We start from the raw sequence: 125803 nt of genomic DNA, 5'->3' as shown, positions 1-125803 counted from the left end.
CTAACTCAAATCAGGGCAGGAGCATTTCTACATTCATTCCACAGAAACGAACAGTGATTTCTGGGAGGGAGGCCCGCATTGGGCAATCCTTAGTTTCCATTCCAGCTTGAGGACCAGGAGGCACAAGAAGAGCCCAGGTCCCAGAGCTATTTTGGAAAGAAATGTGCTTCTTAAGTCTCCTTTCTGGCTCATGTAGCACTAGCTAGCTGCAACTCAGCAGGATTAGTGTTTATCAAATTTCAGTCATTGTCATAATGTCTGCCATTCCTGAATAGTGCCTCTACTATTATTTATTCAACACTTTTATTTACATGACTCACTGGTTTACTTACTTACTTCACCCTGCTCTGGGCTCTGGGGGCCTGGCCTGAATGAACCACACAGCAACAGTGTCCCATGCCCTCTGCCTTCACTGGCAGAGATTGGGAGAGAGGGAGAGTGAGATGGAGCCCTCTCTGTGGGACCACGGACCAGCTATGTCCCTTCACTCCTGTCAGGGTCTCTCTTCTGGTAACCATTTCTTTCCATCGCCTCATCAGGCCTATGTCTGGTAAGTTGGGGTACTGTACTTCCTTATGGCTTCTCTATCCTCTTCCCACACCTTTGTAAATAGTCCCTTTATTAATCTCCTCAAATTACCCAGTTTGAGGGTGCCATTTGTTTCCTACCAGGACCCTGACTGAAGCACTAAGCAATATTTACATAACCAAAATAGTAGTGGTATAAGAACTCTAAATCCTCAACTGCCCAACAGAATGTCGGTAGATAACAGCAACATTGGTAAGTTAAGCAGGAATGGTGCAATATAAGCTAAAGGAGTTGACAGTCATTGATTCTGTGAAGAGGGAGGCAGGAGCAGGGAGCAGTGGGTTGGTGGACGTGATGTTTTGGTATGCGCCTTTTAGTGCTTTGGACTTTTAAAATTATGAACATGTATAACTTTGCTAAAAAACAAAATTAATTTTTAAAAAGTCAAATGTCAGGAGTTTTAAAACAGGACAGAAGGCCCTTTGAACTCCTCTGAGGATCTAGCACATAATGCATGCCTACCACTAGGCAGTGGTACTGACAGCGGAGTTCCAGCCTAAGTGCCCCTCCCTAGCAGCTTCAGATCCAAGAATCCATCTCTTTCATTGCACTTCAGGAGAATGAAGCAGTCTCTCAGCCTCAGAGCCATCTGTGCTTGTCAGTGTGTGGCCTGATATAAATAAAATAGCTCTCCCTCTCTCCATTATTTATAGCAGGTAGAAGAGAAAGTTCTAGGCTGCCTGAGCAGGGTGTGGAGACAGTGAGGGGGCTAGGGAGAGAGAGGTCAATAGTTCCCAGCTGCACAGATTTTGCATTCAAGAGCTGAGTCTGAATCTTAGCTCTCCTCTCCCAAGTTGGAGTCACGGCCTCTCAGAAAGTCACTTCACCTCTCCGAGCCTCAGTCTATTGTTCACTGAGCTCCAGGAGGGCACAGTCTCTTCTCCCCATCATCTGGGATAGTGCCTTTTCATGACCGGGGACTTTATCAGGTGGGGCTGTAGACTGATGCACAGCAGGAACTTGATAAATAATTGTTGAATGAATCCTAAGGATTAAATAAGAATGTATATATAGCATGGCAAACATTTGGCAAATAGATCTAACAAGTATTAGTTTCTTTCCCTTACTGCCTCAGCTCCCTATCAATGTTGATATTGTATGCCAACCCGAGTCAACAAGCTTTGAGTTGAAGCCTGGTAATGGTAAATAATAAGTGCTAGGAAGAACATTTATTGACTGCTTAATTTGTGTCATGCACTATTCTAAGCCCTTATTGTGAAAGCTCAACTTTCACAATAAATCTCTAAGTGCTATTATTATGCCCATTTTACAGATGAGGAAACTGAGCCATGGGGAGATCAAATAATCACACAACTAGCAAGTGGCAGGGCTGAGATTTGAACCCAGGCAGCTCAACCCTAGAGCTTGAGCACTTAATCATATGTTAGATTTTTACTAGTCACGTAGCACAGAAAATGGATCACTGGTATGTTTTAAAAGAAATTCCTTCTTGTCTAAGTAAGCTATAATTGTGATATGCAATTGCCGGGGTGTCAAATCACCATATTAGGTCTGGGGATATGCTAACTGAAGCCTGTGGTGACCTCGTTCTGAAGAGAAACCCTTTGCATCTACTGAATCAAGTTTCGAGGTTGCTTTCCTGCTAACTCAGCATATTTTCAATGGCTTTTTCTTTTACCTTGAGTTTGATCCCAACTTCTATTTAGTAAGTAGTTAAAAGATAAGATGTGCTTCCCTTCCCACTCCCACCAAGAAAATGGAAACGTTTTGTCCCTAAATATCAAAAATAAGATATGAAGTGAAACAGCAATTTCAAACGGATTTTGGATTCTAATTTACAGTATCGTATCACTTGCAGCTGTCCATTGACCTATATTTTACATATCACATCCCAGGCAAGAACACGAAACATTCTCCTCGTGTTCCCGAGTGGAGAGAATTTACTTTACACATACTGAGGCTGAAGTGTGAAATCAGTCATAAGCAGTTTTATCCAAAAAAAAAAAAAAAAAAATGTTCCTAATTTGGAGAATGCAAGGCACCATAAAACAGTGACTATTAATAAATCTTTTGAAAGATGAGCCATGAAAATCAGATTAGGGCGGTTTTTTGGAGGTAAAAGTACAGAAGACAGCACTTTTACTGTTCTTTGAGGGAATTTTCTTCCATTTAGGTTTCGAAACTGAAATCAAGAAGATGTGCAGCCTTCTGCTGTGTGGCTCAGTGAAAACCTGTGTTGGCATTAAGGACAGCAAACACACAGCACTCACCACGTGCTGGACTCTGCCCCAGGTGCCTTGTATACCTTATCTGTTACCCTCACAATAACCATAGTAGTTAAGTACTACGATGAGGCCCATTTTATAGATGAAGAAATGGAGGCACAGATTAATTGTTCAAGGTCACACAGCTTTAGAGCTATGCAGCTGAGATTCGAACCCAAACACCCTGGGTCCAAAGGCTGTGCTCTGAAAGCTCTGCTATACCATACTTTACTGCTGCTGAGGCTGTAGTCAGTCCTGGGAAAGGCTGTTGGAACACTCTACTTTCTCTCCATCCCTTCTCTCTGTCCATCTAAACGTTCTTGGGTGAAAAGGATCTGATTGTACATGTAAAAATTCCAAGGAGTTTTTGTATTCAGGCCAGGCATAGCCTGTTCTCATGGATAACCAGGTGGCAGAACAGCACACTAATGGGACCAGAATTCACAAAAATTTGGCTTAAAGAAGTAGGACCACGAATGGATTCTCTAAGATGAGCCCCATTGTCAAGGTTTATCTTAAAGGGCATGAATGTGTACACAGGTATCTCTTTGTCAAAAAAATCTCACATTGTAAGTTAGAAAAAAATAATTTTAAGTGCACAGGAAAATGTCCAGAAGAAGATGCACTGAGAGAAGAGAGTGAGACTTGGGGTAAGGGTACAGAAACATTTTCTATTTTATATACTTCAGTACTATTTGAACTTTAAAAAATTATACTTTTATAATTTTTTAAATGGACATTAATGGTCATTGATCTTGTATCTATCATTCTCCTTTCACTGCTGTCTTCACCAGACACTTAGCTACTAGAACCAGAGAGAAATACGTTTGAGTAATAAAGGCTTTTGAACTTTCACACCTAGTGAACCTGAATTTGACACCTGATGGGCGGGCAGGTCAAGTGAGGTAAGCGTAGACATTTCTGCGATTATAACTAGCATATAGTTGAGTCTTGTTTTTTAATCCAAACTGAAAATCTTTGTCTTTTAGAGTGCTCAGCCTGTTTACATTTAACGTAATGGCTAATAAGTTGGGTTTAAGTCAATCATCTTGCTTTTGCTCATTTCTATGACTACAGATAAGTAAAATTTAAAATTTAAGCCAGAATTTATCTTACACTTCAACTTCAGCCTACTCCTGAACACAGCAGGTTGCCAGGTGGCCAGAGCGGGTATTGGTTTCTCATGCAGTATTTTTAGGGGGAGAGGGAGGAGCTGGGTCTCTAGCTCCCCCTCAACAGGGGCAATTCCACCTTTGTCATATGTATTAGGGATTGTGAAAGACCATGCAAACATGGCTCTGTGGCTGCAAAGTCTGAATTCCAAAGTCTTTTCTGTGACTTTAATACGCACCCAAGCCAGGCTATGTACTACAAATGAGGGTTGATCCAAGTTTTGGGCAATGCTCCAGCTCTGGACAATTTAAGAGCTGAAAATTGCCCTGGCTTCAAGAACTGGGAGAACAGCTGAGTCTTGAAGAAGCTAAACTGGGAAAGGGCAGAGGTAACGCACTGAGGAATCCCGAGCAAGTCTTGACACGGGAGACAGCAAATCTAAGTTTAAAATGGGCAGCTTTCCACCCCACAGCCACTGTCAGCTCCAGGTGGTGCATGCACTGACAAGAAATCACTTTCTGGATTAAACCCTCAGCCTCGACGACTGGGTTACCTCTCCAGGTACAGATGTTAAAGCAGTTTTTTTGTTTTCCAGACTGAAATGGATATCACAAAATATCCTGCTCATTTTGTGGTGGAAGTCCAAAGCAGACTATGCTTCTTTCCAGGAGAAACTCATTCTCCTAAGGCAGACATGCTTTCATTATATTATTACTATGTTATATTATTACTACATTATATTATTACTCTGTGCTAACGAGACCCACATAACCCTGTAATGTGATTTGCCATAAAAGCAGCAAAGAATACAATCGGAGGCAAGAAAAACAGACAGGGCAGTCAAAGGAAAAACTAGGCAGTGGAGGCCTAGGCTGGGGAATAAAAGCTTCCAAAAGTATCTTAACCCTAAGTGGCTGGAGAAGTTTAGCAGTTTAGGGTAAATCCCAGCTCTGCCACTTGCTGTGTCAACTTGGGTAAATTACTTAACATCTAACCCTTTTCTAATCTATGACCTGCAGCACCTACCTGACTCACTGGTTGTTGTGAGAATGGAGTGAGACACAGCAGGGCAGGTGCCTGGCACATTGCTGGTGACAGCAGCCCTTGATCACCAGTGGCTGCGGTCCCTTTCCACAACGGGCAGGTGGGCCACAGTGGGCCTAAACGGCTGCCAGAGTTCATTCTCAGACTCCAAGGATCAAATATTTCAAACGCAAGCTAGACATGAAATTGAGAGCTCTCTCTGGTGAAACCTCCTTTAAGTCCTTCATTCCCCGAGACTTGGTCACACAGCTCAGTAATGTCTTGACTCAATGCCCTCCCTTCTATTTGCCAGAACTCCACTTTAATTTGGACCTAGTTTCCAGTCTGGATTGTTCCAAAAGCCTTCTAGGTTTTGGCCTCCCTGCTGGGCTTTTTATCTAAAAAAAAACCCACTAACCAAAAAACCCTCATAAAAACAACTTGCTCAAAATTTTCTCTGGGGTCCCCCATGCCTAATGGGAAAGGTCTGAATTTCTTACCTTGGCATACAATGTCATTCACAACCTGAATTAAATTGATTTTCTCAGCCTCTTATTTGTCACTCTCAACCCTCCAATCTAACACACACACTGTTCCCCTAACACACTGGGGTTTTTCAAAGCCTTCATACATTCTTCCCCACTCGACTCCAAGGCTTAGCTAAAATGTCACCTCTTTACTCAAGCCTACCCAATGCCCCAGAACGGTTTCTCCTTCAGGCTCCATTATATTTATAACTTAATCTTTAACAGAGCACTCAACAGAGCATTTTATTTGTTTACATCTGCCTTTCCCAGTAGACACACTCTTCTATTTCAAACATTTTCCCATCTGCTCCATTGCTATTGTTCAGAGTAGTTGTGATAACACATTTGAAAAGCACTTCGTAAAACCATAAGGAACCAGGGGCTACACCATTACTATACTGATCAGAAAGAGAAGTGGGAGGACTGAAGCAGAAAGTGATGTCGCCTCTTTCCTTTCACCAATTCAAAGTCTGAACAGGTTTTTGACCTGTTGTAGCCATTAGATGAATGATAACCAGCTTGTAATCATGACTTTAAAAAAGAATGAGTAGCCCTCAAACAGCCCACCCAAGTAAATACCACACATAAGGAGAAACCACAAGATGTGTTAACAGTTAAAAGAGTATCTATAAAAAGTTTTACTTTTTTCTGTAATTTTTAATACAAGACATCTAAGGTCTTAGATAAACAGTGAGCTGATCCTATTAGGAACAAAATATGGCACGAATTCCAGAAACAAGAACATATCTTTCTTTTTTTTTTTTGCATTTAGGCTTTTCAGTCACTATGCAATGATGATCGATTCGCCAAGGGCAGGAACAGTCAGATACTGGAGAAAAAGAGATATGAGAAACATCTTTTATTATTTTCTAAAGAGGTGAAAATAAGATTTTTTATATTTCTCACATAAGATTTTTAAACTCTTAAAAATGCCATTTCCTCTTCAAAGCACATGCCATCTTAAAAAAAAAAATCTTAGCAATGTACATTTGCACTCAAAGAAAAACATGCAGCGCCATTGTCTTCTGACAAAATTCTGCATAAAAACCCCACGTGACTTTCTGCAAATATGTCCCCTCTTTACCCTTTAGGGACTCCAAACCACAAACACTCAGTGCAATATTCACTGTTTCTTATTTCCGTAGGAAACACAGGACCAAGAATGTCTTCTGACTACAACTGTTTCCTGATGGTTGAGCAACAGTCTCCCTCTGCTTTATTTTAAAGTACTCTCTTTAACTTGCTGATGTAAGGTACAACTAGAATTCAGTAAAACTTGAGGATCCAAGTGGAGGATGGAGGAGAAATACTTAAGGTGTACCCTGTGCCATAAACTTAGGAAAAAAATTTACACAGAAAAAAAAAAACAAAAAAACCTCAGATTTTATCAATGCACCCTTTTAAAAAGTGTTTTTTTTTTTTAATTTCTGAAAGCAGCTTAATGTGAATCAAAAGCAGTTCCTGAGTAACTGCAGTAAACAGTGTCTTTTTAAAATATATATATATATATATTTGCAACTTAGCTCATTTTGGTTTCGCCTTAGTTTACCTCCCTAGCTTTTAATCACAGTTCCTTTCCTTTCAGTTCACAATGTGCAAGTACAACAGCATCAGCTCCGAGAGGTGGCGTGGTGCAGATGTTTCTCGTCACTTCTGTGTGATCATCTGCATGTCTGTCAGGCCAGGTTTCTAGAGTCACTGCAGGTCACAGTTCCCTCAATCTCACAAAACCCGTGAGGCCAGACACTTCACGTCTTCTTCATCAGACGCCGTGACTGCCACGTGTGGAGCTTGTTGTAGGCTGTCTGGAGCATCTCTTCTATGTGACTTACCAACTGAAAAACATAGCAAGACACCTAAGCAACGACTATGCACATGCTGGGGAAGTTAACGCGTCTGCTCCAGATTTGCCACATACTTCAGAGTGTAGTGTCCAAGCTCGTTTGTATTTCCCCAGTGAGGGCCTCCCCAGAGGCCCTCTGTGAAGGTGTTATCAGACACTTCGTATAGAAAGGTGGGAGAGACGGTGGGGCACAGCAGAGGCTGGAAATTCACCTGCTCTGTCTGGGTGTAATGTCTGCCCTGTGGTTAACCAGCTATAGGACAATGTGAAAGTAACAGTGCTCTAGGCCTCAGTTTCTTCTGTCAAATGAGGGAGGTGACTAACTGGTGATTTCTAGATTTATAATTTTATTTATTTATTTTTTTTCCCCCCAAAGCCCCAGTAGATAGTTGTATGTCATAGCTGCACATCCTTCTAGTTGCTGTATGTGGGACGCGGCCTCAGCACGGCCGGAGAAGCGGTGCGTCAGTGCGCGCCCGGGATCCGAACCCAGGCCACCAGCAGCGGAGCGCGTGCACTGAACCGCTAAGCCACGGGGCTGACCCATGATTTCTAGGTTTAAACATTAGTCTGCTGACTAAGGCCAGGATGGTGGCATCAACATTATCTTACAGAACATTTGAAAAATGCCTCACTCTGAAGATTCTGATGTAGCAGGTCTGGAAGGAGACCCAGGCATCTGTGATTTTCCAGAGCTCCTGCCATTAAATCTGCAGCATAGCCAATCTTGTGAATGTTCTCTAGGGTCTCTTCCAGCTCCAACATTTTAGGATTTCAATATGACTCAGTAGATTACAGAAAATCTAAATGGTTTCAATGCTTCACACAAGCACTATGTCACACCTTAGGTCAGAACTATATATCTTGAGCAGAAAAGAATTTTGCCCTTGCTATGCACATAACTAGAAGTCAACAGGACCACACTAAACTAAGCTGATAAAGACGCCTCGGGTAGAATGTCTTTGGAATATCTGTTTCCTTGCAGGTGGACAGTGTTTATATGGTTGGAAGTAAAAGTCTTGCAAAGTCTACAATTCAGGCAGTATAGGGATGGAGATCAGGAAGTCCTAAAATCCTTTTAGCATGTCAATGACTTAGATCCAATCTGAGGTAGAGTTAAAAAAAAAAACACTCTTATTTACCACATCTGTTATTATTATGGGGGGTTGTGTTATTTAGTTCTGTCTGGAAACTATATAAAAATCATTTATTCTGCTTGATGGGCAGCAGAGGTTCCATAGTACTAAATAGAAGAGATGAACACCATACCCTCCTGTAAGGCTGTCCATGGCCCCAGAATCCTTTTAACCATAGTGCTCCAGGCAGTTACAATCAACTGAGAAGGCACATGAGCTGAAACCTATTTGTCATCCTTGCTGCTGTGGGAAGACACTTCTTTTCTAATTATAAGTAATACTGTTATAGTTTCAGAAAAACCACTTAGAACGTTCAGGGAATAGACACTAAAAATCTTATTGATGAAGGTTTTTCAGTTTTCAATTATAAAACTCCCCCTTTTGATTATCCTACTTAGTGAAATACTGACTCCTAAGTCTGTGTATACTATTCTTTCCCAGTCACCCCTGAGAAGATGTGCAAAACACACACAGACATGATCTTGTGCAGCTATTCCAGCCTTGTGTTAGAAACCATGCTAAACATCCTGGGCACAAAGTGACACTGCTCACTTACTACCTCACCCACTGCCCTGCCTGCTAGAAACAGTCAGGGAAGCTGAAGGCAGACCATACCCAGGAACTGTTCAGTTTACTGTCATAGAGTGGTAATTCTGCCTTTCTTTGCATTGCTGGGTTTGTGCTTGCTACTCAGGTTTTCAATTTTTTTTTTTTTTGCTGAGGAAGATTAGCCCTGAGCTAACATCTATTGCCAATCTTCCTCAGCAAAAACATCCGTGCCCATCTTCCTCTATTTTATATGGGACACTGCCACAGCATGGCTTGATAAGCAGTGCACAGGTCCACACCGGGGATCCGAACCTGTGAACCCCAGGCTGCCAAAGCAGAGTGCATGAACTTAACCACTACACCAGTGGGCCGGCCCCCAAAATAAATATTTTTAAGGAACATACACATGGGTTGTAAATCTATAAAGAAAAGCATGGAGATGATTCTTACAAATGCCTGGTTAGCACAGCCTTGGGACTATGCTAGAGGGATAGGCAATGGGATAGGGGCCCTCAGGGAACGCCTATGGGTACTGGTAAGATTCTATTTCTCACTGTGATTGGGGTGTACACAGATATTTGTTTTATTATTTTAAAAAGCATTATGTACTTTATACACACTTCTGAATTTTATTCAGAGTACTGAATAAAAAAACAGTACTCTGAGCAACAGGAAAAAAAACAATATATCTACTCATTTACACAGAAACAAATTAAATTTCATCATTTTACTAAACAGAGGAAGAAAATCAGGCCAAAATCAGATTGTTGCCTTACATTTGTGCTTAAATACTGTCGCCGAACTTTTTCTTGGAATGGGCAGAGCTTTGTAACTTGGAATCGTTCCAGATTACTTTTCATTTTCACTACCTAAAAAAGATGAGAGAAATAATGAATTACAGAGAAATCTCAAAGAGCCAGGGGACCAAGAGAAAAATACACATAGGAAGGTTACTTTTTTTTTCCTAGATTAATTGGCTCCAGCAGGCAGAGAAGCAATATCCAATATATACATATATATATATATATATATATATATATATTTTTTTTTTTTGTGAGGAAGATCAGCCCTGAGCTAACATCCATGCCAATCCTTCTCTTTTTTTTGCTGAGGAAGACCGGCTCTGAGCTAACTTCTATTGCCAATCCTCCTCCTTTTTTTTTTTTCCCCAAAGCCCCAGCAGATAGTTGTATGTCATGTTGCACATCCTTTCTAGTTGCTGTATGTGGGACGCTGCCTCAGCATGGCCAGAGAAGCGGTGCGTCGGTGCGCGCCCAGGATCCGAACCCGGGCCGCCAGCAGCAGAGTGCGCGCACTTCACTGCTAAGCCATGGGGCCAGCCCCATATATTTTGTTTTTTTCAATTAAAAAATCTCTATCCCAAAAATAATACAAGATTGCTGTGGAAAAATTTAAAAAACGTAAAAGGATAAAAATAAAAATATACCTATTATATCCTACCACTCAGAGATCATTAACACTCTGGTTCATAATTCATATCCTTCTCAATACTTTTTGTGCATGTGTATGAATGAATAAACGTAAAAAATATATAGTACATACTGTTTCAAAATTTCACTTGGCTTAGTGCGAACGTCCTTCTTTTAAGTCATTAAATACTCACCAAAGTCAGCATTTAAAATGAATGTATAGTATTTCAATGTATGAGCATACTAAATGCTTCTTTAACCAATCCCCTTCTGGTAGACATTTAGGCTATTTCCATATTTTCTTTCCTAGACAGCAGTAGAGGAACGTCTCTATGGCTAAATATTTACACAGATTCCTTTTTTTTTTTTTTTTTAAATTTTATTTACTTTTTTCCCCGCAAAGCCCCAGTAGATAGTTGTATGTCATAGCTGCACATCCTTCTAGTTGCTGTATGTGGGACGCAGCCTCAGCATGGCTGGAGATGTGGCGCGTCTGTGCGCGCCCAGGATCCGAACCCGGGCCGCCAGCAGCGGAGCGCACACACTTAACTGCTAAGCCACGGGGCCGGCCCTACACAGATTCTTAATTATTTCCTTAGGTTAAATTTCTAAATGTTGAAATTTTGGGTCAAAGCATTTTAAAAAAAGTAGTATTAGCAGTGAAAGAAAGAACTCTTCTCTTAGCAACTGGGCCAACACTGATCATTTTAAGTGTTTTGTTCTTTTGCAAATTACAGATCACAAATGCTCTTTCACTATAGCTTTAAAGATAATTTGTTTGTTTTGTTTGAATACTAGTGAGCATAAAGATGTCCTTAGGTTTACTGCACCACTTGCATTCTTTCGTGAGCTGCCTGTTGAAAGTCTTTTGCCTATTATTTTTAATGGGGTATTTATCTTTCTCTTAAAGATAGTTTATAAGAGCAACCTATCTAGTAAAGCTATTCCTATTAATACTATAAATATCTTTCCATTTTTCAAACGTCCTTTAATTGGTTAAAAGGGTTTTAGTGTTAAACAGCTAGTGCTGTATTTGTTGTCAATCTCAGTTTGGATTTCATTAGCCCTAAAAAAGTACCAAATAAATAATTTCACTGTTGTGACTTGTTTTGGGTCTCCGTTCTTCAGTCACTCCTAGTGGCTCAGAGGCAGACACAAGTTTAAGATGTACAATCAAAAGTTATGAAACCGGTCTGGATCTCAAGTTTCTCCATCTATAAAATGGGTATCGTTACCTACTCCTCCAGGATGCTGCGAGGCTTCAATTAAATACTGCACGCAAAGCAGCTATCCCAGTGTCTGGCACACGGTAAACACTCAATACAATTTTCCAATTTCAAAATAACACCTCACAGTGTGGTCACACTACCACAACAGCTGGCTGTGTTTGGCACTGGTTCTAACCTTTTCTTCTAGGAATGGTGTATTAACGGGAAAGCAGGACCAGAAGTGCCGCAGAAGTTCGCCGACAGCCACATACAGGTGTTTTAATTCAGACTGAATATCATTTGGCACCATCTCTGCAAAAGAAAGAAGAGGTCCACGTATGTAGAGTCTCTGAAAGAATGGCCACTCAGAGAATAAATGTGAACGTGCGCTCTTTGCCAATGTAAAATGAGGACCTGCTATTCTGAGATAAGTTACTGATTTTGTGGCTGACAGATCACAGAATTTAAATTCCTGTGGGATTTTGGAGGAACTTTCAAGTTTCCCTTTATTCTAAAAGGTAGGAGAGAAAAAAAGAAGGCTTTTAGTATGCTATAGGGAGACTAGCAATGTGCCACTGTCTGTAATATTAAGACAATTCTGAAACCTAAGCTTTTGTCTAGATATGTCTCAGGATCTGAATGCATAAAAACAAAGCAGAAATCTCAGAAATGTTCTAAAGGAAAACCAGTAAAACTTGAGCACTACTCTCGCCTTGCTCTTGAAAGCTCAAGTAAGGGGACAGCAGCAGAAGGTGGCCCAGCACATACGGTTGATGGCTTGCTGTGTCCCTCCCTGCATAAGTGCTCCTCCAGGTGACAGTGCTGTGATGGTACTACTGGCAGCGCTACTTGAGAGTACCTGAAAGAAATTAAGACAGGGAAAGTGGTTTTCCTCATTTTGCCATCTCTCTTACTTAACATTTCAGTTTTACAGCATGATATCCAGTAAGTCTTTACTCCTGTATAAATACGTAATTTATAGAAACCAGAGTGAACTACTTTCCATGAGGCCAGAAACACAGTGTGTGCAGAAACAGAATACCTACCAATCTTCCAGGAATACCAACCAGGCAAGTCCATAGGTGTCTCAAAACTCACACGCTTTTGCCTAGTCAAGCCCTTTCTTAAGCACCAACTCACCTGAACTTGTGAACTCTTTACCACTGAAATTAAAATTGAGTTGAGGAAAGAAAACAAGTCAAGTAAAACAGCATGTTAACATGTATCCTTGCTGGCAGTTAAAAAAAAAAAAAAAAAGAGCAGGAATACATCATTTGTCATTTTTCAGGGAAGTGAATATACTTAGCCGAAAGGGGAAAAAAGACATTCCACACTATTATCGGTATCAACACATAGGGACATAACTGACCTGTTTATTCAACGAGTGCCTAACCAGTGCCAGGCACTGTGGCAATAGAGAGCAACAAACCATCCATTGAACAGCTCAAGAGCAGGGTTAGTGTGTCTAAGGTTTTTCAGTGCAGGTTTTACAGGCAGAAATCCATGTGTGTATGCGCTGGATGAAAAAGAATTTTTTTTCACTTGCTGTAAGAGTACAGCACGTGACAATCATAAGTCAAAGGGACATGGGAGTTCACTTTACTCCTATTTCCCTTGTCAGAAATTTCATAGTGCACCGTACCAGAAGCTTCAGGGATCCCTGAGCTTGCTGACACCCACTGGCTGCACTCAGGTGTACACATCCGAGGAGCGATCATCTCTTGGGCCTTCCTACTCAATCCATGTGTCTCAGATGATGAAATCATTTTTTGGGGTGGGTGTGTGGTAGGGTGGATGTGGGGAAGAATCTAAACATTTAAGATAGACCACAGCTTAAAAAAGTTGAATGAGTCTACTTGAGCCCCAAGGCCAGATGTCAGACAATTACAGTCTAGAAAGAAAGTAGCAGTCAAATAATCCCAAATTTGGTCTGTGTGCATATATGTACATACATGTATTTCCTAGCTCTGTCCGCTGAGGGGACAATCACACCAGCAGCAAATGACACCTCAACAGCAATGAGTACACAGATCTTGATTTCTAAATCTACTCAGCACTAAAAGGAAGATTCTGTGGCTGGGCAGGGAAAGTTTAAGATGAGCCTGGAACATCTATCTCATGGTGCCACAAAATAGGAAGGTGCTCAAAAAATTGATGAAAATATTGTCAGAAAGACACAGGAGTCAGTGTGAAGGGCATGGGAAGGGTCTGACTATAAAGGGGCATGGGTACATTTTTGGGGGTGACAAAACTTTTATCTTGATTGTGTTGGTGATTACATGACTGTATATGTTTATTAAAATTTGCAGAACAATGGACTAAAGAGGGTAAATTTTACTGTAGGTAAATCATACCTCAGTTTAAAAAAAGAAAAAAATGATAGCAACAGTTTATAACCCATAGAATAATATAAGAATCCATGCTGATATAAATAGACAAATACAGGAGAAGGGAAGAGAAACTCTTCCTTTTAGCAGAATGTCAACTGATAAAGGTAGAAGGGACGATGGAATTAGAAAAGCACTCATTTAACCACTACCACGGTAATAATAGTTTTCAGCAAGAATCATCAATGGAGTCTAAAAAAATAGTAGGTAAAAGTTTGATGGGAAATAGAACATTTACATAGTCTTAACATTCACTCCAGAAAATACTTATTAATCAGAAAGGGAAGAATAGTAACTTTTTGGTGGAAAACCAGGCAGACACCATGTTAACCAAGTGATGAAAGTTAATATCACAAGTTAGGACAAATAAACCTGTGCCCCGTTACAACACACTGAGGACGACATATCACCTACACGTCACTCCTGTGGTATTCCTGCCAAAGATGCAGAATGTGAATCCAATCACGAGGAAACACTAGAGGCAACTCAAACTGAGGACATGCTACAAAAAACTGGCCTGACAGCCCGGTGGCGCAAGCGGTTAAGCGTGCGCGTTCCGCTGCGGTGGCCCGGGGTTCGCCGGTTCGGATCCCGGGCCGCGCACAGATGCACCGCTTGGTGAGCCATGCTGTGGTGGTGTCCCATATAAAGTGGAGGAAGATGGGCATGGATGTTAGCCCACGGCCAGTCTTCCTCAGCAAAAAGAGGAGGATTGGCAGATGTTAGCTCAGGGCTGATCTTCCTCACACACACACACACACACACACAAAAAACTGGCCTGAACTTTTCAAATATCTAGGTCATAAAAGACAAAAAAAGATTGAGAAACGATTTCATTTTAAAGGAGACTAAAGAGACATGAGAACTAAATGCAACCTATGAACCTGACTTGGATGCTGAACCAAGAAGAAAAGTTTTCTCTTGCTATAAGGGACGTTGGTGGTATAAATAGCAAAATTTTTGTAAGACCTATAGGTTACATAATAATACTTTATCAATATTAACTTGTTTCTATAATTGTGTTATTCATGAGAATGCCTTATTTTAGGAAATATGCACTGAAATTTTTAGGGGTAAAGGAATCTACTCTCAAAATGGGTCAGAAAACTTTTTTTTTTGCAACTTTCTGTAAATTGGAGATTACTTCAAAATAAAAAGTAAAAAAATAAGTCCTAATATGTAATAAGCACTACAATACAGGTATGAACTCAGTGCCTCAGTGTTTGTGAAAACAGAGAAAAAGAAAAAACTAACTTGTTACTGAGCATGGTGAGGACTGCTTTACAGAGGCAATGAAATTTGAGCTGAGTCTTGAATAATCATTATTAGTTCCCAGGGGCAGAAACAGGCTTAGGGCATTCTAAGAGAGAAATCATGAGCAAAAGCACAGGAAGCACGAAGATGATACGATTAAAATCTCTGGGTAGTTAGTGCGCTAGGCTGGAGCACAGGCCTCTGGGCTACGTGTGAAAGGGAACAGTGGAGATGCGGCTGGAGCTGGGAATGGAGACGTGGGTTAAGGGCGAGGACGTACAGGCATTCAGACAACTACTGTGGCCATGAAGGTGGGCAGTGAAGGCTTTTAAGCTGCAGTAATAAGACCAGATTTATGTTTTCAGAAAGGTAACTTGCAGCGGTGGTGTGGAGAAGCGACCAGGTTTGCCTAAACCAAGGAGACGGAGTCCAGACGTCTAGAAGAACTGACAGAACTCGCTGATCAACTGACGGTATGAACGAGGGCAGGAAAAATGAAGAATGGATAATGAGCTCTATTTTATGTATTCTGATTTTGAGGTCATGCAGAATATCGAGAGAGTGATGTCCAGAAGGTTTCTGGAAACCTGGGAGATTTGCCCAATAAAATTGTGTATATGGAAGTAAAAAATCAGCAATCACAAAACTCATCTTATTTTCCATTATCATCTTCAGATGCTTCTTGAATATGCCAAATACTTCTTCTCCCTACTTCTTGATCTTTTCAATTTATTCAGCAGAAATATGTCTTTAAACTCAACTAAAATGTCAGTTGTATAGTTCAATTTGGTTGTGCTCATAAATTGAGGAAGTAACTATGAGAATTCCGGTTTTCAAACAATACAAGTCACCTACCTGAGTTAATTTGGGTGCATAAGCTTCCATTTCCTGTCTAATACTTTGAAAAGAATTAATAATGTCCTGACTTGTTGCATACTGTAGTGACTGGATTGGAGTTGGACCATGATAATACCTGAAGGTTGGCAAAGAACAAAGAAATTACTAGTCACACAGAATAAAAGCGCTCAACATTTGTCTTTTAAATATTTTAGCAGTCTCAATACAACATTCTCCCCAAAGCAAAAAATGATAATATAGCTGAAGAAATTTTAATAAAATAATTTAATTTCTACATGGGCAATAAGAAGAAAACAGTACAGAGCACCAAAATTTATTTTCCTGGCTTTGATCATTTAGGATCCTTTCCTGAGATGCACAAAGTAAATTTTTAAGGAGAAAAGATACTGTACTTTTATGGTAACAAAATGATTAAAACTTGAGTGCTACACTTGCAGAATGAATTCTGCAATGACTTGTGTTATATAACTTCTGCCTCAAGTTAATTTAATATTGACCAAACTTACCTATCTGACTTCTTGAGGTTTAGTGCAATCGTTTTTATGGAATTATTTTTTCCCAAGTCTTCATATTCAATGGACTCTTGTAACTTCGCCTATAATTATTAACACAGCACTTTTTATTGTAACTTTCCTTTACGAAAGTAATGAACATGACTGGAAAAGTAAAACTGTACAGAGGGTAAAATAGGAAGTCTTCCCACTGTGAACTTCACTTCCTAAAGATGACTGCTCTACAAATAGCTGAACCAGTCTTCTCACCAACAACTTACAGAGAGTACCTGTTTTCCTATACTCTGGCCATACTAAATTACTACTGAACTTCTAATTTTTGACAATCTGGTAGGTGAAAATGTGTATTTTACTATTCCCCCCCACCCCCCAAAAAATAAGAGACTAATTTTATTATATGTGTTGCAAATACCTTTTCTTCCAATTTGGTGTTTTTTGGTTTTAATTATTCCCTTTTTGCTGCTGCTTCTGTGGATTAATATTTTGCTTAAATCTTTGATCCATTTGGAATTTACTTTGGAATAAGGAGTAAGGTAGGGAATCTGAGCTTCTTTTTACTAAATTATTAATCAGTCCTCCTAACAAAATTTGTAGAATAATGTTTTTCTCACTGATTCTGAAATCCCATGTTTATCATATATATATTTAATTGCTCCATGTATTTGGGTTTACTTCTGGACTCTTTATGTTGGTTTTATTAATCTGTTTTCTCCTGTGTTAGTAACAAACTGCTAAATTTCTACAGCCTTATAATAAAAACACTAATTATAAAGACACTTGAAGACAATCTATGTAAATATTTGTGAAAATAATTCTACAATATTTCATCCTCTACACTGCAATGAAATTTATCTGGTCAACTCGCATCTGTTGCTACCAAGACTAGGATCAAAACATTTAAGTTATTAAATATATCTCAAAAAAAGATCAATTTGAAAAATTATTATTTTAAATTGTCCCTATTTTAAGAGTCTGAATAGTCCCCTTGTAGTACAGGAACACATCTGACCTCAGCATGATATTCAGAGTAACACATCGGTCAGTTCCACTTTACCTAGACTAAGCCTAATTTTACTCCTTTCCCAACTCTATACCCTTCAGCCAACTTCAAGGCATCCTGATGTCTTCACTACCTTTCACATATGTCAAGCTCATTTCTACCCCTGCCGTTGCCTTACCTAAGTTACGTACCTACCTAACTTCCCATAATAATCCCAATCTGAAACTTATGCCAAGGCCTAGTTAGATCACCTGACTTCCATACTTAACTGAAAGATCCATAAATGTAAGGACTCTATTATTATTACCTCTGAATGTCTCATTCTATAAAATCCTTTGCAGAGGGTTGACTCAAAACTATTGACTCGAAGAAATATCTAGAGTCAGCATTATTGAATACTGTGAAAATTCACACAATCATTTTTGACAACTGTCTTACTACCAAGAATCAAGAGTACTTAGTGCAACAGTATAACAACGTGCTGCATAACGATGTTTCAGTCAACTACGGACCGTACACACGATGGTGGTCCCATAATATTAGCACCATACAGCCTAGGTGCGTAGTAGGCTATACCATCTAGGTGTGTGTAAGTAGACTCTATGATGTTCACACAACGAAATCCCCAATGATGCATTTCTCAGACTATCCCTGTCGTTAAGCAACACATGACTATATTGCAAAGAAAAGCATCACTTCCTAGATTTCTTCTTTAACATCTCCCTAAAATCTACATTTTAGTTTCACTTTTCTTCATTCAGAAAAGATATATCTTATTGGCTTTGTTAATTTTAAAGGTGTATATGCCTGTAGAAACATATTAAGTTACTGAAATACATGAGATAAAGTATAAGACACCCATAATCCCTTTATAAAAAAGATAACCATTTAGTATATTCTTTTAAAGGCCTTTTTAAAGTTCATAAACTTCTTTTTTTCACATGTGAAATTATATCATAAGTCTGTTCTGTGAAGTCTTTTTACTTATTTATTTTTATTCTCTTTGGTTCATACTGTAAATAATACAATTACTATATTTTAAATTTTGTGTTCTAATTATTCTTTTAATTTTGTTTACCTATAGATACTAAACTCTGAGGATAGGAAGTCTGTCTTATTCACTTTTGTTTCCCACCACCTAATATAATAGTTTAGCCAACTTAAAAATGGTTCCCCCCTCCCCCCTCAAAGCCCCAGTAGATAGTTGTATGTCATAGCTGCACATCCTTCTAGTTGCTGTATATGGGATGCGGCCTCAGCACGGCCAGAGAAGCGGTGCGTCGCTGCGTGCCCGGGATCCGAACCCGGGCCGCCAGCAGCGGAGCGCGCGCACTTAACCGCTAAGCCACGGGGCCGGCCCAAATGTAGTTTCTTGAATTTAACTTTTTTTTTTTTTTTTTGTGAGTAAGATCAGTCCTGTGCTAACATCCATGCTAATCCTCCTCTTTTTTTGCTGAGGAAGACCGGCCCTGAGCTAACATCTATTGCCAATTCTTTTTTTTTTTTTCCCCTTTTTCTCCCCGAAGCCCCAGTAGATAGTTGTATATCATAGGCGCACATCCTTCGAGTTGCTGTACGTTGGACGCCACCTCAGCATGGCCAGACAAGCGGTGCGTTGGTGCGCGTCCGGATCCGAAGCCAGGCCGCCAGCAGCGGAGCGCGTGCGCTTAACCGCTATGCCACGGGGCCAGCCCCATTGAATTTTACTTTTTATGAACTGAACTATTGTTATGGTATACGTGAACTCTTTAATTCAATATATCACTAATCTTTCTGAAGTCATTAACGGCTGCATCAGTCTCCACTGTATCACGTACCATCGATATTAGGATGTCGTCTGCTGTTTTCTCTATTATAATATTGTATACTGTAATGAATATTTGTATCTAAATATTTGCACATGGGCTGGCCCTGTGGCTTAGCGGTTAAGTGTGCGCGCTCTGCTACTGGCGACCCGGGTTCGGATCCCGGGCGCACACTGACGCACCGCTTCTCCGGCCATGCTGAGGCCGCATCCCACATACAGCAACTAAAAGGATGTGCAACTCTGACATACAACTATCTACTGGGGCTTTGGGGAAAAAAAGGAGGAGGATTGGCAGTAGATGTTAGCTCAGAGCCGGTCTTCCTCAGCAAAAAGAGGAGGATTAGCATGGATGTTAGCTCAGGGCTGATCTTCCTCACACACACAAAAAATAAAATAAATATTTGCACATGACTTTTTAAAAAATAAATGTCCACAGTGAAATCCTGTCCAGATGTGGAATTAACGGCATAAACCTTTAAAATTTTAATACATGTTGCCTGATCGCCCTGTAAGAAAGCTTTATAACTGGGGCAGGAGGAACTTAAAAAAATCGAGGGATAGAGTAGCTTCACAAAGTCACAGGGAAAGAAGGAATACGCAGTAGATAACTCTGTCCATACTTCCCCATACCCAAGCGATTTCTTCAATATTTAATGAGAAGACATTCCTGGCTCTGACATGCTAGGTTTAATATGAGGGCCAAATCCTATCTTTTTAAATCATATACACAAACCTTTAGTTTTTCTTTCTGTCATACTGCCTTTGTTGAATACTCTTTCCCAGAAAACAAACTATATGTTAATATGTGTGTATGTGTACATGTGAAGAAAAAAAAAAAAAGACCAATAAAAAGCAGTTAACAGACTGGAGTCCATGGAAAGTTGACTGGCAAGCCAAAATTGAGGAAGTGCTCTTTAAAATGTTCTATGATTTGTTATAAACCAATGTTACTGCAATAAACAAAAAATTAAAAAAAAAAAAAAAAGATAAGGAGAAGCCAAAAAAAAAAAAATGTTCTATGATTTAAGCCAAACGCTTAATGTCTTGGTCAGGACAACTGAGTCATTTGAAATAATCAAGGGTCAACATAAAGTACTAGCAATTATATAAGGTATCTGGAGAAACCTGAGCCCTAAACCTTCCAGACATTTCCCCATACCCTTTTGACTGCTGGCTGAAAGCTGTCTGCATCTCCAGAATTTCCATCGATGCTGCTGGGCTCACCATTTTGTTCATTTTGTGCTTCTCTTAAAACAAAGGAAAAAAAATTAATGTTAAAAACCACAAGCAGAACAACAACACAAGTCCACCTGGCTCTCTTGGAAAGCACAGTTACCACACCTTTGTACATATACTTAACTGTTTCCTGAGACCTGCTGCCAAGACCATGGCACTGTGATGGTTAAATCTCTTGATGATGGCAGCATTACTATTCTCCTTTATGGATTTAGAATTAGAAGTAGACGGCACAGAGGAAATACCATAGCCCTATGAGAAACAATTTAATGGATTAAAAATCAAAGTAAGGTTCTGGTTTTCTTATCTGAGAGACATGCTTAGTTGAAAAAATTTTCTGGATGACAGGACTACTAATTCTGAGCATTACTAAATATTTACAGGTAAACATTTAAAAATATGTGACATTATACACATAAAAAATTAAGAAATACCATTAACTTCTTTAAGCATCACAAAAAAGTCTTCATCCTAACCTGCATTTTTTTTTTAAGAGCAATTTTGGATCTAGTTAGCAAAATATTAAATGAAGGAACAGAATATAGTGGAAAAAAGCAAGGACTCTGCAGTCAGATAGATATGGATTCAAATTCTGGCTTTATCACTTTTACAACATTAGTCTAGGCAAGTTAGTCAACTTTTCCAAGCTCCATAAAATAGGATATTGGAGAATTAAATGAGGTAATATTTTCAAACGTATTGAGTGCATGCTATATGCTAGCCCCTGTAGATCGAAAGCTATAAGACCCTGCACCAAAAGAGCCAAAATACTAGTTAGTGGGATGCTAGGCTGAAAGCCAGTACACAGAGTTAAGACTTATAGGTGCTACAAGAGAGGAAGTGTCAATCTCACCGGAGGAGAGGAGGAATAAGTTTGAAAAAGCTTCATGGAGCCCTGTAAGATGAACAGGTGCTTGCAAGGCAGTCATGGAGACAACATCTCAGGGAGAGGAAACTACTTCAAAGGTACAGAAGCAATGTAACACATATTGTGTCACGGGTTTGTACGTAGTTCGGTATACGTGGAATGAAGGGTGGGCCAGCTATTGGTAAGACGTAAAGCTAAAGGGGTAAAAGAAAGATCATGGGGAGACTCACACGCCATTCATTCCTTTATCAAATAATTCCTGAGGCCTAATACATGCCATGTGTTAGTGACAGGCCAGGAAATAAAAGTCAGCCTCCTGGAATTTATACTTTACTGAGAGGAGACTGACAGTTGACAAGCAAAATAAGATAAAAACAAGAACACTTTTGAAAGTGACAAATGCTATGAAGAAAATAAAGAGAGTGATATGATGTAGTGAATGCACTGGGAGGAGAAGCTTCTTTAGATAGGGAGGTTAGGGATGGTGTCTCTGAAGAAGTGACATTAGAACAGATGTCTAAAAGATGGGCAGAAACTAGTCACGTAGAAGAGCAAGAAGAAGGAATAGCAAATACAAAGGCCCTGAGGTAGAAAAAGCTTGGGATGGACCTGAAAGATGGCCACTGTGTCTGAAGCATGAATGAGTGAAAGTGGCCCAAACTGAAGTAGAAGTAAGCAAAGGCCAAATCAAGAAGCGTCTTGTAGGAGTTTTGATTTTAAGTTCAGTGAGAAGCCACTGAAGAGTTTTACACAGGGAGCATGATGATCTGATTTGTCACTCTTACTGCTAGGGGAGAATAAACTATAGGGAACAAAAGTGGAAACAAGATCAATTAGGAGGCTAATGCAAGCAATCAAACCAAAAATGGTGACAGCCTCAGAGCAAGAGGTGCAAGTGTCTGTGAAGGTAGAGATGCAGGCAGATGAGGGATGCACTGCAGAGGACTTGCTGACGAACTGAATGCTGGAGGTGACGGACAGGGAGGAATCAAGGAGACTTCTAGGTTTTGGTTTGAGCAACTGAGTCTATGGCAATGTTTTTATTTTACTGAGATAGGGAAGAGCCAGGGAGAAATAGACTTATGAGGATGGCAATCAGAGGTTCCATTTTGGACATGTTATGTTGAGGTGTCCATGAATTATCTAAGTGAAGATATCAAGTAGGCAGTTGGGTATGTGATTCTGGAGTTCTGGGTTTAGACACATTTGGGCTATTTGGGATTCATCATCGATAGTATTTAAAGCAATGGAATGGAGAGAATGTATTCAGAAGGAGGCCCAAGACCATAACCTGGGACAGGAACAACAACTAGAGGATAACAGAAGAGGCACCAAAGGAAAAATTCAATCCACCAATATTTCTATTAAGGGGGGTGGTTATATAAATGTTTATATATGCATACAATGGAATACTATGCAGGCACTAAAAAACCGTAGATAATAATAGTAACATCTATTACTTATTGAGCACATACTATGTACCAGGTTCTCTTAACTTTTGCGGCGATTTCATAAGGTCAGCACTTTGTTTTTGCATTTTTTAAATTGAGGATAACTGACACATAATAATGTGTAAGTTTAAAGTATACAACGTGTTGAGTTGATACATTTATATATCGCAACATCATTACCACTGTAGCTAATACCTCTATCATGTCACATAATTACCATTTTTTTTTTTTGCAGTGAGAACAACTAAGGTCTAGTCTTTTAGCAACTTCAAAGTTTATAACACAGTATTGGTGAATACACTGTGCACTGGATCTCCAGAACTTATTTACCTACTAGTTGCAAGTTTGTACCCTTAAACAACATCTCCCCAATTTTCCTACCCGCCCTCCCCAAAAGGTCAGTACTATTAACCTCATTTTATAAGCAAACTGGGCTTAGAAATGTTAAAAAATGACAAACTCTAAGCCAGGTAGTTTGGTTTTAAAGTCTATGTACTTAACAACTATGGTATATTTAGCTTGGACTGCTATTGATTATTATTTATCTTTTTCCCCCAAAGCCCCAGTAGATAGTTGTATGTCATAGCTGCACATCCTTCTAGTTGCTGTATGTGGGACGCAGCCTCAGCATGGCCGGGGAAGCGGTGTGTTGGTGCGCGCCCGGGATCGAACCCGGGCTGCCAGCAGTGGAGCGCGCGCGCTTAACCGCTAAGCCACAGGGCCGGCCCAAGGACTGCTATTGATAATAGACAAAGTGAAGAAGAAAATTACACATGTGCATGTATAATATATCAATTTTATTTTTTTAACAAAAGCACTAAAAATTTTCTCCCATCATATTAAGCTGTACTTCTAAGCTTCACTAAGTTTCACTTTCTCAGGATGATTAAAGAGGGCCGTATTTGTAATGTGCTGAGATTCACCAATTACCAAGAAAACAACTGAACTTCATTAAGGAAATGAGTCACCTGGGCACCAAGGATTATTTTCTGTTAATTTATAATTTCTGTTAATTTATAATTTAGACTGTACAACAAAATTTTAATATTGGTTTTCTCACCTGGTGAGTACATATACTAAAATAAAAGGAAAAAGATAGGAAGTATGAGCACGTGTACATGGCTAGCAGAAAAGGAGCCAAAAGAAGTACGAGAAAATTAAAATCTAAGAGTGTGAAGAGAATAACAGAGGAAGGCAGGTTCCCAGCCTAGAAGATACAGGCAAGGATGGAATTAGCCGTGATCACAAGGGATCACTCCTTTCTCTGTGACTGGATACACTGGTAAGTCTAGAGTCATGATGCGGACCTCGGCAGGTCACACCTGACGGTCTAGCTGTTGAAACATATTGGGGCTAGTGCAGGGTAAGGGTCATCAGTGTGCTCAAGGTGTGGCAAACAGGAGTTCTCTTTCCCTTGTCTACTAAATTTATCCACATTTCTTTAGATTGATGTTAGCTAGGGCATAAAGCTGGACTTAACATATTAAGACTTCATTATTATCTAGAGAACTGCTGATGGGAGAGCTAGAAAATTCTTTTAAAGAAGTTTTAACAACTCATATAGGAATTCTAGTTCTCCAAGGTGATTTTAATAGCAAACAGTGCTAATGAAAAGCAGTTCTGCATAAGTCACTCCAAATCACAGTATTTTGTTTGTTTTACACTCTCACAAGTGGAACATCTAGACTTAAAGCAATTTTAAAACTATAAACATGTTGAAGATGGGGAAAAGACTGTTTTCTCTCACAAATCCTTTTACTACTACTTACCTCATCTAATGGTTTATCTTCCAAAGCTGTCAAATCAAGTAGTGGGTTTTTCACTCCTAATGAAACCATTGTTTTTAACCCTAGAAATGAAACAAAAAGCAGGTCATGTCTTACCTTTCTCAGAAATAAAAAAATTCACTAACAGCACTAATGACTGGAGAGCAGCAAATTAAATGCTAGAGTGTGTCAGGGATAAACAGTTACCTTTTTCATCTATTTTGGCACATTCTGCAAAGAGGTCCTTTGATCCTGTATTCAGCCGGTCCCTGTGAAAATAATGGGACTGAAAAAAACGTGTCCAGAATTCCTTTTCTGTCATGTTGTGGGGAACGTTTTCTGCATATTTCATTTTTACTGTGGGAAAGAACCATAACAGTTACATACTAAATTTCCATTTCTTAAAGCATCTCAAATTAGTTGAAATATAGACTAACAGCAAAAACTAGATTATGAAACTTTTCAACTTTATATTCTGTACATAATGATCTAATTGTGAATATGAAATATAACTTGAGAGAGTAGGGGACATTCATACCTTTATGAATCTTAACAAAATACAAACAAAACCTTATTTTGCACCAAGAGAATTAACAACTTTCGAAGTTTTAGTAGAAACACGAAGAATCTTGAAGTCAGACCTGAGTTTGCTTGTTTGATCATTTACATACGTGTGCCTTCATTCCAAGGCACTGTGTTAGGTGCTAGGGAAATAAAGATCTCCATACCAACTGGACTATCAGTTCAGCACTCCAGAAGCTCACAGTCCAACGAGCAAAGAGGTTAAGAGCTTGGTCTCTTAAGCCAGAAAGCCTGAGTTTAAAATTCTAGGTCTGCCACTTACTTCTGTGTGACCATGTGCAAATTAAATTACTTCATCTCTCTGTATCTTGGTTTCCTCATCTGTAATGCGCAGGTAATAACAGTACCTACTTCATAGGGTATTTGTGATGATTAAATGAGTTAATATACATAAAGGCCTTAGAGTGGTGACCGGCACACAGTAAACACTCTACAATTATGTTGTTATTATCAGAAAGATATGAAAATAATTACATTACAATGTGATAACTCTTTGAGGCAGACACAAGGCCCTACAGAAGGAAAGTGGAGGAGGCTTATTTCTGCCTGAAGAACTCAGGATTTTATAGAGGTGGCGATGCTTGAGCTGAGTCCTGCAGGAGAGACATGATTCCTAAGGACCAAAGGGGCAGAAGTGGGGAAGCGGGAAGCAAGAACAGTATATAGTTTAAGAGAGCACTGTTTAGTCAGAAGTATGACTGAAGTAGTGGCTCTCAACCTTGGCTGCACATCACAAATCACTAAGCCTATGGTCAAGAAATTTATACTTTTACGATGATTTCTGCAAGGGAAATGATTTGTGGGTTAGAAAGGTCACTCTAGAGGTAGCATGAAGGATGATCTGAGTTAGTGCTATAGAAAGACTCATTTATGGTGCCTCTGGAGCACATGATCTTGCTCAGGTACGCTGAAGGGCAAATAAAATTTAAGAACCACTGATGGAAAGAATGGGAAAGTCATCATACCAAGGAACTGATGACACCACATTATATATTGAACCCTTAATATCTACCACATGTCAGGCACTGGGTAAAGTACTTTACATATCTTACTGCACTTGATCAGGAATAAAGGTAAAGCTTTTCCTTTTTCATTGATATTACTGAATCCATCCACACAAATATTTTAACTATCTGGAAAAACTGATTCTTCTTACCTGCTGGATAGGTCCTAAATATGGATTCAATGATATCAGAGGTTAAATTGTATCTCAGACCATTACATCCATCTGTTTGGGGCCGGACATCAGCCTAAAATAAACATCACATATATATATATAAATAATCCAACACGGTCAAACGGGCATGTTTAAGTGTGGCCAAAGACAGATAGCTAGTGGAGCTTTAACATAAAACTTGTACAGTTACCAAAACCACTATAAACCTTGGTTACTAAATAATTAAACATATATTATTTCATTAATTTCTTTAGGAAAGGCCTTACTAATAGCTGCTTTGGTTCCACCAGAGTACAGACTAACTGAATCCCACTTTCTAATTCCACAGGTAAGGTATTCCCAATTTTTCTCTAAGATACATCTTACAAATCTTACTTTTTCTATAATGGAATGGTCATTATACATTTAACTTTGCATTAAAAGTAAAATATAGCAATCAAAAAAAAAGCTACCAGAAAGCCCTCAATTTAAAAGTATTAGGGGAAATAAGTATTAGTCTAATTGCTAAAAGATTCTCTTTCAAAAGTCCATTTGATTTCCAACAAGCTAGGGTCAAGTCCAAAAACCAAAAAAAATAAAACTGGCAAAAAAAGAAATACAAATTTAAAAAATACTCTATGTATTTTTAAAATATTTTAGAAGAATACCATGGACACTGAAGTATCCATTAATTTACTTTAAGGAAATGCTAAATTTTACAAAAGAAATAGCACTGTTAACACATATATCAGGGTTTTCTTTTTTTTTCCCTTCAGAAATCTAGAAGGGTCACATACCAGAAATGCTGCAGAAATGCCAACATCCTGCTTATGATTAGATGTGGAAGAGCTCTCTGTTGCATTCACATTTAAACGATTGGCCCAGAATTCCTCAGCACTGATCACTTGACTCACAACAAGGTCTTTATAAAGCTGAAACAAAACAGGATCCTCTTGCAGCATTCTGGTGATAGAATATATTGCATATATTGAACTTCCAGAATAAAACACCATTTAGGTAACATTTTTAAAAGACTTAACATGAAACGCAGAAACACACAACTTCCATGTTGTAATGATTGAGCAGCAGAGGTCATTTAGTCCACTGGTTAGTAATTAAATGTAAAAAAATCTTTTTGGAGGAACAAATGAAGTGGCAAGTTTGAAGAAGCAAAGACTGAACTGGGGCACAGATTTGGTCCTAGTCATCTCTACATTCCAGTGATACAACGGTCACTGTGTTTGTATTTGTACTGTACTGTATTCTCTTTCACAAATAAAGGTGAATGGGGAAGAGAGGAGGTTCACTTGAGATTTTCCAGCAACTAATTTTTCAGTGATAAGCACTTAGAGCCATAAGCACAGATGGCCTGAAAGATATAAGTGATGGAATAATTCATCTTATCAGAAATTCTCATTACTTTATTTGCTTTCTCAACTTTTTTACAGGTTTCTTATTCACAAATACACTTTTTTTTTTTTTTTTGTGAGGAAGATCAGCCCTGAGCTAACATCCATGCCAATCCTCCTCTTTTTGCCGAGGAAGACCGGCCCTGAGCTAACATCTATTGCCAATCCTCCTCCTTTTTTCCCCCCTTTCCTCCCCTAAGTCCCAGTAGATAGTTGTATGTCATAGTTGCACATCCTCCTAGTTGCTATATGTGGGATGCCGCCTCAGCATGGCTGGACAAGCAGTGCGCTGGTGCGTGCCCGGGGTTCCGAACCCAGGCTGCCAGTAGTGGAGTGCACGCACTTAACCGCTAAGCCATGGGGCCGGCCCCCCACAAATACACTTCTAATGGTTTAGTATCTTTATCTTCCTGTGACAGAGAACTGGGAAAAGGAATGAAGGGACCTTAGCACCTTCCAATCTCAGTTCTGTTCTAAGCAAATGTTAGGCTTGAGGCAGTTAATTTAACTTGAGTTTACACATTCTCATTTGCCCAAAGCCAAACAGCTAGTAAGATGCTGAAGTTGAGAACCAAACACAGAAGGAAAGATACTAAGGCTCATGTTTTACTGTATCACACTATTGAAGCACAAGGGGTGAGAAATAACAAGCTATCATTCTACTGAGAGACTGGAGAGAACCTAGTATCTCTTAAACGCTATTCTCTTACTCCTTCACCTGTTTTTCTCTTCCAGTTCTTTATTTGCTTTCCTCTTGAATTTGGGCAGCAGCTGCTGAAGAAGGTCTTTCACTGCATCTCGCTCTTTCATTGCTGTGCTTTCATTGGAAAAATGGAAGTTAGTTGTGTCCCCTGCATGCAGGACCAGCTGAAGCTGAATTTTAGCTTTTCCTTCTGGACTGATTTTCTGGCCTAAAAAGAAGCATGGGGCTAATTAGATCAGAACACACACACTGTGGAAACTACCATACAATAGGTTACTTCTCCCCCCAAGAAGATTCAGTATTCCTTTGGGCTGGAGCTGCCCTGTTGCAATCTTGATGCTTTTGCAGAAATGCACTCTTCTCAAGTAATCCCATATAACAGGAGCATGGTTCAACAAATTCACTGCTAACTCTCTGCTTCCTTCTGCAGTTTTCTTTTTGTGTGGCACTTCTCACCCACTGCTTCCACCTCCAGATACTAACGGGCTTTTGTTTCCATTCAACTGGGGCAGATCTCTTTCTAGTTGTCTTTTTTTTTTTTTTTTTAAATTTTATTTATTTATTTTTCCCCCAAAGCCCCGGTAGACAGTTGTATGTCGTAGTTGCACATCCATTCTAGTTGCTGTATGTGGGACACGGCCTCAGCATGGCCGGAGAAGCGGCGCGTCTCGGTGCTCGCCCGGGATCCGAACCCGGGCCGCCAGCAGCGGAGCGCACGCACTTAACCGCCAAGCCACGGGGCCGGCCCCATCTTTCTAGTTTTCTAAACAGCCAACTAGGAGTACTGAATCCACCCTGAACAGCTGCCTCCAATCAACATTATCATTAATAAAAATGATCTGTTATGATTCAAAAAACTCCACAACATAGCCCATGACTTACTAATTGCAAAGGAAAATATGTCATTTTACATTTGAGAGATCTGGTGCCACCACTTTAACCAAGTGATCAAATTTAGCCTCATTAAAAGTGGGACAACCTGACACTATGGGCTTTCTGAGGTGATAGAATAGGAAGTCAACACCACCACCTATGCACTGTCCTTGCCGAAAATGTTCAACTTGACTATCATCAAGCCTGTGGACTTGACTTTCAGTTTCTAAGAAATACAGATATACAGGGATAAATTAAACAAAACCTTGAGGAGACAATCAGACATAATCAGAATGTGTGATATTCTACAAGCCTATACTCTTAAAGAAGAGACTTAAGAGACTACAACTACATACACAGGCGAAGGTTGGATACTGGTTTAAAAAAAAAAAATCACAGCTATAAAAAACATTATTGGGACAACTGGGGAAATGTAACAATGGTCTGGATATTTATTATTAAAAATTTCTTGGTGTGATACTATTATAACCAAAGTGTAGGCACAATTAATAAAGTAAATATAGCAAAATAACAACTGTAGTATTTAGGTGGGATACATTATACAGGTATACATTGTACCATTCTTTAAATTTTTCGGCAAGAAGATTTTCATAATAAATTGGGGCTGGAAAGGGCAGAATATACCTACATAATGGAGAACTTGTATTCTTAACAAGTGGGCCTCATGGCAAGAGTAGAGCTGGTCTTTTTCATAAGGGAAAGAGATGGAGGGGCTTTGTGCCATTAGAATGGGTGGGACATGCTGCTTAGAGCTCTCAGCCCAAACCAACCTACCAACCCTTAAATAAACAGAAACTTTTTCAATGAAGATGCTGCTTCCAGACCAATAGTTTAGATGAAATATCTTACTGCCACAAGCAGCAATATGAAGCAATTTACACCGTCAGCCAGCCTGTTCCATTATCCCATTCCTCCAAAACAAACTATCACTCCTTTCTAGGCATCTTTTCTGTCATGGCTTTATCCTTGCTCCATCCTAGGTCTTGCCTCTGAGAGGCCTACCTCTGAAGGTTTTTAACTGATTTTTTAATTTAATTTAATTTAATTTTTATTTTATTTTTCCCCCAAAGCCCCAGTAGATAGTTGTATGTCATAGTTGCACAGCCTTCTAGTTGCTGTATGTGGGATGCGGCCTCAGCATGGCCAGAGTAGCGGTGTGTCGGTGCGCGCCCGGGATCCGAACCCGGGCCGCCAGCAGCGGAGCACACGCACCCAACCGCTAAGCCTTGGGGCCGCCCCTTAACTGATTTTAAATTGCTGATTTTCACCTTAGTCTTTTATTACTGATAACTTCCAATGGTTTCTTTCAGAAATGGGCACTCTTTCAAATATTCAACTTAAAATGAAAACTGATCTGGTGCAGATCTAGATTTGCATGTGCTCTCCTCCCCTATAGCTGAGAAGAACTGCAGAAAAACAGGAGAGAGGCATATTCTTTAGTGCATTCTGTGAGTATCACAATGAGGGTGTGTTTTGCGAAGCTACAGGGCTAGCTTCCAGTTCAGTTTAAGAGAAATGCTAATACAGACAGTTCCTCATTTATGAGTCTATTGTAGTACAAATGTTTATTCGTATGACTATTATCAGGAACTTGGTGAGGTATTGTTCACAGAAATGAAGTTTTTTTCTGAGGAAGATTAGCCCTGAGCTAACATCCATTGCCAATCCTCCTCTTTTTGCTGAGGAAGATTGGCCCTGGACTAACATCCATGCTCATCTTCCTCTACTTTATATGTGGGACGCCTGCCACAGCATGGCTTGATGAGCAGTGTGTTAGTCTGCACCCAGGATCCGAATCTGTGAACCCCAGGCCGCTGAAGCAGAGCGTGTGAACTTAACCAATACGCCACCAGGCGGGCCCCAGAAATGAAGTTTTAAAAGGAGGTAATATTACCAGGACAGTGGACAAAAGACCAGATAGCTTAGGCATTACTGAATTATGATGAATTTTAAACCGTATTTCCTTTTGAAAATTAACATTTTAAGTTATTTCAGTGGAGAAAGATGAGGAGTTTGGTATTTTCAGCAGCAAAGTAGAGGTAAGTCCTTAGCGCAACTGTTCATACACAAAGGACATTTGTAAATTGAGTACTTGCAAACTGAGGGTTGTCTATTTCTCCAGGTGTCATGTTCCTTGAAATCTATACAGGATTTTATCTAGGAGAAGAATCTTACATCTAGGAAAATAAGTCAATCTATATTAATGATTACAGTTAAGATACCACAATTTGTCAAGGGTTTTGTTCCCCAGACTCCCCTGGGGTCTCTCCTATTCAAGATCTTTATTTAGGTGAACTGCAGAAATCCCTTTCAGAGTAAAGGTTCTAAACCCCACGATTCACTTGGTGCTTTCAAACCTAATTATTACTGAGGCACAAGGTACCATACCCTTTGGGTAATAAATTCAAAGTTAATCTTGCAAATTTGGAAAGAGAAGGGATTTTTATTTTTGCCTTCATACTTGAAAATCATAAAAAGAAAAAGGATATAAGAATACTATGGTCTATATTACTCTCATCTCATTCAGCATAAAATTGAGTCTATCTTCTCAACAAATAATGGACACATAACCAAAGACTAATTAGACAACTCACTTCAGCAATACAATTTTATTACAGGGCAATCTGGCATCATCTACCAACATTTTATTTATTTATTTATTTATTTTTATTTTTTGTGAGGAAGATTAGCCCTGAGCTAACATCTGTTGCTAATCCTCTTCTTTTTGCTGAGGAAGATCGGCCCTGGGCTAACATCTGTGCCCATCGTCCTCTATTTTATATGGGATACCACCACAGCATGGCTTGACAAGTGATGCGTCCCGGTCCTCAAGCCCAGAATCTGAACCCGAGAACGCCAGTCCGCTGAAGCGGAGTGTGCAAACTTAACCGCTATGCCCCCAGGCCAGCCCCTCTATCAACATTTTAAATGCGTGAACCATCTGAACCAGTCAATCTACTGCACGGCTATATCTCATACCCATAAGCTCACAAAGATCTTAGTGCACAGATCTATACTGCAACATTGTTTGCAATAACGACATTCTGGAAACTTCCTAAATGTCCTTCAACAGAGGACTGGTTAAATACATGATTATACATCCATTCAGTGGAGTATTATGCAACTCTTAAAAGAAGGTATGTGGAGATCTTTACATGAGGTAGACTTTCACATGGAAAGCTGTACACACTCCGTTATTAAGTGGAAAAGGCAGCTTATAGAATAACACATATTCAGTGATTTCACTTTGTAATTATTTCTATATGGTTTATTTTTTGGACATTATAATAAAAACCCCACAAAGATTATATAAGCAATCTTCTTACAAAATTACTAACAAATATGACATACATCAGACTTACATTTAATATCCGCATACATATGGCTGATTGTAAATCTGTCTTTGCCTTCAGGTGCCCAGGCAATTCTTTCTGCCATGAGGTACAGAGCTCCATCCTGCTTCTTCTGACGCACCTTCTTTACAATCAGCAGAACTTCTTCAGATGAAGTTGCCATGATGGCTAGGAGGTGCTAACAGAAACAAAAAGATTTCACATCTCAATTAGGGTCGGATTTGTTGACTTCTAGAGCCACTTCCAAATATAAAACCTAAACTAATAATAAAGAGGAAAAAAGTCTCTTCCTTCATTCAAAGTTGAAGATAAAGTTGTATGGCATTATTCCTTTAAAATCAAATTTTATTTTGCTCATACTATAGCTGTGAATTTACACAACACTACAGTTTATAACACTTGGCAGTTTTTAAACTATTTCCACATATGCTAATTAGAGTATTTTCAATTTCTTCAGTTATATTCTTAAATCTTAAATGCACGATTGGTCAACAAATGTGTGGTCTTTGATTCATACTTAAAATTGTAGAACTTAAGAATTATACAGGACCCTATTGAATATTTTGCAAATTTGTTTCAACTGAAAAAACTAAGGGCCACAAGGTTTGTGTGACCTTCCCAGAACCACTCTGCACTGAAACCACATCCACATTTCCTGATTCCTGATCTAAGTTTCTTTCTGTGTGCTTGAAAATAAAACTTAGAGAATTTAATACTTAACACTTCAAGATGCTATTTTCCCCATCTTTTAACAATCAAATGTCTTCAACTGCTCTGCATGTTTTAGCCAAAGATTCATTTGTATATGGCTAATTCGTTACCTAGGAAACAGCATGGAGCTTCCTCCCCACTTCTCCCCAGTCTTGGGAATCTTAAATGCCCAACCCAAATTCTAGAGGCTTGAGTGTGGCTGTCTAGTATATGAGGCTGAAAAGGACTTTGAGGCTGTCTGGGCTCAAAAGGAAAGATGCCATGATTGATGGTGATGTCTGCCATGGGCTGGGGAAAGTGGTCGCACAAATGCCACATATATGCCATTTCTGGTGAAGTTATGACTTTAGTTTGTATTCCCAAAGGAATGATTTAAAATATATTTTTAAAATATTTACTTCTTCAGGTATAGTTTAAAGTATAATTTTAGAGAAGTTAGCATATCTAGGGGTCATAAGAATTAAATCTGCCCAGAGTAAACTGTTTATTGAAACATTTTCCTGGGATGTTAAAACAAACGGGAACAACGAAATATTGGGTCTGCGATTGGTTATTCAAAATGGTTGAGGAGAACTTCTGTTTGGACATCATAAGAAAGCAAGCATTAGGAAGAGTGGCAGGCATTAAAAATAATGGAAATCAGCAATTCTTGTATAAAGATATCTAAAAAATAGAATCTAAATTTTTTTTTTGTGAGGAAGATCAGCCCTGAGCTAACATCCATGCCAATCCTCCTCTTTTTGCTGAGGAAGACTGGCCCTGGGCTAACATCTGTGCCCATCTTCCTCCACTTTATATGGGATGCCGCCACAGCATGGCCTGACCCGTGGTGCATCGGTGCGCAACCGGGATCCAAACCTGGGCCGCCAGCAGCGGAGTGCGCGCACTTAACTGCTACGCCATGGGGCCGGCCCCAGAAACTAATTCTTAAACCATCACTTCTCAGGATTAATGAAAAACACCATTAGATTAAAAAACTAGGATTTCTCGTTCACTGAAGCAGTGATTTAGAAATAAAAAATACAAGTTTAAAAAAAAAAAAGTGAAATCTTAATTTCTCTTAAGTTGATTACCTGAATTTTGAGTAGCCAGATCTTCCCTTTTATAGGTCTCCTTACAGCTTACTCCACCCCAAGAATGGAAAGGAAAAGTGTCAGTGTGAATACATTTATTCATTTTGTACTGAGCTAAGAAGTCTAGGGGTCATCCAAAGATGAATGTCTATCAATAGTGATTTCTGCTTTTGAAGAGCTTCCAGTCTAGTGTGCATGTGTGTGTGTGTGTTAGTGCACACAAATTAGAATGTGGGACATCCCAAAAGGCAGACAAAAAATGTTCTGAATTAGGACTCAAGGCAATTTCTTCACATGACAGGCTTTGTCAAAGGTTTGTCATGGATTTTTTTTTAGGGCAATTTTGCCTAACATGTTTTTTGAAATTTACCATATTATTACACCTATCAGTAGTTTATTCTTTTTTATCATAAGTTAGTTATGACTTGGGTCCTGAATGAGGATTTCAACAGAGAAAGGGAAACAGGCATTACAGGCAAAGGGAATGGTTTGGTGCAAAGGCTTGAGACTCTCCAGGAATGGTAAGTAGTCTGCTCTGGATGTAGCATAAACTTCATGATGGGGATCAGTGGGATACGAAGTTGGATGGTTAAGATGGAGGCAGATAGTAGAAAATGCCACCCTATGTGGTGGACAACAGAAAATCTCTAAAGACTTTTTGAATAGGGGAATGATTTGTATTTTAGGAAGTTAATCTGTGGGCAATACGAGAGAGACTGAAGAGAGGGACCAAAAATGGTCTGAACCAGGCAGGTGGCAGTGAAAAAATGAAGAGGAAGGGACAAGTACTGAGGAAGCAGGATGAAGAGGCACTGTAAATGCTGAAGGAGGTATAACAGCTGCTTGCTCACACCCCACTTGTAGGCCTTACTAACATGAGTACAGTGGTGCCACTTACAGAAATAAGAGGGAAAAACAGGTTTGAAACGGAAGACCAGGAATTCAGTTCTGGACATGATAAATGTTGAGTCATGCAAGTGGAGATAGTCTATAGTATGTGGTCATTTGTAAATGTTGGAATGCAGCCTAATAAGCTCAAAAACAAAAAGGGATTTAATTTTTTTTTCATTTATTTATTTATTTTTCCCCCAAAGCCCCAGTAGATAGTTGTATGTCACAGCTGCACATCCCGCCAGCCGCTGCACGTGGGACGCAGCCTCAGCATGGCCAGAGAAGCGGCGCGTCCGTACGCACCCGGGATCCGAACCCAGGCCACCAGCAGCAGAGCTCGCGCGCCCAACTGCCAAGCCACGGGGCCGGCCCCAAAAAGGGATTTAAAAAATTCCATAATCCCACAACCCTAACATCAATTTTCTTAATTTTAAATTGTGCTTATCTCATCTGTACCCACCTTACAAATGTAATCATGAAGCACATCCAAGTTAATTATCTTGTTTTCCACTTGCCATTGAAAATACTTCCCTATGCTGTTTTACGATCTCCATAGTTTTGATATATATACATCATATATGATAAAGCGTTAAAATTCTTAATATATAATACCATCTTTTGACTGATTTACTTATTTGATGTCTTCCTAAGATTTTAGAGGGTTACTGCCACTTAAAAAGTTTGAAAACCACTACTTTAAAACACTATTTAATAACATGAAAAGACACACTGTTAGGTGATCAGAGCAAGCCAAAAAAAAAAGCATGTAGTTTGATTTTTTTTAATCACCTAAATGGATTTTAGATTTTTTAAAATCCATCTAAAATTTATTGAATGCTTAATAATCTGTCCTAGGCATTGGGCTGTTTTTTTTTTTTGTGAGGAAGATCAGCCCTGAGGTAACATCCGTGCTAATCCTCCTCTTTTTGCTGAGGAAAACCGGCTCTGAGCTAACCTCTATTGCCAATCCTTCCTCCTTTTTATTTTTCTCCCCCCCAAAGCCCCAGTAGATAGTTGTATGTCATAGTTGCACATCCTGCTAGTTGCTGTATGTGGGATGCGGCCTCAGCATGGCTGGAGAAGTGGTGTGTTGGTGTGCGCCCGGGATTTGAACCAGGGCTGCCAGTAGCGGAGCGTGCGCACTTAACCACTAAGCCATGGGGCTGGCACTGGGCTAAGTTCTTTACAGGCATTATTTCAATCAGTCCCCAGTTAACAATTCTGAGGTAGGTTCTATTATTAGTTCCATCTGCAGATAAAGGAAACTGGGTCTGAGAAATCAAGATGCTTTCCTAAAGCATTAAGGAAGTAGCAGAACTGGGTTTGAATCTGGGTCAGTCTGACCTTGGAGTTCCACTATGCTATTTTGCAAACATATACGACTGGACGGATATACATCCAATTTGACAGTGGTTACTTATGGGAGATAGGATTACAGATGATTTGAATGTTCTTATTTTCTGGATTATCTATGATAAATATGTATTTTGTAATGAGAAAAGTAGTTATTAAAAACGTCTTTCCAAGAGTTTATTCCCTATGCTTCTAAGGTAACATGGGGAAGTGTTAGGGGTATCAGTGTAGGTAGGGGTGTCAGTGTGGGTAAGAATTAAAACAACTGTTTGTTATTTTCAACTTCTGTAATATCTTTATATCACTTGTACTATTTTTTATTTTGTTTTAAAATTTTAATTTATAAAGGAAATTATATAACATTTATGACACTTAAATACTTTAATATTGATTTTCTAATATTCATTATAATAAACAAATAACTATTAAAATAAAAAAACCTCTTTATACTACGTAAAAAGTATACATACAAACCACATTTTAGGAAACATGAATTAAAATCCGAGAAAGATGGGAGGGCAGGATTTGTGGAGTGGGATAAGCAAATAATTAGAGGATAATTTTAAGTATGTCCACATATGGAGGAAAAGCAATGAGCAAAGACAGCTGGCAGAGCAAGTCTCCAATTAACTGGGCTTACAGGCACAAATAAAAAGTGTCAGCTTTGGAAAAGGACAGAAAAACTTCTCTGAGACGGGAAGGTAAGAAAGAAAAGACGAATGAAGACAGAGAAACTGTAAGGTGAGGAATAAACAGGATTGTTAGAACTCATTTTATTAGAATCAGCTACTCTAAATCAATTGGGAAAAACACAGTCTCTCATGTATAGCATGAAAACCATTCATATTAAAATTCCTTTCGGGGGAACTTTAAAAATAAATCAGAGATAAGTTATTGAATATCGGGTATGACTAGTCAATTGTGTCACAACTAACTTGCTTGGCAAATTTCCTTGGTCATCTGTAGCACCTCTGTTAACTGTACAAGGACCAGTTTTAGGAAGTTTAATAGAACCATTGGGGCTATCCTACAATGGCTTCTGTGATTTCTAGATTTTTCTTAAAGGTGGCTCCTTGGGGGGCAAAAACTTCCCAGTAGAACTCTCTAACAGCCACAGAATATTTTATGGAAAATACTGGTGCAGTTACATTTAAACCAATTGGCTTGATGAAGCTCTAGCTCTACTTAAAAGATTATTTACTTTATGAAACAATCTGCAACAAGACTTCTTCAAATAGCAAGTCCTCCAGTAAAGGCATTAATTCATTTGCAGCTAAATATTTATTTGCCTGAAGCTAAATGTACATGCTTGCTCTGAGCCTTTGCACATTCTCCTCCCCTCCCATCAACTGGCTTTTACTCACTTTTTTGACCTACTCTAAGTTTCAAAGTTACTAGGCAAGGTCTCCTATTTTTCTCTTATCACAACTACAGCACTTATCACAATTATAATTAATTTTTAATATGTAACTCTTTTAATATCTGTCTCCCCCAACACACTGCAAGCTTCATAAAGAGGGCAGAGGCTGCGTGTGTTTCTTCACTACAATACAGCACCCAGCAGCGTATTCTGGCCTATAAGAAGAGTCCAACAAATATCTGTGACATCTACTTAAGATCTCTGTTGTTAAAAGAACACAATCTGGGTAAGACACAACAAGAAAGCTTTGCACATACATCCTCAGCTAAACTCCAGGAAGCACTACAGCTCTCTATGCACACACAGACCAGAGCACCACTCCTCACAGATTCCAGTAACTGGTTCATAAGGAAACAGGGATAGAAGAACTTTAAACTCTCAGCAGAAATCTTTCAATTACTGCATCTCTGTACTTCCATTACCTACATCCCCTTTTCCAACGTGCAGAGATAAATGGGGCAGGAAAAAAGGCAACAAGTGAAATATAAACCCTCATCACCCTCTGAGATTATTAGAGAGAGCGCGGCTGTTATCTGCCAGCATACAAAATGGAGATTTGGAATGCTGCTTGCCATGAGGCAATCCAAAAAAATTCTAACAATTCAGCATTACAGGGAATAAGACCTTGGAAGTATGTAAAGAGTGACCGAAATGTACTGTTGTAAGGATAGTTACACACACAAAGAAGATATTAAGGGGAATAACTGATGTAGCAATTTTCAGACCAAGCACTTTTTCATTTTACAGCAGTGCAGGGACAGGCAGAGGGAGGAAAATGCGACAGAGAGACACAAGATAGAGGGAAGTGTATGCTCATATTCACTAATAAATACTGCATACTGCAAGAGTACAATACCGAAATCCAGAGAAGATCAACCAGTTGGTAATCAAAGCGTGGAAAGGAGGGACTTAGACGGATGCCTGAGACTGCCACACTGAAGGCAGGAAAGAAAGATAAGGGGACAGGGCACAAAGACACCTCTAGCAGCAGTATCCATGAGGTAGAAACAGTGGTCAAAATGCTTGGACAGCTCAAGGTACACCAGACAACGTTCTGATGGTCAGGGGAAAAAACAGCAGCACAGACAAGAAGGGCTAAATGTGGACAGACAGACCAGCAGGGAGTAGATCCAAGCCTTGAGGGCAGTACATACAGGAAGCAGTCACAACTGACTGGAGCTGACCCTTTGGTTCATTACTTTTAACTGATTCCGCTCTCTTTGCACCCATTTTCTTAGTATTTTTAAAGAGCTCTCTCTTCATCTGCATGGATTATCTTTTTACATTTGCACTACCATATCTATTTAATAGCACCTAGAAAAGACTCAAACCTATCAATCTGCCGCGCTGCTAACATGTCGGCTGAGTGAGGGTAGCAGAACAAGTTTAATGGCCCCAAATTATCTCTCCCTCCTTTCCAAATGAGGGATGCAGGTCTGCTAAAAGATACAAAGTTCTCTCCAGAGCCCAGACCTTCTGTAAGCCATAGGCCTGATACAACAGGCTATCTGCACTTCTGTTACCTCTCTACCTCATTTGTTCCAGTTTTGACTTTGAAAATCTATCTTAGCCTTGGCAACCTTGGCTTATTTACCAAAGCCCAGTTCAGTGGTTTTCAAACTGTGTTCCAAGAGGGGAGGCTGAGTGGGTGGGGCTTGGCCCTCCCAAACTCAATTCCACCAAAACATGCTGCCTAATATATTGGGGTTCCCAGTAAGAATTCGCGAGGAGAAACTGTTGCACTCCTTTACAGAGTCAATACTTACTGCAAAGTATATTTCAAATCACTTAGTTTTTGTATGTTTTTTAAATTGGGTCTTCTAATGGGCAAAAGATTAAGTTTTTATATCCCCCTCCCCCCATTTTACAGACCCTAAAATGGGCGTTTAAGAGTCAATCGGATCCGCCTTAGTCAATTCAGCCCCTGAAAACACGGGGGAACTTACAAAACAATTATATATTTCCATGCGTTGGTGATCTATTTTTAAGAAGATCAACTTGACATAGACCAAAACCAGCGAGGAAGGGTGTGGATTGGCGCACGTGTTAAGAAGGTTTTAAGAGCCGCAAGATTGACAGGTGAAGCAGAAGGTGTGCGGACACTAAGGTGAAAGCTTTTCTCTTACGGAAACCGAAAGGCTCAACAGCACACTTCCTAAGGGGAAGGGCTCCTCTGCCAGGAAGAGGCCTCCCCGTCCTTCATTCTCATGAGCCAAGTCCGACCCTGGCTTTGGCTAAATCTTCGAGCCCCTGCTATCAGTGGAGGACCACGATTCCTACAGGCAAGCAGATTAGGGGTCGCCTCTTCCCCGCTTCACAGTAATAAAGGGCCACTGAGGCGGCCGGCTTGGGAGCTGTGGCGACGGCGACAGGGACACAGGAAAAAGGGGGCAGAATCAGCCTCGTCCTGCGGCTCCCGGGCCTGTCAGCTCCTCACCCACCTACCCACCCCCATTCTTCCGTCTAAACTTACCGGGTGGGAGCCACGGCCCTGGGCAGGGGGTAAGTAACTGGGTTGGGTCGGGTCGAGTTCCGCTGCGCTTCCTAGAGACGCTGCCGGGAAAAGGCCGACACCCAGCAGCCGCCGCCGTCGCCACCACCTCTGTTACTGGGGGGTCTCGCCTCCATCGCTGGCTGCGAGAACTCTGAGGGCACGTGACCGGAAGTACCAAGGCGGGCCGGTGGCGCACGTGACTCCACAACGCGGCCGCCATGACACCTTCCGCTAGTTCCCTCCCTCCCTCCCTCCCCCGTCGGTTCCCGCCTGTTTCATTTCCTCTCGCCGGCTTCAAGCGGTGAAGTGTCCCGGGATCCTGGCTGGCTCGCCCCTTTGGCCTAGAGCTCCTCTGGTACCGGCCGGCGCTGCGTCTTCGGCCGGCAACGCCCCGCTGACAGCAGGCCGCAGAGAGCGTAATTGCGACCGCAGCCTGAGGGGGAGGGACCACGCGCAAGCAGGGGCGTAAGCCGTCACGTGACGAGGAAGTACCGTTGATAGCTTTGTCCCCGCGTCGGCGGCGCTCTTGGATGACGTAAGCCAGGGAGGGGCGGAGCGGGAGTGCGGCTCTCAGTGCGCGGTGAGTATCCCGGGGCCCAGCTGGGCAGAGTTTGACCCCCGGAAATTGGGGGCTACCGGCTTGGAGATGGTGGAGCGGGGCTGAGACCTACGGGCTGCTGGTCTGTGAGCCTGGCTTTGAAAACTTGGTTACCGAGGCTCATCTCCTCAAGAGCTCTGAATACAGTACTGAAGTGACCGCTGTTAAGAGTTAACAGTTCCGCTAGGCAAGGAGCTCCTTGTGGGCAGGGACTGTCTCCAGCGCTGCGTACAAGGCATGTTTAATGCTTGGATGCATGAATGAGTGAGTCGCCATTTCTCTGAAGTGGAGAGTTGTTCTCTGATTGATCCTTCTTGCGTAGAAAGATTCTCTTGTGGAAATGGGGGGATCTCCTACTTCCCCTTCGCATAATATCTGTAATTTTTGCTTCCTTTTCTCTTTTGCCTCTTCGTTTCACGCACCTAGTGGGGAAAAGAGAATGCTGTGATTTGCACTTTGTGCGCAAGCAGCAAACACTGTGGTCCATTAGTAAAATGAATACTAAGGCGATGGGAAAAACCTTTTCTTGATCCTACTACTCGGTTATGTTACCATCAAGTAATGCGGGGGAATGGAAAGGCGATTAGATTTGGACTCAGGAAAAGTGGATTCTAGTCTCAGCTCTACCTCTTACGAACTCTGTGACTTTGGGCAAGCCAGCCCCTCAAGAAGTTGTTGCATTGCTTTGGTAAGCATTTAAGGCCACCTTCTATTTGCTTAGTTTTTTTGCTAGGCTGAGTGAGGTATGACAGACATAACAGAAGTAATATTTAAACTCAGCTTTGCAGGAAGATAGGGCTTTGTTAGATGGAGGAAGATTCAAGAAACAGCATGTATTAAACCACGGAGGCACAGAAAGTTTATAGACTGGAAGAGGAACAAGAGAGAGCTCCCTATAGTTGGAGAATAGGAGAGAGGGTAAGGTGGGAGATGAGGCTGGAAAAAGAAATAGGGATGAGATCATAGATTATGTAAGAAGGGTAGCTATTGAAGTTTTGTACAGAGCTTTTTTTTTAAGTACATACTTAAAAAAATCTTGTTATTACAGAAAAGTTCAAACATAGACAAAAGTAGATAGGATAATGTAATGAACCCTAATGTACACGTAACTGGATTTTAAGTTACTAATATTCTGCTGTTCTTGTTTGTACAGAGCTTTTAAATTTCTAGGCACTTTTTATATCCATTGTTGCATTTGATTAATAGCAGCTTTCAATTTGAGCTCAATTCTACTGTATCTAGGTACTAGCCAGGAAGATTATATTCATTTTATGTGAAAATTTCTTTGGGTTTTAGTTGACTGCTTGCTCTGTTGAATCAAAAGTGTGACATGGCTACTTTAAAAACACATCTGTTGCTATTTTAGGTTGTCATATAGAAACTTAGTGTCCTGATTAAGGAAGTTAGTGTTTCTACTCTATTCTGTGTTATCCAACTACTTAAGGAGTATTACATTCCTTCCCAGGCACCACATTTTCAGGCAAACTAAAGTACCTGTGTAGAAGGTTGACCGGAACAGAGAGGAATTTGGAAATTGTCATGTCAGGAATGATTGAAGAACTGGGGATATTAAATTTTTGGAACTAATAACACCTTTCAAATATTAAAGAGTTGTTTTGGAAAGAGTAAACTTATTCCCTTAAACTGTAGAAGCCATGATGAGGAATAATTAGTGAAAGCTCTAAGTGATGAGATTTCAGCCCACTGCTAAAAAAGGACCATATAATAGACAGCTATGGAGGAGTCGAATGGGCAGCTTCATGAGAGGGAGCACTTCCTTTCTATTGCTGAAAACATTCAGGGATCCAGGGCAAAACTAGTTTCTGAATTAGATATGCGCACTGAATTACCTATCAGTCGTCTTCTACCATGAGAATTCTGGGAAGTGGAACTTAACATGGGGCCTGGAAGCCTGGGTGGAATTGGATAAGTAGATCTGGTGGGAAAGGAGTCATTTCAGGGAGAGTAAGCACAAAGGAAAGCATAAATCTGGAGTCGGCTTAACACTATCACCCAGCAGCTTCTCTTGAGAACTGCCATTGCTTATGCTGCTTCTTTTCCATTCTCATCTCCATTAAATCTTTTTTAGAAAAGTTGGAACTTACTAGTTTTTTTTTTATTCTGTTAAATCATAACTTCCAGGACATTCTCTCTTCACTGAGATCAAAGCCAAACGGCCTGTCCACCTCAGACTTTGCTTTAAGATCAAAAGAGGAAGAGAGAAACACTGGCCTTGATGTCATTCCTTCCTGTCTTGTTTAGGATCTTGTACCATGGTTTTATGATGTTTTTCTTGTATCTTCAGTCTCTTTCATTTTAAAGACTTTTTTTAGCTACTACCTACAAATCTGTTTGAGTCTCCCCTGGTCACAAAGTCAAGAGAGGTTTTCTCCTTTTCCACCAGATTTCTTGAGTAATCGAAAGGCTTTACCTTCACTTAACTTCCTTACCACCCACTCCTTTTCTCAAGTCTTTGATTTCTAGTGTCTGCTCACAGCACTTCAAAGAAATTATGTGATCTCCCAACACCAAATCCTTCACTGCCTTTCTGTTGCCTACCAGATTAAAATTTGTTCAGGTTCCTTGATTTGAGATTCAGAGTGTTTTGTAACTTGTGTCTGAATTACTATTCCAGCTTTATCTTTCATTATTCCATTGCTTGTATCCTGTGTTTCAACCAAAGACTAAACTTGTATTCTCCAAATATATTCTCTTTATCTTTGCTTATTGATGCCCTATGTGCCGCCTTTTGCCCTTTCCTTCTGGTAAAAGCCTACTCAGCTTCTGTGCTACTTCCCTGAGGGAGTTTTCTCAGGTCTCCTTTAACTCAGTGTGATCCCTGTGTCCTCTGAGTTCCAACGTAGCACTTTGCTTAGGTTTCCCTTATGAGTGAGGGGGGTGTGTGTGTGTGTGAGATTTGTCTTTTTCTCCCTATTTGAATTATAAAGTGACTGGTTTCTGGAATTATTTCCCCCTGCTGTGCCTCGTATTTTACTAGGTACCCAATAAAATGAATGAGTGAAAAGAATGAGAGAAGATTTTTCTTAGATCAGAAATTCTCAAATATTTAAAGTATAGGACTAATAAAGATTATTTTTTTTTTTTCAGAACACCGTTCTCCTTACAAAGGTCAAGTTGTATCAAGAATAGTATTCCTAGCAGCAAATAAGACTTTATTCTATGTATGCAATAAAAATATATAAGCTTAGATGTGTTTTGCCCCTGGAAAGTGTGTTCCATGAGTGCTAGGACTTTGTTTTGTCCCCTGTTGTATCTCTGGGACCTAGAAAGATGCCTGGCACATAGTTGGCACTAGGCACATATTTGTTGAATAAATTAATGAGTCAATACATGTGTTTCTGAAAAAAAATCAAAAACACAAACTATAAGTAATTAAAAAACAAGTATAAATGATTGTTTCTGAATTTTTCTGTAGTATTTGCTTTTATTCTTAATTTGGCGGGAAACAAAGGATTGAGAAAAGTTAAAATTAATGGGTAGGATTTTCTTAAATTTTCTTTTCTTTTTTTCTGGAAATTGGTGCAGGTTGACAGAATTGCACACTGGAGAGTTGTTGACAGATAAGAACTCTTGTGTTAGTTTACGAAGTTATCCTTGGGTATTTGGCATTGGCTACCTTGTATTCTTATCCTTACCAGGTCTCTTAGTGAAGCTCTTATTCCTCTTTGTGCTCTCATTTCCTGCACCTTACTTCTCACTTACTTAGTAGATGCATTTATTTGTTCAACACATGCTTATTGAGCCCCTGATAGGCTGGAGAAAGAGATCCACAGGCCTGTTCCTATTAAGCACTGTTCATTTGTTGGCTGATATCCGTTGCATTTGCTGATAAAGGTTTATAGCTTGAGGCCTTTAGGGAAGATTGCCCTTTAAGGAGAGACTCTTTTTTTTTTTGGTGAGGGAGATTAGCCCTGAGCTAACACCTGTGCCCGTCTTCCTCTACTTTATATGTGGGACGCTGCCACAGCATGGCTTGATAAGTGATGCGTAGGTCCGCACCTGGGATGCGAACCAGGGAACCCTGGGCTGCTGAAGTGGAGCGTGCAAACTTAACCACTACGCCACCAGGCCGGCTCCAAGGAGAGACTATTAAAGAGAGAAGATTTACAACTCAAAGAAGTTGACCAGTTTTTCTCTTAAATGCTACAGTGTCCATTCTACCTACTCACATTGTTAGATAAAGAGAGTGGGATAGCATTGTGGAGGGCCTTAAGAATCTGGACTTGATTCTTTGGGAGTCTTGGAGTCAGGGAATGATACAGTACAAGCTGATGGTTGTATAAAAAGTTACCTATGTGTGTTTTCTTTCCACCTAGATGCTAAGCACCTCCAGAGTGGGGATCCTTGTCCCTCTCTCATGTTTCTCTTTGTTCTCCATGTATTCACTAGATGCCCGCTGAATGAGTGATGAGCTTCTTAAATTATGTTTTTGCAGGTTTTATTCAGGAATACTGTGCCTATCACTCAATGTGGTTTCAACTTTCTGGCTAAATGACTTTTGTGCCAGTGATACCGGAATCTTACAGCCATGTTCTTGCAGAGTTTGAGTCTCTGGATCCATTACTGTCAGCCCTGAGGCTGGACTCTAGTCGTCTAAAGGTGAATTTCTTGATCCTTGTATCAGTTTCATTTTCATATTCATATTTTTGTGTGCTCTCTGTTACATGTGCCCCCTGCCCTCAAGTTCTTTGTGTTTGTGGAATCTTGGGTGTTCTTACCTGTGCTAGTAATACCTTCTATAGAAGTAGCTTGTTCATAGCTCTTTTTTGATTTATTTTTTGAGCTGTCATTTGAATTCTTTCCCATCCTTGGAAAACATGATATTGATTGCTTAATTTTTTTCCCTCTCAGTAATACTGTTGTCTTCTCTCAGAAAGTAATCTATTTGATTGAAAATAAAATAGTATAAATGAGTACACCCCACTGCATTTTGAGCAGTATGAACCACTGCAGTTACACTAAGCTCATTCCAAAACAGGAAGTTTGATGTACTCTCTGTTTTAGGGAACACAGCAAAAGTTCTTAGCTCTGTGGGAAGAAGTTTGTGCTTCCCTCAAACCCTAAGTTCTTTTGATAAACTTGGGAATGCCACGGTGAGGAACAAAGTCTCATAAACAATTCCAAAATAATTTCATTATTACACTTTTGCTCCCATCCCAAGGCACCTTTGTAGTCTCCAATCAAAGGGAGAATAGGAAGTAATAGGCAAAATAATATGAGCAACAATTATGAGGGTCGATATCAGACTTTTTTTTAGCTGCAAGTTATGGAATACCTTACCAGTAATGGCTTAAGCGGTAAAGATGTTTATAACCTCTTTGGAGGTTAGTGTTTCTGGGTTTAGTGTAGTGGCCCGAGGATATCCCTGAGGACCCAGGCTTTCCTTCTTTCCTGTTTTACCATCATCCATATGTTAGCTTTTAGTCACAGTTGCAAGATAAATGTCCTGGCTCCAGTCTTGATGTCTCCATGAGCATTTTCAGCAAGACAGAGGGCGCCAAGGGCAAAGGCTTTCTTTAATTCAAGCCCTGCCTTTTAACTGAGAGGGTAAAGCTTTCCAAGACGCCCCAACAGGCTTGGTCCTATTAGCTGCAGTTGAGTCACAGGGCACCCCCTAGTGGCAAGAAAACTAGGTAAGTGAATATTTAGGTCTTGCAGTTTCTCTGGTTGAAAGCAACAAGGTTGAAGAGGGTTGGGAATATCTCATTGTCAGGCAACCAACAATTTTTGCCACACGGTGGGAACAGCATGGTCACTGCTTTCTCTGGTGAATAGGAGTGGAATCAGTAGGCTGAGGGTGTGGAGAGATATAATAGTGCAGTGACCTGTATCTGTGTCCTCTGCAGTCTCATTTTCTCTGAAAGCTGTGTTTTGTGCTGATTATACACACTAGAAATGATTAAAGTGATTTCTTTGTCCCTTGGAGACTTACCTGATCTTCCGTCATTGTGGTTGGCATTGGAATGACCTAGCCAAATTGCACAAAATATGAATGGTCTAATAACTGGCTTTTGCCAAGGGAAAATTGCTTATTTATGCAATTGAGCCTATTCAGCCATTTTGAGATTCAATTAAAAATTTAAAACCAAAATGTTCTTATGTATTTTGCACTATACTAAAGTGAGAGCTTGAGTGCCATTATGTAGTGTCCAGCTGGGCAGGGAGTGGGGTTGGGGGAAGAACCTGGTACACAGATCCTCAGCATTTATTTCCAGCGGATGGTTTATTTGGTTAAGTGACTGTGATGATCTCATGCTTGTCTGTTTACATGTTTTTAGTGCACGAGCATAGCTGTGTCTCGAAAGTGGTTGGCTTTGGGCAGTTCAGGAGGAGGACTCAATCTCATTCAGAAAGATGGCTGGAAGCACAGGCTTTTTCTTTCACACAGGGTAAGATTAAAGGCAGCCCTTTCATCTACCATTTGGAGTATCTGTCATAAATGCGAATTTCTCCATTATAAATAATCATTTGGAATAAAAGAAGACTGGAAAGCTTGAGATTTAAGAGTAAAAGAATTGAGATTTTTGAGAAGCTGCCTAATATTTTTTCTTTTGTTCTCTAGGAAGGTGCAATTTCTCAGGTTGCCTGTTGTTTACATGATGATGATTATGTTGCTGTAGCTACCAGGTGAGAAACTATTTTAAAACCATCTGATCTTTCCCAAATGCATTTTCTTTTCTTTTCTTTCTTTCTTTTTTTTCCTCCCCAAAGCCCTAGTAGATAGTTGTATGTCATAGTTGCACATCCTTCTAGTTGCTGTATGTGGGACGTTGCCTCACCATGGCCAGAGAAGCAGTGCCTTGGTGCTCGCCCGGGATCCGAACCCGGGCTGCCAGTAGTGGAGCGTGCACATTTAACTGCTAAGCCATGGGGCCGGCCCCCAAATGCATTTTAAATTGACAAATGTAGTTGTGGATTTTTAGGGTGACCAACCATCTTGGTTTGCCTGGGACTGTCCCAGTTTTAGCCCTGAAAGTCCTGTGTCCTGGGAAACCTCTCAGTCCCTGGCCAACCAGGGTGGGTAGTTGGTCATTAGTGTTGGTGGAAAATGCTGACATGAGGCAACATTTCAATGGCCTGAAGGAGACTGGTAACAGAGATAATTTAGAACATCTGAATTCTCCTATTACACTGGTTTGGTTGACTAAAGCAAGGAAATTAATACCTTGACTTTCTGCTTCCTCTTTGCTGAAGAACAAGCGTTTGCATATATATTTGATATAGTTGATACTGTGATGCAATTAAGTTGTCCTTTTTTTCACCATTACCAAAAATTTGCTTCTGTGACTCAATTCTTGCAGTCAAGGTCTTGTAGTTGTTTGGGAATTAAATCAAGAGCGTCGTGGGAAACCAGAACGAATTTATGTGTCTTCCGAACACAAAGGCCGAAAAGTTACAGCTCTCTGTTGGGATACAGCTATTCTTAGAGTTTTTGTAGGTGATCATATGGGGAAAGTTTCTGCCATCAAACTCAGCACTTCCAAACAAGCAAAGGTGAGAACCAGTTCAGTCTTTGTGTATGTGGGTGAAATATAAGGTGTTGTCTTACAGAATTTTAATTAAAGGACATGATTTTATCTACTGTATTTCTTGGGGGACTGATCTAGAGCCCAGACTATTGATTTCAAGACTTGTCTTATGTGGTATATCTGGTAGCCTGGTTTAGCTTGATACTGTTGCAGAATGGCTTCTGTTAGCTGACTTCAGTAATTTGCACTTTGTCTGTTATAGTACTCCATAATTCACCTCTATGATTTACTTAAATAAAACATTCTTTCATACTAGACTATTAAGAAAGAAAGAAAGAAAGAAAGAAAGAAAGAAAGAAAGAAAGAAAAGATACCTATTTGTTAGTTGTATGAATAAAATGGCAAACATAGAAATGGCACCAATTGCCCAGGCTCCTATTCTCCTGGTTCCTGTGTAGAAGAGGAGTCTAGGTATATTTTCTCTCAGATGGACAAGGCTTCCTGCCACAGTTGTTGGAATAGGAGAGTTGAGTCTCAGGTTACCCTAAAAGAATGCTCCAGTTTGATATTAAGGCAGACCAGACGAGCTTCTCACTGTCCCTCTCCTCCAAGGCTGTTTGTTATATCAGAATTGGGGACTTGTCTCTCATTGGCTTATTTCCATGTAGATTCTTGGCAGAAAAGAAGAGATTTAACTACCATTGGCTAACTTACTTTATTTTAATTAACTTATCAGAATATTCTGGTTTGGTCGTGATGACCCATCAAAGTTATCACTTGATTCCTAACAATTTTTATTTTATTTATTTATTTATTTTTTGTAAGGAGATCAGCCCGGTGCTAACGTCTGCCAATCCTCCTTTTTTTTTGCTGAGGAAAACTGGCCCTGGGCTAACATCCATGCCCACCTTCTTCCACTTTATATAGGACGCTGCCACAGCATGGCTTGCCAAGCAGTGCGTTGGTGCGTGCACTTAACCGCTTGTGCCACCGGGCTGGCCCCCTGTTTCCTAACATATTTCTGATCCAAAATCCAGTTGGAACCCTACACATAACTGTAGCTCTAATTTGTCTTTTTTCCAAAGGGAGAAGTTCTGTCTACAGGTGAAAAATTCTCTCACGTATTCCAAAACTTGCTTCATCTTTTTCATTCCAATCTCTAAGATTAGATAATCACAAACAGAGCCTTAAGAATTCTTTTCTGCAGTTATGTACCAAATCACAAAACTTTTAAATGAGTAAAACTTGGATATCCTAACAGGCAAATTAAATTTTGGTCCACTTAAAAATTTTATTTTGCTATCCAAATTATTTTCATTTAAAAGGTAAGGAGGAGATTGTGTGTGTATGTAATGATAAACTTTATTTCCTTGTCATGCCCCTTTAGGCAGCTGCTGCCTTTGTGATGTTTCCTGTTCAGACAATAACAACAGTGGACTCCTGTGTTGTCCAGTTAGATTATTTGGATGGAAGACTACTTATATCTTCACTTACTCGATCCTTCTTGTGTGACACTGAGAGGTATGTTGACCAACCATGAGTCATAGGATATATAGAATTTTAGAACAAGAAGGGACTTAGAAGTCATCTAGCCCAAATTCCTCAGTTCAATTATACAGATATTAATAAGGAACCAACTGTGTACAAGCTGATATTTGGGAGCAGAGAGAAGACAGAGGAGACTGAGACAGTACAGTGGGTGACTAAGACAAATATTCCATTAACTCTACCATGAAGCGTGGTCTACGTGCCATGGGGGAAGGCCAGACAAAGGCCTGTTTCAATATGGGAATGAGGAAGTCTTCCTTGATTGAGTTTGTTGTTGTTGTTTAAATTTGTTGTGTATTTAATAGAATTTTACTAAAGGGTAAAATTGAATGAAGAATAATTAAGAAATTTTATGAAGCTGACAGATATTTTACTGAAATCTCAAGAGTGGATCCAAAGGTGCAACGAAGTGGCAAAGGAGTATGTTAGAGGCAGCTGTGAAATATCAGAACAGAATGGGAAACAGGTTGAAATGAATATTATGTATCACTGTGCTGAAGGTCCTCAGCTGTTCTCGCTGGAGGGAAATTTTCATTGGCCACTTTTGTTTCCTATTGGCCGTGGTACCCCCTTTTAAAAATTTACTGTGGAGAATTTTTAGCATACTCAAAAGAAGAGAAAATTGTGTAATGAACTCCCATAACCCTCCCACCCCCACCCCAGCCAGCTTCAGTAGTTTTGATGAGGATTTTGATAAGTAAAGTTTGGAGGAAGAGAGGTAGTAGGGGATATTTTAGCAGGAAGGAACAGCCTCTCGGGGGAAAGTGAGAAAGAATTAGGCATATTCCAGAACCTACCAGTCTGGCTTGAGTAGGGGAGTTCGTGGGAGATCAAGTTGGTAAATTGGCACCACATTGAGAGTGACAGCCTTAAATGTCGTGCTAATGAAATAGGTGAGTTCTCAGATCATTTTAAGAAAGTGTACATACAGAAAACCAGGGTTTTGAAATTGATTCCTTTAAAACTATCCAGGATTGAAAAGTCTTTGTCTGTTTCCAGGGGTTCATGTATCTCAGTTAGAAGACTGCTATTCTGGAAAGCAGGAGACTGTTTATTCCAGGTTTGAAGGAATGTATGCTGACTGTCAGGAGTGGTAGAGGGAAGGATGAGGAGGAGTTGTACTTTGTTTTTATTTTCTTGAGATGAGAAAGGCACGTGGAAGGAGGCCAGTTACAGCAGGTGGCAGGTGTCTGATATCAGAGAACATAGCTGGACAGCAGGGAGGCAAGGCTTTGAGATGCAAATGGTCAATTTACATGGAATTAGTAGGAAGGATGGTGTACTTGGTTCTAACCTATTTCAGACTATAGCTCAGTGATGAAGGTAGACTTAACTGGAAGACTTAGAGATCATCTAGTGTCACTGTCGTTTTTGTGGATCGGAAAGCCTAGGCCTAGTGAGTGGTGGAGCCTTCCTGACATCACGCAGGCGAGAAGAGGCAGGCAAGACTAGAGCCTTCCTGTCTCCATTCTGTGCCCTTCCTGTTACCTCAGTTACCTCTATTACATCCTTTGACATTGGACCTTTAGCTGTTAACTCCACCCTTAAGATTTTGGTAAAATATTTGTTAGCTTCACAAATTTCTTAACTATTCTTCCTCTATAGCTTTTCAAGTTTACCTAAACGCCCAATTCAGAAATTTGGCTGAAATTCTGACAAGTGGTCAGAACACTGAACTGAATTAACACCTTATCAGGGTTATTCTGAGGATCTAGTGAAATGGTATATATGAGAGACTTTTTGAAATAAAGAGCTAAATAAGTGGAGGTTTATTTTTCCCTCTGTGCAATAGAGTTGCTAATCATTATTTTCCCATTTCAGAGGGGTGCGGCTAGAGTTGAGAGTGAGAATAACATAGAACCTGCTGCATTGTTTTAGAAATGCCCATTTTCTGTTAGCTAGAATTCAGTTTTGGGGAACATGGATAGTACAGTAATTTAAAAAATTCATTTATGTTTAAAATTTTTTGTTTGTTTTAACCTGTATTCCCTCCCAACAAAGAGCATTTTTTTTTTTAACCAAGTCTCCTTATTACTAAACCGAAGTGATAGATATGAATTTGCTTCTCCTGCCAGTCACTGTCTATTTTCTGTTGGTATTGTTAATGAACAAGGTGGGTCCCAGGAGGGAATAGAACAAACAGAGACAAAGAACTGTGGCTTAGGGGGAAAACCTTGGGTAGTGGAGCCTGACAATATGATTTCAAGTTCTGGTCCTGCCACTTTTTAAACCTTGCTAAAGTCAGTTGCCCCATCCAGAATGTAGAGATAGTTTTAAGGATTAGCTATCTGTATATGAAATACTTAGCCTTGTGCCTGTCACCTATTGTTTGAAAATGTAGAAAGTAAGATTAATGAGCACACAAATGAGAATAAGTTGGCTGTATTGGTTCACTCAGCAAACACTTTTTGCATTCCTCTGGATCCTTAGCACTGTATTAAGCACCATAGAGGATAGAAAATAAGCAAGAAATATATTTCATTTCGCACATAAGCAACATAGGTAATAAAACCATAAGTTCTTTTATTGCTCTCTGTACATTTCAAAACACTTCCACATTCATATTCTTATAGTAAAGCTGATGTTATATTCATGAAGCAAATAAGTACAGGGATATTTATTGAATGATTTAAGGTCATGTAGTAAATTTACACTAGAGAGCATAGTAGATCATTATCCAATAAAAGAGTGAGTATATGGAGAACTATCATGTATTTAGTGCTTTCTGTGGGCCAGATGCTGCACTATACACTGGGAATTCCACTAAAGAAGAATAAGAAATGGCCTTTGTCCTGAAGAAAGTCATAGTCTATTGTTCAGGTAGACCAGTTACCATGCCATATATAACGTGGTAAGTGCTATGAAAACGCAGCATGGGAAGCATGTAATTCAGCTGTGAGAGTCGAGGAAGTCTCAGAGGAGGAATGATGGAGCTAAGTCATGAAGAATAAGTAAGGGAGTTTTCAGGAAGAGACATTCTCTTCGTTATCACCTTCCATGTTCCTGGGCAGTGTGCTAAGCTCTTTTATAGATATTTTATATATCATGTAATCATAAGGGAACAGAATGTTTCAAGGAACAGAGTTTCAGAAGGACTTGGCATTTTGAGGAAAGAGTGAGGAGTTTATTGGGTGTTTGTGTCAGGGGAGTGGCTGGGAGACAGGGTTGGAAAGGTAGATAAGCAGCTTCCATGGAGTGTCCAAAGAATGTTTACAAGGTGATTTGAGAAGCAATCAGTAGAATTTAGGAAATAAATTTACGGATGTATGAAATAGTTTGGTAACACTCATTTTTTAGATTTGAAAGGGGCCTTCACATTAATTCTGAACCCCTCATTCTGTGGATAATGAACTGAGTGCTAATGTGAAGTGGCTTGCTTTCTGTCACAGAAATAGTTAATGGCAAATCAGAACTGTTTTGACCTTTCCACTCTATTCTCCTTTCCAGTATATTGCTAATATGAATAGAGTGAGGACGTGTGGGAGGGGTTGTTATGGCCATGCTGGTTTGGAGTGCCATTGTTTTTGACTTTTTTGTAAGGAAACATGCTTTCTCTTCCTTTTTGGATATTAGAGAAAAGTTTTGGAAGATTGGAAACAAGGAAAGAGATGGAGAATATGGAGCTTGTTTTTTCCCTGCAAGATGTAGTGTGGGCCAGCCACCCCTAGTATATTGCGCTCGTCCTGGCTCCAGGTTGTGGGAAGTGAACTTTGATGGGGAAGTTATCAGTACACATCAGTTTAAGAACCTCCTCTCGTCGCCACCTCTCCCTGTGATTACTCTAAGGTAATGATTTGTGTGGCTGGTAGGGAGTGTTTGAGGGATTTACATGCAGGGGTTGGGTTGAAATCTCTGATATTCTGTGTGCATTAAAGATTTTATTATGCCTTCTAAGAGTGAAGTAGGATCTATGTTGTGATTAAGTGATTAGCAGGTGTGTTTACTTTTAGGACAGAACCTCAGTACGATCATACAGTTGGATCCTCGCAGTCTTTGTCTTTCCCCAAACTCTTGCATCTTAGGTGAGTTTCTCCCTTTGATCCTTTAAAAAAAAGTGAACACTTAACTTTTTCTCTTTGTTTCTTGTTCAGAGGCAGTTAGCTTTTTAAGGTTGTTTTTGTACTAAATTATTTTTAGAAAATTAGGAAATGACTGTGTTACATGAAGTGTTCTAAGAAGAATGAAAGATCATAGAAGTATGCTTCCCTTTCTGTTTTGAACCAACCTAAACCAATTGGACAGTTTGTAATTGTCAGAGACTTCTGACAGAACTAAGAGCTACAGGGACTTGTTCTTTCCTAACCTCCCCTACCTGGTGGGATGTTACAGTGAAAGCAAGTCTCAGATTGAAATCTGCCACACACGTGTTTGTTTCTTAGCAAGCAGGCACAAAAATAGTTGTAGAACTTGTTGTTGTAAGTTTGGTGAAATTTCAGCTCTCTGTCCTTTAGGTCTTCTGACAAGTACCCTGCATGAAAGATCTGCTCGAGGCGGATTCAGCCATATTCTAATGTCAGGGTCAGCTGGCTTCCTACTTGGATTAGGTGCAAAAGTCCACTATTAAGTGGCAGCACAGAGCGCCACTCAAGGCTGTCAGCTGCTGGGCTTGCCAATCCTGACACCTTGTTCTGGAAGCGTTGGGGTGCCAGTGTATGATTTCCAGCCTCTCTGTGTGCTTGGAATTCTACTTATTTCATCAATGGAAAATTATTGCATGAGATCTCTACTGCAGAATCAGAGAAGTTATTTAGAGGTTGTTATAGGGTACTCTGGAGTGTGGACTCCTGACTGGGTTTTTTCAAAGGTTAGCTAACTGCTCTTAGAATGTGTTTTTTTTTAAAACACTTGAAATATTAACTTATTGCCCCTAACTAATGTGTGTATATGTCACATTGCCTACACTAAAGTATTTAAAAGTAAATTGTAGACTGTACCACTTTCATAAATCCATAATTCATTCTGAAAGTTACTGCAGAAAGACAGCTATTTATTTGCCCATAATTACATAAAGCATATTAAAAACTCTTCCTTATGACATTTATCACAGTTCATGATTACATATTCGTACAACATTTCTGTCTTATTCCTAGATAGCAAGGTCTGTGAGGGCTCCGTGTCTGTTTTGTTCACTGTTGGTCTCAGTGCCTGGCACTGATGTGTGCGGTGTGGGCAAGTCCCTCACCCAAGAGTCTGTTTTCTCATGGCGAGGCCCAGTCCGCTTGGTTCTCCCGTCTGGGTTATTCCTCTGAGTTAAGCTATTTAAAGCTCCCGTTAGGGTTCCTGCCAGAGCAAACAAAGCCCTTCGTGATCTGGCTCTGCCTACTCCTCAGCTTAAGCCATAGTTACTGCTACTTTGGAGCCTTTGCCGACTCCTCCAGCAGACTTCCATTAACATGTATTCCCGTGCACTGTTGTCGCACCTGTTAATTCCTGCCTCGCCACCCCTATTTCACTGTAATATCCATCCCAGCACCTGATTGTCAACTTCTGTACTATGGGCAGAGTGCTAGGCACATAGAAGGCTCTCGAATAATAGCTAAATTGAAGAATTCAACAAGGATTTTTTTAAAAACCATGAGTAGGAGGGCATTTTGTCTCTGTTTATTTACTTTTTTCCCTCCTGTACACTTGTGTCCTGTGGAAACCTTTACTGTTACTCGCACAGATCCCACAAGGAAGCAAACTTATATACTTTGTATCCTTTTGGGCCCACTGGTATCACTTTCTCTTCCTTGGCTATTTAAACAATGCTGTTAGGCTTGTGTCCCAGGCTGTTGATTATCAGTGAAGGGATAGAGGGATAAGGAATGTATAAATTATAAAGAATCAGCTCTTATCTACTCCATCCCCCCACCCCCATCTAATTTAGGTTGCTATTCCTAAGGAATCTTTCCAAGCTAATATCCAGTTCAGTATCAAAATCATGATCCTCTTCACTCAGGGATCTCCTAGCCTCTCATTTTTTCTCCCTGGCTCCTGAAGGTAGCCTTCCAATTTTACTTACTGCACTAGGATTCTGACCATTTCTTCCATTTTTGTGACAAAGATTACTTTCCTATAAGGACAGTGATCTGGTCTTATATTGGCAAAATGTTTAATATTTGTGTGAGGACCCAATTCCTGTTAAATATCACTCTGAGTTTCATAGCCACATAGTACCATTTTTAGTACTCTTAGGGACATAAAGAAAAAAAAGGGTCACTGCTCTCAAGATTATAATTTGTTGAAGAGATGTGGTTTATTTCTACAAAAAGTTTAATAACAATAAAGAAAATAAGAGTTGTGACAGTGCAGTTCATGATTAAGTGCCATATGAGCAGTGTTGGCAAGAGATAGGCTGAGTGCAGGGGGAAGACCGATGGCTGTGGGCTGTCGGGGAGGATTTCAGAGGGTGTAGAGCTTCTGCTGCTCCTTGAACGGTGGCTGGAATGAGAACATTGTGAATTGGGGAATGCCCTGACCAGCGGCAAGAAGCAGAGATTGCCAGTGTTGTATAAAATATAGTAGCACCTTGAGAGAGTAAATGAGATATATGAGCAAAGGAGTATAAGAGAGATGAGCAGAGTTGGAGAGTCCCAGAGGCCTGGAAAGGAAGGTGGACCAAGAAGGTGCAGTGTTCCAGAGTCCGGGGAGGCGAGTTTCAGGAAGAAACAGTCAGCAGTGTTGGCCCCTGCTTGGGGATCAAGAAGAAGGGGAGTGAGGAAGAGTTATAAGATTTGGCAGTTAGGAAATCTATGACTTTTTTGAGAATACAATTAAGTGGAACAATCAGGATTCCAGATAACAGTGGGTGGGTCAATGAGGATAAATGAGGGAAGAAGTAGATTTTGTGAGGTATAAAGAAAAAAGTCCAGGTTTTGGAGCCAGATGGTCCTTGGTATAAATTCTGACTCTTTTACATTCATGCTGAATGGCCTTGGGCATATTATTTTCTCTCTCTGAGCTTCAGTTTTCTTTTTTATAAAATAGAGATAACACAGCTATGTTGCTGAGTTGCTACAGGGTTAGATAGTATTGGTAGAGCGTTTAATAAAGCTCCTGGCACATAATTTACCAAGAGGTTTCAACCTTTTATTGCCCACACACAACTAATGATGTCAAAATATCAGCATCCCTAAAAGTGGTTCACTAGAACAGTGATTGGTGATGGGGTGTTATCTTTAGTCTTTGTTTTAAATGTGCCCACATCATACCAGATATGGAAGTGTAGCCGCCTTAACAAACGTCAAGTAAGATACCAGCCTTGTCTTTTTCTAGAAGATATTTAGTGTATATATCTGAATTTTTCCCAATTTGGCATCATATTATGCTATTTTTTAGTGGGCTGTTGTTACTGACAGAAAAGAGGTGTTAGGACTTGATGAGCTGGATCACTGTTGTGTTTTCTTTGTACAGGCTGATTATACTTTAATAGTTAATGTGAGGGTCTGAATTCAGGGAATTATAAACATCTGATTCTGAGCACACTAGAATTTTCTTGACTTCTTCCATTTTCGCTTGCAGTGAGCAGTGTGTGCTGACTTGGACAGAAAGAGGAATTTATATTTTCATTCCTCAGAATGTTCAAGTTCTTCTTTGGAGTGAAGTCAAAGGTAATTATATTTTTCTTCCTTACATAATTTTTAATCTCATGCTTGTGAAAGATTTAACTATCGTAGGAGGGTTCTCTTGTAGTGTAAGAAGTGGAAAAATAGACGAGGTGACATTTCTTTTAAAGATTGATGTCATAGATGTTTCCCATTTTAAGGTACTTCACAGGCATACATTTGTGAATTTGTGTTCAGTTATTTAGTTTTTCATGGGTACTTTTAAATACAGTTTTTATTTATTCTTTTTTTGGGGGGAGGAAGATTGGCCCTGAGCTAACATCTGTGCCAGTCTTCCTCTATTTTGTATGTGGGACGCTGCCACAGCGCGACTTGATGAGTCATGTGTAGGTCTGTGCAAGGGATCTGAACCTGTGAACCCTGGGCTGCTGAAGCGGAGCGCGCGGATTTAACCACTATGCCACCGGGCTGGCCCCTCTTTGTTCTTAAATATTAGTAACCACTGCTAAGGATTGAATTAGGTTCATTTTTTTCCCCTCTACTGACCCTGAATCTTTACCCCTTTTAGAAGTCTTGCTTTAACTCCCATTTTGTGTCTTAATAGTTTGGGGTGCAAAAAGTCCTTGTAGGAACAATAGCCATTGTGTGTGGCTGAGACAGAGAAAATCAATCTGTATTCTTTTAGTTTAAACCAGAAATGGAGGAAATTTAGCATTTTTAGCATTGCTGCCCAAAGAATGTATCTTGACCTTTTAGGTCATTTTCTACTTCATAAAAACATTAAAAAGAGAATGGAACCATTACTTACCAATCTGATCAACATTGATTTCTTGTGGATTAAGAACCCTAAGGATGTCCCTTGAAAACTAGTTTTTTGGTTTGTTTTTTTTTTTAACTTTTTTATTTTTTAGATTGACACACAGTCGACATGTACATTTTATAAGTTTAAGGTATACAGTGTGTTGATTTGATACATTTATATATTGCAATATAATTATCACCTTTTATGGTGAGAACAGTTAAGATCTCCTCTCTTAGCAACTTTGAAGTATATAATACAGTATCATTAACTATAATCACAATGCTGTGTGTTAGATCTCTAGAACTTATTCATCTTCTGACTGGAAGTTTGTATCCTTTGACCAACATCTACCTAGTTCCCCCACCCGCCAGCCTCTGGTGACCACCATTTTATTCTCTGTTTCTACTAGTTCAGCTTTTTTAGATTCTACATGTAAGTGATACTAAAAAGTAATTTTTTGAGTCCTTTCATGATATTCTGCCAAGACAGGTATTTTCTCATGAACTGTTTATTTACGTGCTTTGTTAAAATCCGTTCATTGACATCAGATTGTAACTCTCAGAAATGTTATAGTCTGGCCTCTTTTAAAAGTCTCAATTCCTTTTCACAGAAAATTGCATTTTAAACTTAGGATTTTAGATCAGAGAGATGCATTTCTTTCTTCATGTCTTTTATTCTTGGTCTTTTTAGAATAGTGTCTAAAATATGATTTCTTTGTTGAAATGCAAGTATAAAAATATTTGAGATGAAATTCAATCAAGCCGAAGCCTATTATGAGAAGTGAATTTGTTAGAATAATTTCAGCCTTTGCAAAAATAGACAAGGAGTATTTGGTTAACATCCTGTGTGTCCATCCCTGTGGTTTTGTAGATATTCAGGATGTGGCTGTCTGCAAGAGTGAGCTGTTCTGTTTGCACCTCAGTGGGAAAGTCTCACATCTTTCCCTGTTATCTGTGGAACGCTGTGTGGAACGCCTGCTAAGGAGAGGCCTGTGGAATCTGGCTGCTCGCACTTGCTGTCTTTTCCAAAATTCTATCATTGCCAGCAGAGTGAGTCAGAGAGCTTACATGTTTATCGGGGTTGTTAAAACCATTGTAGCTTGCAGGATTGTGCTACAAAGTTGATTGTCTTTATTGGCCCTTTCTGTATGACCTACAGATAAAGCAGCAGTAAATCCCCAAAGGGAACATGACAAAGATAGCGGGTGGTGGAGGGTAAGACAAAGGGTATACTTTCCATTTAAAAAAAAAAAAATCACGTTTACCCACAAATTTATTTGAATTTAAAGCCTTGTGTTAAGGGGGATGATTATGTGTACAATAACTCTTAATTAAATTCTTTATTTCTAAAATAATTCTCATTAAGTCTTTCACTAGCTTGTTAAGCCTTTTTAAAGCAACTTTGAGGTTTTATGTTCTATGTTAGACCTCTTTCAATATATTGGCCGTTTGAATATAGATTTGGTTACAAATAGTAAGCTATTCTGTTCGGTTTCTACCTATCCTTTTATTAGGGAAGAAAATCTTTGACTGTAGATAAATTGGAGCATTTGAGATCTCAGCTGGACCTCACAACCTGTAGTGATCTAATTTCTCAACTGGAAGAATTGATCTTAAAATTTGAACCGTTGGATTCAGCTTGCAGCAGTAGAAGAAGCTCCATTTCATCACATGTAGGTATTCTCACTTTTAAAGGGATTTTACTGTCCAGTGAGATTTTTCTACCTTAGGTTGTACTCACTTACCTCTGGGATCCCAAAACTTACCTTCCTTTCCATGTGGTAGATTTTGGGGGTGGTGCTCAAGAGGAGGCTTTCTTTCAGCTATTGGGCAGCCCTATGAAGCCTCTGTTTAGGGTGTCTTGGAGCCACATTTCATTTTGTCATTGTTTATTATGTGCTGTTTGCAACTGTACCTCATATAGCCTCCAGCATAAGTTAAGTTGCTCCTAATGTGTGATTTCAGATGCTTCATGCTAGTCTGAGTCTCAGTGCAGCTCAGGATTGTCTCATTTAACCTCCATTCTCACTCTAGGCTTTATGGAAATAAACTAGAGAAATATGGCAGCATGATGCCACTAGCACATGAGAATGATCCTGCTGCCGGGAACCTAAGCCTTGCTCACCAGTTTGTCCTAATAGGCCGTGATCGTTGTTTACTTGCTACTTTTAGTGTTGATTTTTCTCTTAAAAAGCTATGTTATGTTATAAAGGAAAGTTTTACTTTGATTTCTTTGGAATTCTTTTTATTTTTAGGAAAGTTTCAGCATCTTGGACTCTGGTATTTATCGTATCATTAGTAGTAGAAGAGGCAGTCAGTCAGATGAAGACTCTTGTTCCCTTCACAGCCAGACTCTCTCAGAAGATGAGAGACTTAAAGAATTCGCCTCACATCAAGAAGAGGACCAACCAGATCAGTGTTGTGGCTCACAGGGAAATGAAGGTGACGACTGTGTCTTTTGTTGGTTGCTGACTTGAAGCAGTTATTTTCTCTGACTTCGTTTGCCAGGATTATCTTGTGCGTAGAGATTTCTATGAGGTGTTAATAATTTTTATTATGTTGATAGACTTTCCATCTAGAGCTATAGATTTGCTCGCCTCTAGAAGAATGGGTTTATGTTTAGTTGGGGTTTTTTTCCCTCGTGGTTAGGCTAACCTTGGTAAAGTACATAATTTTGATCATGCATCATTAAAAGGAGATCATTAACCAAAACAGTGGAACATTTTTATCCTGACTAACCAAATTATTTTCCATCAGGAATGAAAAATTACTGCAGTTTTGGGGGCCATTGCTTTCACTTTTCGATGTTCGAGTATTCCTGTGACTGAACTGTTGAGAAGAGGTTAATAGAGACTCTAAACTTCCTTTTTGACTTAAGGGGATTCAGGGTTAGTAGGAAAATGAAGGTACCTGCCTAAGTGTTTTCTGTGTGGACCATCCCGTGCATCTTGTAAGCCTGTGTTCTGCTCATTTGTATCTGGGTCAGTTGTGATTTTGGTATTGAATCCTTTATTTCCTTTGGTTTATTCATTTCAGAATTTATTTAAAGATTAAAAAACTACTGTGTGATTAGATTTTGTTTCTTTCCCCCCGATTCCATTCATCAGACAGTGTTTCTCATGTTCCAGTGACGTTGGAGACAGATAAGAATGAAACTTTTCTCCCTTTCGGCATTCCATTATCATTTCGTTCTTCATCTCCTCTTGTGTCTCTTCAGGCTGTCAAGGAAAGGTAAACTAATTAGTCTTGTCATTTAATTCCATTTCTGGTTTTACTTCAGTTATCGCATTTGTGCTGGGAATGGAAAGATATTTTAAATGAGAAAACAGAAAGTCTCTAGGTTATTTCTCATATAACCTGTTATATGAAGCTGTTGACTTCTCTCTTCAATCCTGGGGGATTTAGCTTCCCGCTTTGTTTGAGTAGCTGGATATTTGAGTTGTTACAGATGTGGTTTTTTCCTCCAGATAGAGCAAGAGTTGAAAAATCTGTTTTTTCCTCATTCCTGATAGGAACAGTTTCCATATATCATTAGTCATTTCTTGATCCTTTCTCAATTTGGGCTCAGAATTGGAGACTCTGTAGAAGTCTTTCTAGCTACTTCATGGGCCTAGGATTGGCATTTGAGTTTGAGAGAGAAGACCTTGTATAGCTACTTAACTGCTTATCTGAGTCTTACTGGATACAAATTTTGCTCGTTAAGAAGGACATATTGTGACAAGTTAGCAGCTGAGTTTCATGAAGAAATTCTTTGGCCAGGATGGGGCAGATGATCACATCGCCTCCTTTGCTTAAGTTGACAGGCGTTGCCGACACAGCTGGAGTTAAAGATGTTTTCTTTAGGACTGAATCAAGATAGTGTAGTAAATGAAGTGAATCCTTATTATACTGTAAATTTTACATGGGCCTTATGTGAAATATGAAGTTGCTAAAAGCAGAGTCTTTCTTTTTAGTAAGTCCAAGTTGCCATCAGGGACTAACAGGAACGTAGAGAACTCGGACACTGAATTTTTCATTCTTGTCAGTAATGAGATTTTTCCTAATAGCTTTATGGTATTTGACTTCCAGTGTTTCTAGCTTTGTGCGTAAAACTACTGAGAAGATTGGCACCCTTCATACAAGCCCTGATCTGAAAGTGAGACCAGAACCCAGGGGTGATGAACAGTCGTGTGAAGAGGATATGAGTCCAATCACCTGCCCAAAGGAGGAAGATACTGAGTAAGCTGTTGCATATAAATCTGCGTAAATTCTAGAGGAGTCAGCTGTCAGTTTGAAGAAAGCCATGGACTGTGTCCTGTTGGAGAAGGCTCAGTGACCCTGTTCATTAGAGATTGTGTAGCTCATAAAAATTGTGAATACCATAAAGTAAGCATTGGAAACTTCCATCAACCCATAGCAAGTCTATTGAGACAGAGTTTTTTTTTTTTTTTTTACTAGCCGGATAGTGAGATTTTAATTGTGTCCAGTGTCTCTCCCTATTTTTTTTTTGGCAAGCATTATCTTTTTACAATTAAATTTTTTTTTAATTGATGTTTTATTAGTTTATAACTATGAAATTCTGGGTTGTACATTTTTGTTTGTCCATCGCCATGTACTTGTCTCCCTTCACCCCTTGTGCCCACCCCCACCGCCCCTGGTAACCACAGTACAGTTTTCTCTGAGACAGAGTTTTAATTTAGCACCTCTTCCATCTTTCCCTTATACAACCTCCCTCCTCTCCAAATCTCTTCAAACGTCTGGGATGTTAGAGAAGGAGTATTAGGTTTAAGAGTAGGATAATCAAGAATCTGTGCCTTGTCCTGGTTCCACTTTTGATTAGCGTATGGCCTTGCGTAAGTCACTAATGCTCTCTGGCCTGTAATGTAAGATGTCTTGTCCTGTACCTCCCTATGATATGCTGCTGGCATAGTCCTTATGCAGTCGACTTGTATCAGAGCCTTAGTCTGGCACAGGGTGAAGTATCTTGTCCATGTGGTCTCTGTATAGTTCAGGGGATCTGGGCATTAGAGGCAGGCAAGCTCAGCACTCACCCAGGAATTCAGAGACACCCATAGGCCCAGAGTATCTGCACAGTCAGATGGCATAAAAGGTGTGTTATCCTCAGATAACTTAGTGTATCCATATATTCATAGGAAAAAAGTAAAGATATTTGCTATGGCATTTAAGGCAGCCCTTAGCCCACCTTTCCAGCCTCATTTCCAAGCACATCCCACTAAGCACTCTAAATTCTAGTCCAGAGGAAGAATTGGGTGTGAACACCTTACTACCTTTCTTCATGCTCTTTCTCCCAACTGCAGTATTTTTCCCCCGTTTTTCCTGATACAAATACCACTTCCTCAGGAAAGCTTCCCTTGATTGCCTAGTCCGAATAATGATTCTTTTTTCTGTGCTTTCATAGCACAATGTTTGTGCTGCTCTTTGACATTCATTTCATTTTCTTTTATATTACAGTTTGTCGTTTGCATGCCTTTCTTTCTGACTAGAGTTTACTGATCTTGAGGCCTTGGACCATTTTTTCTACTCATCTCTTTGTCTCATGTAACCTTAACTACGACACCTGCCACTTAGTAAGCACTTAGAAATATTTGTCTAAGGAACCTCTAGTCCCCTCTAACTCTTTTCACACTTTTCTAGGGGAGAAAAAGAAGTAACTGGTCAACCTCCAGAAGAAGATAAGCTCCAAGAGCTCAAAATAGCAACAGCAGAAGCAATGTGAGTATTTATGGATGAGAAATTTTATAGTGAATAGGAATGGCTTTTTGAGATCATCAGTAGTGGTCCAGAGACGATGTGGGGCAGAGGTAGTCTCATTTGCAATTGAAATTCAAGAATTAGTACAAAGTTAATGTTCTCTGTATTGTCATCTTACTGAGATAATTGTTAAAGAGTTAAAGAGTAACATTTATTCCAGATAAGTATGTTGTATCTGTTAGGTTTATTTAGCATGAAATAATTTGTTTCAAAAAAACATGTGAAACATAAATTTCATATTTGTCTGTCTTGTGTAGGACCAAGCTACAGGACCCACTGGTTTTATTTGAACCCACATCTCTGAGAATGGTTTTACAGGAGTGGCTTTCACAGTTAGAAAAAACATTTGCCATAAAGGATTTTTTAGGCATTTCACATACTGGCCACTCATCCATGACCCCGAACCAGGATGTCCTATTGCTTGATGAGTCAAAAAAGGGGATATTAGATGACGATAATGAAAAAGAAAAAAGAGACTCTCTCTGCAACGAAGAAACTGTGGATCAAACAGCATGTGAATCTGTGAATACTCTGAGGGAGCCCTTGGATGACCTCTTTCGAGTATCTTCTCCATGCAGCATAGCAAACGGTCTTCAGAAGGACTTGGCTGAATTGACAACATTGTGTTTGGAATTAAATGTATTGAATTCTGAGATGAAAAGCACAAGTGGACATGTGGACCACACTTTGCAACAGTGCTCTCCTGAAACTCTGGCTTGTCAGTTCCTAAAGAAGTACTTTTTTCTCCTGGACTTGACAAGAGCAAAGGAGAGTATCAAGCTTAGTTACACTAACAGTCCTTCTGTTTGGGATACTTTTATTGAAGGATTGAAAGGTAATAATCAGATTGCCTTACCAAGGATAGAAATTAGTATAGAGGACAATAGCATCTTGGCATTTTTGAGTTAAAAAAAAAAGATTTAAGTAGAAAGTCACCTGTGTTCTGGTCAACTTCCATTCTGTTTTCCACTCAATTTAATTTTTAATAGTTCATTAAATGTTGCTTTGATTTGCAACCGTATTATAAGAAATTAGTTTTATTTCTCTCCCAATCATATTCAGAAAATGATATAGCAATATTGGAGAAGTTGGGGTTAAAGTAAGATTTTTATAAATGCAAATATATAAAAACAAGAAAATCCCTCATGTAACTTACTAATATAGAAATAATATATACCATTTATTGAATATTTACCGTGTGCCAGATATTCTGCTAAATACTTCACAGGCATCATCTCCTTTTATCTTTACAGCAGCCTTCAGAGTAGATGGTGGTATTTCATTTAATAGGTGAGGAAACTGAGACAGATTATAATAGTTAAGTAGGCTAAACTGCTGTAATAAATATCTCATAATAATTCAGATATAAAAGAGGTTTATTTCTTGCTCACATTCCAGTCCAGGACCTGTTCCAGGTTAATGGGCAGCTCTCTTCCCTGTGATAATCCAAGGTTCCAAGTTTCTTCGTTTGTTTTTTTGAGCTCCTTCCTCCTTTGGGCTTGTGGTTGAGATCCGGTTGCTATGTCCAGGAGAAAGCATGTGGAAGGGGCAAACATGTTCTCTTATAGGCCTGGCCTGGTGGTGGCTTACGTCTCTTCTGTTTACATGCCATTGATGGGAATTGTATCACATGGCCCCACCTACCTGCAAAGGAGACTGGGACATGTGACCTATCCAGGAGTCTAGAAGGAAGAGAGTGGATATGTGTGAAGAGCTCCCTAGAGATTTTGGTTGACAGCCAGTAGTCTCTACTTCACACTTGATTGAAGGTCACACTGTTTGTCATCCTTATATGGAAACCAGCTCTCATACCCCAGAGAAATACATGCCCTTTCTGCTGCATAGTCCCAGGTTGTTGAAGAGGTGAATTTTCTTTTTTCTTGTTTTTTTGTGAGGAAGATCAGCCCTGAGCTAACATCCATGCTAATCCTCCTCTTTTTGCTGAGGAAGACCGGCTCTGTGGGCCGGCTCCGTGGCTTAGCGGTTAAGTGCGCGTGCTCCGCTGCTGGCGGCCCGGGTTCGGATCCCGGGCGTGCACCGATGCACCGCTTCTCCAGCCATGCTGAGGCCGTGTCCCACATACAGCAACTGGAAGGATGTGCAGCTGTGACATACAACTATCTACTGGGGCTTTGGGGGGGAAAAATAAATAAATAAAATCTTTAAAAAAAAAAAAAAAATGACCGGCTCTGAGCTAACATCTATTGCCAATCCTCCTTTTTTTCCTCCCCAAAGCCCCAGTAGATAGTTGTATGTCATAGTTGCACATTCTTCTAGTTGCTGTATGTGGGACGCGGCCTCAGCATGGCCGAAGAAGCTGTGCGTCGGTGTGTGCCCGGGATCCAAACCCCGGCCGCCAGTAGTGGAGTGCGCGCACTGAACCGCTAAGCCATGAGGCCGGCCCGAGGTGAATTTTCTTAATTGAAAATTCTGCTTGAATAAAAGATGCTGTGTTTCTAACAATTCACTTAGATTTGAAGCAAACTTTTCATTCATTTCCAAAAGTGAATAGTTACAAGTAGAGATACATTTTTATATAACTGACTTAAAGATCTTTTAGTTTTCTAGAAACATGGATTTATGGTTGTGATTCTGCTTCAGTTTACATTTAGCACTTAAAAGCATAAGAAATGATTTCATTTTCCTTTTCAGAGTTGAGGTAGACTGTCTTTTATGTGAAATAAGAGAAGTTATTTCTCTTGAAATAGGTTCAAATGTTTGACATTATTACTTACTGGAAATTTGCTGTATCTGTCTCTGTTATGTGATCATACCCAACCCTGGTCACGGGAAAATAGCAGAAAAGAGTCTCCATCAGCCTGAATGGTTGTTAGATTATTACCAGAGCTGGATGGAGCAAGCGTGATGCGCGGTTTGAGATGATGCAGCTGCTTGCTTGAATTTCTGAGGATGCGTTTGGCTTGGCTCCCCCCAAGTCAAAGCTTTCCCTCACTTCTCAGCTCTAAATGGTGGCCTCCTCCTCTGATTCCTTTAAGTACTGACTGCCTGACACAATCAAATTGGAAATAACGAAACTGATTGGGAAAAAATGATTTTTTTAAAAATAGATATATCAGAAATTGAAGGTTGGCTTTTTAGAAATGGTCTACTGAACAGGCTGCACCTTTCTAATGATGCTGTAATTGTGGAAAACAGCTTGTGGAACTGTTCTTTGAGGTTGGTTGTCAGAGCCAGTTGAAAACTACTTGAAAAACCTCGTTTTACTTTAGATTCATATATATATTTTTAACTACCAGTAGTTTTAACTAGATCATCAGTCACTGTGTTTACCACACTTGGCTTTAAATGACTTGGCTATTCCCAAAAGTCAAATCTTCCTTCAGAAGAAGAAGATTTGCTATAACTGATGTTTTTGAAAAGTAGGGCAAATATTTTTAAAAAATTGATTTAATTAAATTTAATGAATTTATTTTGCTTTAAAAGATGGAGTAGGGGCACTGGTTCTAGAAAAACACTGAGGAATTTGGCTTTGATGGCAGATATATAGTTTATATATTATAAAATATATATTATATAATATACATATTATATTATATATATTATACATATATTATATATTATATATATTATATAATATTATATATCATATATAATATATATATTATATATATAAAATATATAATATTATATATAAAATTAATGATGTAAATTATTTATATACACACATATACATACACCCTTTTCAAGGATAATCACGTATGTATTGGTTCTCTGTTCCTTTGTCTTATTTAAAACTTTCAGTATGCTTTGCCTCCCAATTTAATTTTAGGGTCCTTAAGAGTAGAGGTTGTATCTTGTTCTTTGCCTCTTACAATGCTTAACAAACACTGGGCCTTGAACACAATAGGTTCATGACTAGTGATTGTTGAATGAATGTGTTCATAAATTGAATATTTATAGCTATGAGATGAAGGGAAAAGGGTGTGCTTTCTCTTTCAGAAATGGCCAGTTCCAATCCCACGTATATGGAGATGGAAGAAGGAGACCTACCAACAAGATTAAAGTTATTGGATGACTCGGTCCCTTATGACAGTCCTTTGTTAATTGCTTATGCTACCCTGTAAGTTGTACTATATGTTGTTTCTATGAACTAAAGCACATGCAGTTTTTTTTGTCTTAGTCTCTAAAGTTTTACTCAGTTGTATGTTGGGAAGCTTCTTGTTAGTGTATTTATTTATTTTTTCTAATAAATGCTTTGATAATGTAACCAAGTTGTATCATCTCACTGAAGTTGGAGGCTTACGTGTTTTGTTTTTTTGTTTTTTGTTTCTTTATTGATGTCATAATAGTTTATAACATTGTGAGATTCCAGTTGTACATTATTATTTGTCAGTCACCACGTAAGTGCGCCCCCTTCACCCCTTGTGCCCACCCCCCAACTCCCTTCCCCCTGGTAACCACCAAACTGTTCTCTCTGTCCGTGTGTTAGTTTGTATTCCACATATGAGTGAAGTCATACAGTGTTTGTCTTTCTCTGTCAGACTTACTTCACTTAACATAATACCCTCCAGGTCCGTCCATGTTGTTGCAAATGGGACGATTTTGTCTTTTTTATGGCTGAGTAGTATTCCATTGTATATAAATATACCACATCTTCTTTATCCAATCATCCGTTGATGGACACTTGGGTTGCTACCACATCTTGGCTATAGTGAATAATGCTGCAATGAACATAAGGGTGCATAAGCCTCTTTGGATTGTTGATTTCAAGTTCTTTGGATAAATACCCAGAAGTGGGATAGCTGGATTATAAGGTATTTCTATTTTTAATTTTTTGAGGAATTTCTATATTGTTTTCCATAGAGGCTGTACCAGTTTGCATTCCCACCAGCAGTGGATTAGAGTTCCCTTTTCTCCCCATCCTTTCCAACATTTGTTATTTTTTGTCTTAGTAGACAAAATAGTAGATTATAGCCATTGTCACGTGTAAGGTGATATCTTAGTGTAGTTTTGATTTGCATTTCCCTGATGATCAGTGAAGTTGAACATCTTTCCATATGCCTGTTGGCCATCTGTATATCTTCCTTGGAAAAATGTCTGTTCATATCCTCTGCCCATTTTTTGATTGCGTTATTTGTTTTTTTGTTGTTCAGTTGTGTGAGTTCTTTATATATTATGGAGATTAACCCCTTGTCAGATATATGATTTTCAAATATCTTCTCCCAGCTGGTGGGTTGTTTTTTCGTTTTGATCCTGGTTTCCTTTGCCTTGCAGAAGCTCTTTAGTCTGATGAAGTCCCACTTATTTATTTTTTCTTTTGTTTCTCTTGCCCAAGTAGACATGGAATTCGAAAAGATCCCTCTAAGACTGATGTCAAAGAGTGTTCTGCTTATATTTTCTTCTAAGAGTTTTATAGTTTCAGGTCTTACCTTCAAGTCTTTGATCCATTTTGAGTTAATTTTTATGTATGGTGCAAGATAATGGTCTACTTTCATTCTTTTGCATGTGGCTATCCAGTTTTCCCAGCACTGTTTATTGAAGAGACTTCCCTTTCTCTGTTCTGTGTTCTTAGCTCCTTTGTCAAAGATTAGCTGTCCATAGATGTGTGGTTTTATTTCTGGACTTTTAGTTCTGTTGCATTGATCTGTGTGTCTGTTTTTGTACCAGTACCACGTTGTTTTGATTATTATAGCTTTGTAGTATATTTTGTATGTGTGCTGCCGAAGTGAGCACTTTGTAGTATATTTTGAAGTCAGGGATTGTGATGCCTCCAGCTGTGTTCTTTTTTCTCAGGATTGTGTTAGCTATTCGAGGTCTTTTGTTGACCCATATGGATTTTAGGATTCTTTGTTCTATTTCCATGAAGAATGTCATTGGGATTCTGATTGGGATTGCATTGAATCTGTGGATTCCTTTAGGTAGTGTGGACATTTTAACTATATTTATTCTTCCAGTCCATGTGCATGGGATATCTTTCCATTTCTTTACGTCATTATCGATTTCTTTCAATAATGTCCTATAGTTTTCATTGTATAGGTCTCTCACCTCCTTGGTTAAATGTATTCCTAGATATTTTATTCTTTTTGTTGCAGTTGTAAATGGGATTGTATTCTTGAGTTCTCTTTCTGTTATTTCATTATTAGAGTATAGAAATGCAACTGATTTTTGGAAGTTGATTTTGTATCCTGCAACTTTGCTGTAGTTGTTGATTATTTCTAATAGTTTTCTGATGGATTCTTTAAGGTTTTCTGTATATAAAATCATGTCATCTGCAAACAGTGAGAGTTTCACTTCTTCATTGCCTATTTGGATTCCTTTTATTCCTTTTTCTTGTCTAATTGCTCTGGCCAGAACCTCCAATACTATGTTGAATAAGAGTGATGAGAGTGGGCACCCTTGTCTTGTTCCTGTTCTCAGAGGGATGGCTGTCAGTTTTTCCCTGTTGAGTATGATGTTGGCTGTGGGTCTGTCGTATATGGCCTTTATTATGTTGAGGTACTTTCCTTCTATATCCATTTTGTTGAGAGTTTTTATCATAAATGGAGTTGGATCTTGTCAGATGCTTTCTTTGCATCTATTGAGATGATCACGTGGTTTTTATTCCTCATTTTGTTGATGTGGTATATCATATTGATTGATTTGCAGATGTTGAATCATCTCTGTGTCCCTGGTATAAATCCCACTTGATCATGGTATATGATCTTTCTAATGTATTCCTGTATTCGGTTTGCCAATATTTTGATGAGGATTTTTGCGTCTATGTTCATCAGTGATATTGGCCTGTAATTTTCCTTCTTTGTATTGTCTTTGTCTGGCTTTGGTATCAGAGTTATGTTGGCCTTGTAGAATGTGTTAGGAAGTGTTCCATCTTCCTCTGTTTTTTGGAATAGTTTGAGAAGGATAGGTACTAAATCTTCCTTGAATGTTTGGTAAAATTCTTCAGAGAAGCCATCTGGTCCTGGACTTTTATTTTTTGGGAGGTTTTTGATTACTGTTTCAATTTCTTTACTTGTGATTGGTCTATTCAGATCCACTATTTCTTCTTGATTCAGTTTTGGGAGGTTCTATGTGTCTAAGAATTTATCCATTTCTTCTAGATCGTCCAATTTGTTGGCATATCGTTTTTCATAGTATTCTCTTATAATCCTTTGTATTTCTGTGATATCAGTTGTGATTTCTCCTCTTTCATTTCTAATTTTATTTCTTTGAGCCTTCTCTCTTTTTTTCTTGGTGAGTCTGGCTAAGGGTTTGTCAGTTTTGTTTATCTTCTCAAAGAACCAGCTTTTTGTTTCATTGATCCTATCTACTGGTTTTTTGGTTTCAATTTCATTTATTTCTGCTCTAATTTTTATTATTTCCCTCCTGCTGACTTTGGGCTTTGTTTGCTCTTCTTTTTCTAATTCTGTTAGGTGTAGTTTAAGATTGCTTATTTGGGATTTTTCTTGTTTGTTAAGGTGAGCCTGTATTGCTATGAATTTCCTTCTCAGGACCGCTTTTGCTGCATCCCATGTGAGTTGGTATGGTGTATTTTCATTTTCATTTGTCGCCAGATATTCTTTGATTTCTCCTTTAATTTCTCTAATGATCCATTGGTTGTTCAGTAGCATGTTGTTTAGTCTCCACATCTTTGCCACTTTCCCAGCTTTTTTCTTGTAGTTGATTTCTAGTTTCATAGCTTTATGGTCGGAAAAGATGCTTGTTATGATTTCAGTCTTCTTAAATTTATAGATATTTGCCTTGTTTCCCAACATATGGTCTATCCTTGAGAATGTTCCATTTGCACTTGAGAAGAATGTGTAATCTGCTGTTTTTGGCTAGAGTGCTCTATATATATCTATTAAGTTCATCTAGTCTAGTTTTTTGTTTAAGTCCACTATTTCCTTGTTGACTTTCTGTCTGGATGATCTATCCGTTGATGTAAGGTGGGGTGTTAAGGTCCCCTACTATTATTGTATTGCTGTTGATATCTCCTTTTTGGGTTGTTAAAAGTTGCTTTATGTACTCTGGTGCTCCTGTGTTGGGTGCATATATATTTATAAGTGATATGTCTTCTTGGTGGAGTGTCCCTTTTATCATTATATATTGCCCCTCTTTGTCTCTCATTAGCTTTTTTATCTTGAAGTCTACTTTGTCTGATAGAAGTATGGCAACACCTGCTTTCTTTTGCTTGCCATTAGCTTGGAGTATCGTCTTCCATCCCTTCACTCTAAGCCTGTCTTTGTCTTTAGAGCTGAGATGTGTTTCCTGGAGGCAGCAAATTGTTGGGTCTTGTTTTTTAATCCATCCAGCCTCTGTGTTTTGATTGGGGAATTCAATCCATTCACATTTAGAGTGATTATTGATATATGACGGCTTAATGCTGCCATTTTATCGCTTGTTTTTCAGTTGTTATGTATTTCCCTTGTTTCTTGTTCCATGTGTTTTGGACTGCTAATTCAGTTTGGTGGCTCTCTATGATGGTATTCTCAGTTTTATCTTTATTTATCATTTGTGTCCTTGTACTGATTTTTTTTTTTTAATTTTTTGTTTATTGCAGTAACATTGGTTTATAACATTGTAAAAATTTCAGGTGTACATCATTGTATTTCTATTTCTGCATAGATTACATCATGTTCACCACCAAAATACTAATTACAACCCATCACCACACACATGTCCTTGTACTGATTTTTTGTTTAGTGGTTACCGTGTGGTTTGTATAAAAGATCTTGTAGATGAGATAGTCCATTCCTTGATAGCCTCTTGTTCTCTTAGTCTAAACAGGTTTCATCCCTTTCCTTTTCCCCTTCTAAGTTGTTGTTGTCACAACTTATTCTGTTACGTGTTGTGAATTTGTGGTTAAAACGAAGTGATGGTATTTATTTTTGGTATTTTCCTTCCCTTTATCTTTAGAGTGATAATTAAGTGTTTGCTAATCTGTTCTAATAGAGAGTTGCAATTTTCTGATTTTGTCTGCCTATTTATCCCCTTGCTCAAGGCTTTGTAAACCCTTCCTTTCTTTTTTTTCAGGTATGAGGGCCTTCTTGATCAAATCTTGTAGGGGGTGTCTTGTGGCAATGAACTCCCTCAGCTTTTATCTGGGAAAGTTTTTATTTCTCCATCATATCTGAAGGATATTTTCGCTGGATATAATGTATTTGCTGAAAGTTTTTGTCTTTCAAAGTTTTGTATATATCATTCCACTCTCTCCTAGCCTGTAAAGTTTCTGCTGAAAAATCTGTTGAGAGCCTGATAAGGCTTGCTTTGTAGGTGATTCTCTTCTGCCTTGCTGCCTTTAATATGTTTTCTTTGTTGTTGACTTTTGCCAGCTTTATTAATATATGCCTTGGGAAGGTCTTTTTACATTGATGTAATTAGGAGTTCTGTTGGCTTCTGTTACATATAATTCCAGCTCCTTCTCCAGGTTTGGGAAGTTCTCAGTTATTATTTCTTTGGACAAGCTTTCTGCTCGTTTTTCCCTCTCTTCTCCTTCTGGAATACCTATAATCCTTATGTTGCATTTCCTAATTGAGTTGGATATTTCTTGGAGAATTTCTTCATTTTTTTTTAGTCTAAATTCTCTCTCCTCCTCCACCTGAAGCATTTCTGTGTTCCTATCCTCCAGATTGCTAATTCTATCCTCCATATTGTCCATTCTGTTGTTTAAGGACTCCAGATTTTTCTTGATCTCATCCGTTGTGTTTTTCATCTCTAACACTTCTGTTTGGTTTTTCTTTATAGTTTTGATCTCCTTTGTGAAGAATTCCCTCTGTTCAATAATTTGGTTCCTGATTTCATTGAACTGTCTTTCAGAATTCTCTTGTAGCTCGTTGAGTGTTCTTATGATGGGTGTCTTGAATTCTTTTGTCACTTAGATTGTAGATTTCTCTTCCTTCAGGATTGATTTTTGGGTGTTTGTCTTTTTCCTTCTCATCTGGAGTATTAATAAATTTCTTTATACCATTTGATGGAGTGGATTTGTGCCAGCCTGTAGTGATAGTTTCTTGACGCAGGTTCCATCTCCTGCCACTTCGGGGTGGGGGCAGCAGCTGTGTAATCTGATCCCTCCGCTGCGATCCCTGTCAGCTGTGCTTTCTGAGTGTGGGTCACTCCTTGGTATCGCAGCAGCCCTGTGGGGTCTCTCATCTAATGCGAAAGTTGTCATGCGGGGGGCTTGGGGCTGTTGTCACCTGCTTCCACAGTCCCGCCAAGTTGTGCTCCCCACTTTGGGGCTGCAGCAGTACTATGGGCTTTCGTGGGAGCTGAAGGCTCATTCGGTTTCTGCTGTCCTCTGCTCCTAGGTCGCACCAGCTGTGGTGCTTGGTGGGTGGGACTTCCCTTCTGGGACCAAGCCAAAGCCACTCCCTGGGACCTGGTGGGATTGTAGATTCTCCCACTGGATGAGAGAGTAATCACATGGGGGCTCAGGGCTACCGCCACCCGCTCTCACAGTCCTGCCGAGACACGCTTCCCCTCTTTGGGGCTGCAGAAGTACCATGGGTGTTCACGGCAGCCGGGAGCTTGTTTGCCCGGACTGGGATCTCAGCTACCCTCTGCTCCTAGGTCGCACCAGCCTTTGTGCTTGGTGGGCGGGGCCTCCCCTCTGGGACCAAGCCAAAGCCACTCCTTGGGACCTTGGTGGGATTGTGGTTTCTCCTACCAGACAAGAGTAATCACACGGGGACTCAGGGCTACTGCTGCCTGCTCCCACAGTCCTGCTGAGACACGCTTCCCCTGTTCAGGGCTGTGGCAGTACTGTGGGCGTTTGTGGCAGCTGGGAGCTTGTTCACCTGTGGGTCAGCTCAGCTACCCTCTGCTCCTAGGTCTCACCAGCCTTTGTGCTTGGTGGGCAGGGCTTCCCCACTGGGTCCAAGCCTGCACTGCTTTCTGTGGGTCGTGTGGCCCTGAGGGCTCTCCCACTAGACGGGGAAGCAATCACACGGGGGCTCAGGGCTGCTGTCATCTGTTTCCACAGTTGCTCTGAGGCACGCTCCTACCCTCGGGGCCACAGTGGTGCTATGATTGCTCTACCCAGGAAAGTAGTCGCATGTGTGCTCTGGGTGTCTGGGATCCAGAGGGTGCTCACCTATCTCTGCCGCCTCCCCTGGGGTAGTCCATCCACCTTCAGATCTGTAGCTGCTCGGGTTTCTCAGGTGGCCTGGTGTGCTGTGTGGGTGTCCTCTGCTGATCAGGGAATGTCCTTTTAGTTGTAGTTTGAAGGGGGAGAGACGCAGGGAACAGCTCACTCTGCCATGTTGCTGACGTTACTCACATGTTTTATTTTTAAATGCAGATTGTATGAGAAATTTGGGGAATCTGCCCTTCGAGCCTTAATCAGGTTTTACCCATCCATTTTGCCTTCGGATGTCATGCAACTTTGTCGTCATCATCCTGCTCAGTTTTTGGCCTATTTAGACAGTCTGGTGAAATCAAGGCCTGAAGATCAACGGTGAGAAGGGGGAAATATTGCACTCTCTTTTCTTATGGTAGGGCATTGTTGCTCTTGTATAAGCAGTTGTAACATTTTTACTATCAACTGCTACAGGCTTGAGGTCCCTACCATGGAAGAGAAGGATTTTGGCAGTCACGTCCTGTTCTTTCACAGTTCACAGCACACACCACAAATGTGCACATTCTGCACTTCCCTTCCCTCCCTCTCCCTCTCAGGGATTTTCGGATCATCAGTGTAAAATTAAACCCCTGTTCCAAGGCCTAGGCTAAGACAGCTCAGCTTCCTTATTGTCTCTGCTGGTGAGTGTATTTTTTTTTTTTTTTTTTGTGAGGAAGATCAGCCCTGAGCTAACATCCATGCCAGTCCTCCTCTTTTTTTGCTGAGGAAGACCGGCTGTGAGCTAACATCTATTGCCAATCCTCCTCCTTTTTTTCCCCAAAGCCCCAGTAGATAGTTGTATGTCATAGTTGCACATCCTTTTAGTTGCTGTATGTGGGACGCGGCCTCAGCATGGCCAGAGAAGCGGTGCCTTGGTGCGCGCCCGGGATCCGAACCCGGGCCGCCAGTAGCGGAGCGTGTGCACTTAACCGCTAAGCCATGGGGCTGGCCCATGGTAAGTGGATTTATTGCCACCTTTTTATTGACGATATCCCAGCTTTTTGTGGGTGGATCTCAGTTCCAGCTCTTCGGCCTCTTTTTAGGCTGAGGCCTCATTTCCTCTTTCCTCGTGACCGTAAACACCTGTGCCCCTTGGTTGTTGAGCCTGGCCACTTCTCCCTCCGTTTCTCCCTCTGTTTCACATTGCCATACTGTTTTTTTTTGTTTTCTGTTTTTTTTGTGTTGTTATTGAGGAAGATTCTCCCTGAGCTAACATCTGTTGCCAATCCTCCTCTTTTTGCTTGAGGAAGGTTAGCCCTGAGCTAACATCTGTGCCAGTCTTCCTCTATTTTGTATGTGGGTCACTGCCACAGCGTGGCTGCGGCATAGTACAGGTCCACGCCTGGGATCCGAACCCATGAACCTGGGCCGCCAAAGCGGAGTGCACCAAACTCAACTGTTATGCCACCAGGCTGGACCCTCCCCGCCATACTGGTTTTTGTTTCTCTCTCTTTTTTCTTTTGTCCTTTGGTATTTTCTTTATTATCTTGGGGCTCAACTATTCACTTAAAAGGCTATTAGATTTTCACCAGTATTTCTAGACATTTTGTAGCAGAAGGGTTTTCAAATTATTTCATCTGCTATATTGATCCCTTAATAACATTTTCTTCACATCCTCACATCTTATGCTTCCTTTCTCAGCATGAAGATTGGTGCTTTTTCTCCCAACTTTCTCTTAGGCCATCCTTCCTCGAGGCCCTTCTACAACCAGAGTCTTTAAGATTGGATTGGCTGCTTTTGGCAGTGTCCCACGATGCTCCCCCAAGCACCAGCACCATGGACGATGAAGGAGACCCCAGGTATGGAAAGAGTCCTCTTTCGAAGCTCTGATGTTCCTTTAAAGTGGAATCAGTTTATTCACATGACACATTCTTGGCTTACTTCAGGAACAGCTATGGAAGAGACTGACCCAGTCATAGTAGTAACGAGATTGAGTGTGCTTCTTAGTGCTTCTGAATACTTGATGAGTCACAGACCCTGTAAGAATCTGATGGGGTCTTAGATTTTCTGTTCTCTCAGAAAAACGCACATCCAGGCAACATTTGCACATGATTTCAGAGAATTAGGCTAACACCCTGAAGCTCTCTCATGGGCCCACCTGAAGAGCCCTTGGTGATTAAGGCTGTGTTAGAGGGAGAAAATGGTGTGTGTTTGTGGTTTCTTCCTGGAAATTGCCAAGGGATTTCCAACCGTAACCTGATTTAGGATTTTTTGAAAAAATAGGATTCATAAAAAATACACTTGTTTTATTTATTTATTTACCTACTTATTTATTTTTTTTGTGAGGATGATCAGCCCTGAGCTAACATCCATGCCAATCCTCCTCTTTTTTTTTTGGTGAGTAAGACTGGCCCTGAGCTAACATCTATTGCCAATCCTCCTCCTTTTTTTTCCCTTTTTCCCCCCAAAGCCCCAGTAGATAGTTGTATGTCATAGCTGCACATCCTTCTAGTTGCTGTATGTGGGACGCGGCCTCAGCACGGCCAGACAAGCGGTGCCTCGGCGCGCACCCAGGATCTGAACCCGGGCTGCCAGTAGTGCAGCGTGCGCACTTAACCGCTAAGCCATGGGGCCGGCCCCAAAAGAATACACTTGTAATGTATCAGAAATACTAATACTTATAATGTATCAGAAATGTGATTTCCTCCAGGAGAAGCTTTTTAAAAGCCCCTTAAATGCCTATCGTTTATACCTAGACCATGGTCTGTTAGGATATACAATGGCTATCTGTGAGTGATGGAATTATGGGCTTTTTTTCTTTTGCTTTTGATTACCTAAAATGTCTAATTTAAAAAAATGAACGGGTATTTGTTATAGGAAAAATAACTATTTTTAATTTTTCGAAAGCCAGGTAGAAATGTTTGAAAATATAATAATATTGGAACAAATATAATTAAACTCTGTTCTTACCTGTTAGATGACTAATAAGCATTTTGTAGAGTTTATTTCCTGTCTAGTGTACTGAGAGTTTTTCATTTCACAGGCCTCATTCACACTTGTTTTCCTGGGGTTATAGTCAGCTGATCCTTCATCTAATTAAACTCCCTGCGGATTTTACAACCAAAGAGAAAATGACTGACATCTGTAGGTCTCATGGGTAAGTGAGAATTTTCTTAGAAGCTGAACTTAAGATTAGAGTCATTTTAGTTAATAACTTTGTAGTTAAGGGCCTGAATTGATATGCTTTATCATTTGGGAATTCTCTTTGCTACGTAAAAGTACTTTTATCTTTAAAGTGATAGTAAAGTAAATATCTTTTTCCTTTAAAATGTTTACATGTTTTTTCTTTGTGTAGAAGAGACTGGCCTTGCTGATTCCTCTCTCCTCCTTCTGCTTAGTTGTTAGCCCCAGTTCTCAGGCCTGTGGATGGCATTGAATTAAGCACCAGACTATGTCATGCAAGTTATAATTGATACAGGGTTTCCGAGAAGGGAGGGATCAGAAAGGGCTCAACAGAATAGCTGGTGAAGGACTCAGGGACGGGCTGAGACTTTGGAGGTAAGCCCTGTAGGCTGGGGAGGATTTGTATTTGTATAGGAGCCAGAAGGAGAGCAGGTTAGGTGAGAGAAACAGCAAGAGCAGGGGCCTGAGAAACTGACATGGCTTTATCCATACCACGTATTAGTTATTTATTGCCTAAGGATGTTATTTTGGGCCTTCACCAGGATTACAGTCTTTTGGAGATAGGGACCCGAGTCTTCTTTTCCCTCATAATGTCTAATTCATACAGTGGTAGGTACTTGATACATATTTTCTCACTGATAATGGGGGACAAGACTGGCCAGGTGGTGGATGATGAGATCATATAGGACCCTGAAAGGGAGTCAGAAGAATTTAGTTATCAGCAGAGACCTTTTTAGACTTTTTGGTACAAAAATGACATGATACAAATGGAGCTTTCTGAAGATCATTTCTGGTGTCATACGTGAGAAGGATTGGAGACAGGAAGGCCAGCTGGGAAGGTGTTGCAGTAGTTCAGGTATGACTGAATTGGTGATTAGCAGGGCAGCAGAGGGAGCACGTCCAAGGGACATTTCAAAGGAAAATGCAGTGGGACTTGTAGATATTGGATATAGCAAATGAAGGAGGGGGAAGGAGAACTTCCAAAGTTTCCATATTTGGGGGAGAAACATGCTAATTTTTTATTGAATCTTAAAGTTTATAAAATGTATAAGCTTAAATATCTCATAATTGGCGTTTGGCCTCCAATGTCAGTATTTGTCACTAGCTTTTACTTTTTTTCTTAAATGCCCTAGATCAAGGCTGTCTAATAGAACTTTCTGTGATAATGGAAATGTTCTACTGCACTGTCCAATATGGGAGCCACTGTCTGCGTGTGGCCACTGAGTACTTGAAATATGGATTGGTCAACTGAAGAACTGACTCTTTAATTTTACTTACTTTTAATTAATTTAAATTTAAATAGCCACCTGTGGCCAGTATCTACTGTATTGGACAGCACAGCTCCAGATAAATTCACTGCCTCTTTTGCTTTCTTCAACTTTGGTCTCTTTAGTTTCTGGCCAGGATATCTTATGCTCTGTTTGGAGCTGCAGAGAAGAAGAGAGGCCTTCACCAACATTGTGTATCTGAATGATATGAGCCTGATGGAAGGGGACAATGGTAAGTAAATCCCAGTTGGTTACTCTTGGTTGTGGTATTTTAGAATCACTCCAGAATTTTCAATAAGGAAATTCGATAAACATTTCAATGACCATGTATATAATTCAAGCTAGCTGTCAAATTTGTGGAGTATTTTTGATCTGTACCACTTGGTATATCATGAAATCATAATTAGGAATAAAGTACAGGCAGGTTTTCTATATAATGAGAGCCTACGTGTGTTAGGCTCTATGCTAGCTGCTTTTCCATATGCTGTTTAAATGAGATAACAAACGCGTGGGATAGTTACTATTACTTCTGTTTTACAGAAGTTGTAACAGAGGCCCAGAAAAAGGACAATTGGTTTCCCCAAAGTCATACAACTAGTTAATGTCGGAGCTGGGGTTCAGAGCCAGGTCTGACTTTCTCTAAAGTATGTGCTCAGGTTCTTATCTCCGCATCATGTTGCCTTTTTACACAGGCAGAAGTTAGAGAGCGGTAAGATGAACTTGAAGTAGAGTTGCAGTCAGATTCCCTAAGCCTTCCTGTGTATTTAGATACTTTTTTTTTTTTAATTTTAATTTTCATGGATCCCACACAGATACAATAGCCATCCGAAGGTAAAGACTTGACACTGATGTCTGAGGTCTGAGAGCTCCTCCTGCACTAGAGCAGTGGTCGTGGTCTGTGTTACACTGTCGTTTATTCATCTCAGTGCAGAGACGCCAGCAGCGTGACATCGGGATCCTTCGTCCAGCAGTGTGACCTGTGGGTGTGGGGAGGCAAAGTTAGCAGGGAGCAGGGAAGCCAGGTGACTGGCAGGGGTTAGCTTCAGCTATAGCAATCATTAGTGAGATCATTATTGTTTCAGAAATGAAACAAGTGGGCCGGATGGTTTTGTAGGATTAGAGCTATAGCCATGCATTCACTTCTGAAAAATAACCAGAGAAGTTCAGATACAAATGGTTTATGTTTTTAAAGTTACAACATGATGTTTGTTATAGAAAAAAATGGGAAATTCAGGAAACATAAAGAAAATAAATATCCCTAAAATCCTCCCTGTCCGGATAAAAGTACCCTTGATATTTTTTTACTATAATTACGACAGCTGTTCTTACCCTTGGTGTATTAAATGGGGGTCTTTTCTTGACCCTTCTGTCTCTTCATAGCTCATGTTAGTATCATTCTCCGAGGCGTGGTGATTTTACTGGAAAATATATATATCTTATATCCATGTACTTCCTTTTGCTCCTCCACCGTTACCCTGGTCCTAGCGACTTGCCTAGACTGCTGCAGTAACCTCATAATTGGTCATCTAATTTCCATTCTTGCTGACCTTTAATTCATCTTCCTTACAGCAGCCAGAATGGTTCTTTTAAAAAAAAATTGGATTACGGGGCTGGCCCGGTGGCACAAGCAGTTAAGTGTGTGTGCTCCGCTGCGGCGGCCTGGGGTTCGCCGGTTCGGATTCCGGGCGCAAACCGATGCACTGCTTGGCAAGCCATGCTGTGGTGGCGTCCCATATAAAGTGGAGGATGATGGGCACGGATGTTAGCCCAGGACCAGTCTTCCTCAGCAGAAAAAAGAGGAGGATTGGCAGATGTTAGCACAGGGCTGATCTCCTTACAAAAAAAAAAAAAAAAAAAAAAATTGGATTAAACTCATTAAACTCAGAATAAAAGAATAAAATCTAGATTCTTAAGCTGGTCCCTGTAGGCCTGGCCCTGTCATGTCTTTCTCACTACTCACTACTGCCTTTGGGCACGATAGGCCTTTTTTGAGTTTTGAACTCACCAACTTCTCTCCTGTGTAGAGATGTCTTCCATGTTTCCTGTGTCAGAAATACAAGCTCCTTCACCCTCCGTTCCTGATGCCCACCACCCCAGGTTTGCACATATGTGGGCCACATGCACATGCTCTATAAGCTGGTTTCATCTTCAGCTGTCTGTTTAAACGTCGCTTCCTCATAGAGCCCTTCTCAGATCCCCCCAAAAACCTGCCATTCTTTTTAATGGTTCCTTGATCTTTTCCTTTGTAGCACTTAGCACAGTTTATAAGTATAGATATATGTATGTGTTTGTCTAAGTCCTGTCTCCTTTACTAGACTGTAAGCTCCACAAGAGGGCAGGGATCGTTATGTCTGATTTGTTCCTAGTGCACATCCTGTGCCTGGCATAGAGGTGTCCTGGGTACTTACTGAGTGGGTGAGTGGGTGAGTGGGTGAGAGAATTCTGAAGCTAATTTTGTGGCTTCTCCGTATCATGAACTATTTATTCAACAAATGTTCAGGAAACAACTTGGTGTTCGGGTGATGAGATTATGTTCTTCAATATTTTTATGTTTTGATAGTAAACGTTTTCACCAACGGTTTTGACTGTCTCCTGTATGCAGGCAGAGTGCTAAGAGTGGTCAGAGCCAGCCTGGTTTCTGTGTGTTTGTACAGGTTGGATCCCAGAGACGGTAGAGGAATGGAAGCTTCTCCTACATCTCGTACAGAACAAGAGCACAAGGCCAGCCCCCAAGAAGTCACCAAATGGGAACTTCAGTGATGGGCCTTCCCCCATCAATGTGGAGAACGTGGCGCTCCTGTTAGCTAAGGCCATGGGCCCAGATCAGGCCTGGTCACTGCTACAGGAATGTGGTCTGACCCTTGAGCTGTCAGAGAGGTTTACCAGAACCTGCGATATTCTGAGGATTGCTGAGAAAAGGCAGAGGTAATACCTGTCTGTCATGCCATTGTTATGCCCTCTCCATAGGTGCTTGGGGAATATAGAACTGCACAGATTTTCAGAGGTGGACAGGAGTATAGAGATCATCCAGTCCCAGCCCCTTGCTAACAGATGAGGGGCTTGAGACTCATCTGTTGATTAAGGTGAATAAGGGAAGAGGCTAAAGTAATATTTCATTCATCATTATGACCAAGAACTGTTTGAATTAAGGTCAATACCCAATTTAAGAATGTTATTGGTACCAGATTCCTAATTGTCTCTGTCAGGTTTTATTTTTTTAATTGTGGTAAGATACAGATAACATAAAATTTACCATCTTAACCATTTTTAAGTGTTCATTTCAGTAGTATTAGGTATATCCACATCATCGTGCAACCAGTTTCCAGAACTTTTTCGTCTTGCAAAACTGAAACTCTGTACCTATTAAATAGCAATTGTTCACTTTCCCCCTCTACCCAGCCCTAGCAACTATCATTCTGTTCTGCTTCTATGATTTTAACTACTCTAAGTACCTCATATAAGTGGAATCATACAGTGTCTTTTTGTGATTGGCTTATTTGACTTAGTTTAATGTCCTCAGCGTTCATCCATGTTGTAACATGTATCAGAATGTCCTTCCTTTTTAAGGCTGAATAATATTCCATTGTGTGGATATACTACATTTTATTTATCCATTCTTCCATTGATGGATACTTGAGTTACTTCCACGTCTTAGCTATTGTAAGTAATACTGCTATGAACATGGGTCTATAAATATTTCTTTGAGACCCTGCTTTCATTTCTTTTGGGTATGTGCCCAGAAGTGGAATTACTGGGTCATATAGTAATTCTATTTTTAAATTTTTTTTTTTTTTTTTTTTTTTGCTGAGGAAGATTGGCCCTGAGCTAACATCGGCTGCCAGTCTGCCTCTATTTTGTATGTGGGTCGCTGTCACAGCATGGCTGCTAACAAGTGGTGTAGGTCTGCACCCAGGAACTGAACCCAGGCCACTGAAGTGGAGCGCACTGAACTTAACCACTAGGCCACCGGGCCAGCCCCTATTTTTAATTTTTTGAAGAACCTCCATACTGTTTTCCATAGAAGCTGCACTGTTTTACATCCCACCTGCAGTGTCCAAGAGTTCCAATTTCTCCACATCCTTGCCAACACTAGGTATTTTCTGTTTTATTTGATAATAGCTATCCTAATGGGTGTTTGGTGATATCTCATTGTGGTTTTTATTTGCATTTCCCTAGTGATTAGTGATGTCGAACATCTTTTCATGTGCTTGTTGGTCATTTGTATACCATCTTTTGAGAAATACCTATTCAAGCCTTTTGCCCAGTCTTTAATTACATAATTTGTTGTTGTTGTTGTTGTATGAGTTCTTTATATAGTCTGCATATTAACCCTTTATCAGCTATATGATTTACAAATATTTTCTATTCTGTTAGATGGGATGCCTTTTCATAGGATGCCTTTCCACTCTGTTGTGTCGTCGTCGTCTTTTTTTTTTTTTTTTCCGCTAAGGAATATTAGCCCTGAGCTAACATCTGTGCCAGTCTTCCTTTATTTTATACTTGGGTCGCTGCCACAGCATGGCTGACAAGTGATGTAGGTCCACGCCCGGGATCTGAACCCATGAACCTGGGCCACTGAAAGGGAGCGTGCCAAACTTAACCACTAGGCCATGGGGCCAGCTCCTCTATTGTGTCTTTTGATGCACACAATCTGTGTTGTGTCTTTAGATGCACAAAATCAGTCAGCTTTTTGAATCATCTAATTCCCTGTGAGTGTTTAAGTTTTCTATGAAGAATGAACAATGACAACTAAATTTGCTTGTTTTTTTTCTTTGGGATTTCAGAGCCTTGATACAAAGCATGCTTGAGAAATGTGATCGGTTCCTCTGGTCTCAACAGGCCTAGTGGAAGAAGATTCAGCAGGATGTCATGACATTTTGAGAAAAACTGAATCATGCTCCTGAGCCTTGTTGACAACGACAAATGCAGGCATTTGTTGTTGATGGAAAGGCACTGCTTGACAGCCCTGCCACCTTACCAGGAGTACTTTTGTCAGTGTCTATAGCCTCCGCATCATGGCTCAGTCTGTGACCTCAGTGTTTCTCAGCCAAAGTTGAGTGTTGAGAGGAATCCGCCCTTGTTTGCTGAAGTGAAGGCTCTGGAGGCAGAATGTGACTGTTCAGCCGTGCAGTCCTTGTTCTGAGTGACCATTATTTGCTCTTCGCTAGTGTTTTGGGGAAATTCTTTTCTTATTGTGACTCCCATGTAGGGAGCAGAAGTCTGTCCTCCTGATCACATGAAGACAGATAATGTAATTGACAGGAGTTGAGTTTTTTTTATATCTTGTCTGAGATAGTTGAGAAATTACTGAAATAAGACCTGGTATAATGGGATTAACACGTAAAATAAGTGAAACACTGAAGGTTCAAGTTAGATATTTAAATGAAATGGCCCCATATTTAAATTGAGCTAATTAAGATTTTTTTCCAGTATTTGACATTTTTATTATCTGAACTTGTATACAGCTAATTTATTTATTACTGGAAATGTCTTATCCCTAATCTTTCCTAAACAGAGTAGCCCAAAGGAATTGTGCACTTTTAAAAATTAGTTTTTAAAGCCATAATAAAGGCAGACTGAGTACTAACATAGACTGCAGCAAGTGCTAGTGTTATTTAAGCCATGAAATTAGATCACCATCTGTCAGGCTCCTGTACATTTACATAGCATGTTCTAGTAACAGTGAATGTAACATCTGATTAAAGTGTTCATTTGAATAGAATATAGACATGAGGGCTATTGTGAGCAATTTGCAGGAAGGTGTGGTATGGGATAAACTCCATGGGAGTAAAATAAGTGTTGGATACATTGAATGATTCTCTTCTCTTTTTCATCTGTAACATAGCCGGGTAACTATAGACACAAATTGCTGTCATGACATTTGGATATGATGTAACTGGATGGGTTGAAGATACTGTGAGAGAAAGGAGGCTTTACAAAGCTTCTTAGAATTTTGGGAAGTGTGGAAAAACCAACAGTTCTGGTCACCACTTCCAGTGTGTGATAGTAGGGGGGCACAGTGATTCCCCACACCGAGCAATTCTCTGACACTAGCTGGGTGTCCTGCGAGTCAATCAACTCAGTTCTGAACTGCCTTTCCAGTGACAGCATCAAATTCCACAGGTTAAGGGCTCAGTCCCACAAGACTGCCCTCTGCTTCAGATACCAGTAGCAAGTCCAGGTTGTCATCTGTGCTTATGATCGATTAATTTGCTAGGGCGCCTCACAGAACTCAGGAAGCCAGTTTACTCACTAGATTACCAGTTTATTATGAAAGGATATAACTCAGGAACAGCCAGAGGAAGAGATGCATAGGGCAAGTTATGGGGAAGGGTGCAGAGCCTCCATGTCCTCTCTGAGCACCACTCTCCCTCATGTGTTCACTAACCTGGAAGTTCTCTGAACCCAGTCCTTTTGGGTTTTCATGGAGGCTTCATTACCTAGGCATGATTGATGAAATCATTGACCAGTGGTGCTTGAACTCAATCTCCAGCCCCATTTCCCTCCCTGGAGGTCAGGGGATTGGATGGGGTGGGGGTGGGGCTGAAAGTTCATTGATTGGCTTCGCTGGTGTTAGTAATTTCACCTCACTCCAGTGGGACTCTGACCCATATTCGGAGGAGCTCTGAGGAGGGGTGCATGGGTGGGCCTCACACCCACAATCTGTCCCTTCCCTGGAGGGTTCTTTCTGGTTCAGTGTTGTGAATTTGAAACAAAACCAAAGCTGAGTTTGAAGAGTGCAAGCTTTATTCAATGGCCAAAGAATGGAGAAGTGGGAACTAAGTTCACAGATCAACTTCTCAGCTCTTGGGGCGATTAAGCAGCTGTTATAAGGGGTCAAGGTAATGAAGGGGAGGAATATTCATAGGTATGTGGGAAACTAGACAGACTTTTCAGGGGAAAAGGAGTGACACCTCTTTTCTTTCCTTATGTGGTTATATCCTGCTGTTGCCATGGCATTTGTAAACTGTCATGGTGTTGGTGGGCGTGTTCCACAATATGGTAATATATTCCAATGAACATATAATGAGCTGTGGGGTCTATGTCAAGTCAGACTGCCATGTTGCCTCAACTAGTTTTAACTGGTTTCAACTATATGTCTCAGCCGTGTCCTCTTTCCTCTTGTTGTGGTTTCATGTAAGTTAAAGAGAACATGTTAGGGTTGTTCTGAGCAGGGTTGTGGTTAATGTCTTATATGGCCAGGGGCTAGGGTAACACTGGCAACCAGCTATCATTCCTAAGTCACCTCATTAACATAGCAAGAGACCTTTATCACACTCCTCATTTAGAAAATTCCAAGCCTTTAGGAGCTCTATGCCAGAACCAGGAATGAAGGCCAAATACATATTTCTTATTATAAATCACAGTATCACACCTTCCCACCAGCATCAGCTGTATTTTTACTGTATTGGATCATGTTGAATGTGAGTCTGTGCTAAGATAAAGATCGAGAACCCTCCCTTCACCGTCTGTCAGCTTCTGTCATTGCACAGTGACCGCGCGAAAGGGAACCCAGAGGAAATCTCAGGAGACAACCTGAACTGCACAACTGTGCAATCACTTCCCGACAGAGCTTTCTAGGGCATGTTACAGCAATCCTCATTGCCAAAAGGGTACAGAGACTTTTCCAGTATTACCAAAAAAAAAAAAAAAATCACATCATCTGAATTTGTTTTCCGAGGCAAACAAACCAGAAAAAAAAAAAAATCCCATTCATTTAAACATTTGAATTTGAACGGTCTGCTTGAGTATTAGGCAGTGTTTTAAAACACAACTTGTATCTTTCACTTGCCTGAAAATGCTGCACAGACTGTGATTCATGGTGGCCTCGCTCACCTTTGTGTCCAGACCTGACCCTGTGTAACAGGGCTACAGGGAGCACAGCAGCTGAGAGCCTGGGTTCTCAGGCAGACTGTCTGACTTTGAATGTCTGCTCTTTTTCTCAGTGACCTTGGGGAGGTTACTCTGTTTCAGTTTCCTCATCTGTAAAATGGGGCTGTAGCAGCACTCAGGGTATTTTGAGGGTTAAATGAGAGAATGAACGTGCAGCATGTAGACTGGGGTTAGAGCTCCCTGGTAGTGACAATTAAATCAGACTGAAGTGCAGAGAGCAGCGCCCATGACATGGTCTGTGGGTGAGTGTTAGCTGTTGTTTGAGAGGTTTGGACCATCTTTCACCCAGTAGTGATCAGACCCATGTAAACTGGTTTATAAGAATCAGAATGGGAAGACCAAGACTGAAGTTAATAATTTCCTTCCTTGCATGTGTTAAATTTGTCAGTGCCCTGGTCTGGGCTCCAAACCTTGTAGTCATCCCTGCCTCTTCCCCCCCCAATCCTCATTTCCAATTATCAGGTAAATCCTCTCAATTCTACGTTGGTGGGGGTGTCCATTAGTCATTTTTTTCCCATTCTCTATTGCCTCCAGCCCACCTTCTCATTGCTTCTTGCCTAGACAGTTGTAGCCGTCTCAGAGACCTTTCTTTCCTCACCTTTAAACCCTGCCCTCCCCACTCCACCACTAATCTCAGCACATGAAAACATGAGCAGCCTGTCAGGGGCCACGAGTCAGGGGATTCACAAACTGCCACCCACCAGAATCACTCCAGACCTTGTGAAAGATACAGATCCCGGAGGTCATGCCCCAGATCTGGACTCTAGATTTAAGGACGAGTTTAACCTCCTTCAACTTGCCTCTCCCCACACTGTTGCCAGATTTAGATGCAGAGTTATCCTAGTTCACAGATGAACCAAGGCCCCTGAGAGAGAGATTGTCTCAGTCTCCTGGGAAGTTAACTGCAGATTCATTGTTGGAATCCGTGTCCCCTTGAGGCACAGCCTTAATTGTGGCTCTTCCCAGTCAGAAACTTTTGGGAGCTCTCCTCCGCTTTCAGAATAAAGCCCAAATCCTTGAGCTTGACATTCAAGGGCCTCTATGACTTGTTTCCAAACTCTTTGGGAACCCAAGTTTGCCTCTCATGCTGGGTTCTCTGTTTCTTGGACTCTCTGCACCTGGTCCTCTCGCTGTGCCCCTGCTCAACCCTCACGTGCCCTTTGCCCCAGTGCCACCTGCTGAGATTCCACCAGGGATCTGTCCCTTCACTGAGTTCTACCTGTCAAAGTTTTTTTCTTTCTTTCTTTCTTTTTTTTTTAATTTTTTGTTTATTGCAGTAACATTGGTTTATAACATTGTAAAAATTTCAGGTGTACATCATTATACTTCTATTTCTGCATAGATTACATCATGTTCACCACCGAAATACTAATTACAACCCATCACCACACACATGTACCGAATTATCCCTTTCACCCTCCCCCCTCCCCCCTTCCCCTCTGGTAACCACCAATCCAATCTCTGTCCCTATGTTTGTTTATTGTTGTTATTATCTACTACTTAATGAAGGAAATCATATGGTATTTGACCTTCTCCCTCTGACTTATTTCACTTTGCATAATACCCTCAATGTCCAGCCATGTTGTCACAAATGGCTGGATTTCATCGTTTCTTATGGCTGAGTAGTATTCCATTGTGTATATATACCACATCTTCTTTATCCATTCGTCCCTTGATGGGCACTTAGGTTGCTTCCAAATCTTGGCTATTGTGAATAACGCTGCAATGAACACAGGGGTGCATGTACCTTTACAAATTGGTGTTTTCAAGTTCTTTGGGTAAATGCCCAACAGTGGAATAGCTGGATCATATGGTAGTTCTATCCTTGATTTTTTGAGGAATCTCCATACTGTTTTCCATAGTGGCTGCACCAGTTTGCACTCCCACCAGCAGTGTATGAAAGTTCCATTCTCTCCACAGCCTCTCCAACACATGTTGTTTCCTGTCTTGTTAATTACAGCCATTCTGACGGGCATGAGGTGATATCTCATTGTAGTTTTGATTTGCAGTTCCCTGATAGTTAGTGATTTTGAACATCTTTTCATGTGTCTGTTGGCCATCTGTATATCTTCTTTGGAGAAATGTCTGTTCAGGTCTTTTGCCCATTTTTTAATTGGGTTGTTAGTTTTTTTGTTGTTGAGATGCATGAGTTCTTTATATATTTTGGAGATTAAGCCCTTATATCAGATGTATGGTTGGCAAAAATCTTCTCCCAATTGTTAGGTTGTCTTTTCGTTTTGTTGATGGTTTCCTTTGCTGTGCAGAAGCTTTTTAGTTTGATGTAGTCCCATTTGCTTATTTTTTCTATTCTTTCTCTTGCCTGGTCAGACGTGGTGTTTGAAAAGATGTTGCTAAGACCGATGTTGAAGAGCGTACTGCCTATGTTTTCTTCTAGAAGTTTCACAGTTTCCGGTCTTACATTCAAGTCTTTAATCCATTTGGAGTTAATTTTTGTGTATGGTGTAAGGTAAGGGTCTACTTTAATTTTTTTGCATGTGGCTATCCAGTTTTCCCAACACCATTTGTTGAAGAGACTTTCTTTTCTCCATTGTATGTTCTTGGCTCCTTTGTCAAAGATTAGCTGTCCATAGATGTGTGGGTTTATTTCTGGGCTTTCGATTCTATTCCATTGATCTGTGTGTCTGTTTTTGTGTCAGTACCATGCTGTTTTGGTTACTATAGCTTTGTAGTATATTTTGAAATCAGGGAGTGTGATACCTCCAGCTTTGTTCTTTTTTCTCAGGATTCCTTTAGCTATTCGGGGTCTTTTGTTGTTCCATATAAATTTTAGGATTCTTTGTTCTATTTCTGTGAAAAATGTTGCTGGAACTTTGATAGGGATTGCATTGAATCCATAGATTGCTTTAGGAAGTATGGACATCCTAACTATGTTAATTCTTCCAATCCAAGAGCACGGAATATCTTTCCATTTCTTTGTGTCTTCAATTTCTTTCAGAAATGTTTTATAGATTTCAGTGTACAGATCTTTCACCTCTTTGGTTAAGTTTATTCCTAGGTATTTTATTCTTTTTGTTGCAATTGTAAATGGGATGGTATTCTTAATTTCTCTTTCTGCTACTTCGTTGTTAATGTACAGAAATGCAACTGATTTCTGTATGTTGATTTTGTATCCTGCAACTTTACCATATTCGTTTATTACTTCTAAAAGTTTTCTGGTGGATTCTTTAGGGTTTTCTGTATATAAAATCATGTCATCTGCAAATAGTGACAGTTTCACTTCTTCCTTTCCAATTTGGATCCCTGATTGCTCTGGCTAGGACTTCCAGTACTATATTAAATAGGAGTGGTGACAGTGGGCATCCTTGTCTGGTTCCTGTTCTTAGAGGGATAGCTTTTAGTTTTTCACCATTGAGGATGATATTAGCTGTGGGTTTCTCATATATGGTCTTTATTATGTTGAGGTACTTTCCTTCTATACCCATTATATTCAGAGTTTTTATCATAAATGGATGCTGTATCTTGTCAAATGCTTTCTCTGCATCTATTGAGATGATCGTGTGATTTTTATTCTTCATTTTATTAATGTGGTGTATTACGTTGATTGATTTGCGAATGTTAAACCATCCCTGCATACCTGGAATAAATCCCACTTGATCATGGTGTATAATCTTTTTAACGTATTGTTGTATGTGATTTGCTAGTATTTTGTTGAGGATTTTTGCATTGATGTTCATCAGTGATATTGGCCTGTAATTTTCTTTTTTTGTGTTGTCCTTGTCTGGTTTTGGTATCAGGGTAATGTCAGCTTCGTAGAATGAGTTAGGGAGCTTCCCCCCTTCCTCAATTTTTTGGAAGAGTTTGAGAAGGGTAAGTATTAAGTCTTCTTTGAATGTTTGGTAGAATTCACCAGGGAAGCCGTCTGGTCCTGGACTTTTATTTTTGGGGAGGTTTGTGGTTACTGTTTCAATCTCCTTACTGGTGATTGGTCTATTCAAATTCTCTACTTCTTCTTGATCCAGTTTTGGAAGGTTGTATGATTCTAAGAATTTATCCATTTCTTCCAGATTGTCGAATTGGTCATAGTATTCGCTTATAATCTTTTGTATTTCTGAAGTGTCTGTTGTAATTTCTCCTCTTTCATTTCTGATTTTATTTATTTGTGCCTTCTCTCTTTTTTTCTTGGTGAGTCTAGCTAAAGGTTTGTCAATTTTGTTGATCTTTCCAAAGAACCAGCTCTTGGTTTTATTAATTTTTTCTATTGTTTTTTTAGTCTCTATTTCATTTATTTCTGCTCTGATTTTTATGATTTCCCTTCTTCTACTGATTTTGGGTTTTTTTGTTCTTTTTCCAGTTCCTTTGGGTGCATTGTTAGATTGTTTATTTGAGATTTTTCTTGTTTGTTGAGATAGGCCTGTATTGCTATAAACTTCCCTCTTAGAACCGCTTTTGCTGTATCCCATAAATTCTGGCATGTCGTATTTTCATTTTCATTTGTCTCCAGGTATTTTTTGATTTCTTCTTTGATTTCTTCGTTAACCCAGTCGTTGTTCAGTAGCATTTTGTTTAATCTCCACGTATTTGTGGCTTTTCTGATTTTCTTCCTATAGTTGATTTCTAGTTTCATACCGTTGTGGTCAGAAAAGATGCTTGGTATTATTTCAATCTTCTTAAATTTATGGAGACTTGTTTTGTGGCCTAATATGTGATCAATCCTGGAGAACGTTCCATGTGCATTTGAAAAGAACATGTATTCTTCGGTTTTTGGATGGAATGCTCTGTATATATCTACTAGGTCCATCTGTTCTAGTGTGTCGTTTAAGGCCAATGTTTCCTTATTGATCTTCTGTTTGGATGATCTATCCGTTGGTGTAAGTGGAGTGTTAAAGTCCCCTACTATTATTGTGTTACTGTCTATTTCTGTTTTTATGTCTGTTCATAATTGCTTTATATATTTAGGTGCACCTACATTGGGTGCGTCGATATTTACAAGTGTTATATCCTCTTGTTGGATTGTTCCCTTGATCATTATGTAATGCCCTTCTTTGTCTCTTTTTACAGGTTTTGTTTTAAAGTCTATTTTGTCTGATACGAGTACTGCTACCCCAGCTTTCTTTTCATTGCCGTTTGCGTGGAGTATCTTTTTCCATCCCTTCACTTTCAGTTTGTGAGTGTCTTTAGGTCTGAAGTATGTCTCTTGTATGCAGCATATATATGGGTCTTGTTTTTTTATCCAGTCAGCCACCCTATGCCTTTTAATTGGAGCATTTAGTCCATTGACATTTAAAGTAGCTATTGATAAGTATGTACTTACTGCCATTTTTTAACTTTTTTTTTTTTCTCAGTGTTTTAGTAGTCCTTCTCTGTTCCTTTCTTCTTCTATACAGAATTGATGGTCACTTTAGTTTGGCCTCTGTCTGAAAGCTGTACTCTTTAACTCCCCTCCTCCCTCCTTTTACATTTTTGATATCATATCTAACCTCTTTTTTGTGCGTTTGTATCCATTACGTTCTTATCATGGAAATAGATAATTTTTCCTATTTGTGGTCTTCTCTTTTCCCCTTAAATCAGTCCCTTTAACATTTCTTGTAGCACTGGTTTCTTGGTGACAAACTCCTTTAATTTTTGCTTGTCTGGGAAAATTTTGATCTCTCCTTCCATTTTGAGTGATAATCTTGCTGGCTAGAGTATTCTTGGCTGTAAGTTTTTTCCTTTTAGCACTTTAAATATATCGTGCCATTCTCTTCTAGCCTGTAAGGTTTCTGCTGAGAAGTCAGCTGATAGCCTTATGGGGTTTCCTTTGTATGTAACTTGACATTCTCTTGCGGCTTTTAGGATTCTCTCTTTATCTTTAATTCTGGACATTTTGATTATGATGTGTCTTTGTGTGGGCCTCTTTGGGTTTATCTTGTTTGGGGCTCTCTGTGCTTCCTGTACCTGGATGTCTGTTTCCTTCCTTAGGTTAGGGAAGTTTTCATCTATTATTTCTTGAAATAGATTCTCTGCCCCCTTGTCTCGCTCTGCTCCTTCTGGGACAACTGTGGGCTGTTCCTGGGCGGCCATGAAGCTGGCGGCTTGTGAAGGCAGCATTTTTCCTCTCCAGAAGGGAGTCTCTGCCTCTTCTACCTCAGTTAGGATTGTCCGTTGTTGCAGGAGTTCCTCTTATCCAGTTTTCAGTTCTGTCTCAGGGGTAATTTTTCCACGAGTAGTTGTAAATTGGCTGTGTCAATTTACAGGAGGTGAGTTCAGAGTCTGCTTACGCCGCCATCTTGACTTCTATCCAAAGTTTTTTTCAATTGTAAATTACAGATAACGTAAAATTTACCATCTTAACCATATTGTGGCAGAACCAGGGGACGAATCACCACTCGTGGCAGGAGCAGTAACTTGAGAGTGAGATCAGAGTAAAAACCAGCTTTCCCCATGCCTTCATTTAGTAGAATGTAGATACTACTAAACTTTCTGAAAACACTGCAGAATTACAACCCGGCACTGCTGTGTGGAGACGATGAGCCTGGAGTGTCCAGTCAACCTGGTCTAGTGGATCCCAAGAGAGGCCTGGAAAGTTCCCACTTTAAGTTCTTCCAGAGTGTTCAGAAAAATACTAAGAGGCGCCGCCGTGTCCTGAATACAAGGAACGTTTTCCTAGACTGGTTTGCCCATCTTGCCCTTGGGGAGCTTGTGTTTCTCTACACGCTTTAGATAAGCACCAGGGTGTGGGGTATCGGACACGCTTCTGCACTACTTCAGACCCTCTGCACCTCCTCGTCTCCAGCCACTGCTACAGTGATGAGTTCCAGGTGGTTTTGATCCATCTCACACAGGTGCAACCTGGCAGCGCCTTGCTTTGGGTCTGCTCTGTGGACTTTTCGCTTCGCCCCCACCAGGGAAACCCACACTCACATGTGCACAACCAAGAAATACAAGGAAGGTTGACATTGGGGGGCCCAGCCTTGACCAATGGAGACAGAAGCCAGTTGACAGTTGCTTTTGTTTTCTGGCTCCCGGTGCATGGAGCTGAGGCAATTTCACTACAGTTCTCAGAAGGTCCCAGGGGACTGAGCTCCAGCTGTGAGGCTCTGACTTGTGGCTGCTCTGTAATCCGTCCTTATATTGGCCTTGCTATTTCCCCGTGTTCCTCTCCGGTCTCTCACTTCTGCTCCCTGGGATTGTTTCCAAATAAAATACCTGGGAACCTACACTGACAACTGTGGGGAGCTGGTGAGGTGGGGAGGAGTGAGGTTGGAGGATTCTTCTCTTCTCTGAGGCTTTAACACCTAGACATAGTCTGTCATCCAAGATAAGGGTCCATTAGGTAAGAAATAGTAGATACTCAGCTATCATCATAGGCTGGTTGTCTCTCCCCTGACAGAATCCGCTTCCTCATCCGTCCCCCACTCTGGTGTCCCCAGGTCCCCACAGCGGAGCCCCCTGATCTCCCTATCTGCAGATGCAGCCCAGCGCATGGCTTGGTGTAGAAAGTACTGAAGAATCCTCAATCTCTAATCTCTAGGCAACCCCCAACTACCATCTAAGGCATAGAGGAGAATGGACATCCACACTTCCCCATAGTGAGAGACCCAAGGGGCCTGGGGTTATCCAGGGGACAGCCCAACCTAGGTGCCCAAAGAGGGTTCGGCGACTGGCACTATCTACTGTTTTGAGCCCTCTTAAGAGTTTGAACTTAAAGAAAAAAAGAAGCGGCCTATATTTTGAGTGATGTAAATATAAATAGGAAGTGACACCAACTCTTATTCTCCTGTCCCCTGCCCTGGCCCTGGAACTGGCCACGTCCTGTGCAGGCATTCTCCCTCCCAGGGTGGTGTATGGAGCTCTTCCTGGACCACACCTTGGCTGCGATGGGCTCCCCAGCACTGTCCGGAAGAGCTGGAGGGGTGGGTTGGGACTCGGCACCGTCTGAATGGGGCGGATGAATTGCCCAGCAGAGTCCAGGCTGTGACCAGGCTGGGGCTGTCCATGTGCCTCCCTGCTGAGCTCCTGTCCTCAGGACGGGGCTGGGTCTTGCCTCCATCTCTCCCCACAGCAGTTCCGTCAGCGGTGGAGGCTTTTCTCTCACTGTCCGTTACCTGTGAGTCACCTCAGAGGACTGGGGAGTCTCACTGTTATCCATCAATACTTATGCTTGTGGAAGGAGTGCAGGGTAAGGGAAGAGCCTCAAGCCACATGCCTGGGTTCAGATCCTGGCATTGCCTCTCACTGGCTCTGTGACCCTGAGCAAGTGACTCAGTCTCTGTGCCCAGTGTTCTCACCTGAAAATGATCTACATCCTGGGGTCGTTGTGATGCACTAAGAATAGTGGAAGTTCAAGAGATGTTAGCTGTTATCACTATTGTTATTATTCACATTTTCTTCTGGCCCATCCCGGGAATCCCTAGTTTTTATTTTTTAACCAAAACGTAGTTAACATCTCACACGAAACTTAGCAGAGTTCTACTTTTCTTCTTTCATAAGGAGATAATAATATTCTTTAGAAAATTCCCTATGCATAAGATAAACAACGGATTCTTTTTTTGTCTTATCAAGATAATACTAAACAGAACTGTTAGAAACTCTCCTATCAGATATGGATATTATCTTAGATGACTGGACAGTATTCTCCTTTAGGGCTATGGCACACGTTATTTAATGAATGCCGTCTCCTTTTTCCCCCCTGGATCCTAGTCTATTATTACAAATGTTTGTTTTCACAAAACTTTTAAATTGAGATGTATTACACATATTATAAAACTCATCCTTTAAAAGCGCACAGTTTGGTACACTTGAACACAGTTCGGTCTTTTAGTATATTCACGAGCTTGTGCAGTCTTCATCTCCACGTAATTCAGGGCATTTCCATCATCCCTGAAAGAACCCTCATGCCCTTTAGCAGTCTCTCCCCATTCCCCCCCTTCCAGCCCCCGACAACCACTGATCTTCTTTCTGTCTCTTTGGATTTGTCACTTCTAGACATTTCATATAAATAGAATCATATAATATGTGGCCTTTTGCGTCTGACTTCTTTTATTTAGCATAATGTTTTCAAGGTTTATCTGTGTTGTAGCCTGTATCAGTACTTCATTCCTTTTATGGCTGAATAACATTCCATTGTATGAATTTACCACATTTTCTTTAAACACCCATTAATTGATAAATATTTTAGTTGCTTCCACTCTTTGCCTATTTTGAATAATGCTGCTATGAACATTGCTGTGCAAATATGTATGTGAAGACTTTTGGTTTACCTAAGAATTTATGATTTATAGAGTCACCCATAATTCCTGTGCTCTCACAGACCCAAATCCGTTTTATTAATGACCTTGTTTTCCCCAATGGAAGTGAATGCTGCTGGCTCCCCTCTGTTGGAAAGGGCTCAGGAAGGGAAAATGACCTGCTCTCAGGACACATGACATATCCAAACAGTACAAGGTCTGCTGATACTTCATCTGCATGTTGTCACCTGCTACGTTTCTTGACACGTTTTGTTCCTGGGAACTTTTGTGTAAGGGATGAAAATAAGGTGGGGGGAAAGTGCTCTGGAGGCATTTCTTGGCTGACATGGACAGAAATGGGTTAATAATTGGATTTGTAGGTGTTGCTGAGAAATGAACAGGAGACCGAGGTGGGAGTTGCTGGAGTGGGATTCCAGGGTCCACTCATCCCCCGGCTGTGTCCCCTGTCCCAAGATAGAGACCACTGAGGAACAAAGCTAAGGGGGCTAAGACCCTGTGGGCAGAGAAGTGACAGGACACTGACAGGAGTGAGGAGGCCTGGACACGGAAGGACCTGGAAATAGCACCACTGTAACCAGAGGGGCCTGGAGAGGGGAGCGGGTCTGATTCAGGGGAGGGTTGGTGAGGGTGTCTGTCCTGTATGACACTGAGACTGCCTCTCCTACACCCACACCCACAGGCACAGGCTTGGCCTTCACGAGGGTGTCCATCCATCAACCCTAGGGAACAAACGGGAAATCCTTAGACGGAAGAGTAACACACAGTTTTCAACAAACTCAAGCTCTTAAGCGTTTATTAGACACTAATTATGTGCCCTCTACTGGCTTCTGTGGACATAGAACTCAATAACTCGGTGTCCCTGCCCGCAGGGGGCTCACAGCCCCATCTCCTGAGAGCAGAGAGAAGGGGAAGCTCAGTACTTGTCAGGCAGGCCAGCAGGTCTGAAGTGATTGGGGTCTTTGCCACTCCGGCCCCATTCATTGGCAGCCTGGTCAGCCCTCGAGTGTGCCGCTCCATGGCCGCTGTCTCCATGCCTGAAAAGGTCTGTGAATCTCTGAGAACCCTCTCTGGCGTCACTGGAATGGAGGAGGGCAGGTAGGAGATTAATCTGGGGCTGATGTGTAAGCCCCACCCTCCTGTCTCTCCTCTTTCCCAGGGATGGCTCTGAGAGGAGCCCAGGAGAGAGGGGCTAAAACACTGAGGCTGCCAGGGCACAGCCCACTCAGCCCCGCTGATGCCCCTGGTGCTGGGTGAACAGCACCCGGAGGCGAGGCTGGGAATCGCCCATTCCCACCAGTCCCTCTCTGGCTCTGTCACCACTCAGACCCCACACTGGGCACAGAGGGGGAGTGTGGGCCACAGGAGGAGGGGCCACAGTCTCTACAGGAAACTTCCCCAGGGCGTGGCCCCTCCTGCTGTCCAAGGCAGCCCAGCTCTGTGCACCCACCCCTGCACCCCCAGGACCCGAGTCACCTGATCACTTTAGCAGCCCAGGCGCCCCCAGGGCCCCTTTGTGCAGCGTCATAGTTCCCGCGGGCATGGAAGTATTTGTCGGAATCTTTGTAATTGGCCTCTCTCATGTCAGAGTAGGCTCTCCACATGTCTTTAGCCCCTGGAAGGGAAAGAAAATGATGAGAAGAAGGTGATCACATCTTGGAATAACAGAGACATGAAATTTTCCTCCCACTGATTCTGAGATGTCAGCCTTTGACAAAGCCCTTGGTGATGATATTAGCTTGAGATCAAATATTCCTTTACTTTTTACTTCCTAGTTAGTGTGGTGAGAATTACACCACGTGCAAGTTTTATTCTGTCTCATTCCAAGTTCTGTTGCTACTTTGTTTTGGGCTGTTTGTGATGCGTGTGAGGAAGAGGTGGGATGGTCCTTAGGGGATGTGTCTTTGTACAATGAGCCTCTACCTGGAAAGATGCAGGGAACCCTCTGACCAGAGCCTGAGAACAAAGGTGACTCTGAGGGAGGCTGGGAACCCACGGTGCTCCCAACCTCATCACCGGAGAACTTCATCCCTGTGGGCAGCGTGAGGACCACTTGGTCCTGAGTACATCTGAATGTCCGGGCGCATTTGCACCTGGATGACTGTCAGAATTCAATTGGCAGGTGATAAAGGTGAGTCCCCAAGACAGCTTTAAAGAACCTGGGTGATCAGATGCCGACAAAGGGCAACTGACCACCAGCTCTAAAGGTCAGTGTCATCCCAGTGAAGTGGAAGAGTGGGACCTCCCTCAGGTGGTCATGCAGAAGGACTGAGAAGATACAGGTATAACATCTAGAACATTCTACATGCTCAATGTACCATCACCTCCCTGGGCCTTGGGGAGGGTGGGATAAAAGGAAGAAAAAGAATGAACTAGGATGAGGGGCAAAGAGTTATGGATGGAAGAAATCTGATGAAGCTAGAATAAAAAGGCAAAGATTATCTGATTAGGAAACAGAGAAAAACCTAACGTAGAGTTGTAATCTGAGTTTATGTACTGTCCCCGTGTGATAACTTCGTGTTATGTCTTTATTGTTCCTGATGTTCAGATGATAGTTGTGTTGAGTGCTGTGGCTTTCTTACTGTACTTATTCCCTCTCAGTTACTGATCTAAATAGATCCGTGGAGTCCAGACTTGCATACTTAGTCCTTTCAGAATGCCTGACACATTTGGTCCCTTGAGGGGCAGAACTGGAGGAGTGGTTCTCAGCCTTTAGTGCACAGACATCACCCAGGGGCCTTGTTGAAGGCCAGATTCCAGCTCAGCCACGAGATTGTGATTCAGGGAGGGGAGTGTGTGGACCCGGGCGTCTGCATTTCACAAAGCTCCCAGACCCAGGAGATTTCATGTGGGTGGTCGTAGAACAACCGTTTGAGAAACATTGACCTAAGAGATCAAAAAATATTTTTAGCTGGGTCTGTGAGAATTTAGATAGGATTAACAGGAAATTTTTAAAACAGTCAGTAACTATCAGAAAAATAATAACAAAATAATTTTGTGAAATGAACAAATTTTTGCCACTTGACTATTGCTAGTGAGGTAAATATCTCTTGCTTTCCGTTTCCTGGTCAGGTCTCAGCCTCACTAGAACCATCATCAGGAATTCATTGTGCCTTTTATTGTAGGGAGAAGAGCCCTACAAAGTTGCCTTCCTAAGACACACATGCCCACTCTTGGCCTTATGCTCAGATAAGAACAGGTGTCTGTTCACAAATCCCTTGCTCTCCCACATGCACTCTTGTCAGGGAGGCAGGATGGTGCCTGGTTAATAGCCAGCTCTGGGGACCTCCACCACCTGGGCTAAATCCTGCTCTGCTTTGGCACTTGCATAGGTATCTGAATCTCTTTGTGCCTCAGTTTCCCTGTTAAGGGATAATGGTGCCTACATCTCAGGATGAAAGGATTAAAACCTGAGGATGAAAACGAGTTCATTCGTCCATGTAAAGCTCTTAGAACAGTGCCTGGGACGTATTCAAAGCTCAGTTACTTTGGTTGTAATTACTAAGGGGATGGGGCGTGGGAACACACCCCACACCTGTGATGCACCCACTTCATGGCTCCTGAGACATAGAGGTGAGCTCTCCCTGACTCCCCACTAGGCGGGAGTAGAGCCCCACATGTATGTAGGGACCGTGGCACCCCTGAACTCAGCTCTCCTCACTCCTGCTGAAAGGTGGCGCCCAAACTTTCTGTCTTTGGCCTTGGGATCCCCACAGAAGAGTGCAAAGCTGCCCAGAAAAGCCTAGGAGTGGAGGGACAGGACAGATGTTGTTAAGGTACAAACTTAACAGGAGTGGTAAATAAGACCTAGAGATCTGATGCAGAGTACAGTGAATATAGACAGCAATATTGTGTTATAATCATCAAACTTGCTAAGAGACTGGAACACTATTATTCCAACTATTAAAAAGAAAGGATAATTATATAATGTGATAGAGGTGCTAATTATCACTACAATGGCAATCATATTAAAATACGTACAAATATCAAATTAACTTGCTGTACACCTTAAATTTACACAACGTTATGTGTGAAATACAATTCAATAAAAAAAAAAAAAAAAGCCTGGGGAACCATGAAAACCGTGCTCGTTTTCTACTCACTTGTGGCCTTTGACCTGTGGGGATGTGGCCTCTACTCAGGTGAATCCTGGGGGCAGTTAGTTGCAGCCTCTCCCCACCCCCATCCTTTGGTCCTTACCTTGACCAGCTTCCCTGAGGAATGAAAAAAATCCTTGGCTGCTGACACCCAGGACCAGGGTGCAGAAAATGATGGTGATGGAAAGCTTCATCCTGCTGCAGAGTCAAAGAGACACACAAGGATGACACATGTCTTTGTTTTGTTTTGGTTTGTTTTTTTCGGGGAGTAAAGACCCATTCTTGTATTTCGAAAATAGACCACACTCAATTTTATATACATCTGTACCTATATATTTATATCTCTATACGCACATATATATATATACACACACACAAGTATATATGTGTATACAGTCGGATGATAGATAAAATTTCAGTGGGTCCAAGTCTCCATTTCCATTGTCTCATTGGAATCCCAGTGAATTACTGGGTGAGAGATTGCAATGGGCTTTTAGGATAAACTACTTTCCATTTCAATCATCCACTATCAGCTCTGAAACCCACTGTAGAGAAAGTTCTCAGAGGCATTTGGGGATTTTGTGACCACACATCTCTCTGTAATGTGAGATGAGTTAAACCATCCACAATATTTGCCTTTTTTTTTTTTTTTTTGTGAGGAAGCTCGGCCCTGAGTTAACATCTGCCAATCCTTCTCTTTTTGCTGAGGAAGACTGGCCCTGGGCTAACATCCATGCCCATCTTCCTCCACTTTATATGGGACGCCGCCACAGCATGGCTTGACAAGCGGTGCGTTGGTGCGTGCCCGGGATCCAAACCAGCGAACCCCGGGCCGCCGCAGCGGAGCGCATGCGCTTAACCGCTTGTGCCACTTGGCCGTCCCCCCCCCCCCCCGCCCCCAATATTTGCAGAAGCCTGCTCTACCCATCACTGACTCCACACAGAAGAAGCATACAACAGAGTCCCTCCCCCAAAAGTATTTGCATCTGCTGAATTCTGATTGTCAGAACAGTAGACTCAGGAAGGAGGCAGAGAGCAGGGATGCAGAACAAGCATGCTGGGGGGGAGAGAGAATCTCCAAAGAGGAAAGCTGCTGGAAAGTTCTAACACCTCACCTGTGGCTGTCTCTTCCTGCTGGGCTCCTGGTGAGCTGAGCTGCCTGTGCTGCCTGCCTGGGAGATGTGGCTGGTGCTATATATACTGACACTTTGCTAGGGGAATGAATGGGAACACAGGAGTGAGGCAAGAAGAAGAAACTTGGGAAATTCGTCTTGGGCAGAACTCAGCATCCAGAACATCAGGGTTATTTTTCACACACATCTAATTTTCCCCGATTGTGCAATCTGGCAGCTTTCAGGGTGTAGCAAGTTGGATTTTCTGCCCGTTTCCAGCCTCATCCCTGTTGGGGACAGGGTTTTTACCCCCACACAATTATGTACTGACATTTGTTGGGTGGGGTCACCAATATTAGAAAAGAGATTTGATTAAAGAATGTAAGAGAACAGGGCAAGTGATCCAGCCGAACGGGCTTCATGGGACAGCTCAGGATGAAGCTGGGACCCCAGGGCACAGAGGTAGGAAAGGAAGAAGACTGCCCAGGAACATAAAACCCCCAGTACCCTCGTGTGTGGACTCAGCACTGGAAAAGGGAGTCCTCCAGACTTGGGTGTATTCACCATCAGTTGCTATTGAAGGTCATAATGGCAGGTCATATCTGGAAGATGCTGTAACCCAGGAACGTTGAACTGTAGCATAGAAATTTGCTCCAATGTTGTGTAGAAATAACACAGCATAAAATGAGCAGGAAATAGCCAACCAGCTGCCAAATTATCAGCATAGAAGATTCAAGAAGGATGCAGAGAAAGCTGGGATGCAGCACAAGGACGCTGGAAGGTGTGATGATAGAGAACAGCTGTTTCAACCAGGAAAGCAGGACCGGGTTTCACTATGTGAGTTTAGTAAGATAGTCTTGGGGAGAAATTGTGTGCAGGTGCTGTCAGGGGGATGCTGTACGTGGTATCCCTGTGAAGAAAGATGATGTGTGTGTAACATGGCAGAAGTGATGGGGGATCCAGGGGACGAATCTTGTCCTTCTCTCAGTGGGACACTGGGCTGGAGCCTGAGGACCTTGTAGGGCAAGTAAGGCCCAGCCCAGGGAGTACCAGCTCAGGATTTGTGCCTGGAGTGTTTCTGGGAGACAAGGAACGTGAGCAGTGCATTGGAGATACTACGGAAGGAATCTCCAAGACTCATACAATCACATCACGGAGACTTGCTAGCCAAGGTGTTGGAAGATGGAAACAACAGTTAGAAAGGAGGGGGACTTGTGCTCCACTAGTAATCCAGAGAAGAAGGAGGAGGAAGGACTCTCAATTTGTACAAGATTAGAGGAACTATGAATAGGACATTCGAAAGAGGAGCAGTGACCCAGGATGAAGTAAGTCAAGCAAGGATTACACGACTATTTGGGAATCATTGTCTTAGATTAGAGCCTGCCAAAATCAGGAGTGATGGCTCTTTCTGGGCCTCAGTCATATTTTAATTCTTGCAGGTATATGAGATGAAAGTTGTAGGGCAGATATCTGTGCCTTTGGTTTTTATCCAAGGCCATGCTAAGCAACATTCTTATATTCCACAGACAATTTTCTTCCTTGGGAAAGGTGGGATTCCCTGTGTGTGGGTAGTCAGGGTCTCTGAGATGGCTTGGCCCACTTGGTCTTATGAGTAGACATGGTGGGAAGGGGGAGTTGTCCACCCTCCACAGCCACTGGTCACAGGTGTGCTGGGGGCTGCTTCATAGAGCAGGGCATGTGATCCAGACCCCTTTTCCCCTACTTTCCTCTGGGCAGAAATTATCGGCCAGTGATCACATCCTGTTACAATTCTTTTCCTTTCTTTGTGGCCATTCAATGCTGGAAATTCACCCACCACTTTCTCATGTCATTCAAGTCATTCTCTTCTTTGATAGAATCATTAGAGAGAGAGCAGGTACAATTTCTATACACCAAGAGGAACTCCTCACAGGGACTCTGACCAGCGTTCCAAGTTCTCTTCCTTCATTACTCAATGTCTTCTGTCTTCTGGGAAGGGACACGTAGTTCCTTGTGGGGCCATGCTTGGAGCAATAGACAATAGTGGCAGTCTGCCTTTTTCTCTTGTTTCTTCTGCAAATAGAAGCTAACCTGTCATGGTGATGTCAGCATCTTCAGGCCTTAAAGGCGTTTGCCAAAGTCTCCCATAAGTGACTGTGTCCCAGTTTGCAGAGTCGGTCTCTGTTAGCACCCATTGTCCCAGCTTAAAACTGTTAATAGTGACACCGCCTTCCACCCTCAAAAGTGACGTGGTTTTCCTGATAAACTAGATGGACTCCTACTTTACTAGTCATGTGTGACCAGGCTGTGGAGAGGCCTGAGACACCTCCAATTCTTCTTTTTTTTTTTTTTTTTGTGATGAGATCAGCCCTGAGCTAACATCTGCCAATCCTCCCGTCTTTTGCTGAGGAAGACAGGCCCTGGGCTAACATCCGTGCCCATCTTCCTCCACTTTACATGGGACGCCACTACAGCATGGCTTTCCAAGCAGCGCGTCGGTGTGCGCCCGGGATCCGAACCGGCAAACCCCGGGCCACCGCAGTACGCACGCCCTTAACCGCTTGCGCCACTGGGCCAGCCACCCCCCGCCATTTCTTCTGTTACAATTAATGTAAGTGGAAGAGAAGATCACCAAGGCTCTTAAGATCAGAAACCACAGTAAAGAAAAAGCCCCACAGGATAGCCTGACCAAGAATGGCCCCTGAGGCCCAAGTCCCAGAGTCAGAGGCGAGTAGGAACAAGGAGGAGCAGGACTGTGGGTATAAAATGTGGAAATAATGGCACTGACCTCACAGGGTTGCTGTCAGGATGACATGATTGACGCTGAATGGGGCTTGGATCAGTTCTGGGCGCAAGTAAAGCACTTGACAAGTTTTAGCTTTTCTGGCTCAACCAAGAAAATTCATAATAATTTATACTTTGCAGTAAACAGAAAGATTAGTTACTATACTATTACCAAAGGCACACATTATTAACACATTAATAAGTAAGATTACCAATCAGAATGCGGTTTTAAAGATCAAGGTTTATCTAAGGATTCAATGCAATCCCAATCAGAATCCCAATGACATTCTTTGCAGAAATAGAGGAAAGAATCCTAAAATTTATATGGAACAACAAAAGACCCTGAATAGTCAAATCAATCATGAGAAAAAAGAACAAAGCTGGAGGCATCACAATCCCTGACTTCAAAATATACTGCAAAGCTGTAGTAATCAAAACAGCGTGGTACTGGCACAAAAGCAGACACACAGATCAATGGAACGGAATTGAAAGCTCAGAAAAGGACTGGCCCTGTGGCTTAGCGGCTAAGTGTGCATGCTCTGCTGCTGGTGGCCCGGGTTCGGATCCCGGGCGCGCACCGACGTGCTGCTTCTAGCCGCTTCTACGGCCATGCTGAGGCCGCGTCCCACGTACAGCGACTGGAAGGACTTGCAGCTATGGCATACAACTATCTACTGGGGCTTTGGGGGAAGTAAATAAATAAATAAAATTATAAAAAAAAAAAAGAAAGCTCAGAAAAAAAGCACACATCTATGGACAGCTAATCTTCAACAAAGGAGCTAAAAACATACAACAGAGAAAGGAAAGTCTCTTCAATAAATGGTGCTGGGAAAAGTGGACAGCAACGTGCAAAAGAATGAAAGTAGACCATTATCTTACACCACACACAAAAATTAACTGAAAATGGATTAAATACTTGAAAAGAAGACATGACACCATAAAACTCCTAGAAGAGAATATAGGCAGCACAGTCTTTGACATACGTCTTAGCAGTATCTTTTTGAATACCGTGTCTACTCAGGCAAGAGAAACAAAAGAAAAAAATAAACAAATGGACTATATCAGACTAAAAAGCTTCTTCAAGGCAAAGGAAACCATGAACAAAATGAAAAGACAACCCACCAACTGGGACAAAATATTTGCAAATCACACATCTGATGAGGGGTTGATCTCCAAAATATATACAGAACCCATACAACTCAACAACAAAAAAACAAAGAAGCCAATCAAAAAATGGGCAGAGGATATGAACAGACATTTTTCCAAAGAAGACATACAGATGGTCAACAGGCATATGAAAAGGTGTTCAACATCACTAATTATTAGGGAAATGCAAATCAAAACTACAATGAGATATGACCTTACATCGTCAGAATGGCTGTAATTAACAAGACAAAAAGCCACAAATGCTGGAGAGGATGTGGAGAAAAAGGAACCCTCATACACTGGTGGCGGGAGGGCAAACTGGTGCAGCCACTATGGAAAACAGTTTGGAGATTTCTCAAAAAACTAAAAATTGAAATACCCTGTGATCCAGCTATCCCAGTACTGAGTATTTATCCAAAGAACATGAAATCAACCATTCAAAGAGATTTATGCATCCTTATGTTCATCGAAGCATTGTTTGCAGTAGCCAAGATGTGGAAGCAACCTAATTGCCCATCAACGGATGAATGGATAAAGAGGTTGTGGTATATATATACAATGGAATACAACTCAGCCATAAAACATGACAAAATCATGTGATTTGTAACAACATGGATGGATCTTGAGGGTATTATGCTAAGTGAAATAAGCCAGATGGAGAAAGACAAATGCCATATGATTTCACTCATATGTGGAAGATAAACAGACACATGGACAGAGAGAACAGATTAGTAGTTATGGGAGGGGAAGGAGGTAGGAGGGAGGGTGAAAGGGATAAAGGGGCACATGTGTATGGTGATGGATACAAACTAGACTGTTGGTGGTGAACATGATGCAGTCTATACAGAAACTGAAATATAATAATGTACACCTGAAATTACACAAGGTTATAAGCAAATATCACCTCAATAAATTAATTAAATAAAAAACAAAACAAAACAGTAATTCTCAGCCATCAAGGGACATTTGTCTTCTGGCTTCATCTCTCTAACACACAGGAGATTTTTTCTAAGAAGAAAAGGGGGAGAAAAACAACCCCTCCTCAAAGCAGGAACATTTTTAAAAGCACACAGATTTTGCCATCATGCTCTGGCCTTTCTGATATCACCAACAAAGGAGAAAGGGAACTTTCAGGAAGAGCCAATTTTTTCCAGCCCTTGGCACACACCTGCAGCTGCAGAAGGTGTCTGGAGAACCTGAACAAGTGGTGGCCATCTGACAAACTCCCTAAGGCAGCGTTTAAAGAAACATACGTGTGGATGACATTGGTGAGTTGGGGATCTGGCTCCTTCTCCCTCCTGATCCCTCTTCTTCTCTCAATGGGGACTTTGTGGAAAATGTGCTTGCAAGAGGGACAAAGCCCACCCCTCCCCCTCTCTGTGTGATGGCACCTGAGGTTGGAAGCTCCTTGCAGTCCAGTGGCTATCCTTCCCAAGGAAGGTGATATTGAAGGAAACATGCAGGTGAGACAAAGCCAGCCAGAAGGTTGTCATGGACAGAGTGGCACAACATTTCCAAGAGCCAGTTATAACACATCATTGTCTCAGCATAAATACCCACTATTGCAAGTTGAAGACCAGATTCCTAGAGGGTCTGGTAGGCCAGGTGTAGCTTTAAGAACAGACCCTGCCTGGTAAGAGCCAGAGGAGGAACCATGGTCTCAAAAGTGGGACAAGTCTTCCAATGGAGCTCCTATCAGGCCTGCCCTCCGACAGATAACAGCTATAAACTCTGGATAAAATATTTTATAACCACCTAAAGGCATTGGTAAAACAAAAGCAGGCAGAAATTGGAGGGGAATTGACAGCTGGAAGAATGACAATAGGTGTATTTCATGTTTTAAAAGCATTTCTCCTGAGGGCAGACCACAGTCAGTGTCACTCAGCATGACTAAATTTATAGGAAACCCACAGTCTTAGCGGCTTGAAGAGTAAGAGAAAACTGAACTGTGATTTCAGTTGCTGCCACCACAGTGGAGACAGAGTTTGAAGTTTGAGTTTAGCAAGACTAGAAACAAAACAAAAAAAGTCAATACTCTTTAGAAGAATGTAATAGAATGCACAGTCTCTTCAACATATCATTCACAATGTCCAGGATACAATCCCAAATCACTAGACACGTGAAGAAACAGGAAAATGTGACCACACTCAAAGAGAAATCAGTGGAGACCAGTGGTGAGATGACACTGTGGCTTGAATGGACACAAAATTGAGCCTGGAATAAGAAATCACTTTGCAGGGGAGGCTCTGACTCTGAGGTCACATGGGCCTGGTTTGTGTCCAGCTCCCCCATTCCCAGCTGTGTGACCTTGGACAGTTCCTTTGCTTCTCTGAGCCTCAGCTTCCTCATCTTCCAGGAGAGAATAACACTGCCTTCCTCCCATAGTTATTATGGAAGCAAATGAAAGAAATGAATATGAAAGTGAAAAAAAATCAAGGTCTAATTTACAGGACACAGCAACATTCTCTGAAGTCCGGATGTCTTTCAGATTATTTTATTAGAAATAACTGTTGCGTGGAGAGTGTCTTTGATGCAGGAAACCTTCTGCATTTCTTGCAGCTGCAAGAAAAGAGGGAACATTCTCTCCTGACCTTGGCAGGACTTCTGTCTCCAGCAGTTAGGAGGTCCTGCAGTTTTCTAAGGCTAAGCCTGGAATTCCGCTAGACAGCATGAGAGAGACAGAGGGGCTGGAGGTGCTCAGAACACACCATGAGGAAAGACAGGGCCAAAGGTGGATTGTGAACAGCTGGAGTGTTGAGTGTATACTCTTTTACATCTGAAGCCCCCCATTTCATTAAAGTTAAACAACACTTTATCTGGATTTCTACCTGTGTGAGTTCTTTTTTCTCTTATCTTCATATTTCTCTTTCCAGTATGAACTACCTGTTTAGTATCCAGGTGGGAACATTTGTGGGCATCCTTTAAGGGCACAATTCATGTACTATTTAAGATATTTCTAGTTTAAAAATAAGTATTATATCCAGCATTATTAAAACACCTTTTCAAAAAATTTACATCAAGAAAATCTTAGCTGAAAGAGTGTATTGGTGTGGCAGACAAAATAATGGCCGCAACCAAAGACATCCACGTCCTAATCCCTGGAACCTGTGAATATGTGACCTCACAGGCACAGGAAGGACTCAGCACCACAGACCATTTCTTTCTCCACCTGTTGAGACCTCACATCATCCAACAACTACCAGTTTCGTAGGGATGTCATTGAAGAGCACACATGCTCCTCCGTGTCAATCAAGGCCCAGAAAGGCATCACTTGACTAGTGACAGCTGTGGGAAAGAGCACACTCATCATCCAAAATATCAACACATTATTTGGAGACTATTAGAATGATTTGAGGAACAATGTGTTCTGCAAGCATATCTATTGGTCAGAAGTTTTACAGTTTATGTACCTTTGTTCATGTGGAGGAGCAGTGGAAGAGGCTTAAAATTTAATATATTAACATTTAATGTGTTAATTTATATTGCTTTACCAGGTAAACATTTTGGACTATCACCCCTTTGGAAACCCCCAATCAACCCAAGAAACAGGCTGTTACTCCCCCCGCAGAAGCTCCTGTGCCCTCTCCCTGGCTGCACGCTCCTCCCTGCCCTTTCTCCAAAGGTAACCCCCCTCTAAACTCTGTGCTTATCCTTCCCCTGCTTTTCTAAAATTGTTTTTATCACGTGTGTGCGCTCATGAACAATTTACTATTTAGGCTTTGCCTGCTTTTGAACTTTCTGTAAGCAGAATTATAGTGTATGGATTCACTGGTCACTTGCTGAGTTTGCTCAATGATGTCTTTAGATACGGGCATGTTGCTGTCTGTTGTAGTTCTTCTTTCGTTTTCAGTGCTGAATACTATTCCAGAGCATGAATATCTCACAGATTATTTTGAAATTTGAGTGGTTTCTTTTTTCTGTTACAAACAGTGTTGCTTCTAACGATCTTGTACACGTGTCAGGGCACAAGAGTTTCTACGGGCACAGACCCAGGACTGGAATAGAAAATGATTGTATTGAATTTGGTTGAGAAGGCCAAACTGTTTAGCCACAATGGCCGTACTAGTTTACGTTCCCACAAGCAACGGATGAGTGGCCCCTGCTCCACATTCTAGGCCGGAGTTGCTTTTACGTCAAGTTGGTGAGTGATAAATATTATCACATTGTAGTTTAAATTTGTGTTTTTCTGATTATCAGTGAGATTCACCATTCAATCTTCTGTGAAATTTCTGTTAATTTCTTTTGTCTTTTTTTATTGATTAGTAGTTCTTCATACACTTGATATAAAGCCTTTTTGATTGTGCATGTTGCAAATATCTTCCTCCAGTTTGTGGCTTTTATTGTCACCCTTTTTTCAGTCCCTTTTTGTGGAAGTAAACATATTTGGTTTTATATTTAACAAACTCATAATTCAAGAAAATTTTATTTTACTGCAATGCACTAATTCTTTTTAAATGTTTTATTCTTTCCCTTTATTTATTAATTTTTAGAATAAGGAGTTATAATGCTAGCAACCACAACAGGTGACCAATGAACGTTGCCTTTTTTTTTAAAGTTTCATGTGGTATTTTTGATGAACACTAATGCTTACCTTTGTTGTAGTCTTTTTTTCTCAATTTGGAACTATCTTTTACAGTAGACCACTATCTTATTCAGTCCTCTGATGACCAATTTCTATAACCTATTTAGTGTATTTGCTCCAAGTACAGAGTATATCATTCATGGCTCAGCTGTCTTTGCAAACATTTTGAGAGCTCTACTTTCATTTTTCTCTCAAACTGGAGACAATATGGAACATAGACATTAGTGACATCCTTTTCCTCTTATCTTCCAGATAGAATTTTACATGTGACCCTGACTCATTTATTATTTTTTATATTATTGTAATTTTTATTAATATGGCTGCATTATTTATGTGTACGTGTTGCACAGTTAGTGTCGCTATTGGGTGTGAGTTTGTGTTTGTGTGTGTAAGGTGAGAGAAAGGCATACACATGTAAACTATATTATGAGTACAGTCATGCACCACCTAATGATGTTTTGGTCAGCGAAGGACCGCATATAAGATGGTGGTCCCATAAGATTATAATGGAGCTGAAAATTTCTTGTCGCCTAGTGACGTGGTAGATCAAGAAGTCACAGCACGATGCATTACTCACGTGTCTGTGGTGATGCTGGTGTAAACAAACCCACTGCACTGCCAGTTGTATAAAAGTATAGCAATACAATTATGTACAGTACATGTACTTGATAATACACGACTATGTTACTGGCTTATGTATTTACTACACTATACTTTTTTTTGTTTAGAATGTACTCTTTCTACTCATAAAAAATGTTTATTGTAAAACAATACGTGGTGTTAGGCTGGCAGCAGCCTCATACAACTTGGGTTTACTGCATCTCTTTATTGCATCATTTTCCTTTGTACTTGATTTAATCTTGTGTTGTTTTGTTCATCATGGCCCCTAAGCATGCAAAATCCACCACTAATGTTGCCAGTAAGAGGCCGTGAGGAGCGATTGACCTGGAGACAAAATTAAAAGTGATTGAGGGCTACGAAGGTGGAAAATCAGTGATGGTTATTGCTCACCAGTCAGGCATTTCCTATCCCATCACAGCACGATCTTGACCAACAAGAACAAAGTGACAGAAGCTGTTAAAGGATCTGCTTCATTGAAGGCAATGAGACTAGGAAAAATTTGAGCAGGGCCTATATCAGACCTGGAGAAACTTCTAATGTCTTGGATTGAAGACCAGACACAGAAGTGGGCCCTCTCAGCACCACAATGATCACTGCCAAAGCAAAAAGTTTGCTTGTGATGGTGAAAGAAAACACTAGACCCCATTATATGTTGAATTTACTGCCAGCTCTGGGTGGTTTAAACAGTTCAGGAATCGTTATTCATTACATAATGTGAAAGTGAGTGGTGAATCTGCAAGTGCTGATGTGAAGGCAGCTGAAGAATTTTTGGAAACTCTACATAAGTTGATTGTGGAGGAAAATTACTTTCCAGTACAAATATTCAGTATGGATAAAGCCTCCCTATTCTGCAAACAGATGCCTGAAAGGACTTTCCTCCATAAGGAGGCCAAGTCAATGCCAGGTTTCAAGGCTTCTAAGGACAGGATAACAGTCTTGCTTGGGGGCAATGTTGCAGGCTACAGATGGAAACCCTTGTGATCTGGCACAGTGACACCCCAGGGCCTTCAAGCATATCAGTAAGCACACACTGCCAGTGTACTACAGGAGCAATAAGAAGTCGATGATGACCCAGCTCCTCTTCCAAGATGCCTCCTGAATTGCTATGCCAACGAAATGGAGAAGCACTGTTTGCAGAATAATATACCTTGCAAGTTTTGCTGATTGGTGAGTGAGTGGTGAGTGAATGTGAAGACATCCTCCTTTTATTGGTGGTCTTTATCTTAATATCAAAGAGGTGTTTCTCCCTCCAAACATCACCTCTTTGATCCAAGTGATGGATCAAGGAGCTACATCAGCTTTTAAGGCCTACCACCCGAGGACGACGTTTGCCCAGGCTATTGTTGCAACTGAGGAAGGCACAGATGACACTGATACAATTCTGGAAGGATCACAACATCTATGACTGCATCGAGAACCTTTCTTGGGCTTGGGGTGATGTCACTAAGGAGTGTATGAATGGCATCTGGCAGAAGACACTTAAGAGGTCCATGACTTCAAATGATTTGCAACAGATAAGGAGGTTGCAAAAATCAACAAGGCTGTGGTTGAAACAGCAAACAACTTTAACCTGAGTGTGGATGAGGATGACACTGCGGAGCTCCTAGAGGTGGTTCCTGAGGAATGGACTAATGAGAAGTTGTTGGAACTGGAACAGGAACGCATAGCTGAAGAAGAGGCAAGAGAAAAGGAAACTGCAGGAGAAGACAAAGAAGAACCCTCATGAAAATTTGCAGTGAAGGGTTTAGCAGAAGCTTTTGCAGCCCTCAACAGGCTTCTTTTTTTTTATTTAATTTTTTTTTATTGCAGTAACATTGGTTTATAACATTGTAAAAATTTCAGGTGTACATCATTATACTTCTATTTCTGCATAGATTACATCATGTTCACCACCAAAATACTAATTACAACCCATCACCACACACATGTACCGAATTATCCCTTTCACCCTCCTCCTTCCCCTCTTCCCCTCTGGTAACCACCAATCCAATCTTTGTCCCTATGTGTTTGTTTATTGTTGTTATTATCTACTACTTAATGAAGGAAATCATACGCACACATCTATGGACAGCTAATCTTTGACAAAGGAGCCAAGAACATACAATGGAGAAAAGAAAGTCTCTTCAACAAATGGTGTTGGGAAAACTGGATAGCCATATGCAAAAAAATGAAAGTAGACTCTTACCTTACACCATACACAAAAATTAACTCCAAATGGATTAAATACTTGAATGTAAGACCTGAAACTGTGAAACTTCTAGAAGAAAACATAGGCAGTACGCTCTTCGACATCGGTCTTAACAACATCTTTTCAAACACCATGTCTGACCGGGCAAGAGAAACAATAGAAAAAATAAACAGATGGGACTACATCAAACTAAAAAGCTTCTGTACAGCAAAGGAAACCATCAACAAAACAAAAAGACAACCTAACAATTGGGAGAAGATATTTGCAAACCATACATCTGATAAGGGCTTAATCTCCAAAATATATAAAGAACTCATGCATCTCAACAACAAAAAATCTAACAACCCAATTAAAAAATGGGCAAAAGACCTGAACAGACATTTCTCCAAAGAAGATATACAGATGGCCAACAGACACATGAAAAGATGTTCAAAATCACTAACTATCAGGGAAATGCAAATCAAAACTACAATGAGATATCACCTCACGCCCGTCAGAATGGCTATAATTAACAAGACAGGAAACAACATGTGTTGGAGAGGATGTGGAGAGAAGGGAACTCTCATACACTGCTGGTGGGAGTGCAAACTGGTGCAGCCACTATGGAAAACAGTATGGAGATTCCTCAAAAAATCAAGGATAGAACTACCATATGATCCAGCTATTCCACTGTTGGGTATTTACCCAAAGAACTTGAAAACACCAATTTGTAAAGGTACATCAACAGGCTTCTTAAAAAGTTTGAAAACATGGACCCCAACACTGAAAGGTTTACATTAAGAGAGAGGAACGTTCATGGTACATTATCTGTATACAAGCAAATCTATGATGAAAAAAAGAAACAAACCAAGAAAACCACTATGGACATATTTCTGAAAAGAGTGACACCTCCTCAAGAAGAGACTCAGGCTGAAAATATACAGCAGTACTGATTTCAGCGGCCTGGATTGGGGGATGAGGTGGAAAGAACCTCTGTAGAACCTTCCTGAATGGCCTCCACTCTATTTTCGAAGTATCAGCACATAGATGAATCCATAAACAAACACAGGGGTTATCGTACCTGTCGTTTTGTATTCTGCTTCTTCACTGAACAATGTATCACGGTCATTTTTGCGTGTCACTACCCCTACCTACCACAGAGTCATGGCAAAGCTGAAATTCAACTCTGGTCTGTTAGGACGGAGCACTGGGATTCTTAGCCATGTGCTCTACAGCTGCCACCTGAGCATAAGCAAATCAATGTACCATACAGTTTAATTCAATTATATTAACTTCTTCTTAGCCTATTAATAACACTCCCAGTGGAATGTTACCTGCAGGAGAGCACTGATCTTGTCTATCTTGTTTTCTGCTCTATTCCCAGGGCCCAGCACAGGACCTGCCAAGATGCGAGCTCAGGAAACAGGTGCTGAATAAGTGAACGGATGGATGAGCAAGATTTGCAAATACTTTTCCTGGAAAGGTAAATAGATTGAGGTGTTTAAAGGTTCTGACTATTCAGACAGTCCTAAGTGAGCCCCGAGGGGAGTAAGGAAGATTACAGTGCATTGCAGCTCCCTCCCAGGTCATGTCATTCAGGGACAAGGCACGCTGGCCCAGCCTGGAGCTCTTGGCCATTTGCCCAACTCTTTCAGGAAAGGTACCAGTGGGGCATTGGCAGGAGGATTTGAAAACATGTTTTAAACAGTGTGGTTTGACAAGACTCCATCAATAATACATTTGGGTGTAAACCAAGCACACTCTTTTCAGAGAGGATCTGGATTTTCTTTCCCAGAAGTAGAGATTTCTGAAGTGACCCGGGAAATTAGAGGATTGCGAAAGGGCTCCCTTTGCACCCAAGTGTGAAAAGCAGGCTGTTGAGTGATGCTTCTTTCCCGTTGCCACAGCTGGGGACAAAGTGGCTCCAAGTACCCACATCCTAGAGAGAGCATCCGGGAAGCATGTCAGATCTTGTGAGCCCTCCAGGCTGGCGAAGAGGTGGCAGTGCAGGCCTTCACAATCAACCCCCTCCCATCCCGTTCCACCTCTGGTCCATATAGGAGACGACTGAGGAGAAGGGTGGGTGACACGGTGTCTTGTGGGGAACACAGTATTTGTGGAGATAGGTGGTTTCCTCACATAGGTTTGGGGTGCCAGGAAGAAAAGAAAAATGCCTTCTCAGTCCTCAGCTGGGTGCATGCCGAGCTGCAAACAGCTCGTTCTTGCCCCTGTCAGAGCAGAGCGGGCTGTGTTGAGGGAGTTCTTGAGACAGTTGACATGCATGGGACCCAGTGAACTTCCTGGTTGCTTCTCATCTAGGGATTTCTAGAGGATGGAGTGGTCCATGCAGCAGAGATGAAGAGGCAGTGATGGAGTGTGGCTGGGAGGGAGATGAGGGTGAGCTCTCTCCATCTGTCATCTCTGCAGCCCTAGGCAGGAAGAGAAGAGGCCCTCAGTCATTCCAGGGGTGGGAGGGTCTACTGAAAAGACCACTAGGGTAACAGTAAAGGCAGGGCTGGGCCAGGTGAGTTGACGCCTTACCTAGAGAGGGGGCTTGGAACATGGACCCCTGTCAGGACAGTCGTGGACACACCTGCTCCTCTCTGGGGAGGGGAGGGTCCTCCGTGTCTGAGGGGGCTGGTGTGAAGCTGACCTTCACCTCAGGGGCATCACCCTCACATTTTGTGATTAATAATACCTCAAAGCTTACTGTTTCTTCTCAGTAAATATACTGAGAAAGAGAACTTGTACAGGTTTAAATTTAAATATCCTATTTCATCACTTCTAAGACACACATTTCTTGATTATAAATTATTGAAATTAGGACGTGTCTTACATTCGCTAATGACCAGGCAGCGCTAATGAAATTGTTGTCACTGCTTTAGGAATAATTAACTAAATTTATTCAGTGTGTGCTTTCCTTTTTGTTTATATACCAAAGTGATGTAGTAGTAAAATCTCTCTCTAAGCAAGTGCAAAAGAACTCTTTCAATAACTGTAAAATAATAATTCCAAGTGACAGGAAAACATTACGTCTTAATTTAATTGGCAGCATTATTTTCCTGATGGTATATAAATAGTAATGCATCTTTCAGTTCATGTTGTCCTCAACTCAGAGAAATAGTGTGTCCGTTTTCCCCTCCTCCAGTCTGACAGAGCATTCTCTGTTAACTTGTCCCTCAGATAGTCAGCACAGTACTTTGGAAATTCAAAATGTTTATGGCTTTTTTCCAGCACTTCTCCTCAGATACCGTAATGGCTAACAATTTATTTACACTTGGGGTTCCTAATTTTCATTTCTATGAGAGAGAGCGCAAAGCATTGCTAGAGAAAATAAAATATTTTCCCTCATAAATAAAATAAAGTTCCATCATTTTGACTGCTATCTTAGTGTGATATTGGCATAGACGTTCATAGTCACCTGAAAGCAACTCGTTACCACGCTCTGCAGATCAAACTCTGTATCCAACATCCAGACGTTCTGTGACTCCCCAACCCTCTTCCCAGTTCTGCCAACTTCTGAACAATACTTCTTCTCCTGCTTCCTTCATTCATTGTAACCACTATTGACTAAGCGCCTGCTCTCTGCGAGGCGCTGTGACAGGGACTGTGGACACAGCATGACATGCAATAGGGAGAGGTGCCTACCCACTTGCCCTAAAGACAGACAAGAAAACGGGCAGCAGAGTGGAGTGTGATGAGCCGGGGCGTCAAGGATGAGAACAGGTACAACTGGACTCCCGCAGGCCCTTGTCCTGCGTCTCAAGTGTGCTGCACCCCCACCCCATTCTCTCCTCCCGCTTTCCTTTCTCAGAGCAGGAGAGGTTTCTGCTCCGTGTGGGGTTGACCATCCCCTGTGGGCTGGATCCCACCACCTCCTGCTTCCCCTTGACTCTGGTGCAGCTGTTATTTCTCTTCTTTGTCCGCCTCCTCATTAGCTCCTTCCTGTTCCTTATAACTAGACTGACCAACATTGAGAGGAAACCTTCCTTTTATTAGTAAGTCAATAAACTAATCCAATTATTCATTTCTTCACTCAACAAGCGTTTGTTCAGATCCCATTCTATGCCAGGTTCTGGCTTGCTACTGGATATTTAGGGGTGAACAAGACAGAAATGGTCACTTCTCTCATCAATTTTATGAAACAGGGAGGAATTTGGACCAAAAGGAAATCCAAACAAAAATCACAGGAATAAATAAAGAAATGAGTAAAAGAATCTCACATATTGAAAATTGGTAAAAATGAAAGAATACCCATGGTAGGCCAGTCAGGATGATCAGGGAAGGCCTCTCTCAAGAAAGAGAGATTTCAGGAGAAGACCACAAGGTGAGAAAGGCTCAGCCCTGTGAAAAGCAAGCAGAAGAGTGTTCTGGGTGGAGGGAAAATCATGTGCAAAGGCCCTGTGGCAAATAAAAGCTTGGCTTGTTGGTGGGACTGGAGAGTGGGGAGCTGAGGAGGGTGTGGCATGAGTTGACGCTGGAGGGTGGCCAGGGACAGATGACACTGGGCTGTGTAGGCCAAGAAAAGGACATGGATTTTATTCTAAGTCAATGGGAATCCCTTGAAGGCGAGAGATGTGATCTGATTATAATTTGTATGTTAGACTGAGAGGGTAAATACACGTCCTGTTTTGCTCAGGACAGTCCCAGCTTGTTCCTGTTATCTTGGCATAATTATTAATAATGCCCTCTTTCACTCTGAGAAGTGACTTGGTTTGGATGATCGATTATATAGTCAACTTAAGTAGAGGGGAAGAGGGAGAATCCCTCTCTGCCCTTTCCCTTAAGGTTCTTATGGCTGGCCAAATAATTAAAAGACAGGTTAGCAGGAGAAAATCAAACAAAGTTTAATAACATGTATACATGGGAGAAACCATGGAAACTGATTTTCTCAACAAAATGGTGGAGGTTCTCATTTTAAATACCATCTTTAGCTAAAGACAAAGGAGGATGTTGGGGGTGGGGGCAGTCAGTTATGGAAGATTACCAGAAAATCACAATAAACAGGAGTAAGGTTACTATGCAGATTTAAGGCCTCACCTTCCACACTGATAAGTTTCTAGAGATGAAGTCATCCCTCCTCTTCCCAGTACAGAGAGTGAGATGCCTTTACAAATGGAGATTTCCCTTATAAATGTAAATGTTTGTCTGACAACCCTTTAAAGGGCCACCTAGGGAATGTGGCTGGGGAGAGACAGAATTTTTAATAAGATGGGCTTGGTGCTGCCTTTCCTATTGTAACATCTATTTCACATTAGATTACAGCCATCACATGGCAGCAGCGCCTTCCTGAAACAGCTCTTCTATGTCAAATCTTTAGGCAGTTTGGGGGAGATCAAATGCCTGTCACATAAAATAATCAAGGTAAAGAGATATATTTCAGGGTGGCCAATTTTGATCTCCCACAGGGGGAAACCATGAAAATGAGGAGACTAGTCAGATGGCTATTGCAGTAACCCAGGTGAGAAATGATGTGGCCGGGAGCATGGGGATGAGCATGAGGTCAAGTTTACGGGCTAGGGGTGAATTTTGGAAGTAGAATCATAGGACTTGCTAGGGGATTGAATGTGGGGTAAAAGGAAGGGAAGCATCGAGCACATTCCCCAATGTCTGGGTTGAGCAAGAGAGAGAACATTCATGTCATTACTTAAATGGAAGCCTAGGGGATGGAGAATATAGAGGCAAACGAGAGTTCACCTTGGGACATGGTAAGTTTGAGATCTCTGGAAACATCCAGTCAGAGATGTCAGGAGGCCAATTGGATATACAAGCATGGAGCTCAGAAGCGAGGTTCTGAGGTGGAGATGTCATTGAAGAGCCCTCAGCATACAGATACGATTTACACTTGTTGGGGAGAGTATAGAGAAATAAAAAGGGAGAGCCAAGAACCAAGTCTGAGGAACATTTAGAATTTTGGGGGGATGAGAAAGAAGAGATCTAAGGAGATCAAGAAAAATGGAGGTAGAAACAAAAGGAGAGTGTGGTACTCCGAAGCAAAGAGAGAGAACCTTCAGGGAAGGAGGGAGAGGGCAACTGTGCTGCCTGTGGCTCAGAGGCCTCCTGCTGTGAGCAGAGAAATATGTCCGCTGTTTTTGGCAACACGGAGGTCAATGGTGAGAAGAGCTATTTTGCTGGAGTGGTGGGGACAAGGCCAGGCTGGAGTGGGCTCAAGTGTGAGTCAGCAGTGAGGAGTCAGAAAGTGTAGATGGGCAGCTGTGTCAACCTTTTGACTGTTAGGAGGAAGAGGAAAATGAGCAAGAGTGAGGAGTGAAGTGAATTGAAGTCAGGGTTTTCTTATTTTGAGGAAGATTGGCCCTGCACTAACATCTGTTGACAATTTTTCTCTTTTTTTCTCCCCAAAGCCCCCGTACATAGTTGTGTATCATAGTTGTAGAGTTGTAGCTCTCCTATGTGGGCCACGTCAGCATGGCTTGATGAGCAGTGAGTACGTCCCTGCCCAAGATCTGAACCAGTGAAGCCTGGGTTGCCAAACTGGAATGCGTGAACTTAACTGCTACCCCACTGGGCTGGCCCTCATAGTCAGCCTTTTCAATGTGGTGATTTATTGGTACAGCAGTTACTGAGTGCCTGCACCCTGCTAGGCATTTCTTGTGCAAGGATGAACAAAACGGGGTGCCTATCCTCAAACAAGTCGGGCATTTCCAGGCATAAGTGCTCTCCTGGCCATTTACTCCAAATGCTAGAGATCAGGGAAGCAGAGAGAGTCCCCAGTGCCCATCCTCTTGGCCTTGTTCCACATATCGCAAGTTCCGGAGTCAGACACACCCGCCTGCAATCCTGGCTCTGCACTTGTCACATGTGCGACCTTTGCTGGGGTCCTAAGCACGCACCTCTGAACCTCAGCTTCTCCAACTGAGAACTGCAAAGACTTTCTCTGTAGCCCAATCAAATAAATCATGTACAGTACAGAGCAGATTTTGTTAATTTGAAATTAACGAAAATGGCGGCTTCCATAGTTACAATTCACCAGCCTCCCGCACCCCAGCAGAGTTTGGATTGCCACCAGTATGTGCTTCTGTGGAGGCCCTTAGGAAATTGTGCTGTAACTGTTTATCTACATATCTGACTTCCCCTCTAGAACTGAGAGTAGTATTTTAACTGAACTAAAGAGAGTGAGAATAAAGACAAGGAAAACTAATATGAGAACTATTACTTCAGTAAAATGAGAAGGGACTGGTTAACAGTTGAGTCAGGAGTAGGCTCTGGAGGTGATGAGAAATAAGTTGGAAGCCCAAGATGGATGTTTCCAGGATAGGAATCCTGGGATTAGGCCTCCCAGAGTGATCTACCTTCTTGATTTGGAAAGAGGTCCTGGGGACAAGCCCTGGAGGCAGAGAGGGGCAGGATGCAACGGATTGGGCAGTGAAGAGTCTGGGGACAGAGAGACCTGGGCACAGCAACAAAATAACCAGGGAGGCCAGGTCATGACTGAAGAAGAAGTTGGGGGAGGGGCTGCCCAGGACTTGTGCCACAGCCACGCCTCCAGCCATTGAAGAGCCCAGCACGATGGCCAATGCTCTGCCAGCTCAGCTTACTCAGGAGGAGAAACTGGGGCCACCAAGGACTAGAGGGGTTCAGTGGGGTCATGTCAGGAGATGGCATGGTTACAGGTCAGGTGGGGGTCCCTGGGCCCCCACAGTCACGGGCTCATCCTCCACACTGCTGTGTATTTTCCATGTGACACCAGATGGCCATTCTTCCAGAGAGTCTGTCTCAAAGATTCCAGTTTCTATCAACAAATTCAATTTGAAAAACATTCTGCACATCTGGGTACCCTAGGGACAAAAAGCTCAGGGACACTGTGCCCTATTTTGTGGGGAGAGGTGTGCGGCTCACAGCCTCATCCTATGAGAGCAGCGGGAGCAGGGAGCTCAGTATTTCTCAGCCAGGCCAGCAGGTCTGAAGTGCTTGGGGTCATTGCCACTACGCCTCCATTCCTCAGCTTTCTGGTTGGACTTCAAGTCCCGCAACCCATAGCTGCTACTTCCAAAGTAATCCTGGTTTAAGAGTCCTTGAAGATATTCCCTGACATTGCTTGAAGGAAGGGAGATGGGAGATTATCTCCTGGGTCATTCTAGACAGCTCCACCTCCCAATTCCCTACTCCCCTTTCACCCAAGGAATGACTTTCAGAGAAGGCTGGAAGAGCCCAAGCTCAAGAAGGAGGGGCTAAAATATGTACCCTCTTGGGCAAAGGCCCAAGGCAGCTGGTCCTTTCTGTGCCATAAACAGAGCTCTGTAGAGACCCTTCACTTTCTCTTTGGGGGTGAGGGAGACATGTCCACACCAGCCCTGCTCTGGCTCTGCTGGCAACCCAGACCCCAGCAGCAAGGGCAGAGGGAGGAGGGGCCATAGGCATTCCTGACTCTGGAGACAGTCAACTCTGTTCCCCCCTCACTGGCCTCCCCAGGACCTTAGTCACCTGATCACTTTAGCAGCCCAGATGCCCCCGAGGCCCCTTTGTGTAGCATCATAGTTCCCCTGGGCATGGAAGTATCTGGCTGAATGTTAGTAATTGTGTTCTTTCATGTCCCAACAGGCTCCAACAAGTCCCAAGCCCCTGGAAAGGAGACAAAATAACTGAAGTGAACCTGGTGAGATATTGGAGAAGTGAGGGAATGATAATTGTCCATGCCTTTTCGTATTTTGACTCTTGACAAAGTAGTGAGAGGAGAAGAGGGTTCCACATTTCTCCATCTACTACGGCCCATAAGAACAATACATCCTTTCCAGCTAAGTGAGGGCAACTCTGGCTTGAATAAATATGACCTGAGAGGCATAAAAGGCACAGAACAGATATTGAAACAGGCGATAAGAGATGAGGTGGAATTGCCTGAGGGAGCTCCACAGGACCTGTGTAATCAGCCTTAGCTGTAAGGCATGGACAACACGTGTTTAAGTCTCTGCCGTATTAATGAAGATTCAGCTTCCTCACCCTTCAATTGGGAGGATCATACCCACCTCCATGGTAGATGAAATGAGAGGATAAAATGAGGTAACATCCTTAAAATGCCTAGCACATTGGAGTACTTTATGGAAGTTAGTTTCCTTTTCCTATTAGTGAAGGGTAGTGGTGACAATGAGATACCCCTATGCGCCCACCACAATGACAAAAATTTCAAAAACTGACAATATCAATTGTGGTGAGGATGCGCTGCATCTGTAACTCTTATACGTTGTTGATGGAAGTGTAAATTGGTTTGGTTTTGGAAAACTGTTCGACAGTATCCACTAAAGCCAAACCTACATTCACCTTATGACTCTACAATCCCACTCCTGGGTATATACCCCCAACATAAATGACTGCTATGTCCACCAAAGAACACATACACCAATGTTAATTGTGGATTTTCCCATAACAGCCCATAATTTCAAAAACCTAATTATCCAACAACACAGAATGGTCAAATAAACTGTAGTACAGTCATGTGTCACTTAACAATGGGGATACTTTCTGAGAAATGCATCGTTAGGTGATTTCATTGTGTGGGAACATGATTCATTGGTGGTAGCAAAACCTGAGAGAGTCATTCACATTGGTATTGTGTTTAAAATAACCTGAGGTGTTTGTTCAAAATGCTGATTCCTAGCCCTGCCCCATCTCCAAGGTTCTGACTCAGTAGCTATGAAAAGAGCCTCAGGAATGTCGTTTTTGTACAAGTACTCCCAGCAGATTTGAATGTGAGCAGCCTACAAACAAATTCTGAAATACACTGACCTAGGGGAGGATATATTCTTTATTGTGTGCAGAAAAACTCTGCAACTGCCATCAAAAGTCCTTTTACAAACAAATATAAAGAAGACAGTGATACTGAACCTCTTCATTTCAAGTGCATGTGCCTCATGTGCAGTAAGCCAATCACTGAGACATGGATGCTTGGAGATGGAGAAAGGTTTATTCAAATTGGCCAAAATGAGAAGGTGGCAGGATAGGTTCTCTCAAATCCACCTGGGGGTTTATAGAGCTAAGGGGGTCGGCAGGAGGAGTTTAGAGAAACAAAGGAGTAATCTACAACTTGCTTGAAGGAATACTATTTCTTCTGTAAATCAAGCTCATAAATCCTTGTGACCCTTGAGTCACACCTCGGGTTAAATAAGAAAAGAGCAAATTGACAGGATTAACTTCTTTTCATAACAAGGTGCAAAGGTAATCTTATTGAATATTTCCAGTAACCCTCAGGTACCTGGCTTCAATCCCCAGTGTCTTTTTTCCCTTCCTCATTCATGTAGGAAGCAGGACATCACAATGTGGCTACTTCCTGCTGAAAGGGGGAGAAGATAGAGAAACTGAGGAGGGAAATTTTTCAGCCTGAGATTGAAAATACTCTCGGGTACTGGGTGATATTTTGCATTATTAGAATTTTTACACCTTGTTCAACAGTTTTACTACAACATCTAAAACCACATTTTATCATCAAATATCCAGCCAGAAGGATAAGAAGTATAGACAACCCCAAATTTTAATAGTGCCTGAAAAATGGATCTAACCCTTGGGGAGTCCAAGAGAAGAGTCCTGAAAACCAGTCTAGACATTATAAACCAGAATTATCAAGGTGTCCTCATGGCCATGCACTGAATAGGTTTTGGGATGACATATTCAACCTCTAGAAAGATTACTTGCCTCTGCCAACATCTGAGAAATTCTAATAATCCAATTGTTCTTCCATCTTTGGGGGTCAAATTCAACAAGGAAGCACAATAGCCAGTTTACAGATAGAATATAAATTCCTCAAAGACAATTTACAGAACTAGAATCTAATATCCACAAACGTGTTATAGATTCTACTGAAACTTAATTTTTCTCTCTAAAATCACTCTCATTTTTACCAAAGATAGCCAAATTAAGACTAATTTGCTGGCTTGGCCTAATTATTTACATAAGTACAGCCAGAATAGCAATTGATCATATAGGCTCTTTTAATTCTGCTTTGTTGCAACTTTTTATAAGGACTCTCAGATTGAACTTTAAAGGCCTCTCGAGGCCAGGCCAACCCAAGGACTTGTCATCAGACTCCCCCTGCAATACCTATATATTTGGGTGAATTCTTCTCTTCTCTTGAGGTTCTCCAAAATATCCTCAGGTTCTTTGCACTTGCCAGGGAAGTGACCTTCTTTACCCACCTGGTAAGGGTTCTGGGAACTCTGTAAGCAAGGTGTCAGGCCAATATCTCCAAGTGGCTTTATTTCATAAAGTCAATCTTTTTTCCTTAGGTGTGTGGTCGTATCTGAGTCTGCATGTTTCTCTCAAATATGACATTCCAGTCAAAGCTTTGGCAGTATAACCAATGTTTCCAATTGTGTCCCGTTATAAGGAGAACAGATTCTTATTGAGCTTTTACAATAACTGTATTGTCATGAAAATAAAAATATTCAAGTAAATCACTAAGAGTTTCTAAATTTTGGAGGGATCACGTAGGGAGAAAAAGATAAATGTTTCAATTCTACTTACAAAGGCATAATTTACCAAACTGCTAAGTCATAGTTACCTCAAGAGAAAAGAGAAGACGTTTTCCTTAAATATGAGAAAACAAGACATGAAAAAATCAGCAATACTTCAAATGAAAAATTATAATAATTATAATCATCCTCATCAGTTCATTTAGTGCCATGTGATCAACTCTTGATCTTTTGTTAGCAGTTTCATGAAGTCATGTTTTTGCTTTAGAGTTCTATAATTTATTACCCAGTTCAGTTTTACGATCTGAAAGTTTATCAGAAATCTGTATTGTAGAGTATGTGTCTGAGTCCTTTCTGTGAATCTCTCTGAAGATGAAACATATTTGCAAAGGCAGAACTAGAATTATGACTGACAACAAGGACAGATCAGAATTTTAGGAATGTTATATAATTTTTTACAATACTTATATCAATAACATTTACCCACACAATATTATGGGTCCCTATGAAACAATACCTGGTTATCCATTTAACCATGGTGACAATTAAAGATTTTCAGGTAAATGCAGAAAAGTAAATAGCAGTAAGAAAAACCTTAGCACATGTGATTAAAGACCTGATAAAAACAATACAGGAAATTTATTTTGATAAAACATAAAATCTGTACCCTTATGGTAGACTACTCAAAGAAAAATCTTCCATAATCTCTTTATCAAGAGCAGACTAAAAGTTTAAGAAAATTATTCATTCACTTAGTGGTATTCGTTTTAATTTTAGCCAACTTGACCATGTACAAAATTCTTTTCCTGGAATTTTTCTTCCAT

At 41.0% G+C, this 125803-nt stretch overlaps 3 protein-coding genes and 1 long non-coding RNA gene across 11 annotated transcripts; 2 read left to right on the top strand and 2 right to left on the bottom strand.

Moving 5' to 3' along the window:
- Positions 1 to 6320: 6320 nt before the first annotated feature.
- GTF2H1 (general transcription factor IIH subunit 1) lies at positions 6321 to 41022 on the bottom strand. Its single transcript, XM_058546101.1, has 15 exons — positions 40800 to 41022; positions 32888 to 33056; positions 28647 to 28839; positions 27317 to 27482; positions 26520 to 26613; positions 24989 to 25138; positions 24785 to 24864; positions 20821 to 20948; positions 20620 to 20707; positions 16648 to 16736; positions 16139 to 16256; positions 12411 to 12501; positions 11839 to 11954; positions 9781 to 9873; positions 6321 to 7311 (listed from the first exon to the last, which is right to left on the bottom strand). The coding sequence occupies exons 2-15, from the start codon at positions 33039 to 33041 to the stop codon at positions 7225 to 7227; spliced, it is 1647 nt and encodes a 548-aa protein (XP_058402084.1). The 5' UTR covers positions 33042 to 33056; positions 40800 to 41022; the 3' UTR covers positions 6321 to 7224.
- Positions 41023 to 41082: 60 nt separating this feature from the next.
- Positions 41083 to 85585, top strand: HPS5 (HPS5 biogenesis of lysosomal organelles complex 2 subunit 2). Of its 8 annotated transcripts, none has more exons than XR_009220821.1 (23): positions 41084 to 41400; positions 45875 to 46038; positions 47718 to 47828; positions 48002 to 48066; positions 48741 to 48933; positions 50296 to 50429; positions 54030 to 54242; positions 54407 to 54478; positions 57960 to 58048; positions 59676 to 59854; positions 60319 to 60477; positions 61060 to 61246; positions 61912 to 62035; positions 62873 to 63022; positions 64439 to 64516; positions 64813 to 65390; positions 68516 to 68636; positions 75789 to 75944; positions 77285 to 77404; positions 78589 to 78702; positions 80122 to 80228; positions 82651 to 84089; positions 84781 to 84862. XR_009220821.1 is itself a non-coding variant. In XM_058546094.1 (23 exons), exons 2-23 carry the CDS (start codon positions 45931 to 45933, stop codon positions 84839 to 84841), a joined length of 3390 nt encoding a protein of 1129 aa, XP_058402077.1. In that variant the 5' UTR covers positions 41084 to 41400; positions 45875 to 45930; the 3' UTR covers positions 84842 to 85585. The 8 variants fall into 8 exon arrangements, 7 of the variants coding, with proteins under 7 accessions (XP_058402080.1, XP_058402077.1, XP_058402079.1 ...); XM_058546094.1 differs by having other exon boundaries at positions 82651 to 82921; positions 84781 to 85585; XM_058546098.1 differs by lacking the exon at positions 84781 to 84862 and adding an exon at positions 79539 to 79584 and having other exon boundaries at positions 41085 to 41400; positions 82651 to 82741.
- A 12205-nt stretch (positions 85586 to 97790) lies between these two features.
- On the bottom strand, positions 97791 to 102330 carry LOC131408922 (serum amyloid A protein-like). The gene is made up of 4 exons (XM_058546093.1): positions 102287 to 102330; positions 101275 to 101369; positions 98551 to 98689; positions 97791 to 98153 (listed from the first exon to the last, which is right to left on the bottom strand). Exons 2-4 carry the CDS (start codon positions 101363 to 101365, stop codon positions 97991 to 97993), a joined length of 393 nt encoding a protein of 130 aa, XP_058402076.1. The 5' UTR covers positions 101366 to 101369; positions 102287 to 102330; the 3' UTR covers positions 97791 to 97990.
- A 7841-nt stretch (positions 102331 to 110171) lies between these two features.
- LOC131408923 (uncharacterized) lies at positions 110172 to 115942 on the top strand. Its single transcript, XR_009220820.1, has 3 exons — positions 110172 to 110333; positions 114947 to 115045; positions 115882 to 115942. It is a non-coding gene; the product is annotated as an uncharacterized LOC131408923 (long non-coding RNA).
- The last annotated feature ends 9861 nt before the right edge of the window (positions 115943 to 125803 follow it).

The sequence above is a fragment of the Diceros bicornis genome, chromosome 7, assembly GCF_020826845.1.
Source record: "Diceros bicornis minor isolate mBicDic1 chromosome 7, mDicBic1.mat.cur, whole genome shotgun sequence".
Classification (NCBI taxonomy): Eukaryota; Metazoa; Chordata; class Mammalia; order Perissodactyla; family Rhinocerotidae; genus Diceros; species Diceros bicornis.
Note: the sequence above shows the minus strand (reverse complement) of the source record. Positions and strands in the feature narration are given on the sequence as shown.

Coding starts and splice junctions, on each gene's coding strand:
- GTF2H1 (XM_058546101.1), bottom strand. CDS start 33,041: ATGGCAACTTCATCTGAAGAAGTTCTGCTGATTGTAAAGAAGGTGCGT. Junction 25,139..26,519: donor ATTTAGGACCTATCCAGCAG/GTAAGAAGAATC, acceptor TCTTTCCCACAG/TAAAAATGAAATATGCAGAA. Junction 12,502..16,138: donor ATGCACCCAAATTAACTCAG/GTAGGTGACTTG, acceptor AATTTCTTTCAG/GTACTCTCAAGTAGCGCTGC.
- HPS5 (XM_058546094.1), top strand. CDS start 45,931: ATGACTTTTGTGCCAGTGATACCGGAATCTTACAGCCATGTTCTTGCA. Junction 58,049..59,675: donor TCTTTGGAGTGAAGTCAAAG/GTAATTATATTT, acceptor GTGGTTTTGTAG/ATATTCAGGATGTGGCTGTC. Junction 64,517..64,812: donor ATAGCAACAGCAGAAGCAAT/GTGAGTATTTAT, acceptor TGTCTTGTGTAG/GACCAAGCTACAGGACCCAC.
- LOC131408922 (XM_058546093.1), bottom strand. CDS start 101,365: ATGAAGCTTTCCATCACCATCATTTTCTGCACCCTGGTCCTGGGTGTC. Junction 98,690..101,274: donor CCTCAGGGAAGCTGGTCAAG/GTAAGGACCAAA, acceptor TTTCCCTTCCAG/GGGCTAAAGACATGTGGAGA. Junction 98,154..98,550: donor TGGGCTGCTAAAGTGATCAG/GTGACTCGGGTC, acceptor CCTCCATTCCAG/TGACGCCAGAGAGGGTTCTC.